General features: G+C 38.4%; 9 protein-coding genes, 2 long non-coding RNA genes, 1 other non-coding gene and 2 pseudogenes across 20 annotated transcripts; 3 read left to right on the forward strand and 11 right to left on the reverse strand.

Moving 5' to 3' along the window:
- Positions 1-2,497: 2,497 nt before the first annotated feature.
- Positions 2,498-4,370, reverse strand: LOC131302411 (UDP-glycosyltransferase 91A1-like). The gene has a single exon (XM_058329021.1). It carries the CDS (start codon positions 4,202-4,204, stop codon positions 2,759-2,761), a length of 1,446 nt encoding a protein of 481 aa, XP_058185004.1. The 5' UTR covers positions 4,205-4,370; the 3' UTR covers positions 2,498-2,758.
- A 2,755-nt stretch (positions 4,371-7,125) lies between these two features.
- LOC131302412 (UDP-glycosyltransferase 91A1-like) lies at positions 7,126-9,056 on the reverse strand. The gene has a single exon (XM_058329022.1). It carries the CDS (start codon positions 8,909-8,911, stop codon positions 7,397-7,399), a length of 1,515 nt encoding a protein of 504 aa, XP_058185005.1. The 5' UTR covers positions 8,912-9,056; the 3' UTR covers positions 7,126-7,396.
- Positions 9,057-9,693: 637 nt separating this feature from the next.
- LOC131303158 (putative UDP-rhamnose:rhamnosyltransferase 1) lies at positions 9,694-11,583 on the reverse strand (annotated as a pseudogene).
- Positions 11,584-14,545: 2,962 nt separating this feature from the next.
- On the reverse strand, positions 14,546-16,650 carry LOC131302413 (UDP-glycosyltransferase 91A1-like). The gene has a single exon (XM_058329023.1). It carries the CDS (start codon positions 16,241-16,243, stop codon positions 14,777-14,779), a length of 1,467 nt encoding a protein of 488 aa, XP_058185006.1. The 5' UTR covers positions 16,244-16,650; the 3' UTR covers positions 14,546-14,776.
- A 2,289-nt stretch (positions 16,651-18,939) lies between these two features.
- Positions 18,940-35,484, reverse strand: LOC131303159 (uncharacterized; annotated as a pseudogene).
- Positions 35,485-36,095: 611 nt separating this feature from the next.
- LOC131304680 (uncharacterized) lies at positions 36,096-40,309 on the forward strand. The gene is made up of 3 exons (XR_009192450.1): positions 36,096-36,604; positions 37,776-38,000; positions 39,674-40,309. It is a non-coding gene; the product is annotated as an uncharacterized LOC131304680 (long non-coding RNA).
- LOC131304679 (probable 1-deoxy-D-xylulose-5-phosphate synthase 2, chloroplastic) lies at positions 36,678-42,789 on the reverse strand. The gene is made up of 10 exons (XM_058332015.1): positions 42,625-42,789; positions 41,524-41,706; positions 40,752-40,916; positions 40,235-40,385; positions 39,666-39,937; positions 38,969-39,242; positions 38,366-38,673; positions 37,750-38,031; positions 37,254-37,538; positions 36,678-37,147 (listed from the first exon to the last, which is right to left on the reverse strand). Exons 1-10 carry the CDS (start codon positions 42,715-42,717, stop codon positions 37,001-37,003), a joined length of 2,160 nt encoding a protein of 719 aa, XP_058187998.1. The 5' UTR covers positions 42,718-42,789; the 3' UTR covers positions 36,678-37,000.
- A 10,650-nt stretch (positions 42,790-53,439) lies between these two features.
- Positions 53,440-68,486, forward strand: LOC131304753 (uncharacterized). Its single transcript, XR_009192466.1, has 2 exons — positions 53,440-53,611; positions 68,010-68,486. It is a non-coding gene; the product is annotated as an uncharacterized LOC131304753 (long non-coding RNA).
- On the reverse strand, positions 54,059-63,723 carry LOC131304750 (probable glycosyltransferase At5g03795). Its single transcript, XM_058332103.1, has 6 exons — positions 63,405-63,723; positions 62,999-63,277; positions 60,903-61,189; positions 56,466-56,698; positions 54,482-54,639; positions 54,059-54,304 (listed from the first exon to the last, which is right to left on the reverse strand). The coding sequence occupies exons 1-6, from the start codon at positions 63,594-63,596 to the stop codon at positions 54,203-54,205; spliced, it is 1,251 nt and encodes a 416-aa protein (XP_058188086.1). The 5' UTR covers positions 63,597-63,723; the 3' UTR covers positions 54,059-54,202.
- On the reverse strand, positions 64,336-73,846 carry LOC131304752 (probable glycosyltransferase At5g03795). Of its 8 annotated transcripts, none has more exons than XR_009192463.1 (6): positions 73,558-73,830; positions 72,496-72,782; positions 70,819-71,051; positions 69,300-69,457; positions 68,642-68,809; positions 64,336-65,522 (listed from the first exon to the last, which is right to left on the reverse strand). XR_009192463.1 is itself a non-coding variant. In XM_058332108.1 (6 exons), the coding sequence occupies exons 1-5, from the start codon at positions 73,756-73,758 to the stop codon at positions 68,708-68,710; spliced, it is 981 nt and encodes a 326-aa protein (XP_058188091.1). In that variant the 5' UTR covers positions 73,759-73,830; the 3' UTR covers positions 64,336-65,522; positions 68,690-68,707. The 8 variants fall into 8 exon arrangements, 5 of the variants coding, with proteins under 5 accessions (XP_058188091.1, XP_058188094.1, XP_058188093.1 ...); XR_009192464.1 differs by having other exon boundaries at positions 68,638-68,809; XM_058332108.1 differs by having other exon boundaries at positions 68,690-68,809.
- A 3,947-nt stretch (positions 73,847-77,793) lies between these two features.
- On the reverse strand, positions 77,794-81,775 carry LOC131304751 (uncharacterized). Its single transcript, XM_058332104.1, has 4 exons — positions 81,345-81,775; positions 79,800-80,097; positions 79,111-79,161; positions 77,794-78,629 (listed from the first exon to the last, which is right to left on the reverse strand). Exons 1-4 carry the CDS (start codon positions 81,647-81,649, stop codon positions 78,237-78,239), a joined length of 1,047 nt encoding a protein of 348 aa, XP_058188087.1. The 5' UTR covers positions 81,650-81,775; the 3' UTR covers positions 77,794-78,236.
- Positions 81,776-85,344: 3,569 nt separating this feature from the next.
- LOC131304749 (methylmalonate-semialdehyde dehydrogenase [acylating], mitochondrial-like) lies at positions 85,345-96,820 on the reverse strand. Of its 2 annotated transcripts, XM_058332102.1 has the most exons (21): positions 96,545-96,819; positions 94,156-94,497; positions 93,940-94,036; positions 93,149-93,228; positions 92,920-92,994; positions 92,660-92,821; positions 92,482-92,560; positions 92,072-92,226; positions 91,741-91,804; positions 91,143-91,222; positions 90,688-90,753; positions 90,144-90,194; positions 89,893-90,044; positions 89,082-89,172; positions 88,689-88,769; positions 87,410-87,487; positions 87,225-87,260; positions 87,082-87,125; positions 86,612-86,690; positions 86,434-86,506; positions 85,345-86,314 (listed from the first exon to the last, which is right to left on the reverse strand). In XM_058332102.1, the coding sequence occupies exons 2-21, from the start codon at positions 94,156-94,158 to the stop codon at positions 85,623-85,625; spliced, it is 2,238 nt and encodes a 745-aa protein (XP_058188085.1). In that variant the 5' UTR covers positions 94,159-94,497; positions 96,545-96,819; the 3' UTR covers positions 85,345-85,622. The 2 variants fall into 2 exon arrangements, with proteins under 2 accessions (XP_058188085.1, XP_058188084.1); XM_058332101.1 differs by having other exon boundaries at positions 93,940-94,497; positions 96,545-96,820.
- A 3,328-nt stretch (positions 96,821-100,148) lies between these two features.
- Positions 100,149-100,221, forward strand: TRNAK-CUU (transfer RNA lysine (anticodon CUU)). The gene has a single exon. It is a non-coding gene; the product is annotated as a tRNA-Lys (tRNA).
- Positions 100,222-108,446: 8,225 nt separating this feature from the next.
- LOC131303804 (dof zinc finger protein DOF5.7-like) lies at positions 108,447-111,081 on the reverse strand. Its single transcript, XM_058330837.1, has 2 exons — positions 110,580-111,081; positions 108,447-109,853 (listed from the first exon to the last, which is right to left on the reverse strand). The coding sequence occupies exons 1-2, from the start codon at positions 110,762-110,764 to the stop codon at positions 109,106-109,108; spliced, it is 933 nt and encodes a 310-aa protein (XP_058186820.1). The 5' UTR covers positions 110,765-111,081; the 3' UTR covers positions 108,447-109,105.
- Positions 111,082-118,023: the final 6,942 nt, after the last annotated feature.

A 118,023-nucleotide genomic window follows, 5' to 3' on the forward strand; every position in this document is an offset into this window, starting at 1 on the left:
CGCTCATACCTAACAAAAAGGAGAGTGTGCAAAAACCCTTTAGCTATATGCTAGGGGAAAACAAGAGGATCTAATGCTCGGGACAAAATGGTCGTTGCTCATCGAGAAGAATCCTCGTGATCAGCAACTATTTTTATGGTCTCGGGTTGAAGATTGGCTTCGGGATGAGTTCAAGCGTCGAGAAGGATTTAGGCCTCGGGAAGAACATGAGCAGCGCCAGAGGAACCCAGTGCCACCATGAACCAGACGCCGACGAGCAGTGGCTCAGCAGCAATGTGTGTAAAAAAACGACGAAAAACTTGAAAAAAATGACCAATTCATGAAGCTTAACGTTTAGATCGAGATCATCATACCTGGTTTTCGTGTTGAGATTTGCCTCCAAAGCACTCCAAATCTCGATCGAAAGTTGGGTTGAATGAGTGGCAGCAGTTCGTCAATGACAGAGAGTAAAGACGATCGATTATCTCTTTTGTCGTTCCTTTTATAGCAGTAGAGCATTCAAGGAGTTACGCGGAAAACGAAGTGTCGTGTACCGAGCTGTTAGATTTCTGACACATGTTCTCATCGGATGGTCACTAGCGGATGTTCTACACCGGGGACAGAGCGCCAGATTACCGAGCCATTGGCATGATGACACGCGTCCCCGAAAGGACGTTTCGTACATATCAACTGACATTGCACGTGCCGAGACAACTATCAATTTCTAGCACCTCGGCGATGATCGATACGTGACCCCGAGAACTGGGGCTAGCGGTCCGACAACCGGTTAACATCGCTCGTCGCTTCGGTAACCTAAGTGAACAAGATTCAAGTATGATGGTTCGAGAAAGGTTAACTTCCTAAAGCCAAGAAGCGATGCTCCAGAGAGTTGAGGGGCTATTGTGGTGGCCTTGATTATCGTCTTTGGTAACCGAGCCAAATGGTTTGAACCAATGCCTTTTGAGGGGCTGGACACCAACTAGGTAAAAGCTAATAGTCCCTATGTGCTGTTCGGTTTATCGCTCAGTAATAAGACCCCTATACTTGCTTCGGTAATTATCAACAGCAAAGATTATATCTGTTCCGGTATTCCCGAAGCCTCCTAAGAGAAGTAGTTACGCAGGATTGGTCCCATGAGGATTGTGCAGCAAGCGTAATCATTGGGATTATATCTCGCCATGTGCTCTATAACCGTTTTACCCTATTTGTCACGATTGACATCACCCGAGGTGGTTACCCGAGCGTATTCTCCACGCGCTGGCTTGGATGCCAAGTAAACCTAGATCTATAAATACAAAGGGATATTACTCACCTGGAGAGGTATGCCATCATACTTTAACCCTAGATCTACATTCTTCCCCTAAGATCTAACTTGATCGTTGGAGGGTCACTGGGCTATCTCGGCCCTAGTGACTTGTTGCAGGTTCAGCAACAGGGGTGCGGAGCCGCAGAGGAAGGAACCTAATCCGAACTACGGTCAAGATCTCGTCAAATCGAACCCCCACGCATGCAAGAATAAGTTACAGAATCACATAATCCATCAGTTAACTTGCCCAACTCACAAATTGTGGCGCGCACGGTGGAGCCGACAGTGGCGTTGGCGTAAAACTCACGGTTTAACTGCTGGCGGAAGGATCTTAAAGTTAAACTATTCATAGTTGTTCATTTTAGAAACCAAAATTCAATTTTTGATATACCTATCTATGTTCAATTAAGCTAATTTTCTTGCGTGAATATACTATTTTGAGGGTTTTATAAGACGAACGGTTGAGATATTACAATAAACGAGCGGTGGGGCTCACATTAATGGTGATACTAGAAAACTGACGGTTTCCATTTGCGGGAAGATCTGTGTGAATATACCAGCTAGAATTTAAACGCCATAGCCTTCCCTCAGTTTCTTAAATTTCTTCTTTTAAATGCTTGCATGGAGCTGCTTCCCTTTACCCAATCTTGCTCTGCTCAATCTCTGATAAAGACTTCGTTTTTTTTTTTTTGAATGGTCAATTCATTCATCACAAGCGCATCTTGCAAACATATTCCAGAACAGATACTTCCTTCTAATAAAGACTTGGTTGAGATGCAGGGGAATGTCTTATTACTTCCTTCTAGCCTACTACCATACTAAAAATTAGAGTTTTATTCCCTCCGTCCCATTTTGTTTGTCTATAACTTTTTGTCTCTTTTTTGTCTATTGTGTTTATATTTCAATATGAATCTTTAAAAATATGGAATATATATGTTATTTGATAGATTCCGATTTGTTCTGTAATTTAAAGTTGGCTAAATCATGAAAAATATTATAAATTGAAAGATATATACATACGCAATAGATACAAAAGAAACGAAAAGAATAATAGAGAAACAAAATGAAACGGTGGAGTATTAGCTTGCGTTCTGCTCGGCCAATCCCTATATTAGTTTAATCGAGCTCAGGAGTCAGATGCATCAATCCGCTCAGGAGTCAAATTATGACTCATCAATATTCAATAATAAAGAAGACAATTTTGCCAACAATACTAGAAATGCTGTATATATTTCAAGATTGAGTACATTAATTCTAACATTCCATGATCTTGTAACAAAATGCCAGTGCATGCACACATCCAGAATTTGAATGCAATAGAACAAAATACAACCATAGTCTATATCGATTGATTTCCTGATCACCAGACACATTTATTTAATTTGTATAACAAAAATGCTACTCGCATAATGATTGTGTTAGTTGTGCGTCTAATTCTGGCCGTCCAAATGTGTTAGGACAGTCTGGATCTGTTTATGAGTCTTGAAGTTTATGAGTCTTGAAGTAATCCAACAAGTTATTCATGTACTTGTCTTGTGTATCTCTGTCGACAAACAAATCTCTCACTTCTTCTACATTCTCCCTGTATACCTTCCCCTCATCCCCAACCATCATCAATCTCAACGACTCGGCCACCGAGTCTCTCGTGAACGACCCGTCTCGGTCGTCTCTCGGTACGGAATACGCCATCTTCTTCTCCTCCAAAAGCCTAGCATTCAGTCCTTGCTCCGCTAAGAAGGTCAACAGAATGAGAGCCTTCTCGAACCGAATCGCCTCGACTACCGAGCTCCACCCCGAGTGAGTCAAGAACCCTCCGACCGAATCGTGACTCAGTATCTTGAGTTGAGGCGCCCAGCTCGTCCACACCTTCCCGCGTCCTTTTACTCTCTCCTCGAACCCATTTGGTAGCTCAACCATCTCTGTATCAGCCAAACCACGTTGCTTCCTCAGGGCCCAGAAGAAGGGTAACCCTGATCGTTCTAACCCGAGAGCTATCTCGGTGAGTTCGGCTTGACTTGGTTTAGCCTCACTCCCAAACGCAACATATACCACCGAGCGCTTAGGCTGCTTGTCAAGCCACTCTTTTATTGACTTCCACTCCTTGTCGTCGTCGTCGTCCGAATCATGATTCGTCGACATTGGAGGAAGATAGCCCACTGGAATGATAGGTTTCTGATATATCTCTTCAAGAAGATGTAACCATTCGGGTTCAAACTCGTACGAGCTTCTCACCAAAACGGCGTCACATCCATCAATGGCCCCTCCCAGACGGTACATTGCCGAAAGATTCTCATCATCATCCCCGATCACGTCATCGAAGACTCGCTTAATCTCGAATAAGCGAAAAGCGACAGTCGATTCGAAGGGGACCCACTTGGGCGGGACAGTGAAGTCCTCCGGTTTGGTACGATTATGCCCACCTGACCCCAACAAAACTGAAGGAGGACCACAAAAGCACAATGAAGCAGCGATGAAAATACTGAAAAAGGCGCATGAAACGCCGAGTTTCGCTGCGATAGGGCCTAACCAGCAAGGAGCGAAATCGTAAACCACCCAATCGGGACAAGTGTCTTGTATAAGTTGAGTGATGGGTTGTTGGAGTTCGTCGTAGGCCTTTTTCAGATACTTGACCTTATCGTAAGGTAAGTCGACCGTGGCCTCAGCATCTTCCGGGAGTTTTTCGGCTCGGGGTAAAGGAATCTTCACTAGAGTGATGAGAGGGGATAAATTTGGTGGCAGTTTTGGGAGACGATCGATGTTCTTAGGAGTCGAAACGAAGGTGACTCTGTGACCCTTTTGGGCAATGAGTTTGGAGAGCTCTAGGAATGGAATCATGTGACCAAAGGCTAGCCATGGGAACATAACTATGTGTAGCTCGTGATCATCTCTGGTCATGGGTGGATTAGATTGGGACTCCATGGCTTCAACTTGGAACGGCTAATAAGGTCTTGTTTGGCCACTCCTACTCTTATATGGGACGTTACCAAGCAGAGTACGTAGCTAGAATATATACAAATCGCATGGTCATAGGTGTGCTAGAAACTTCAGGTGCATTTTTTTGACTATTGTGGCAGAAATATTTGAAATTAAGTAGAAAGGTTAGATTGTTCTAAAAGAGGGAAGAAAGATTGGTAGTAGAAAATAGAAATTGTAGACTAGTATTTTGCAAAGGGAGGGAAAAAGGAGAGGTGATCGCCACCCTATAGTCCTAAATGTGGAATTGGTCTTGAATACATAATTATATTCATCTAGTACTGACAAACATGAACTTGTCTTGATCATGAGAGTAAGACCCCGTTCCACTAACTAAAATAACAGTACTTAATTATTTTTTAAATTAAAGGTAATGTATTGTGAGATAATGACATGTTTCGTAAAATGAAAAATAAATAGTTAAAAAATAAGAACCTTAGGTGAACGGGGCCTAAAAATTTTAGTACATAAAATTAATCTTTTAATTTCACTAGAAGTGGATTTATTCAAATTTTGTAAGAGCCGAAAGATGAGGACTGGGAGTCATGAGAATTGGGAGGGAGATTAGAACGAGTGTTTTCAACTAGTTTTTGATGGGAAATGATATTGGCACTCCAAAAATTGATGTAGGCACTCCAAAAAATAAAGGAAAGTGGCTTTGTAGTTACACTGATTTTGGAATGCTTGCATCAATTTTTAGAGTGTCAGTATCATTTCCCCTTTTGATTTCTGGAAAAAAAAATTAGGAAGAAAAAAATAGGAAAATATAAGAGAGAGATGAGTGCCGCCTTGAAGCATTACTCCGTGGGAGCTATGAGCATACATATCTATGGTGCCCAAACTAACAACCATGTAGAGCCCAAACAAATGGCCGTGGCATTGACTGCGTGGGAGCTATGAGCATACAAATCTATGGTGCCCGTTGACTGTTCAGCCCCCGTGGAGAAATGTTTCAGGAACCCTGAATAATCTCTTCCACGTTTGAAAGAGAAATTAAACTTTTAATTAGAATTGAGGATTATGAGGTTGAGAGTTTTAAGAACTTATAGTTTTGGTCCCTAAAAGCCTTGCCAATCCTATAGGGCACTCCCCGTGATGCATCTTGCAGGGCAGATTCAGACCGTCTATTTCGAGAATTAATGGTTCAGAAATGTTTGTTTATCTTTTATCGGTAATAATTAATTTTGGCAGGTAAAATATAACAAACATATCTGAACCAATAATTGCTGAGATGGACGGTTCAAATTTGCCTTTCAAAATGCACTACATGGAGTGCAGCATAGGATTTCCAATTCCACCAATTTGACCCTTTTGGGCTATGATTTTGGAGAGCTCTAAGAATGGAATCATGTGACCAAAGGCTAGCCATGGGAACAAGACTATATGTGTAGCTTATCATCTTTAATTGGTTCGTGGTGGACTACATTTGGACTCCATTGCTTGAACTTCGAAGTGCTGATAAGGTCTTGTTTGGCCACTCCTATTACAGTTGTGGGGTGGAAATTAAGTTATAAACAGACACAGACACAATCAAGACCAACAGTACCCCATATGTGGAAATTAACCTACAGCTTTGTGATAAGCTGCACTGAGTCCTGCTCCTAGACCACAGAAATACAGTTTTCTAGAAGCACCCAGATTTGGGCCAATCACCACAGCTAGAATATAAATGAACTACTACGTACCCGTGTCTAAAGGCACGGCTCGAACGCTCAATTAAAATTCTGTCAGATACGAGTTTTACTTCCATAACAAATAAAATCAATATGGATTGTGTCGACTACGTACCATATATATATATATATATATATATATATATATATATATATATATATATATCAATTAAAATACTACTTCCATAACAAATAAAATCAGTCTAAAATCATTCAATTTAGATAAGTATTTTGGAAATTAATCCTAACAGTTGGTAACAAAACATGGATGGTCTAGGTTTATAACTGCATATATGAGATTCAAAAACTAAGCTTCATTATTATACAAATAATTAGATATAGATAGATGGTCACAGACTAGAGTCATGTGCTAGAAACTTTTGGCAATATTTCTTTGGGATATTCAAAACCTTTGCGATTGGTTCTCAATAAATTTTCTGTGTCTATCACTCTCTACTCATTACACTTTAAAACTCCTCTCAAAATCCAAACCGAACAAGATCGGCAGTAATATTTGAAAGTAGAAAGGTTAGATTTTTCTAAAACAAGGAACTAAGACTGGTAAACTTTTCAAAGGGAGAGAAAAAGGAGGTGACCGCCATAGGAGCGAAGCTAGGATTTTTTTATTAATGGGGTCAAAATACTACTAGTCTACTACTAGAACTATTTGAAACTATTCTGCACGAACTCATATTAACGGGTCAAAATTGCGTTGTGATTTTTGCACAAAACTTTCGAGTGTATCAATAAAAAAAAATAAAGCACAAAAATCTGTTTTCAATTCTATAATAGAAACCATAGTTACGTACTCCTCACATGGCAATGCCAAAGACTTCACTTTTGGGCCACAACACAAACGCTTCACATGTGATGATTTCACTTTCCTTCACGATGGAGAAGAACAACACCAAACACAATCAATCCCTGTCCATCTATTATTGTAATAGATGGTCGGAATTCGTTCAAATTTTTTTTAAAAAAAATTAAACTTTTTTCTGAAAGAATTTCTTTTAGATTTGGACCGTTGAAAATATATCTGGACGGCTAAAATTAGTTACACAACCGTTTGTGTAGGCACGTAGCATTTCTGCAATCCTTAGAGCATGCACACCAATGGTAGTCAAAATACCTAGTAAAAAAGGTACAAAATGTATTTTACCTATCCACTTTTTCTTTCCATCCTAGACCAATCTCTCTCAAATTCTCTCTATTCATTAAATATGAAATAATATTAACAGATGAGAGACAACAAGAGGTATGAAAGAGAGAGTAATGGAGGGCACCTGGCCCAAAAAGTAATAAAATATGTATTGCTTGTGAATAGTGAATCGCTAGAAATACAGAGGTGTGGGAGCCGGAGCAATTCTGGCGCAGTGTTGACCGACTCTGGTGCATGCGAACTTTCTTGTTTTCCATAGGTAAAATAGCTTAAAGTGCATGTATACCTAGCTTGGTGTACATGCTCTTATGCCTTATGCTCTTGTGAGTGCGTCTTAAAGTAATCCAACAACCCATTCACATACTTGTCTTGTGTATCTCTGTCAACAAACAGCCCCTTTGCCTCTCTAACCTTATCCCTGTATATCTTTCCCCCTTCCTCAACCATCACCAATCTCACTGAGTCAGCCACCGAGTCACTCGTGAACGACCCGTCCCGGTCATCTCTCGGCACCACGTAGCCCATCTTTTTCTCCTCCAAAACCCTCGCAATCAGTCCTGTATCTGCCAAGAAACTCAATAAAATCAGAGGCTTCTCGAACTGTATCGCCTCCACCACCGAGCTCCACCCTGAGTGAGTGAAGAACCCACCCACTGAATCGTGACTCAGTATCTCGAGTTGAGGCGCCCAGCTCGTGCACACGATTCCCCGTCCCTTGGTCCTCTCCTCAAACCCGTCCGGAAGCTCTACCGCCTCGGTATCGGCCAGGCCTTGCTTCTTTCTCAGAGCCCAGAAGAACGGAAACCCAGTTTGCTCCAGTCCAAGAGCTATCTCAGTGAGTTCATCTTGACTTGGCTTTGCCTCGCTCCCGAAAGCAACGTAGACCACCGACCTTTTCGGCTGCTTGTCAAGCCACTCTTTTATTGTTCTCCATTCCTTTGTGTCGTCGACAGAATCATGATCCGGAGGCATTGGAGGAAGCAGCCCCACTGGAATAACCGGTTTTTGATTAATCTTTGGAAGAAGTTGTAGCCACTCAGGCTCAAACTCGTAAGAGCTTCTGACTGCCACAACATCGCAGCCGTCGATAGCCGCTCCTAAACGATACGTTGCAGGAATATTCTCATCATCCCCTGTGACGTCATCAAATATTCGATTGATCTCGAATAATCGAAATGCGACAGTGGATTCAAAGGGGACCCACTTCGGCTGGACGGTGAAGTCCTCGGGCTTCGTGCGGCTGTCGCCTCTCATTCCCATCAAGACTTTCGAAGGACCAAAAAAGCATAAGGAGGTAGCGATGAAAATACTGAAATAGGCGCTTGAAATGCCGAGTTTGGCCGCAGCAGGGCCTACCCAGTAAGACGCGAAATCGTAAATAACCCAATCGGGAGAAGCGTTGTGTAGAAGTTGAGTGATGGGCTGTTCGAGTTGATCATAGGCCATTTTGAGGTACTTGATCTTGTCGTACGGCAAATCGACGGTGGCCTCCGCGTTTTCGGGGAGTTTTTCGACATGGGGCAATGGAATCTTCACGAGAGTGAGGCGCGGGGATAGATTTGGAGGTAATTTCGGGAGACGATCGATGTTTTGGGGGGTTGAAACGAAGGTGACTCTGTGACCCTTTTGGGCTATGAGCTTGGAGAGTTCTAGGAATGGAATCATGTGGCCAAAAGCTAGCCATGGGAACATAACTATGTGTAGCTTGTCATTTTTGGTCATGGGTGACTTAGATTTGGAGTCCATTTTTGGTTGGAAATGCAGTAGTAGTGTTAGATCTATGCTATATAAGTTGGAAGAGCAATCATAAGGTGAGGGCATATGCTAAAGAAGATGGGATATTTGTGGTTGGAATTCTGTGTGAGGAATGAGAAGTTTTTGGGTGCCGAGTTGATACCACGAGGTTGTACTTTTCGGTCTATTCGGACCGTCCAAACATGTTTTAGATAGTCTAGATTTATTTCCTCTCTATCCTCTCATCCCACCACTCTCTCTTCTCTTCTTCTCTATCTAAAACCTGAACCGTCCGAAAGCACGTTTGGACCGTCCGAATCGCCAACGAAGTACCACATGTGTGGTACAGTGGTAGTTACGGCACCCAAAAATTTCTCTTTAAGAATCATACCCAAAAACTTCTCGCGAAGAACCATCATTCTTTAATTGTGCCGGGCCCCAATGCCAGTTCATTTAAGGCGTAGTGCGAGACGAACAATTATTGAACGGATCCAAAAAAAAAAATAAAAAATTATTGGCTCGTTCTCGTCTTAATAAATGACAAATTATAGTGTGTTCTTGGTCACATTGTCTCCAGACACCCCTACGAGGTCCGCTATTAGTTGTATGAGAAAAATAAGATTTAAGAAGCTTTTCATGAGTAGTTGTTTGCAGAGGTGAATATCAAGCGTTCAAAGTGTTTTGAACGGTTCAAATTCTAATGAATAACCTTTTAAATTTAAACCATCCAAACATGAAATAAATGGCTGAGATCGCACGATTATGTGAATAACCTTTTTACAACGGTTCTATGAATAAGTCTATCTCTAGTTGTATAGCATTAATGTGTAGTTTTGAAAAAGATTTGAGGCACCAAGACCACAGACTCACTACTCCATAAAATCAGAATGCAAGAGATTGACCATCATCATCATTTTAGAAACTTTGTCAATGCCAATTTTAAACGTACACTGATATACTACAGAAATTTTGTTCTCATTTTTGGATACTTTTATAAAAAACTGCAAGTTTGTTGACACAGATAACTTGGGCACAGATCGTGAACTGATCGCAATGTGGGGTCCACTACAGGTTTCACACAAACGATTCAAGTCATTCATTAAAATTAAAACATTTGGGACCTGAATGTAAAACTTTAAATGATTAGATCGAATACTTCTAAGCATCGGATTGAACTAATTTTTCATGAAAGTTTTTAACAAAATGTTTTAAATTTAATGTGGAACCCGTAGTAGGCTCCACATCGCGATCATTCCATGAAATGTGCCCGAGTTATCTGTGCCCTTGAAATTTATTCAGTGTGGACCACGTGGTGGGTGCACCATGCATCATTACCATCATCTTTTCCCCTATTACGCAAACACTATCCCATTGCAAACAAACGCAATAAAGGAAGAACGGACTGGTCAGAGAAAAAAAACAAAATACCAAGAAGAAGAAGAGTGATGTTTAAGTAACGATAATGATGCTTTTGAAATATTGCGATTTAATGTATTTTTTGTGGGAATTTTCGCGTTGAATACATGTATTTAATTTTGAAAAATTCATTTATCGACTTTTTTTTTTGTACATTTATTAAAGGCCTCATTTTTTAAGATCGTTTTAGGCCCACAAAATCTCAGAGCCGGTCCTGGCCTCCACCACCGAGCTCCACCCCGAGCGAGTGAAGAACCCACCCACTGAGTCGTGACTCAGTATCTCGAGTTGAGGCGCCCAGCTCGTGCACACGATTCTCCATCCCTTGGTTCTCTCCTCAAACCCGTCCGGAAGCTCGACCGCCTCGGTATCGGCCAGGCCTTGCTTCTTTCTCAGAGCCCAAAAGAACGGAAACCCAGTTAGCTCCAGCCCAAGAGCTATCTCAGTGAGTTCATTTGGACTCGGCTTTGCCTAGCTCCCGAACGCAATGTAGACCACTTACCCTTTAGGCTGCTTGTCAAGCCACTCTTTTATTGTTCTCCATTCCTTTGTGTCGTCACGGAATCATGATCCAGAGGCATTGGAGGAAGCAGCCCCACTGGAATAACCGGTTTTTGATAAATCTCTTTAAGAAGTTGTAGCCACTCAGGCTCAAACTCGTCAGAGCTTCTGACTGCCACAACATTGCAGCCGTCGATAGCCGCCCCGAAATGATACGTTGCGGGAATATTCTTATCATCCCCTGTCACGTCATCGAATATTCGATTGATCTCGAATAATCGATACGCGACAGTGGATTTGAAGCGGACCCACTTCAGCGGGACGGCGAAGTCCTCGGGTTTCGTGCAGCTGTCGCCTCTCATTCCCATCAAGACTTTCGAAGGACCAAAAAAGCATAAGGAGGCAGCGATGAAAATACTGAAATAGGCGCTTGAAATGCCGAGCTTGGCCGCAGCAGGGCCTACCCAGTAAGACGCAAAATCGTAAATAATCCAATCGGGAGAAGCGTCGTGTAGAAGTTGAGTGATGGGCTGTTCGAGTTGATCGTAGGCCATTTTGAGGTACTTGATCTTGTCGTACGGCAAATCGACGGTGACCTCGGCGTTCTCGGGGAGTTTTTCGACATGGGGCAATGGAATCTTCACGAAAGTGAGGCAAGGGGATAGATTTGGAGGTAATTTCGAGAGACGATCGATGATTTTGGGGGTTGAAACGAAGGTGACTCTGTGACCCTTTTGGGCTATGAGCTTGGAGAGTTCTAGGAATGGAATCATGTGGCCGAAAGCTAGCCATGGGAACATAACTATGTGTAGCTTGTCATTTTTGGTCATGGGTGGCTTAGATTCCAGTAAAGCTACGGGTACAGCAGGTGGTGTACAGCAGCCGCACATAGATCGTTTTTGTGCCCGTTTTGGGTTCCGCAAAAATGATTTGAGTCGTTCATTTTGTTCAAAATACTTCGTTTAGGGTCCTTGTAAATAATCACCTCAATCCGATATCGGAAATGGTGTTTACAAATCATCCAACTTTGCTTCAAAATTTAGCCGATCATCATTGTGGGACCCGAGACGGACACAAAAGCGATCTGTGCGCGGCTGCTGTACACCACTGTACCTGTAGCAGAGTTCCTTAGATTCGGAGTCCATTGTTGGAAATGCAGTGGTGTAGTGTTGGATCTCTGCTATATAAATTGGAAGAGCAATCATAAGATGATGGGATATTTGTGGTTGGAATTTTGTGTGGGAAGGAGAAGTTTTTCGGTGCCGAGTGGGTATCACATGATTGTACTTGTCGGACGATTCGGACGTCCAAACGTGTTTTAGACAGTCCAAATTTATTTTCTCTCTATCCCCTCACCCCAGCACTCTCTCTCCTCTTCTTTTCTATCTAAAATTTCGACCGTCAGAAAGCACATTTGGACTGTCCGGAGTACCACGTGTGCGGTACCCGACCGCACCCAAAAATTTCTCGTGAAGAACCATACCCCAAAAATTTCTCATGAAGAACCATGGGGCACATTTGAGCTATCTGAAAATGTATTGAACAGTCCAGATTGAAACACTATTTCTTTTCTCACCCCCACACTCTCTCTCCTCTTTCCCTCCTTTTTCTATTTCCAAATTCGAGTCATCCAAAACCGAAATAGACAATCTGAATGTACCGAACGAGCACCACACCGAAAAATTTCTCTCCTCCACGCATAGGCATATATAGGATGCGAGACGAACAATTATTGAACGGATCCACCAAATAAAAAAACAATTATTGGCTCGATCATGTACTTTTTTTTTGATCCGCTCTCGATCATGTACTTGTTTCGTCTAATAAATGACAAATTATAGTGTGTTGTTGGTCACGTGGTCACCAAACAACCCTATGAGGAAAAAAAATTCAAGTAGCTTTTCGTGAATAATTGTTAACTAGGTGAATATCAAGCTATCAAAGTATTTTGGATAATCCAGATTGTAATGAAATTTTTTCAAAACAGAGTTAAATTTATTTTCAAAAAAATTTCATTAAAATTCAAACCATCCATGAATAGCCTTTCTACAGCAGCTCCGTGAATAAGTCTATCTCTATTCTCTAGTTGTATAGCATTAATGTGTAGTATTGAAAAGGATTGGGGCACCAAGACCAGACTCACTACTCCATAAAATCAGAATGCAAAAGATTGACCATCATCATCATTTTAGAAACTATGTCAATGCCAATTTAAAACATATACTACAAAAATTTGGTACTCATTTTTTTGATACTTTTATAAAAAATCGTAAGTCTGTTGACACAGATAACTTGGGCGCAGATCATGTACTGATCGCAATGTGGGACCCACTACAGATCCCACACAAATGATTCGAGTTGTTTATTAAATTTAAAACATTTGAAACCCGAATGGAAACTTAGATCGAGTACTTCTAGGCATCGAATTAAGCTAATTTTTCGCGAAGGCCCTTAAAAAATATTTTAAATTTAATATGGGACTCGTAGTAAGACCCACATTGCGATCAGTGCATGATACGTGCCCAAATTATCTATTTCAATACACCTTTCTATAAAAAAAATATGCATTACAAACTTTTGTTGGCGTATTAGGATCTTGTGGTTGGTTAGAAAAATACTACTAGTTTTTTACGATTATCATATGATTAATAAAGTGCCCCTGCCAAGATAGATTTCCGAATCTGCCCATGAAACTATCCCTGCTTATGTTATGTTATGAAGTGTAATCACTTACCCATTTCGGAGACAAACACTCTCGATAAACTATTTCTGCCGCCATCCGCTCCATTTCCACTTGCAAGACCCCTTTGAATGGCACCATTTTCTTCGAGCTCAACTACGGAGGGAGCATGTTTACGGACAAAGGCGTTGCTACTGGAGGAGGACTTATCGGACACAAATGGAAACAGGGTGAGAGGCTTCGGCAGAAAAATTGGAAGAGTTAGTCCAGTCGATGCGGAACTCTAGGCCATTAGAGATGGCCTCAGCCTAGTGGCTGCAATGATAAATATTATTATTATTAATTTTGATCGGCAAAAAGATAGATTTCATTATCTTATAACACAAAGTATAGAGTCATTAGAGGCTTGGGTACACCGGCCTGACCACCCAAGACCCTCATCTCCTAACCACACGGAGGAACCGATTTAGGCCCAACAGACTGAGCCTAAACCAAGAAGAAAAAAAAACACCTAAAAGCTGAAGTTGATAAGAAACCAACAACGAGATCAAAAACAAAACCAAACATAGACAACCACCCAAAACCAAACCCTACAAAACAAACGCAAAGGCGGCCATTGCTTTGATTATCGGAACTTTTGCTGCACATCAACATAGTAGTCACATCAATCATGATTGCAGGTTATTGATGCAGAAGTTGGGTATTCAGACAATTAACCATACCTATAGAGAAGGAAATCGATGCGCCGACCCTATGGTAATATTGGCAGGGGATGATCAAGGCGAAACTTTAGTGATTTTTAGCAATAGTCCTACTGTTATTGAAGGAAAACTTCTTGATGATATCTTGGGAGTTCCTTACCCTAGAGTTGTACTAACCCAAGTTTGTTTACCAGAAAATAAAACAAACTTGTAAACGATTCAAAAATAATACTCCCTCCGTCTCTTTTTAAGTGTCATGCTTCGTAACTTCAACTTATTAAAAAGACATCATCATTACATCTTTCACATCAACTTTTTCCTCCACTTTCCCTACTTACACATCATCATTACACTTTTACTCACTAACTTTTCAAAATAAAATCTACTTTTAAGGAAAAAATAAACAATACACCAACTTTTACCCCCCTAACTTTACACTTTTACTCACAAACTTTTCAAAATAAAATTTACTTTTAAGGACAAAATAGACAATACACCAACTTTTACCCCCCTAACTTTACAAAATGGACATTTATTAAGGGACAACCCAAAATAAAATACTGGACACAAAAAAAAGAGACGAAGGGAGTATCAGTACCAGAGCAGAGAATAATATCAGTATCAGTACCCTTCTTCCACTGTGAATATATATTTTCACTTTGCTACTTGTGCCCTTCGTTTACGCGTTTTAAAGTAATCCAGCAACCCATTCACATACTTGTCTTGCATATCTCTGTCAACGAACAATTCCTTTACCTCTCGAACCTTATCCCTGTATACCTTTCCCCCGTCCTCAACCATCACCAATCTCAGTGACTCAGCCACCGAGTCTCTCGTAAATGACCCGTCTCGATCATCTCTTGGCACCGAGTAGCCCATCTTTTTCTCCTCCAAAACCCTCGCATTCAATCCTTGTCCTGCCAAAAACGCAAGTAAAATCAGAGGCTTCTCGAACTGTATCGCCTCCACCACCGAGGTCCACCCCGAGTGAGTGAAGAACCCACCCACTGAGTCGTGACTTAGTATCTTGAGTTGAGGTGCCCAGCTCGTGCACACAATTCCATGTCCCTTGTTTCTCTCCTCAAACCCGTCTGGTAACTCGACCACCTCAGTATCAGCTAAGCCACGTTTCTTCCTTAGAGCCCAAAAGAACGGAGACCCAGCTAGCTCTAACCCTAGAGCTATCTCTGTTAGTTCATCTTGACTCGGCTTTGCCTCGCTCCCAAACGCAACATAGACCACCGACCCTTTAGGCTGCTTGTCAAGCCACTCTTTTATTGTTTTCGACTCCTTGTCGTTGTCGACAGAATCATGATCTAGGGGCATTGGAGGAAGTTGGCCCACTGGAATAACCGGTTTTTGATAAATCTCTTCAAGAAGTTGTAGCCACTCAGGCTCAAACTCGCAAGAGCTTCTGACTGCCACCACATCGCAGCCGTCGATAGCCGCTCCGAAACGATACGTTGCGGGAATATTCTCATCATCCCCTGTGATGTCATCGAATATTCGATTGATCTCGAATAATCGAAATGAGACAGTGGATTCAAAGGGGACCCACTTCGGCGGGACGGTGAAGTCCTCAGGTTTCGTGCGACTGTCACCGCTCATTCCCATTAAACCTTGCGCAGGACCAAGAAAGCAGAACGTGGCAGCAATAGTGATACTGAAAAATGCGCTTGAAACGCCAAGTTTGGCCGCAGCAGGGCCTACCCAGTAAGAGGCAAAATCGTAAATAACCCAATCGGGAGAAGAGTCCCGTAGAAGTCGAGCGATGGGCTGTTCGAGTTGATCGTAGGCCATTTTGAGGTACTTCACCTTGTCATAGGGCAAATCAATCGTGGCCTCGGCGTATTCGGGGAGTTTTTCGACTTGGGGCAAAGGAATCTTCACTAAAGTAACGAGAGCTGATAGGTTCGGGGGTAATTTCGGGAGACAATCGCTGTTTTTGGGAGTGGAAACGAAGGTGACTCTGTGACCCTTCAGTGCTATGAGCTTGGAGAGTTCTAGGAAAGGAATCATGTGGCCAAAAGCTAGCCATGGGAACACAACTATGTGTAGCTTAGTATCATCTTTGGCCATGGGTGACTTAGTAGATTCGGACTCCAATGTTTGAAATGCCATAATCCTGTTCGATCTAGCTCTGCTATATAAATTGGAAGAGAGAAATGATAAGGGTATATGCTAACGGGAGGTGGGAATATTTGTGGTTGGAATTTTTTTTTTCCTTTTCAGTAACCGAGGAACAGCTCTACATCTAGGTCACTAAATGGACTCGACTATGCAACCCAACCCTTAGGGAGAGCTAGCTACAGCATACGAGCCGCGGCCCCCCATTTAAATACCAATGTACTTACCCAATGAAAAATCGAATCCCAGATCAAGGAAATTGCTCCCTAAGTCTGACACTATCCCTTGCCACTGGGGCAACCTCTAAGCGTGTATTTGTGGTTGGAATTGTGTGAAGAACCATTATGGTTTTCTTTCTAGTGCTGGGCCACAAAGTCAGTTCGTTGTGTTTTGTTCTTTGAACACGTTATAGATTGTTGAATAACCATTAAAGTAAGCTGGACTACTTTTGAAATACTTGACAAAAAGGACCAATTTTTGTTTCACTTCAGAGCCAAAATAGGTGGGAAGTGCCGAGGTGGGTCCTTAGCATTATTGTTGGATAAAAATTGACAGACTAGTAGGAAATACCATAAACTAAAGCTTACTCTTCTACGCTACTGGGTTGGCTTATTCCCCTTCTACGGTACTGTGTTGGATGACGCTCGACTCCCAAGATTCAACGATCCTTTGAGAAGCTTTGTGTGCAGCTAAAGCTTACTCGATCACGAACCCATAATCAAAACATAGGAGTAGCTTCGAAGTAAAATGCAAAACTGGAAGCAAAGTGAATATAGGTCTATTTTTGTTGCTACAGAAATGCGTGTGTACTTTTCTTCTCTGAATCCGGAAGGGGAAGAAGCCAACCCTATTTAAAAGAAAAGATAGTGCATGACGAGAAACTTTTATGTATAACGGGTATAGGAGGGGTGGTGGTGTCTTCCTCTGGTCCGTTTTCAATTTTCGACCATTTTCCGAGTAAACTTTGATAATCAGCTCCGTTCATTTTGTAGATCTCAACAAGAACAATAATTCTACTGAAAATCATGTTAATCGGATTTCAATAAATACATGATTGGCACACATGAAAATTGAAGAGAAACAGAAACTGGACCCAAAAACACACTGAATCACAACCCAATTTTTGTTTTTCTGCAATTTTTACGTGTGCTGATCACGTATTTACTAAAATCTAATGAACACAATTTTAGTACAATTAATGTTATCGTCAAGATTTACAAAGTGAATGGAACCGATCATCAAAGTGTACTCAAAAAATGGCCAAAAAATTGAAGACAGACCGCATGGGGACACCACCACCCCTCCAAATCCCCATTATACATAAAAGTTTCTCAGTGCGTAGCTAGAAGGAAATGGAAAAATCGGTGAGAATTTTTAAGGCTTTGGCAGGAAAGGCAATAAATGAGCATGAGTGTATGCTCCTCTGCAAGATCCAAAGGCAATGGAGTAAATGAAATATCTATTAAACAATGAAGTAGAATGTGTGCCAGAAAAAGGATCCAAAGCCATTTAAATCATATGCCAAAATTTTAAATTAATGAAATATGGAGTATATAACATTATGTGCATGGGAAAACAATAATGGAGTATATACCAAATGCTCTTCTTTTATCTATTTCAATTTCCAAAGGTCTAGCCAACTCTAGCACCTTCAATTATCTTTCCTTTCATGCAACTTTATATTTCAATTCTAGCAACTTCATAGTTGTAAGTTTTATTTTCGACAATGGAAATCCCGAGCATTTCTATTTTCAACGGTGTTCTTTACGTTTGAGCACCGCAGTCACTACTTCTACATCTCTTGAGAAGATTGTGAAGTCCTCTTCGATGAGGCAAAAAGAACCGGCAATGAATTTCATCTACCGCACACAACTCGTCTATTCAAAACTCAGTCCATCCACACTCGAAGCCCAAAAAGTCCTCAGGAAAATTTTTATTGGAGAGGTGAAAGCTAAAAGAAAAAATAAATAAATAAAATGGTGTGGTGGTGGGGGGTACTGGGGGTGGGGTGGTATTTCTGGTTGCTGAAAATAAAAGACTGTTAGAACAGATGAATCATCTCCGAAGTGTGAATCATAAGGTTAATCCACAACGTGCATCGGTTCCAAAGATTGCAAACATAACAAAACTCCCATTGGAGAGGATTTGAATTGGATTAGGTCAAAATATTCCATTGAAAATCGTGAGATTCTGGCAACTATGAATCTGGTTCATCAATTTGAGCAATTCGGATGAGAAACTAATCAGAGTTTACCTGCCAAACGCTCATCTAATGTCTTATGGAACTGCTGGAAAACACAAATAAGTTTGTTAGTTGTTTAGCAACCCTGCAAAACAAAATCATTTGAAAGGCTTCTAATGTAGCTGCTATTTCGTGAAGATTCAAACTTCTTAGAGCAAGTCATTGGCAAGCTTTCCAGCAAAAATCGAGAAATGAAAAACTTCCAGCAGCTTAATTAAATCAAGTTCCAGTCCCTGAATAAAAATCCCAAATATTGGTCATCCAAAGGATTGGAATAGGATAATTTTTTTTTTTATCCGCATTGGAATACGATAATGATTTTGGCACTTCACTTAGTTGTAACTATGCTCCAACACTTATTTTCTGTTGTGCTTTGAAGTTGAGTCTGTTGTGCCCCAGGTTTGCCACACACACACGACAACCATCAATCACACACAACACAGAGATATACGTGGTTTCCCAAAACAACGGGTACATCCGCGGAGGACAAAGGATTCACTATCTGTAGAGGAGGATTACAATCACTCACACTCAATACAATAGCCTCACTATCACTCCCTCAACGGAGGAGCCTGGCTCCCTCCTAATGGAGGAGCCCTCACAGCTCTACACTCTCTACTCTCTGTTCTCTCTTGCTACCCACTCTCATCAACCTCTCAAATACATCAGTATTTATAGGGAGAAATCAGGGAAAACACTCCGAGAGCATTAACCGCTCTTTGCACGCCTGAGGTATCAAAGGTCCAAATTTGGCAGTCTCAAAGTCTCCTTTGGCTGCCTCAAATGCAGCTGTAATCTCAGCAGCCCATGCGTAAGATATCAGAGATCTTCCCAGAGCAATAAATGCTCTGCCATGCCAAGATCTTCCAGAGCATGCCTAAATCTTTCAGAGTCATTTATGCTGCTCAATCTTTGACTCTTGGCAAGCTATCACCATCACCCACATGGGTAAATTCCAACAGAGTCATGCGTAATTTTGAACTCTAAAGGGAAGTTTTTGAGGGCATTTATAACAAAGTCGATTTTCAAAATCATTTGCCAAATGAATATTCAGACATACCTTCAGAGTGCTATAAGCAATTCTTGTTTGCAACGAAGCGTAGCAGAAATCGCAGAAATCTTTCAGAGCAAATATCCATCCTAGATGTGTTGTATATCACCAAGATTCCCTTTCACGCAAAGAAGCAAATCTTCACGTAGAACAATTGCTCCATGCCCAAAGCTAGTCCATGAACTCACAAGTTGATTGACAGTCTCACACATACAAACCGAGAGAATATAGGAGCAACTGCTAGGGTAGTTATAGCCAAAGACAAAGCACAATGGGGAAATAGGATTCAAGTAGCCGACCCCAAATAGTAGGAAATGAGCCTTTTTGAATTGAGCATCATCACTAGTCCAACACTAAATTCAACACTCTTGAGCGAAGAGCTAAAATGCATTATGGCAGCATTCATTGAATCCAGTTTTGTTTTTGTTTTTTTTGATCAGCTTGAATCTCGTTTTGTTATAACAATTTTCAGTTGTTGTGATGTCCAAGTTGACAAACCTTAATCCAACTATTTGGGGCAGCTACATGAACTGTTCGCCCCACCATGTTCTTTCTAGGGCCAAATAGTCTCCCCAGCAGTTGCTCAGATATTTTCACGACTCATATGTCGACATGAGAGTCCGAAGGATATTTTGCACTGTCTGTCAGTGTCTTCTTCCTTTCTTGCTCATGAGTCCTGTAATGTAAGCAAAAAAATTATCCACGAGATGGTGTAGGTCAATAGAAGAACTCGATCAACCAGATTTTAAAGATGACAAGACACCTAATGGAGGGAGGAAAACAAGATTTGAAGTCCAAAAAGTGCCTAAAAAGAGATGAAACAAGGATTGGAAAGGCATCCAACTCAAACCAAATTGGCAATAAGTGGAGAGGCTGCCTAAGCTCATATACTAGTTTTGAAGGTTATAATTAAAGTATCCTACTCAAAACCAATTGTCAATGACCGGAGAGGCCGTCCAGGCTCATATATTAGTTTTGAAGGTTATAATTAACTAATGTGGGACAAGCTCTAAAACTCCCCCGCACATACAACCCCGGACTCGCAAGTGGAGAGGTAAACAAAGGATCCATAATATTGGGATCACAACAAACAAGGTGCGCTTATGGCACAAACAATGGGGCAACCAATCAAGAGTCTTGTCCAAAAGCCTACCTCCAATACTATGTTAAAGCATCCAACTCAAACCAATTGGCAATGAGTGGAGAGGCCGCCCATGATCATATACAAGTTTTAATTAACCAATGTGAAACAAGCTCTAACAATTGAACCCAGTCTGTTGAACTAACTATAAAGAAGGCAGGATGACTAGGTTTTCAAATTCAAAAGTCCATGTAAATGAGCTAAACTAATTCATCTATTACTGTTAAAAAACTTTTCGTACATAGAAACCAAGAACCGTGGGCCACAGCCCGATCAACTTGCTTACTATAACATAACAGTAGAAAAAACATCCCCAAGAAATATGTGGATGCTAGGAACATGAACCATCATTTGATCTCACAGCTCCCAAATCACAAAGAAAACATCATAAGAATCTAATCTTTAGCAAAGACAGATAGAGAAGAATTATAAACACAAAGAATAAGCATACAAAAATTCACAAAGGGAAGGACCCTCGTATAAAAATGAAGCATTGCAGCAGGTTTTATTTCATTATGCAAAGGAACTTAAGGCTTGAATACGAAAAAAGGACCAACAAATCAAACACAATAAATGAGGGCACCCAAGAAAACTCAGAATAGGGATCAAGGGGAATATTGAAGGAATTAAGAGTACCCAATGACGTTAGGTGAGGATTAATCTCACCTTTTGTTGAATGATCTTTCTTGTCAAGGTTGCAGCAAGTTTTATTTGTAGGCACAGCAATAAAAAGGAAAACGACCACGTAAAGAAAGAAACCCAAGGCTTGAATGAATGAATTCAATGATCTCCTGAGTCATTCATTAGGGTCGGCTTTAAGGAAAATGAGAAAAAAGAAGAAAGAAATCATACACGATACATATAGACACTCTGCTGGAGAACTCAGAATCCGGGACAAGTTCGAAGGACTGAAACAAACTCTATAACAAAAGGTGTGGATTACTTTCACTTCAGTTGAATGATCTTGGACACTGAAGAACAAAATCCCATTGTTCAAGCAAATCTAAATAATGAGCTTGACAACTTTGGCTTTACTCCATCAATGGACAAATTGACTAGTTGAAGTTCCTAGCAGCTGATTCAGCAGGTTTGTGCTGATTTCAGAAACATTCCAACTAGTCTTGGCACAATAAACACAACATGCTTAACTCAAATGCACATTCATTACACACCTGACTAAAATGCATTACATTAATTTAGGGAACGAAGACAGTGAAAGATTTTGAATAAATAGAATAACCATTATGCCCGATTATATAGCAAATCTTAGATAAAATTAACCGTTTTCCTGAATCGAACCAGATCAAGTCTTGAATCGTAAAGATTCAGTGGATCTCTCTGAAATACTATAAATTATGTCTCAACAAATAGATATTGCAGATTCATTAGAAATAGGAAATTTAATATAGAAATCAATGGCAAACCTATTTCCAATGATGAGCACGGGATGTAACAGGTACATAACAACTCAAAGGCAAAAGATGTGGATCGGGGCCTTGTCGTGGTGTCTAACCTTTGTTGAATTACTGGATATATCTTTTATGATATATACAATACAAAATTCCAGGATCAGTCATGCAAGAAGTTAAGAATGAAAAACTTTAATCACCAAAGAGAGATAAATGAACCAAATGAATTTATTCACGATATTTCTTTTCTTAAGCTATCAAAGAAACTGTGCAATGCAATACAAACTGAATCACACGATTCTCACTGATTCTTGTTTTCATTGATTCAACTCCAAATTGGATGCATGGTGTATCAGACAAAATTAAGCAATACGTATAAGGAATTGGATGATTCTGATAACCGAGCATCTGACCAGGTTCGGTGTATGTTTTGTTAGATCTGGAAAATATATCAAAGAACTCGAGGGAAGAACAAGAATGTATTACACAACTGAGAAAAAGTAGTATGCATACAATAATGTATTACTTAACTGAGGAAAATGAATAGGTATAAAGAGCATCAATGAAAAATTAATTTTTTTTGACAAACTTTGAAAAAAATTACAGATCTGGTAAACTGTATATCAAAGAGCTAGCACTTACCCTTTGCAGTCCAGACCTCACAAAGGACGAAAGGTATAGATGATCTGGAGGCCGCCGCAATGGCCTCAAGTTGAGAAAGGATACGGGTTAACATGAGACTAAGAATGCCAATGACAAACCCTACCCAAACATTATATAGTGGAGAGAAGAATCAATATTTTAAATTACACCACGGGTGTTTTAATAGCTTACCTATCAAGTCAAGTAACGGACAGGCAGGCGAAAGGGTGTGTCTAAATGCTTTTCTTCTTCGCTACACCGATTTCTCTCTCCACCTAATAAAAAGTTCCAAAACATAATTTGTTTTCCCTTTCTATACCATTCATAACAGCTATGAAGCACCAACGCTCCAAAAGGGCGCTGTATCCACGTATTGGACATGGGGACGCGGCATTTTGGCATGTCCAATAATTTTTATTATTTTTTGATAGGGACACGGTTGGGGTAAAAATATAATATTCTTAATTTTTGGGGGTTAATATGAAAATAATAAAATTATTCAAAACATTTGGGTTGAGCTGTAATTATGCCTTATAACTTAAATTTCTATATCGATCGATCCAGTCGACTCCTCGTTCCAAAGCCCTCAGTCGACCAAGAGCTCTCTCTCTCTCTCTCTCTCTCTCTCTCTCTCTCTCTCTCTCTATACATATATATATATATATATATGAGTCCGTCTCCCGTAAGGACTATCTCATTTTAATAAAATGCAGACCTCCCTTTCCCAATTGAATTTCGATGATCCGAGCCGCTCAATGTGTTCAGAATGTGATTTTAAGGGTACTTGCGAGAAATCAGCAAAAAAAATGTCCGGGAAGGGCTTCATTGAAGCAATTTTTGTTTGTTTTTTATCGAACGGTTCAAACAAAAACTGCTCGAATGAAGCCCTTCCCGATCTTTTTTTTTGCTGATTTCTCGCGGGTATCCTTAAAATCACGTTCTAAACACATTGAGCGGCTTGGATCATCGAAATTCGATCAGAAAATGAGAGAAATGAAAAGGTCCGCATTTTAACTAAAATGCGGACCACCTCATTTGAGACTGATTGTGTATATATAAGTTAGGTTCCGGTGAGGGACTCCTCATTTTATTAAAATGCGGGACTCCTCTTTCCGATTGAATTTCGATGATCCGAGTAGCTCAAAGTGATCAGAACGTGATTTTAAAGGTCCCCGCGAGAAATCAGCAAAAAAAATGACCGGGAAGGGCTTCATCCGAGTAGTTTTCATTGAACGGTTCAAAAAAAGCTGCTCGGATGACGCCCTTTCGGGTCATTTTTTTTGCTGATTTCTCGTGGGGACCCTTAAAATTACGCTCTGCACACATTGAACGGTTCGGATTTTCAAAATTTGATCGGAAAATGAAAGTCCCCTCATTTTAACAAAATGAGGGATCCCTCACTTGAAAATTCCTCTATATATATATATATATATATATATATATATATATATATATACACACACACACACACACACACACACACACACAGTTCCCATCAGATAGGGGCGTCCTTATTTTACCAAAATGCGGAAGTCTGTTTTAAGTCGTTGGATCTTATCCAACGGATGTGATAAAAGGGAAGCAACTCGTGGGTATAAATAAGCTGGGTTGGGTAAAAAGAGCCTCACAGGTTGTCTAGGTCTAACACGCGGGTCTCTTCTTCCTTCAACTGTACAACTTCAGCTCATTCAAACAAAGAGAGAGAGAGAGAGAGGGGGAGAGAGAGAAGAAGATAAGATGAATATGAAGAAGGAGAAGAAGAAGATCGAAACGACGAAGTACAAGAAGATCGAAGAGATGAAAGGTATCTCTCTCTGTCTGTTTGAACCTCTCTCTCTCTCCATTAATGTTAGGGTTTTCTTTGTTAACTCAAAATGAACGAAGAACAAATCGAACACGAACTTGGTATCTATTTCTCCTCTCTCTCTCTGTAATTTTTTTGGCTGTATTTATTTTTTCAGGTTAGATTTTTTGTTTTTGTTTTTTGAGTTAGATCTAAAAACTCAAAATAAAGTGTTTATTAATATAGTACCGGACACTATATTTATTAATATAGCTTCATGCAAGGCAGCCTTGTAGATTCTGTGCTTCCTCTAGTTTGACATTCTGTATATTTTTGTAGAATTACAAGTTAAATAGATAGACAGTGAAGTTTATCTACCCAGCTACCTTTTGTTCTTCGTTCATCGGGGAAGGGGAATAGACTGAGAAATGAGGAAAGCGTGGGTTCGATTTGTTCTTCGTTCATCGTGTCTTCCTTTTCATGTTCTCTGTTTGAGTTAACAAAGAAAACCCTAACATTAAGAAAACCCTAACATTAATGGAGAGAGAGAGAGAGATTCAAACACACAGAGAGAGATACCTTTCGTCTCTTCGATCTTCTTGTACTTCGTCGTTTCGATCTTTTTCTTCTTCTCTTTCTTCGTGTTCGTCTTCTCTTCTTCTCTCCTCTCTCTCTCTCTCTGTTTGAATGAGCTGAAATCGTACAGTTGGAGGAAGAGGAGACCCGCGTGTTAGACCTGGGTGACCCGCGAGGCTCTTTTTACCCAACCCAGCTTATTTTTACCCGCGAGCATTTTGGTAAAATAAGGACGCCCCTAACTGATGGGAACTGTGTGTGTGTGTGTGTGTGTGTGTGTGTCTACAAGGAACAGAAAATGGTTCATATACACTGAAAGCTCATTTGTTCATATGCAATGGAAGAAAAGAATATATAACCAAACCAAACCGAGCCTTATGTCCTAATCACTTGAGGTCGGCTATATGAATTATTTTCCTCCATTGAGCTCTATCAAGAGCCACTTGTTCACACAAACCCATTATACTTATATCTTTGCGCACAACAGCATCTAATGTCAATTTAGATCTACCCCTTCCCGTAGCATTACTACCCAAAGCTATCTTATCCGCTCTTTTAACTACTACATCTCGTGGTCTACGATAGACATGCTCAAACCACCTTAGCCTATTTGCCCTGAACTTCTCCTCTATAGATGCTACACCTACCATCTCACGAACCGTTTCATTTCTAATCCTGTCTCGTCTAATCTTACCGCACATCCACCTCAACATTCTCATTTCCGTTACACTCATCTTACTCGCTTGTTATTTCTTAATATGCCAACATTCTGTCCCGTAAAGTATCGTTGGTCTTCAATTTTGTAGGTGCCCTCTTGTCACATAGTACACCAGTAGAGCTCCTCCACTTGAGCCACCCCACTTGGATCCTATGGGTCACATCATTAGCAATCTCTCCATCTTTACTAATAATTGAGCCTAAATACCTAAAATGATCACTCTTTGGTATCTCCTAGTCTTAGATCATCACTCTTTCTTCATGCGCACTGCTGATACCACTAAACTTGCATACCATATACTCGGTATTACTCCTACTTGTCCGAAAATCTTTTGACTCTAATGTTTCCCTCCAAGTTTCTAGTTTCGTATTAACACCTCTAGCGGTTTCATCTACAATGACAATGTCATCTGCAAACATCATACACCACGGGATATCCTCCTGAAATTGTCTAGTCAATTCATCCATAATTAAGGCAAAGAGGTATGGGCTCAAGGCTGACCCTTGATGCAATCTTACGGTGATTGAAAATTCACTCGTTTCCCCTACTGGTGATCTAATAGCAGTAACGGCACCTTCATACATGTCTCTAATCAACTCGATATACCCTTTGGTCACTCCCTTTCTCTCCAAAATCCATCATATGATGTCTCTAGCACCCTATCATAAGCATTTTCTAAGTCTATGAAAACTATATGGAGATCTTTCTTCTTTGCTCAATGTTTTTCTACCAATCTCCTTAATAGGTAGATAGCTTCCATTGTTGATCTTCCTAAACCCAAACTATTTCTCTGACACCGTAGTCACCATCCTCAAGCGATATTCAATAACTCTTTCCCACAACTTCATCGTATGACTCATCAATTTAATACATCTATAGTTGTTGCAGCTTTGAATATCCCCTTTATTCTTACAGATAGGTTCTTAGGTGCTCCTTCTCCATTCGTCGGGCATCTTCCTAGTCATAATTAGATATATATAATTATTTATTTATTTATACAAGTGGCATGTCCCCCACTATGTACGTATCCCCATTTTTTTAGAATTGTTATGTCCTGTGTCCATGTCTGTATCTGTGTCTGTGCTACATAGCATAATAGTACACCCACCTCTACGCCGAGAAAGGGAAGAGAATGAAAGGGTAAGGGATGATGATGAATGGGTTAGGGACGGTGAGGAAGGGTGGCAATAGCGGCCGACAGTGATGGGTGGGTGGAGAGTGATGTTTTGTTGTTAATAACAGTATCATTGTCCTAATCAAAAAGTCGCTCAGGGAAATTGAAACAATTTTTCTTGGTGGGGGAGGGGTGTAATGACCAGCGCCAACAGAGTTGCTAACCCTTAGCCTAATCACGTAGCTCAAATTCTAGTTGACCTCAGATTGTATAATACCTAGTCAGGATTCCTTATATACCAATTAAACTTTCCATTTCTTTCCGATGTGGGACAGAGTTTCTTACAAGGGGAGAGTAGAGTTTAATTTCCTCAGATACTAAAACCCGTCCACAACTACATAGAGTTACTATTTCTTACCAAACCCCCTCCTATTGAACCAAGAATTCGTCAAACCTTTCCACATACATGTACGATCATCTCACCCCTCATGGCCGCATCTCTCTCTCCCTCCCCCCCCCCCCCCCCCCCCCCCCCCCCATATGTATCTACAATGTACGAATATGACACTAAGTTTGCCTTTCTCCAACTTCCATGCCCATCACCTTTAGTGGTCTTTGGCCATCTCTTTGCTTTCGATCTTGGCACATCAGACCTGACTGATCAATGTTTACAAAGGCTCTATCTTTTGGACGACACTTCTGAGGTTTCAAAATGGAACATGGTTAAGAATTTGTTTCTTTTATAAGGTTTTTAAATGCTGAAACTATAGATGAATAGTTCTTTTTTTCCTAATTTCTAACAGAGATATTTATGGTGTTTCTAGGGTTAATTAGAGGCCAGATGAAGCGATACAATATCAAAAATTATGGGTTTCAACTTGAAAGGGGTCTGGATATCTCCTAGTGGCTCATCTTGCATGGACACAAACTAGTGTGCTGTGTGATGCATAAGCTGTTCTCTGCCGTAATTTCTTGCCTATACCTTAGAGCTTCCAAACTACCATAGACCTAGCCTAAGAATAGAAGCTTTCGTCTTGTTGCTGCAATCTTGTCTACTAGCCAGTCGAATGAATTGAATTTGTTGATCACTTAAAGAGAAACTTAGTGATTTCTGTTTTCTTTTGTTTCTTCCTCTATTTGATGTAATGAGGTAGCACATTATTTCGATATATGTATGAGTGCTTCATAAAATGGTTATCAAGTCTTGGACTCAAAATTTTTGGGATGAATAGTGGTATTAAGACTTACGTATGTCGTTTGGCAGGCTAAGCAATGCCTTATGGGGGCACCATTAAAAGGAAGCCAGTCAAATGTCAGCTCCTTTGGCCAACATGAAATTTCAGGGGTTGAGGGTCCCATGTTCTACTATGTCCAATCAATACAGTAGAGTGAAGCCAACAGTCAGCTTTTGAAATCAAACTCTCCCAGAGTGAGCAATTTGATATTGCTGAGGTAAGAACTTTTAACTTGCAAAAGCAGAAGAACCAATCTGAGTAACTGAAGTGTCCCTCGAATTGTTGATCTGAACTGGTACTCAACGTATAAAGTTCATGATTCCAGAACTGGTACTCAACGTAATCCATGCAGAAAAAAAAAGAACTTTCAAAATTATCATTGGCCGATAAAATGATTCAGATAACCAATTAAAAAAAAAAAACACAATGTACATAACATCTGCAGCAAACCAAATTATGAGGATCAACCTGAATTTTGCTAATCTTGTGCAATAGACGACAAGCAGTGACTGGCTCGTTTGAAATATATACTGTAGCACCATTAGGTGACCACTCCTTCATTGCTCATGCATGTTCCCTGTAACTGTGTTTTGTGCTTCCACACTGGATGCTTTTACCAAATCCGAAGAGCACACCTTTAAGACTGGCTGCAATTCATTGGAAACAGTTGCTTTCATACCAGAAAACAACTCCACAAGCCTCTGTCTGAGAAAGGGAGAAATTGCATCAAAAATATCAAGCGAGCGAACCACTCCTTTTCTAACAAGCATACAGAAACCTCATAAGACCCCACAATTAATCATATCCTTCCTCTCAACATCATAGTTCTCCATAAGAAGGAACAAGAACTCAAGAAGAGTGTGAGTCACGTCAATGTATTTAGGAATTGCGTACACCATCAGTAAGATTGCAGGCTCAATATTCATTACACTGTCCAATCTTCCATCAAAGAACAGCCAATCATGAAACAAGGCCAGCTTCGCATTGGCTTGAACATAATTCCTCCCGCGAGATTTCAATAGCCATCCTATAACAGCTCATCTAGGGATAACAGCTGATTGGATGATTTCATTAGGTGGGTGGAGTGAACAACAAATAAATCGAACAATGTCAACAACAAGAGTCTCTCTCTCTGGAAAGCTAAGAAACTTCCTACCAAACCAAGCTTGGTACCTCTTTTGACTCCCTAAATTCACGTGTGTAAGCAAAAATCGCAATTGGGTTTCCATTTCTGGCGTGATGCGGAGCAAAAAGTACCAACTTGAAGTCCTTGATAGGTAAAGCTGTGAAATATCACGGTAGTCATTAGTTTTGAATTCACCAGGATTGACCAACAAATCCTTCCATATTGCTCCAAACTCAGGTATATGAACCAACTCTTGTAAAAGGCGAACAAGATCTCTTCCTATCTTGAAACACAGATGGAATTGCTCCCTAAACATTCGGACACAAAACTTGATCTCCATTTGCTTCAAGACATCTAATTTTGAATTACTTGATAACCTATGATGATCGGCCAATAACCGAAGAAAAGTAAAAAGAGCACTCGATAAGACTAATGGTTCTTCTTCTAATAAGCAATCCCATTTAGCCAAAAAAAGACTGACCAACTCTGAACACAACCATAAATTCCCTTCAGTAAAATCTCCAGAAACAATTTGCCTCAGCAGGGCCACCAACAAGCCATCAATTCCTATAGCTGGAACTGAAACCATTTCAGTAGTAACCCAAATCAACTGAACTTTTGCTGTATCTACAATTTTTGAGTACAAATCATTAACTACCTCGGTAAGCATATTGGTGAAGAAACTATATCCGTCTGTTATTTTCCCATGTAAGTGCTTAATATGAACTTTGGCCAGATGGGGTTCACATAAAATTCCGTAAAGGATCGCCTGATTAAGGTTTATGTACTCCGGTGGAGATGGAATTGTGAGTGGGAATGGGGGTCTCAGCTGAGATTCAAAAAGGCCAAAGGCTTCTCGTAGACAGACTCCAATGGGGTTCTCAGCTTCGTGGCCTGTTGTTTGGATCAGTTTTGAAGCCATTGGTATCTATAGTTTAAGCCCCTTAGTAACCGATAGGGCAACACAGGCCATTAGGGACAACTTCTTTGGGTCCCTTGAAGGTTCAGATATTCCTCTTCATGTCAGGAAGCTGCAGGAAGGAATCAGAAGGACTTCTGTCCTAAAAAACCAATCCTGTGCAGCTTGTGGTGTTGTCTCCTTTGTACTTGCTGCTAGTCTTTTTTATTTGTGTCCTCTGTTCAATATTTTTTCCCTTTCTTTATTCCTTCCTTCTTTCTTACTTCTCTACTTGGCTGAGGCAAAAAAAAAATTTAGTTCACAAGAGAGAAACATGTAACAAAAGTTGCACATGTGTTACACTAACATGAATACACCACACACACACACACACATTTTGATACCTGCAAATCATAAAATGTCTGTAGAGGTGTAAAACATCTTTAGGACAGAATTCATTGCTATAGTAAATGATGGCAATAGTGTCCATTTACCTTGACTCTGACAGCTTACGACGATAAGGATTGAAAATTCTGAAAATTAGTTTCTCATCCATTGCTATATTAAACTTTTAAATACTCGTGAACTTCAAATTCTTTTAATCTGAACACTCGTCGAGTAATTTGTAATTGTTTGGCCATGTATTGCTGAGTTGTTTATTTGGCCAAGTTACGACCTTTTAAATTGCTCCAAACCGTAGTACTTGGCAGTGTGCAAGCCACAATCAACACTACTTGATTGCTGAACCAGAAGCCATTTGAGTCTTTTCAATGATAGCGTGTGGACTTTTGGGACACATCCATCATTCTCCAAGTATTGAAGTAAATCATCCAAGAATTTACAAACATTTTTCTCATACTTCCACTTTGTGAACTTAACTTAGCCTTATGTGAACTTTTGTGAACTTAACTTGGCCTCTTTTCTCATACTTTCACATCACACTATCTCCCAAAGCTTTCCACTTCTCTCCAATTTGCCTTATTGACTACAATTATTGGAATGATAAAATAAAATAAAATAAAAACCTAGTTATACGTTCCTAATCAACATGGGTGTTAAGAAAATTTTAAATTATGCACTTACCATTTTATCCAATAAGCTCTCCTTAATCTTCTTGCATTGTTCTTAAGTACATAAAAATAAATTAAATTACGAGTTAATAACATAATTCATACCCCTACGGTCAATGCAAGATTCACAAAGTCGTAAAAAACATACTAGAAATAAATCCATGAGCTACAAGGGTGCTTCGCAGCGACTGTTTCTCCTTCTTCGGCCATTTGCAAGTGCCACATGGCCCACACCCAATGTTACCTTCAATTCAGCTCTTGCAAGTTAGAAAAAGGAAAACACTTTGAACATCCAATTGGTGATCAAATTAGGTGTTGTTTCTATTAGCTCTTTTGGGAGCTTTTTGGGCTTTTTGAGTTTCATCTTCATTCAAATTTTTTTCATTTGTGTTTGTTATTCTTGTGTCAAACTCAGGCTTTTTGGGCTTTATCTTGGATATTTTCAAAACTATTCGGCTAAAAGTGAAAAATTTATACTTCTCCGGTTCCTCTCGTTGAAACGAATCAATAATCTACAAAACTTTGGCGCAAAACTAATAAACACGAATTTTTTTTGGAATAAGGACAAACACCCAGGAAGCCCAAAAAGCTAAGAGAAACAACACCTTAAACCCTCAATTAGGGGTATCTTGAAAGAAGCAAAATTAGGCAGCCTGTTCATAAGCCACCTGTGTCTTATATGCTATTTCACATCTATCTAATATCAAATAAGCCAAAACCCAACACGTTTCCATCATTTTTCTACATACAAAATGAGTAGGCGTTTTGAGTTCTCTATTTGCCAAAAGTTGTTTCCCAACGTTGGTCCTGAATCCCACCGATAAAATTCAATGGTCAGAGTTGCTAGATAGTAGTGAAATAACCTTAACGAATCAGAGGACAATGTGATTGGTAGAATGTCGTAGGCTTGGAAAGTGTTGTCACAGTGATGCAACAACACTCACCATCCCCCAATTCCATATGGTTGACTACTGGCCCCAAATTCTAGTTTTCCAAACTAGTTAGTGGCCAGTCCTGTGACATAATAGATTTCTTGACTCCATTGGCCACAACCCTAAAAGTGCTAGTAGGTGTACAGGGGTGTGTGCGTGCATGTAGAGGGGGGGGAGGTAGTTAGAGAGAGAGAGAGAGAGAGAGAGAGAGAGAGAGAAATACCTCGCAGAGTTGAAGGAGAGCGCGGGAGAGAGAGAGAGGGGGGGCTTTCGTCCGCAGAGTTGGAGTTCTCCGTCGACTGTGGAGAGGAGCAGAGAAGAGAGAAGCGGGAGGGTCAGATTTCGTCTTTTTGTTACGCCTTGTTTGGTACGTATGAAAAAGAAAGGAAAATAGAATTTTAATTCTTACACTATGAACATTTTTAAAAAATACTCCGTACGAGTACTCCCTCACTTCCGTGTTTGTTAGTCCCTTTCAGGAATTTGTATCATTTTCAATTGTTTATATCTTTTAATATGGTCTTCAAAAAATATACAGTATAAATCTTGTTTGATAGATCTTAATAGTTAGTTTTATTATTCTATGTTCTCAAAAGTATGAAAAATATTATAAATTGAAAGATAAAATAATTTAAAATTTTCATGAATTTTCATAATGGACCAACAAAGGCGGACGGAAGGAGTATAAGTACTTGTTTTCAATTTTCAAACTTAAAAATAATGTGTTTACGAATAAATACTTGTTTGCATCATTTTTCAAATAAGATTCATATTGCATATTTTTAAATTTCAATAAATCAATTATTTTTTAAGTTTGAAAATTACAAAAAAAAAAGTACTTATTTGAAAATAAGTAAATAAATACTTTTTGAGTTTCTGGAACGAGCAGCAATATGTTCGTAACTAGTAACAGGGTGTTGGCTTTGGAAGAATGTGTTTCTTTGAAGAATGTATGCTTACGAGGTGTTGGCTTTGGAGAATTTATATCAATATAGGAGTACTATGGAGTAGCGGTTTTTGTATTATTTATATTTTGGACCATCGGATTTGTACACATTTTTTTATGATTGGGATTTACAGGTAGTAAGACTAGAAATATATTTGGAAAGAATGAATATTTAGGATAAGGATGAAAGAAAAACTAAAATTGATGTTTCATAATCTTATTTTGACTCTTTATTTCGATTTTTTCTTACTTTTCTAACAGTTATCAGTCAAAAACGATTACTGTGATTTAGGGCTATTTCTCTCTCCCTCACACTTTTATTCCAAAATGAATTCCAATTTTGAATCCAAAACTGTTTTGGAGCTGCTACTCACACAGATTTTTTTTAAACAGATCATGATGTGGGGCCCACTAAGGGTCTCACATAAATGATCCGATTCGTTCATTAAATGTAAAATATTTTTTCAAAGGTCTCTATAATAATCAGCTCAATCCAATACCTATAGATGCTCGATTCAATTATTTAACTTTTCATTCAGATTTTAGGATAATGAAAAGTTGGATGATTGAATCGAACACCAATAGGTATCAGATTGAGCTATTTTTTTGCAGGGTCCCTTAAAAAAATATTTTACGTTTAATAAACGGATTGGATTGTTTGTGTGAAACCCATAGTGGGTCCCACATCGTGATCTGTACACGATCTGTTTTAAAAAGGTCTGTGTGCACACACTTTCTGAAACTGTTTTCTCTCTCACACACACATTTAGTTCTCTCTCTCTCTCTCTCTCTCTCTCTCTCTATTTATATATATATATATATATATATATATATATATAGATGATGGGTGTTTTTTTAGATATTTTTATAGGTGTTTCTAGAACCGCCACACACACACGCGCGTGTGTGTGGGCCCTGTCATTTTTTGAAATGTGTTGAGGTTGCTAATTGTTTATTTGGTTGAGTGACGGAGGGAAAAAAAATTGCTTAATTGCTTAATTATAGTATTTGGTTATTTGATTCATTGTAATATGTTGGTGGCAGCAAGTCTATTGATTTTGTTGCATCTTGATTCTAAGGCTCTGTTCCAGAAACCTTCTTAAAAAATAACCAGCTTATTTCACATTTTCAAACTCAAAAATAATGTAAATGAAAAATATATTTTCAATATTTTTTGCATCGTATAAAAGATCTCGATGAGTTCTTTCAAACAAGATCCATATTGCATATTTTTAGATTTCAATAACTCCATATTATTTGAGCTTGAAATTGCCTTTTTAAAAAATAAGGACTTTTTCGCGTTCTGGAACGGACTCTAAGTCAGTTCTTCGCCTTCATCGGGTTGAAAGTTGAAAACCAACGAAAAATATACATGTGCCTCTGTTTCCACATTGGATTTAATTTTCTTATCCAACTTGATTTTCTATAATACATAACACAAAGATGTAGAATCCATCCATACCTAACAAAAGACAAGTTGTTACAATAGATAATTACTTTGATCCAATAGTTTAGGCTCATTCTCCTAATTTCAGTAAAATGCTCACACTTTTTGCGCATATTACATAATTGTTGTGTGGGTTTATTTACTTCTAACAACTGTACATTAATGTCTTTGTGATTTTTTTAAAAAAAATTGGAGAGAAGAATATCAAAACTTTACGGATTCTGTACAAATTTGAAGAATATATATATAGAAGAGCGTTCCGGAGACAAAAAAAGACACTCCATCTCAACTGTTGAAGCCAATGGTTGAGATTAGAAGTTCACAAATAATTACTCATGGCCGCGGAGAATTCTTAGCCGTAAAGAATTACTCTTGACCACACATAATTGCGAGACCATAAGTCATTCTTAGCGGTAAGTGTAATTATTGGCGGTCAGGAGTAATTCTCTGCGGCCAAGAGTAATTCTTCGCGGCCAGGAGTAATTATTTGTAAACTTCTAATCTCAACCATTGGCTTCAACGGTTGAGATGGAGTGTCTTTTTTTGTGTTCTCAAAACGCGGAAATTAAAGTGTACAAGGAGATTGAGGGAGTAAGTAGGAATTAATCATCATTTTATAACTGTACATGACAACGGCAATATAGAATGAGAAGTTGTGTAAGTTAGCAGCTTGAAGACGCAGTTATTGGGAAATAAGAGAGGGGTGCAACCCGAGGTTCCCCAATCTTTCCCCTTGCACAGCCTTCTACCTCCGCGCTTGCACCAGTTGAGTGGGCACAACAGTTCATTTGTCGATAACCTATACCAATAGTAAATGTCAGCTCAAGCTCGGAGGTGGAGGACCCAGAGGAAGATGTTGAAGCGATTGAATATTCTGCACCAGTCGAGTGGGCACAACCGTTCATTTGTCGATAACCTATGCCAATAGTAAATGTCAGCTCAAGCTCGGAGGAGGAGGACCCAGAGGAAAATGTTGAAGCGATTTAATATTCTCCAACTCTGAGTAGGCAATACGAATATATTGAGGGGAGTTAAGAATGGTGGGAATTTGAAAAAGAAGGCGGAATCAGGAATGGAGTAGAGGCCATTTCCTGTAGTATTCAAAGAAATATATATGCCCCCAGGCAGTCAGAGATGCAAAATGTTCATTATTTGGGGTTGAAACAAAGGGGAGCAATGACAGTCGCTGACTATGAGGCCGAGTTTACTCATTTGGCAAAATATGGGTCACATATTATTGATACTGATAGCAAGGAATGCACCAAAATTTGAACATGAATTGATACAATGAGGTGAGTGCATGCGCGGAGGTAGAAGCCTGTGCAGGGGGCACAATTGGTGGACCTTGGGTTGTGGGCCTATCATTCACTACACGGTCTCTCATTTCTTGTTAACCGCGTCTGGAAGCCGCTAAGTTCACAGCTTCCTCAACTATTCGTTGTTGGGTTTCCAACCTATTTTGACTACTGCCGTTGTCACGTCTGGTGTATGATGATGATTCCTACTTACTCTCTCAATCTCCTCATACACTTCAATTTTCGTGCCCCTCCTAACCCCCTCCATGTACTCTTCTGGGTTGAAGAGGGTGGCGTGTGGGGCTCCCGGTCTGAATTGTAGGATTTGCTGTATCCAGAACACATATACCTATCCAAGAGGTAATTTTCAACTCAAGGATTTGCCAGTAATGCAGTTTTGCAAAGAGATATCACTTCGAATCAGTGGCGGCTGAAGATTTTTGAAGGCTTAAGACCGAACATTAAAGTGACGCTCTCTATATCATTCGGTAGTTTGACAATTGTTTTGCTTTGAAGTCGGTAACACTTGCATGAGGAAAACCAGAAACAACAACAGCAAAACAAAGAACCAAGAATTCCTATCTCGATGAAGCTCAGCTCTGGAAGAGTTGGACCACTTGGATCTTTAGCAGGAAGGGATTTCTGGTAGGCCTAAGGTGATGGACAGAACGGCCTAGTTTATATGCAACATTGCTTCAGCGATGGGTTGTGTTCATGTGGAGAATTATTGGTAAATAATTCTGTTCTCATACTAAGCCCATAGATTCGCTAAATATCTAGTTTATTGGCACCTGCACCATGAGTTCCTCCAGTGATTGATCCATGTGAGGCTCCATATAGAAAAGTTAGATTACAGTTAGATTCACATATGGTTCAAATTGCATAAAGAGATCATCTATTATACAGAAACACCTTGACTTCATCATTTCAAATCTCTGGAAATTCACGACGAGATGATGGCGAAACAATTTCAAGGAGACTTGGACCTCACCCTCTTAGAACCAAAGATAAGCTTTTGAGCTGAAAATTCTGCTTCTTCCCTCGTAAGGCCAAACCGGAAGAACAATCTGGAGATGTGAATGATCTTTTCTTGACTAGAAGAACAAGCTTGCTTAAATATGAGTACTCACTTGAAGTTAAGAGCTTGTTTAGGCTTTCCCAATAGCGATAACACTGTCGCACAGATGTGTCTCGAAGAGAGACCTGCTTCTTCAATCTGATCTTGGGGTGAACCGTGGTCGATGTATCTGTCAGGGAGGAACATTGACCTCAACTGCAGAAAACAAACGGGAAAAAAAATTGTCTGTTAAACTTGAAATGAACAGTAGGAAACACCGGTTAGGTTTAAATTTATTTATCTTTTGTTTAAGGTAAATTACCTTTAGGGGTCCATCCAGAAGGCCTTTTAAGCTTAAAAAGTGAGAAACATGAGATCCGAAACCTCCAACAGAACCTTCTTCCGCGGTTATTAAGATTTCGTGTTCATTTGCTAATCTTGTGATGAGATCTGCATCTAATGGTTTACAGAATCTTGCATCGACTACTGTCACATATATGTTTTGGGATTGAAGAAAGCCGGCAGCTTCCACACACTGCTGTACTATTGTCCCATATCCCAGAATAGCAACTCTATCGCCTTCCATCAGTATTCTCCCCTTTCCAATCTAGAAAATCATCAATGAGAAAATTAGTGTTCAAATTATTTTTCTACTCTTTGCTGAAAGTGAAGTTTTTTTTTTTTACTGAAAGTGAAAAGTAAAATTATGGCTCTCCCTTTGACATAATTTACTTTTGTATTAAGTTTCGATAGCTGAATTGCATTGTCAAATAACTCCTTAAAACGGATGTTGAAATTGGTTCTTTTCAAATGCTAACCTCAATTGGTGTTCCCTTGTTGTTAGGAGGAAGGACTGCTCCAATCCCATTACCCCTTGGGAACCTGAAGCAACAAGGCCTGTCATCAATGGCTGCTGCTGTGGCCACCATGTGCATCAGTTCTGCTTCATCGGAGGGAGCCATGACCACCATGTTTGGCAAACAAGCCATGTATGCGACATCAAATGCTCCACAGTGAGTCGGTCCATCTGCACCTACTAGACCAGCTCGGTCCATTGCAAATCGAACAGGTAGTTTCTGAAGATCCACATCATGCACCACCTTCACATTTATCATAGATTATTAGTACAACTCTCTTTGGTATGTTTGAGACGCCTAAAGTCAATCATTTTTTGAAGAAGAAACTGGGCTGATCATAAAAATTGTTCTGGCTAAAGAGTTGGGCTTTATGAGGAAAAGTGGGGAACGAAATAAGATAGTTGTCTGGGCTAAAAATCGAGCATTTTTGGCATTTTATGGCTACAATAACTACGGCAAACAGTGGACTCCGTATACTTTAGCAAAAACGGAGTCAACTTATTCTAGCCAGCCCGAGCACACAGATGAACTACAGTCTAACGAAATATCTGCAAATACTCCACATTTCAAGGCTCACCTGATCATAGCCCCGCTGCAGGAACGATGAATAGATAGCGCAGAATGGCTTGAGACCCTCTGTGGCTAAACCGGCTGCGAATGTGACAGCATGTTGCTCTGCGATACCCACGTCAAAGCATCGATTTGGAAACCTTTTGTGGAAGTAGTTGAGGCCAGTCCCACCACCCATTGCCGCATGGATGGCTACAATCTTCTTATCTACCTCGGCTTCTTTTATCAAAGATTCAGCAAAGTATTGGGTATATGAAAGTGTAGGGGATTTGGGCTTAAATTGCTTTCCTGTTTTCGGATCAAACTTGACGACCCCTGAAAGAGTGTTAAGGTAACTAGGTAAGGATCTTCTTATGGAATTGAATTGCAAAATTCAGATCATGAAATACTCCATCCACCCCTTTTTGTTGGTCTATTTTCGCAAAATAAAGGGAGCTTTTACTATTGCACTGTAAAATCTTCAACTTGCCAAAACTGCCCTTTCAATGATTAGTTGAAGTTTAATCATACTCAAAAGAAGGCAAAAAGGGAATTCTACGGAACTTTGGTCTTTCTTTTTTTGAAATGGACTAGCATTATACGACAGCTAAAAATGGAACGATTCGCTCACCGTGCATTCTATCAGGTGCTGCCTCAGCTGGTGGATAGCCCTTCCCTTTCTCGGTAACTATGTGTATGAGAACAGGACCTGGTGCTGGCATTGCTTTTACTTCCTCAAAAATGGTTACCAAATCTTCTATATGGTGCCCATCAACTGGACCTATGTAATACAACCCAAGCTCTTCGAAGAGAGTCGAGCCAGAACCGCTAATCATACCCCTTGCGTACTCGTCTACTTTTGCTGCCACTTCATGTGCCTGTGGTCCAATTTGCTTTGTGATACCCTATCAAGAGTAGAACCAAAACCAGATTGAAATAAGACTAGAGGAAGCATGACAGGAAACGAAGCGACATGAAAAGCTTAGTTGTTGTTTTGAAACTTTGTGCAGTTTTTTAAAAACAGGACACATGTTTTCTTTTGCATTTATAAAAACCTTTTAAAAAACTAAATTTGAGAATATGTGAGGGACGGAGCAGAGATAAAATTTTGTTTCCGAAACAAGTGGAATCACCTTTTTTTCTCCTTAGACTTTGAAAATTCGGAAGTTTTGTTATCCATTCGTTTTTTTTTTTTTCGTTTTTTGATCAGCTTGGTTACTCATTTGTTGGAACCATTGTTACCCACTTGTTAGAACCAAAAATAGTCGTCAAGCATGTTTCTGCTTTTGTTTGTAAATAGTTTGGAACGAAAACAATAGAATTTGTACTTTTGCAGCCTCACGGAGTTTTCGGAACTTTGGGCTAGCTTGGATCTTGGCCAGGGTACTACTGAGGGCTCCAACAGGAGTAGCAGGGCCATCAAGAGTAGCAGTGGGCAAGGAGACTTGTTTGTTGTCATTCAACACCACAATCAGGTTAGAATCAAGAAACCCTGCATTGTTCATGGCTTCGTATGCTTGTCCTGCAGTCATGGCTCCATCCCCAATCACAGAAATCACATTGTTATTCTTGCCTAACAAGTCTCTTCCAACTGCCATACCTACAAAACAAAAAATGTTGTTTCGATCCCAACAAAATCGAGTCGATCAGAGCCCGTTTGGTTGTTTGGTATAGTATTTGATCGTCTTATGTTTCTTGTTTCTGGTTTCTGTAAAATATGTAGAACTTGTTTACCCCCACTTTTCATAGAACACAGAACACGTTCACTTTTTCGAAAATCACTCACAAAATAGGAAACGAACAAGGGAATGACTGAGGGTTTTTGTTTCTTCGAAAGCACGAGAAACAAAAGTAGAGAAAACAAATTCTGGAATGACATGATTAATCAAAAGCATACCAAGACCAGCAGAGATGCTTGTAGAACTATGGCCTGCACCAAAAGCATCATAGATGCTTTCATCCCTCTTAGGAAAGCCTGCTAGCCCCGAAGTTTTCCTAATTGTGTGCATTCTTGATCTCCTCCCTGTCAAAATCTTATGTGGGTATGCCTGCAATATTTTCTTGTCATGCTTAGATCCAATTTATAAACCAGAACGCGATGTGTGTGCAAGAGATAAGGAAGAAGACCACGTAAGTAACTCTTGCGATTACGAATTTACCCTATCTACTGTCAACAAGTATGCAGCTACAATATGGGTAAAATTGAAAAATTACATTGTGAGTCGGCTTCATAACTGCCGTTCAGGCGACAATGGTTGTTCCTTTCGTACTAGTAATAAGGCCCCATTCCGTTAAGGTTCTTATTTTCTAAGTACTTATTTCTCGCTTTACGAATATGTCCATAGATATGTATGCACAAGCATATTTGGTCCCATTTTCTATTGATTTTCATGTGCAGAAGTTGAGTTACTCACCTGATGGCCAACATCCCATATGATTTTGTCTTCAGGGGTGTTGAAAACATGGTGCAGAGCCACAGCCAACTCCACAACTCCTAAGCTTCCGCTAAGATGTCCCCCTATCTTTGCCACAGTGAACACTATATCTGCTCTTAGCTCAGCTGCTAGTTGTTCAAGATCCTGAAAAAACAGGAGGACAAATAAGTAAACATATACGGACCCGTCCCACTTAACTTTTAGTACTTTTTGTCCTTATTCAAAAAAAATTCGCGTTTGTTAGTTTTGCGCCAAACTTTTGTGTATTATTGATTCGTCTCACAAATCGAAATAGTAAAAAAAATTAACTTGTACCCAAATATTTTGAGAAATAACCATTTTTAGCAAAAAAAAGTTAACTAAAATATTTAGGTAAAAGTAAAAAAAAATTATTTTTCCGATTAGATAATCCACAAAAGTTTGGCATAAATCTAACACATGCAAAAAAAATTCAAATAAGAACAAAACCAACTTATTTCTCTAAAAGTTAATGGAACACCACCACAGAAATCCGTATTTGGGATCCACCGCTGAGTTGAAATATGGACCATCGATTGCTATGATAGACTGCTCAGATCGCGCACTTAACCCTATAGTGCACTACAGGATCTCCGGTTCCTAGAAATGCACCCTCCATCCCAATTTGTTTACCCATTTTGTGATTTTTAATTGTTCCAATATTTTTCTCTAGTTTGAAAATCGATAGACCAACGGCTACAGAACCCCCACGAATGCTGTGTTTTTTTTTTACCTGTGCTGAGAGATTCTTCATGTGAACTGGGTAGTTGATTGTATCAAGCAACGGTGTCGGCGGCTTCTCGCCGGAGAAATCAATCTCCCAAGCCCCCTCTTTATCTCTCCTTCTCATCGTCTTCCCTCTTCTTCCTCCTTCCTCTCCGTCTGAGCCGGCAACCGCCGATGCTCTTACGGAGAACTGAAAAAAACATGTACAAATCCACCACCAAAATACACCATTAATGAAACATGTTCATCATGTCCAAACAAGAAAAACGGAGGGAGAAAATAATGAACAAAAACTTGGTAGTTGGTTACTCGCTGTCTGTGTTTTGGAAAAATGAACTGAAGAATGCAGAATTCAAAAATCATCTCGTGAGGGGCTTATTATACTTCGAGTCTCCCACACAGTACTCTAGCAAACTCTTTCACAAATTTTACTATAATCCGAAAATCAATAATCTACCCTCCAACATGGTGGCAAGTAGGGGTGGGAATTTCCGGAAACGATACGACAACACAACACGAAGTTAACGGGTTAGTTTTAGCTATTTCTGATACAGAACATGAATATGACACAACACAATAACACGAAAAGCTAAACAGGTCGGGTTACGGTTGAGAGAATTTTGACACGAACACGACACAATGAGAGGTGAGAATTTATGAAAGGATACGATAACATGACACGAACCGGACACAAAGTTAGCGGGTTAGTGTCGACTATTTCTGACACGAAACACGAATATCGATAACACGAAAAGCTAAACAGGTCGGGTTAAAGTTGAGAGAATTCTGACACGAACACGACGAGATGACACACGACACGACACGACACCCACCCACCCCTGCAATACACTTTTCAATAAGTATGACATCACTTTGTGGTGAGATCCACACCATTCAACCAATACAAAGGAGGGTAATGTTTACAGATTTACCCTCTTAAGTTTTAAGTGGAGGGTGAACAAAACTCAACTCCCCTAGCGCCAAGTGATAGGCACAATATCCTGTCATGCATTTGACAGAATTCAGAGCTCGGCAACTACAACTAAACAAGGCTGACTTTCACTTGAGGGCATTAAAAATCTGAGAAATTAATGGAAAGTTGGCTGACCTGTTTTCTGCAACTGAGGCTTTTCCTGGGCACCGTAGTTGGAGAAGAAGATACTGATGGGTTTATTTTGATTACAGAGCCTGAGGTGGCCATTTTTGTGATGATAGAGTATGTGGTGATTGGTGTGGGAAGTGGGAACTGAAAACAAGAGCTGAGAGGGAGCTTGTTATATATAGGTGTTCCCAGTTAGGAGAGAGAGAGAGAGAGAGAGAGAATAAGAGGCACAAAATATATACTGATATCATAAAGGAGGGAGAGTTTGTTTAGCTACGTGACGAAATCGAATTTTTTTTTTTTTTCCCGTCGACGAAAGTCATTTGTATTAATTGGAGTTTATCTGTTTATGAGGTTCGAACATCAGCCAAAGACAATGGAGTATATGGTGTCAACCACTGGGCTACCGTTCCGGCCACTTGCAACAAAATTGACACTTAATAGCGACCAATTGTAAATTTTGCTAGTATAATATGTCATTATTAAGACGCATAAGTATTGGATCATTCATTAAAAAATTGGTCTAGGGTCCACTATAGCATGTTTCTAACCCACTAGGTCCACTGATCAAGTTTCTAACTGAATAAGTCCACTAATATGTATTTGGTAAGGTATAAAGTCCACTACATTTAAAAAGGGAAATAGAGCTTGACAGAATTACCCTTCCATTCAAATTCCATCCATTTAGCCCATTATCTCTCCATTATTCATTCTACTTTTGAAATCACGCCAATCACGGCAGTGACATTGGAATTTTGCGACAGAGAGAAAGATGGAAGATCACATATAACGTTATATACTTGTTCAACAGTTCACATTTAACGTTAGATACTTACATTTTGCGTTATATACTCATTCATTAGCTCACATTTAACGTTATATACTCATTCGACATAACAGAAGATCACATATAACGATATTAAGGATGCAAACCTAAAATGATTTTGGTTGTTTAGGTTTAACCTTATATAATGTCATATGTTCATTTTTTCAAGGGATACACATGACAGAAACATACATTTAACGTTAGATACTCATTCATCAGAAAAAATGAAATTTTGACCTGGCCTCATAAAACAATATTAAATGTGAAATCGACATTTGATTAGTGGTTCAGTTGAACATATAACGTTATCAAAAGTGAGTCAGTGAAGCCGCTGCGCGGACCAGTTTAATAAAGTAAAATATATAATGTTATATGTGAGTTTCTGTGCAGTGAAACTCCAAAAAAAATAAAGAGAACATATACCATTATTTGGGTATTATTCAGAACATGAATAACAAATCAATTTCATTGATTTATGAGACTTACATAGTTATAAATTTGATCGACAGATCTACAAAATAGATTCAAAGTCTTCTGAATAGCAATATGAAAACAAGATAAATAAATTACACCAAAAGACTTTAAATAAATTAAAATTTTAAATTTAATGGCATTGGCTGTCTTTTCAGGCTCAACGATCCTGATGCGGCTCTTCAATTTCATCATGTATCTTTGGTAGAAGGATTTGATGTGGAGGGCTCTTCTGAGGTTGGAGTTCATCATTAACTCCATCAGCACAGTGTCATTATGGTTATCTGTTAAGAACTGAACTATGTTATAGATATATATAGTTATCAGAAACACACACATAACGTTATAAGGTTTACTTTATTGAATTGGTTCGCGCAGCGGCATCAATGAATTGCTTCTAATAACCATAGACAGATTCAGACATATAACATTATATGTTCAGAAAAACTGGCATATGACAATATATACTCATAGAAATTGACACATAAACAATCCACATATAATCACACAACAGTGTATCGACATTTAACCTTATATGTCTGAATCTGTCCTAAATAACCAATTGACGACATAAAGAATCGAAACAGATTGACAAATAAAAAGTCCACATATAACCACACAATAGTGTATTGCCATATAACCTTATATTCACACATATTTCCACGAAACCCAGTGAATACTGACCAAACAATAACGTTAGATACACAAATAACCATCATTTGGGTTAATGGTATATGTTCCGTATATGTGTCTCATATACGAAGATCATGCCATATCTTTTTATAATATGATTATATGTACAAATAAAAATAACATATATTTATAAACAAAAATTAATAAACTACTAAATTTATGTTATTGAATAGGTCCGCGCAACGGCTTATAAATCTGAATGTATAACCATATATATTCACAAAGCAAAATGACAACCGAACAAAATGATAAAATACCATACATCTTCACAGAACAAAATGATATTTATAAACAACCAACAGAAGAATATATAACGTCATATAATGTTACATAATAACATATAACATTACAATGTTAATTATAACCTAATATTATATGTTTACATGCGGGGGTGTGGGGGCTCCGCCCCCACGGCACAAAGAAAACGATATTTTCAAGAACTTGTGGTGTAATTTTGGTCATAGAACCTGACCTAATTATATTGCAATCGGTATGTAATTAGGGTTATATGTTAAAGACTCAGATGTAAACAGACAGCATCATACGTTCTTCCACTATAATGAAAATGATTTCAGAAGCGCATATATAACATTATATGATCCCATAAGTTCATCCAAAACCCTAACCAAATCAGATCTGAACAAATAGTAACAAATAACCTTATATGTTCAACCTTAAATTAAACTCGACTTACCTGTTTGTGTTGAAACAACGGCAGTGGTGGGAATGAAGCCGACGATAGAAAAGGACGGCGATCTCGTAGTGATTTGTGCAGATCTCGTTTGGTGACGCGCTAGCGACCTATATTTTTGTCGAACACAAAGATGACGAGGAGGTGAGATGCAATGGCGATGGCGAGGCTGGGACAGGATGCGACGGCGACAGGAAGTGGGTGGCGATGGCGACGGGAACGAGAGGCTAGGATGGGATGTGACGGCGATTGGAGGTGGGCGGCAACGGCGGCGACGACAGGAGGTTAAGTCAAGATTCTTGTCCTCGCGGCTCCCTCCTCTCTTTCTTTCTGATCTCTCTCTTTCTCTCTCTCTCTCTCCCTCTCTCTCTCTCTCTCTCTCTCTCTCTCTCTCTCTCTCTCTCTCTCTCTCTCTCTCTCTCTCTCTCTCTCTCTCCCCCCCGTTTGAAGGAAATGAAAAAGAAACTGCTATATTGGGGTATATATAGTGATTAGAGCTACAGGGTTATATTAGTATTTTCGTAAGCTAGTGGACTTAGTGGGTTATGAAACTGCTATAGTGGACTTATGCAAAATTCTCCCTTCATTCATCTGGCAATGGTAGGAGCTGAGCAAAACGAAGACTTAGCCCTTGTTCGGTTAATGGTTTTGGTGGAAAAATCACTCTCGATTAGGGAGTTTATGATTCAGAAGATCTAATTAATTAATAGGAAATTTAGCCAAAAATTATTCATATTTATATTTTTTGAGCTCAAGGACAAATACATTTTGCAATCAAACATAAAGAATGTCACGCCATCGATTTTCAACATAAATAACAACCATTTTCAATAAATACAATCAATACCGATGTACCGATAATACCCAAATGACTTATTTTCTCCCAGTTCTCAAAGTTAAAAATTAAAAGTTACAATTCTGGCTCGAAGCCCCAAGTTATACAAATACCAAAATAATATTACAGTTTTCATTATTCATCATTTCGAATACTACTTTCAAATAAAATATAAATTCAACTCCTCCTTTATACCTCCGAGACACATGAACAACAAGCACGAGATGCATGCCATGCCGACTTCCTTGCTTTTTACCTGAAAATGATAGGTTGAGCTACATTAGCCCAGTAGAGAAATCTATACTCAAGTTATATAAAAATGCAATAACACATGCACCAAATGCGAATGAAACTCAACAAGCGAACATGAGATACAAGAGGGGTTACCAAAATGAACTGACAAATTTAGACTTCGGGATTCTGGACATCTTAGAGATAACCCTAACTATTCACACGTCAATTAGAAGTAGCATTAAGACTCATATCAATCAACAAACAACAATAGTTCAACCATCGAATAAGTTTTTCAATGAATGCCACAAACCACTTCCTCTTTCATACCATCCACCATAGAGCCTCATTTCATAAAACTTTCCTTTTTGATTTCCAAAAAAAACAATTTAGAGAAAACTCAAGACCATCACAGGTCAAGCTCCATTGATTCGAGCTTGAATGCCGGAATTCGTTGATTTGTGCCCAAATACCGTATCCGTTGATTCGCTCAAGAAAACCGAGGGATTTTTATAAAAAAATCCTCTTTTCAAAACAAAATTTCTTTCTTTAAAAAATCACAATAGAATCAACCTTTCATTCACTTTTTCAGCAGCGATAATCTTAATCAATAAACAATCCAAACGTTAACATAAACGTCTAAGTCAACCATAATTCTCTTCATCAACCGAGACATTCAACTGTGCTACCACCCTTTGCGTCACATTGAATTCTCTCCACCTGAGTTTTCGCATTACCACACCTTGCGTTGCGGGCCCTCTAGAGTCTCCGCATTACTACTCATTGCGTTGCAGAACTCTCAATTTAAAATTATCAACTCAGACATACACACATGTATAATCAATCTGAATACAAGAAGAGAACATTTTCCCAGTTCACCTTCTTTCATTTACCGCCATGCATTGTATTACAAACTTACAAACATGCCCGATCGGATCATTGGACAAGCATCATGTCCATCCATAACACTTACCATATTATCTCTTATAGCACATAGTACTACTATTAATCTTACAGTATATTCTCTATCCAACGACACTCATATCATACTCTAACGAGTACCAAGAGATAAGATCGAATAACGAGTCATTAAGACACAAGCAATCATACTCAAGAGTGACTCAAACGTGTTCCAATCATATAAGGAGTCATAATACGGAACGAAAACAATCTTAGGAGTAACCACAAACATCGAGAAACTAACACACCTTTACTCAAACGGTAATAACTTTCTGTGTACTAAGAGTTTCAGATGATTCTCATCGTAAATGAAAGCTGACTTCAAGACCTTCGATTCGATATAAAATTTGCATGAAACGGACATCGGACGAAGAAGTTATGACCGTTTAAAGTTTGCTGAAATTCAGAAAACGGGCTGAAATTTCTAGATTGGACCGAAACGCAAAACCTAATCTCAAGCATGAAACCAAGCACGATCTAGGTACATAAACATTACATAAACGTATAACAAGGGTAAGAAATCCCTACCAAAGTGGATTTTGAGCAAAATCCTAAGTCTACCAAGAGGATTAAGCCCAAATCTTCCAAGAACAAGCTTCTCTCAAACTTTGCTACAAAATCGAGGGTAAATATAACCCAAAAACAAAGTAAACAAGCAAGGATAAACAAGTTATGAAGAGGAGAGAGAGAAAAACGTGATTGAGAGCCAAAAAGTATGAGCAAGAACACAAAACTTACCCATTGTTCACCAAATGTGAAAATCAAGTGTTCTTGAGGTTGGAAACCCTTGGATCTTGAAGATTTGAGGTTGAAATCATGAGTTTTGGATGAGATTAGAGTTGGGTAAGTGAGAGGGAGTGTTTCCAGACTTATTTCGTGGGTTTGGATGTGAAAAATGACAAAAGGGAGTATTTATAGAAGTCCAAAAAGCGTGCTGAAAATTACAAGAAAACACAGCATGTACCAGTACCGGGCAACTCCCAGTACCGGTTCATAAACCCAAAAATGCCCAAAAAACACAACTCCTGGACTCCATGTACTGGTACTGGGCGACAGCCAATACCAGTTCAAGCTGGACAGAAAATGAATTTTTTTGCAACGGTCACCGAATAAACTCCACTTGCTACCAACACTTCCAAACATCAATTCAACCTCAAAACACAATATTTCACGTATTTAAATGATTAAAGAAAATAGAATAATTTACGAGTCTCTATAAGGACAAACACCTTTTGCAATTAAACATAAGGACAAGTGTGTTGCATGATTAATTACTAAAATACACTTTTTGCAAAATTAGTAAAAGTTCACTAACAACTGAAAGTTAATGAAAGTGTCTAAAACCTTAAATACCCTATGAAAGTACCTAAACCTTAAGGTACCTTATGAAAGTGCATAAAACCCTAAATTTTATAAAAGTGCCAAAACTACTAAAACCCTATAATAGAAAAATGAATCCTAAAATTTTATAAAAGTGCCTAAACCCTAAGATACACTATCCTAGAGTACCCTACCCTAGGGTACCCTACTCTAGGGTAGTTTTTTCGTGTAAATATGTTTTGTTCTTATGGCTCTAACGACTCAAAAAATTGAAGGAGTTATACTGAAAACTATTTTGATGGCGTCTTTCCCTTAAATGAATATTATTTTATTGAGTACTACTATTTGCACCGATGGTTTCCGTAGAGAAACCGTACCGACGGCCACCGGACGGCTGATCCGAGCCGTCCAAAAAAAATTTTAAAAAAAACCGAGGGGGCCTACGCGGGAATCAATGGCATAATACATATATACACGAAAGAAGAGTGTTCAGATCAAGTACCCTACACATATTGAATGCCATTGATTCCCGCGTAGGCCCCCTCGGTTTTTTTTAAAAAAAATTTTGGACGGCTCGGATCGGCCGTCCGGTGGCCGTCGGTACGGTTTCCCTACGGAAACCGTCGGTGCAAATAGCTTTTTCATATTTTATTGTATTATGGCTAATTTTCCCTTAATTAATTTGGTGCTTTTCACGTGTTGATTTATTGTTATCAAATGATTCAAATCAAACTTTGTAGGCCCTTCCAAAAATTATTTATACCCATGCTTCTACGTGTTCATATGACCACCATTCCTTCTGCAACAGATGTCTTTTTCAGCATTGTAGTCCTAATAAAGAAATAGAGAAGTGCTACATTAATATGCTACGTATATATTCGGGTTCAGAATGGCATTAAATAAATTAACATTTATAAACAAGTTGATGATATTTTTACAAAAGTTCGTAACAATTTGTATAAGTACGTACCGTGACGAAGAGGTTGTTGCTCAACCGACGCAGTCGTACGAGGTCAAAATTCAACAATAATGATTCATAACATCACGACATATGAATTCAAAGTTAGCGTCGTAGACTTATGTATAGATATATTTGTATGAATCGATGGACAATTCAACAGGTCTATGCCTTCGGTATAGATCCGAATGTGTAATGTGCATTGCAACATTAGCTTATCCAAAAAAAAAAAAAAAACACTTTCCGATTATTGTATTCCTCCCCCTAGTTTTCTCTTCCACATCGCTCTTTCCTCCGTCTCATCAACCTTTCCGATGCATAAGACACCAAGGGGCCACCATACGAAGAGACAGATCAAAGGATGCGTTCAGAAACAAATTTGGCAACACAGACCCCTCGTCGGAGGGTTTCTTCAGAGATGGAATGGAATGAATCTCTTGCACATGGCAGACTAGTCATATTGAGTTTTTGTAGCTGCTGTTGGTTTGTTGCATGTCGTCTGCTATGAGCAGCCATGCTTTGTCCTTAGTTTGGACTGGTTTGTAATGATTCTGTTTTTTTTTTGTACTTTTAATGAAAACCAAAAAAATAAAAACTTTTTCCGATTATTGTTTTTCTCCTCTTTTTTATAAATATATCATTTGACCGTCTCCATATGGCCACATCTTTGCGTAGCAATTGTTACTGTTATATTCATTTGGATCTGGAACCGCGATTTGATCATATTTACTCATTTAATTTGACATGAACTGTGATTTTTAGCGTTACTGGTAACATCGCCAACTATTATGTTTCAATGTAAATTAGTGAAAAAAACAAAGAAATTAATATGGTGTTACTTTTGTTGAAAGCCATGATCACTTCCCGCCACCCCGACCTCAGGCGACACTGCAACCACCACTTACGACCTCTTCCTACCAGTTCTGGCAACTCCCCTGACTTGGGCAGAACAAAGATTTGGATTCGACTGGGGCCAAATCAGGAGAGAGATATTTTCATACAACATGAAAATTGACATTAATCCTATAAAAGTATGGTGTTCTACTCATGAAGTACAATATGATATAGCTTCAACATTAGTATAACAATAGTATACACGGAGTGTAAATTGCAAGTATATGATTAGCTAAGTATGTAAAAATATTATAAAGAATTATACATCGTATATAGAATAAAATCGGGGCTGGCCATGGACTATCCTAAGTCCGCTCCTATTTTCCCGCCAGGCTGCTACCGTACCGCCTCCAGCAGTCCGAGATTTCTTGTTACAGAGGTACAGAGAATCAGCTCATTAGGCATGGGTACAATAAAAAAGTGAGTATTCAATAATGCAGACATTGATTTGATCGGAGTATTTTGGTTGTCAAACAATAGTACTCCATCACACTTGACTAGACCATCTTCTCTCTTTTATAAGTGTGCTCGCTTTCCACGGGGGAAATAAAAAATTGTCCTTCGGATTTCAAATACCTCGAGGCTTAGTACTCCCTCCGTCTCTAAATAAGTGTCCGGCGCGTAAAATTTGACCTTACAAAATATGGATGTTTTTCATTAAAAAATTTAATTTTTTTCACAATCTAATAGAACTCATTGCTATCTATTGATTTGAGAAAAAATTTTGATTTTTTTAAAGAAACAAATGCATCTTTTTAAAGGCCTAGATTTGCGCGTCGGACACTTATTTAGGGACGGAGGGAGTAGTAAACATTATGTGAGAAACTTATTTTCGGCAGAGCTGTGAAGAAGTTATTTACAGCTTCACACAATTTCGGCCGTTTGTTTCGTCTTTAGACGATCCGGATTTAAATGAAAATTTTTCGGAAAAAAGTTTCATTAACATCCAGATCGTCTAAAATGCTTTTGGACAATCGCGATTAACTCCATAAATAGCTATTCAATGCTTCACAATTAAAAAGATTTTCTTTTTCTTTTTGCGGGTTAAAAAAACATTTATTTTTCTAGAAGCCATTCTCGTGCGTGAAGTAAGCATGAGACACGTGCCAGGTGGAAAATGACACCATGCTATATAGTCCATTCGGTGGCAGTGAGCTATGCAATATCCAAGTAGAGGAGTCATGCTAGGTGAACGCTAACGCTAAACTAAATGGACTAAAATTCATGTTTTATGGATTTTTAGGTAGATCATTCCTTTCACATACATCAACTAATGAACTAAAATTTATGTGTTTAAGATTTCTAGGCACAGTAGCGGCGCCATATGTTGAGCACAATGGTCACATGACCATCCCAAACAATTTTTTTTTTTTTTTGTTATGATAAATATAGAATTTTTAAGATAGCCCACGCTTTGAAGTAGATTGAACACCAGTCCATGCATCAATGAACACTCAATTCACAAAATTTTGAACACCCAGTCCATACATCAATGACCACTGATCAGTGGTAAAATTACAACTCTTTATACCATTTATTTGATATGGTTAATGCTCTTTTGGTGGAGGTATGCTTCTGTTTGGGGGTGATCGGTGGTGGGATAATGGCGGCTAATATTGGAGTGTGTTGGGGTTAGGGTTTTGTTTTTGCAAGTTTGAAGATGGAGACTGAGGATGCAAGGGCTCTTTAGCAGTGGTGGGGTTGCAGTGGTGTGGTGGAGATGGCCGGTGGTGGTCTTGGCTGGCTGTTTGGAGTTGGGATGCGAGGTGTTTGCGGCTGACGTCTCTCGGATTATTTTGGGACCGGCGATATACGACGGGTTCACTGCGATCCTCGTGGCAGCGTTTCATATTCGTTCAAGTGTGCTGGCAGATCGGGCGATGAGTGGTAGTTAGGGTCTAGTTTTGTGGGTTTGGAGGTGTTCTAGGATTTGTTGGTCTTTGACCCGCATTTGGGTCTCGGGTACCTCTAGAGATTAAGTATTTTTAATTTTTGTGTGCCCTTATCCTTTTAATCTTTGTAATTTTCAAATTCGGAGATTAATAAAAAAAATTGTTGATAAAAAAAAATAAACAGTCTAAAACAATTAAGTTCTCCAATTTTCAATCCGTTTGAACCGGTGTGTAGATCTTATTTTTCTGATCATTTTATTTTAAATTGTCATAATTAACTTTTGACCCTAAGAGAGCCGTAGAACCAAATGAATAATAAATACTTATTTATGAGAACCCTAGAGGCAAATACTATTAATTATGACCCTTTAGCATAAAATGATCATAAAAATAAGATCTTCGCACCAATTCAAACGGATTGAAAAGTGGAGCACTTAATATTTTTATTGCCTTAAAAATAATTTCCTAATTTTTCTTAAATGTATTTTAAAAAAATGCCGAATTGCACGACAGTGCCTAGGTGGGCTTGGTGCTTGGCAATGGGTTGCAAACTTGCCACCCAACTAGCGACAAGCGCCACTTAGAATACTGGGTAGTATATTATAAGTTTTTTTTAACACCCTCCCGAGAAATCCTGAAGCTGCTTTTATCTCGGCAAATCATTCGCCTCACATACATCAACTACTAATTTGATATTGAAAGGAAACAAGCCTGAAGACAAAAAAAAAAAAAAGAGTAGAAACTCACCAGAGACAAAAACGTGTGAAAGGGTCCCCGGCATATCATTTAACTATCCACGAGAGAACCTAAGAGCATCTCCAACGTACGGAGGAAGTAAAACAGTCTCCAAAAGAGAAAACAATTTGCTACACTATTTTGGTGTATCTCTCTCTCTTCCCACAACTTTGAAGACAGAGAAAGCACTATTCGAATTACCACCTCATCAAATTTAATGCTTATTAGTGGTGAAATTGGTAATATCTTGGGCAAAGTGAGTCTTTTAAAGCTTAAAAAAGCGATAAAAAATTAAAATTTGAATAGTCTGTTAGAGTGCATAACTCTCCAACTTGCTACATGGGTCACCAAAGTACAGATTTCATGTAAAATTGTGCTTACTCTCACGGAGATACTCTAGCAAGTAGCAACACATACAAAATATTCAAACACATACTCATATGAGTTTAAACCCCACACACTGCAGACTAGCACGATTGTTCATAGAGTTATGTACAAGTAATGCAACTGTATATGAAACCTGAGGAAAGTTTGACAGACTATACATGAAGAGAACTGTAACTTGTGGCCATTTCTTCCTCAGACGTTTATCGCGATTTAATTTGCCACTAAGCTAATGGCCCGTTGAGGTTAATCCCGTTCAGCATTGCCTGATGATTCTAGTAGTATGATCTAAGGAGAGATGATCACCTGCAATACTTTCCAAACTGGGGAATTCCAGATGTGAACCCTCAGATGCAATTCTAATGGGCTTACCGCTTAACAGCAATACCAAATATACAAGATTTTCTTGTAACTTGATATCCCAAGGTAAATTAGTACAAGAGTAAAGATGTATGAGAGAGTTTTTCGTTTTCGTTTTCATTTTGTTCACATCAAACAGATCCATAATGTAAGAGAATGAACCCCAAAAAAGGTCAAAGCAGAACCGCCATAAGGGAAGAAAGAGCATGGATAGATAAAAAGAACAATAAATGACCAGTATAAATTTGCTATCACTCAAAAGTGGGGATTGTGAGGAAAAAGAAAACAACTGAACGTAGTAATGTACAGGGTTTAGGGTTATATGCATTTGCAGTCAGTATTTGATCACATGGTGGCGTAACCAGAGGTCATACATCACCATATGGAAAGCATCGTATTTGACAGGAGGTGAATTCCACTGGAAGTGTTTCTGGACCTGAAAAACCCACGACAAGTGAAAAAATTCATAATCAGTAACTCCAAAATCTAAGCTATATCACTCCATTTTAATGATGCAAACTAAACCCTTTGTTTTTCGCATTCAAGTATGTGAACCATTAACAAAACGAATACCTCATCTCAGTTGTTCAACAAGTAATGCAAAGGTCTCTACCTTAACAAGGTTCTCGTGCAAAGCAACAAATTCCGAGTTAGATATGTCCTTCAATATTTGCTTTAGCCGATACACATCATTCTCCTTGAGTATGACCGAAAATTTTCGCCAATCGAGAATGTCATTGAATGGAAGGTCATAATAATTAGACAATATCACTGCAAGAGAAGCACACAAAAAATGAGACAAAAAATCCCAACGCGTGTATGGAGAGAGAAATAAAACCCACTAGAAAAACTTGGTGAATAGACCCTGTCTAATGTCACATAAATACCACTTCCCAAAACCCAGCGGGCTTCTGACATCGCTTAAACCATGGCAGAAATTAGTAACTGCACTAACATAGTTCTCTTGTTAACATAGGTTACATAATGACTGATTTTCAGTAAACAATTTTCTTTGAACGGTGATTTTCAGTAAACAGTACCAAAATATGAATGCTTGATTAGCTCCAATTGTGTGGCAAACTGCACGGGGGCTTTCATTTTTTTTTAGCCAATATTCAGTAATAAATTTTGGTTCTATGTGCTTGAAATCCAAATTAGTTATTCAATAGAAAGGGGAAGACAAATTTAGGCATTATGCATTTTGAGATACCTAAGAAGCACAAACACAGGCAAGACATAAATACGACACACACAGACATGCAAATACATTATTTCTAAAAAATGTAGGGCACAGACATGTTGAGGATGCGTCCAATCATATTTATCTAAGTATCATCGCAAGTATGCGTCCCAAATTATAATAGATAAGATACGGTTAGTTATGAAGAATCTAGTTGGTGTGGGATTCAAGAAATCCTTCAAAAATAAGACATGGGGACGATTAGGAATCCTCGAAAAATCCTTAACAAATTCCAATTGAATATACGATAAATTGTAAGAACTACTACTATAATGCCCCAAGTAGATCACTGGGCCAATACCTTAATTTTGATCCACAAGCCACACCATATGGCCCAAAAGCTTAAGCACAAAGTACTAACAATAGCCCACAAGGTTTGTTATACATCCATGTAGACTTTCGATGTGGGACGAGGTGTTACAATCTCCCCAACTTTATAGCCTCGTGCCCTCGCAAGGAGTTGAGCACTATAATCACCGATACTAATCAAACCAATAACCAAATCCAACCAACTCCAAAGGCCCACACGGTCGTGTACATGGATGGCTCTGATACCACCTATAATGCCCTAAGTAGACCACTGGCCCAATACCTTAATTTTGATCCACAAACCACACCATATGGCCCAAAAGCTTAAGCACAAGGTACTAGTAGTAGCCCACAAGGTTTGTTATATGCCCAAGATCATCCATGTAGACTTTCGATGTGGGACAGGGTGTTACAACTACACTTCCAACTTTTCTTATAATAGTGATGTGTCAAATTTTGATATCTTTGATAGTCACATGTTAGCAAGGATCGAAGAAGTGTCAATCACATATTTACTCCTTAGTCATAGACACCAAAGAAGTGTCGGACACGTGTCCCAGTTGAGATTTTTATTTTCTAATTATGGACACGAAAAAGAGAATATCGGACACGTGTCCGAGAAGTGTCCATGTTAGACACGGACATGCCACCTTTTAAGTGTCCGTGCTTCTTAGTGAGATACTATCATCATTCAAAGGAATGGGTCCAATCCAATTTTTACAAAATAAGGAGGGATTTCTTTTAGGAAAGGGATCAACAAAAACACAATGCAAGTACAATATATGATTCCAGAATAACCTATACCTACGAGGAAAATTCCAAAAATTAATCTCAGAGTTCCTCTCACCAGCACTTGATAACCTTCACGTGATTGAGTGATGTTCATTTCTAGAGCAAGTTGTCTGTTGTTAATGTAGATTTTACTCTTTTCTTAGGAGAGCAGATGAGATAAGTAGTAACAACCCTAATACCAAGACCAGGAAATGGTGAAACAAACGAATTCATGCCTTGTTCCAACCTCAAAAAATAATATGCAGGTTGGTCTTACCAGGAATGCAACCATAATGGATTGAATCAGTTATTCGAGCACTGTTGACCTGAGAACCACCAGGACATATACAGAACTTAGTCCTATAAAATTTCTTTTGGTATACCAGATGTCCAGTGGCCCTGTTTATTCTGTTGTTTGCGATATCAAGTTCGGTATCATTTTCCCATACTCGTGCGAGTATAACTCTGATTTTGGAGTTCCTATGGCCTGCCCAAAAACCTAGACTTGTCCTGCAAAATAAGGTTATTCGAGTGTTAAGAAATGACCCGATTGGTGGGGTTCATCTAACAATAATTTCTCATATGCTAAACCGAAATCTAATCAGCCCCCTCGAAAGACAAGAATAGTTCTTGTCCACAAGCGTTCTGAATCTGGAACTTTGGAAAATACTAAATTCAAATTAATGATTGGAAAATGAAAAGAAAACAGTCAAAAAAATGAAAAGAAAACAATTCAAAAAAAAAAATCAAAAGAAAGAAGATATCCAGCATGCATTTATTTGGGGGAAACAAGTTACAAGAAAACGAAATTCCATCAATGACTGCGACTATACTGCCGTCACCCATAGATGATTATAGAAAGTTGCATTTGGAAAGAATGAATTTCACATGTTCAGATAACTTTCGCTGGTAATTTTTGAAAATTGTGTTTTTCCCATATGACACTGCTAAAAAAAAAAACCCATAACATGGGTCCTACATTCTTAATTCACCTATATTTTCCCCTTCCACGCAAACCAAACTCCGACGAATAGGTTTTATCTTTCTTTTTTATGCAGACTCATCAAACCCGACATGGGCTTAAGTGCAACAAATGGACATACACACTAGTCTTGTATACCCAGATAGCTAAGAGAAGAAATAATGGTTGTGGGTAGTTCATATAATCTGAGAATGAGAAGAAAGCAGACTAAGAGGCTCTCACCACCACCTTCAGATTCACCACCCTCTCGCAGCCTTGGCTTCGGCTACCGCGTCGAAGAAGTAAGAGAATATGCCAACTTTTTAGTCATTTGACGAGCAACAACTCTTTCTATCCACTTTGTTTCTTACAATCCAAAAAGCACTTGTTTGCTTTTTCTGAACAAGTCCAAAAGATTTGATTTTTACTCCATAAACCCAAAAGACATGATCATACGATTGTGTACACACATAGACAGAGAGCTATAGATACATAAAAGAGACACAAAGTTCATTTTCTGGTGTATCAAAATATTTTATTTACTTGAGATTGTTTGCGTTGTGGGGCTTCGGACACAATTGTAAAGTTGGCATAGTCTCTTACTTCTTCGACGCCGGTAGCCGAAGCCGAGGCCGTGGGAGGGTGGTGGTGTTGAATCTGGTGATGAAGGTGGTGGTGAGAGCCTCTCAGTTTGCTTTCTTCTCATTCTCAGACAATATGACCATCCCACAACTATTCTTTCTTCTCTTAGCTATCTGATAGGGTTGTAAACGAGCCGAGCCGAGCTTTGTCGAGCTTGAGATTCAAGCTTGAGCTCGAGCTCGAGCTCGGCTTGAGCCTTAACGAGCCGAGCCCTTATTGAGTCGAGCTGAGTCATTTACGAAACGAGCCTCTTTAATTGAGCCGAGCCACCCTTAACGAGCCGAGTTTTTATAGAACAAGTTGAGCCAAGCTTGGCTAGTTTACTAAACGAGCCGAGCCGAGTTCGCGAGCTACTCAGTTCGTTTACCGCCCTACTATCTGGGTATACAATGGTGGTAAAGAAATATCCCTGCAATACACTTTTTAATAAACATGATATCTCTTTGTGGTGAGATATACACAATTTCAACCAATAGGAATGAGGGTAATGTTCACCCCAAAATTAAATTCCAGTCTCTGTCTCAATGGAATCAATCTGCCCATAGATCTAGGATGACAAACATCATTTAGCTATTCTTGAGAACACAAGTCATCGATATTAATATTCATTTTCTTCTCTTTCTTTTTGTCAGACAATAACAAAACTAGAACCCACAAGGCTTTCCGTTACCATCTTCCGCCCTTTTATGCCAAATAACCAGGATAGCCACTACATTACCATCTGCCCCAAATGCCTGCCATCCAGCAAATGGATTAACACATAAGTCATACTCTTCGCATACCCTCGAGCAAACCAAATCTGCTGTCCATGCTAGCAACATATGCCTTGATCACGTTCCTCTTATCAGGGTCATTCAAGTACCTTACATCCGAGGACAAAAACTTAAGATTTGTAGGGAATGAGCACCGTACCTTTGCTTCCTCCGTCCCATCTTGAAGTACATAACCCTCCTCAACACCACTTTTTTTGTCTCCATTAACTTGACCCACATAATTGATGGAATATTTTAGCTTCTTCAATTTCCAGCCATATTAAAGATCTAGCCCCCATCTTTTCTAAGATCTAAGCGTGGCAATTCCGTATCTATCCAATAATCTCCTCTTCACAACCTCTCTATGACTACCCAAGAACGCACTAATACTTCAATTTCTCATTGTCCACTCAAAAGTACTCCCTCCATGTGAAGCCCCAACTTGTCCCACATCCCACATCCCACATCGGTGGGGAAATGGGAAAAGATATTGTATATAAGTGATTCCGACCAGCTACTATAGAACTTGAGGTTAACCTTTTGAGCTATGTAGTTAGGCTAAGGATTAAACAGGTTAGCTGGGGCGGGTCGTTACACTCTGTTCCTAATTGTTGGTCCACTGTTCTATTTTGGGAAATTCCAAAATGTTGGTCCCTCTTGAAAAGTCAAACTCAAAATTAGTAGGTTTTAAAATTGCCCTCATAAATATCTATTATTGTATCAGTCCGGCTAATGGGTGCCATAGTGCACCCTTTAACATCATGACTGTTGTACCTCTTAACCAGTTTTGGGATTCTTCCCGATGAAAACTCCTAAACAATGACATCACACACTGCAATTTTAGATATTTTATATAAGTTTGTCCTTAATTTTGTAATTAATTACAAAACAACCATTAAACTAAAATTGGGCGGGTCCTTTTTTCCCCATTTAGGCGCCATTTCTCCTCCATTTTCTTTTCACCGTTTTGCTTCTAAACTCGTCAACTACGGCTGCGTTCTTTTAAACTTATAAGTTTGGAACTTATTTCGTTATTTTTTACTCTTAGTAACTTTTTGTTTAGCTTTTTGACGCAATTTTAGGGGTTAATCGTTCGTCTTGACGAGACGAATCGGAAAAATATAAAAATATGGACCGATGTTGAAAAATTCAAATAAAACGGCATTTAAGCTCCAAAAGACAACTGTTTGATACTTTTTTCGTCTTTAGTAAACTTTTTTTTTGTTTTTGTTCATAATTTTGTACTCTTTAGACTTCTCTCGTTGAGACGGAGGATTAATCCAAAAAAAAAAATCACTCGAATACTTAATTATGAAGAAATAAGTTATGAGAGCCCTAGAGACAAAAAAAGAGAGCAGATACTTAATTATGAGAGCTCTAGAGACAAAAATTAATTATGAATCTTTAAAATAATATGATAAAAAAATAAGATCTTCGCATCAATTCAAACGGACACGTTTGGGGTTCAGGGTTATAGACATCCTGTGGACCCCCTTCGGACTAACCTGTTAACTTACTAACTCCCCTAATCCCGCTAATGTCTACCGTATGACCAAAAAAAAAAAGAGTGAGCCCCACAAAACATCTGTGCAATGTCTGTGTAAAAAAAATGTGTAGGAAGTGTTTTACGTTTTTTATTTTTCAAGAAATGATAAGGGTATATATAGAAAATCTTTGTTTAAAATACTTTATTTATGGTCCTCACAAAAAATAAGCTTAATCCGGTATCGGTAAGTGCATTTATGAAACGTCCAACTTTGCTTTAGAATTCAATTTTTAAATAAAGTTAGATGTTTCTTAAATGCACCTTCCGACACTGGATTGAGCTTATTTTTTGTAAGAACGGTAAATAAAGTATTTTAAACAAAATAAGTGGCTATGATCATTTTTTCAGGACCTATAACAGGCCCTAAAAGAATATGTACATCAGTACATGCTGGTACAATTTTTTTTCCTGTACCAATAGCACAGCTGTTTTTTTTTCCCTAAAAAGGGAGTTGCTTGAGATTGGAGAGTAAAAAAGCGAAAAGGAAAGTGAAAAGGTCAACGTTGGTTGGTAATTATTACTCCTACGGGCCCACATAGAAGGCACACCAATGCACCAGTTAGCACTTGCCTTATTGTATTATCAATGAGCTGAAACATGGGGTAATTTTGGAAAATAACACCTTGAGATTTGATGTTTTTGTAATCAATACATGTACATTTCCCAAGAGTGACCAACAATGGGGAACGAAGGGAATAAAGGATATGAATGCTACGAAGTAGGTTGAACATAATACAAACCCAAAAAACGATTGTAGAAGAGCATAATGAAAAATAGTCGCCATATGAAAGGAGATGCAAACGAATATTATACCTGTTTTCCACATCATTTCCCCCAGCTGGAAGAGCGAACGGCTGCAGCACTTGAGGGAGAGCAACATCTTTGTGTGGAATAAATCCAACATCATAGCTTGGGGAGCACACGACTCGAATCGAATTCTTTACAAGAAGTGGAAGTCCTTCAGTTGCCCTTACACCAACATCATGACAAGTAACGAAGAAATGATCTGCACCCAGTGTTCTATTCCAGTAAGGATACTTGGATATTAAGCTCTCCACATAATTTTGGACAATAACTGTCATGTTTTCATAGGATGTGCCCTGCATACCATCGTACAAGTATCATATATCTGTTTATAAGATACCCAGATCGTACCTAAGGGATTTCCAATGTACTAGTTACTTATTTACTTTGTTTTATAAAATCATTACCCTAAAGAAGAAAAATATGGGTAGTAAATTTGGACATAGATGCCAACATTTGTCAAACAAAGTCGCATTTGGAGTGAAGATGGAAGCTCAAGTTTTTTCACTCAAAACATATTGATTAATTTGTAGGAGGCCATCATTACAATATCTGAAAGTTTATAGTCTGCATATAAGAATCGGGAACAAATATTACCGGAAATGCAGGCCTCATGTGAAACATTATAGACAAACTAGGACACCACGTGCTAAAACGCGAACTGCATGGTAAGGCTCAATGTATATGTCATAACAGGAAAATAAAGCCAACCACAATTTTCAACCATATCAATGGGTAAAGTTACATGACCAACTATATGAGCATTTGCAGTACAAACAGCATTAACAAAATGCAGCAAGAATGCAAGATACTAATTGTTGTCAACCAAATTAGGCCCCACGTGCAAGAAAAACATAACAGCAGAGACGCAACCGCATAAATGAATATGAAATGAAAATGACAACTTCTGCAATGCACACTAACACTTCCAGCAATCTTCATGGCTAACCATTTCCCCCCAATTCAGACACAAATGAACACTCGGTTACCAAAATTGTGTGAGTATGCATATTTCATACTAAATAATAAATATATGCTCATCCTACTCGAGTGCTTGTGTGCAGTTGTAACAAAGTCACAAATAAGCAGCACTTGCAATGAAGTGGACAAATGAAACCAAATCTCCTTTTTGGAGGTTATATGCATCTAACATTTTGCTGCACTCATCTCATACCCCCTAAATGCCAATAGTCTAAAACTTTCCTTCAGGGAATAGATTCCTAGCGAATGCTGTGGACCAATTGTACCCCTAAATCGCCACAATTACAAAAGGAACTTGTGAAGATACTAGTGTCTGATAGAGGCAAATAATAGGATGTTCTTTTCCATATAGGGATGTTCTTTGTACTTCACTTTCATGGAGTTAAAGCCAAATTAAAATACTTACAGTTAGTGGAAATTAGATTGTACAGTCCTCTACAACTTTTCAGTTGACTGACTTAGCCTTCTCACATTTAATTGATACAAATAGCATTTCAAGCATGTGTTGCTCCCACAAAACTCACACTACAATCTTTCAAACTCACTATACTAAGAATCAACTCGAGTACCCACTGCATTGACTAGTTTAACCTTCTTAATCAAGTAACTGCAAGTCTGCAACAGGACCACTTTCCTGATCCTACAAGTCACTATGGGCTGAGTTTGTCTAGCTCGAGAATGTGGACCCATGACTCTATCCTTGTGGGGGAGAATAAGAATAGGGTCGCGTATCATACTTTTCGAACAGATGTTGGGATGGCGGATATTTGATTTTTCAGAAAATGACGGGTCACAAACATGTATAGAATACTACTGTCATAGTGAGCCTTAAGCTGTAAGCATGCATTTCATTACTCAAAAGATCAAAACATTAAGATTCAACTAAAACTACAACTACAACTACAAGATACATACAAGTAACCTTGACAAGTATCACTATGAACTAACAAATTGCATAGATGAGAAATCGGCCAAACCAACAAACACAAAACGCATGAGGAATAATCAAAGAAACAGAGAACGTAAGACACTGACATATGCAAAAAAATCAAACATTCAAAAGGACACTCATCCAAAAAAATCAAATTCAAGTAAGAGCAAGAAACAATGTAGCAGTAATGTACCTTCCCTCTCATCTTGTGGCACGAGATAGGGATAAAGAAGAGGTCAGCCCGATCCGGATCCTCCGTTCGGAACCCAGACTCCCTGATATTCTGAAAAAAGTATCCCTCGCTCGCGTACTTCCCCGTCAACTTCCTCGGCGTCTGGTAGAAAGTATTGGGGTCTCCGTCGGGATATATATACACCTTGAATCTCCTCTCCATTTCAGCATAATTCAGGCTAAATACCTCCGCCGAATGATACACATCCGAAAGTTGCTCCAAATCACTTTCTTCCAGAACCTAATAGCACAGTAACAGGGAAAAATATGACAATTACTCGAGGTGCAAGTGAGCTGGCCTGCACAACTGAGTTAATAAAAAATTCTCGAGAAATTTGAGGGGAAAAGTGAAGGAGATTGGAGGATACCTTGGATGAGAGGAGGGTGGGAGGGGGAGTGGAGGAGGAGGATTGGAGAGGGAAGTGGAGGGAATTGAGAGAAAGGTAGGTGAAGGAGATTAGGGTTAGGGTTGCGAGAGCGAGGAGAGATCCGCGGAGGGAGAGGTTGATGGGGGAGGAGGAGGAAGGTGGTGGTGGTTGGGCGGACTTGGCCGCCGTCATGGCCGTGGTGGAAGGTTCGCCTCGCGCGGTGGTTTCCGGCGTGGTGAAATTGTGAATCGGTGGCGTTGCAAAGAGTACTTTTCAGTGGATGGGGAGTGGAGAAACAGAAAGGTGTTGGGAATAACTCGGATGCAAGAAAAAGACAGATGCTGAGTTGTACTTTCAGTACTTTTTTTCTTTTTTTTTGTTTTTCGTTTTTTATTTATTACTGTACTAGTGCTAGCCCGTGCCTACGACACTACGCATTTCTGTTGGAAGGAGATGGCAGTTGTGTGATTTAGGTGAAAAACCATGGGCACTTAACTGGAAAGTGGGAGGCTGCACTACAGTCTTTGGATCAAATGAATCTAAGTCGTTCTAACAACTTGTCCCTACACCTTTTTGTTTTATTATAGAGATTACTTGTCTTTTCTAAATTTTCGTTTGATTCACTGTCATATTTTTTAATTGATCATCGATTTTAATTAGAGGAGTCTAATAAAAAATTATGAGCAACAGCCAAATTAAATTCACTGAAGAAAGGAAAAAATTACCAAATGATCGTCTTTTTTTGTGAAAAGTGTCGTCTAATATTAACTATTTTAACAACAGTCTACATTTCTATGCTTTTCAGATTCTTTTTGTCGAGAAGAATAATTAAATAAAAAAATGCGACAAAAAATAAATTAAAGGTTGAGAAATGTAATAAATACCGATAAAGTACTACTATAAAAAAAAGAGCTAATCCTCCACGCCCCTCTCTACATTTTTACTTTCTAATCATATCTTATGCTCGCAACAATAATTTAAATCGTTGATCTGATAAATCTCAATAAAGTGAAGAGGAAAAACAGTTTAATAGAACTCATTTGAAAGTGAATGGTTTAAGTTCAAGATTCACCCTCCATTTTGTAAAACAAATATCGTCCATTCATGTATCTTTAGTTATCAGTACCATCATAATACTATCATTTATCAAAGATTCAAAGAGCAGTTCTCTAAGTTGGAAATAATAAAACGGCTTTTCCAACAGCAAAAATCCCAAAGTACAGATGAGCTTCCTTTTTTGTTTTGATCAATATTACTGATTAACAATGAAAGTAATCTAGGCCAAACACATATTAGTGTTAATGAATTCAAGACGCAAAAGGGAAGGAAAAAAAAAACCCATAGTAATCCCCTGAATCAGGGAATTTATCGGCATCACATCACCAATAATTCAGGGGTGGCCCGGGCGAAACGATAAGATTACCCCAATGTGACTTGGTGGTCACGGGTTCAAGTCGGAGAAACACTCTCTCCAGTTGCAGAGACAAAGCTGTGTACATCTATATTTCCCGAGATGCTAGAGTAAGGGGAGCCTCATGCACTGGCGGCCCTCTTTTGTTTTCGACCGCTACAGCCTGTGTGTGTGTGTATCTTTGACTATCATCTTTCCCAAATGGCAACTCAAAACTAGGTCAAACTTGTACCAGTCCATCAGCCTCCAGACCATGTTACTAGAGCAAGAGACCATATCTTATATCTTGTATGACTATTTACACAGAATCCGACATATCAATGGTCCACACTCCACAGGCTGTAGCAGAAACAGGAAAATCCCGCCAGCAACAGAAACGTTGAGAGACTCAAATTCTCCGATCATTTGAATGCTTATGAGCTCAGATACCCGCCTCGTTTTCTCAGAAAGTCCATTGCCTTCAGTAAGCATAGTGGCGTTTCGGCAAAAGAATATGCAAGCGCTTGAGAAAGCAAAGACACTGGCTTCAACTGATCCATACTCTGGGGATGGCCTGCCAAAATCTTCATATGGAATGTTTTTGTGAGAGTCTGGATATGAGCCCAATTGCCGGTTACCATAGGAAGCTGTAAGTAGGCACCTCGGCTAGCTCGAAGTGCTTTCTCGTTGAATGGATCACAACAACCAGGAAGCAGAAATACACCACCCTGTTCACAATAAGCACCCAATTTACGACCTAAATTCTTTATCATTCAGAAAATACCAGAATGGCGCTTATTTTGATGTTCACAAGACTGCACAATGGTAAGTGGGAAAGGAGGGGATTCCAAGACAATTTGCAAGAAGTATCCCCATGTATTCAGGCAATGAACAGGTTAACAATTAGACTAATAACACACTTGAAGAAGCTGACACGCCGGAGTTGGCTGCTGGCACAACAGGGTGGTGCCTTACCGCACCGCAGGCAGGCCCGCGGTAGCGTTCGTGGCGGTGCTTCAGGATTCCATTGTACTGCGTCCAAGTTCAGAATGAGCTTGCCAGCGGACCACTGCCGTCCCATTTTTGAGTAAGCTGGAGCGCAGCCATCTTATCCCCTGAACTAGCTAGAAGCTATTGCTGCAATCAGGGGCTAGAGCCAGGAATTACCAGTGGTCAGTCATAGCCAATAGACACACATTTCCGCTAGTCATTGCCAGGAGGTCAGTGCCACTCATTTCCAGTTCTCATTTCCGATGATTGCTGGGATAGCTTCCTTTCCTTTTTGGTCCATTCGGATCATCCGGGTCTTGCACTTTTAAAACTTCCCAGTCCGCATTAACGAGGGCTCTATCCATTTCTTACCCTTTTGTTGTAAACGTCCAATTGATTAGAATGGAGTAGTACTTGGAAGGCAATGGCTGGTTTTCCTAAATAAGAGAGAACCGACAAAGTTGGGATCATTAATTGAGGGATCAGAAGAACATGCACATAACACATGACGTTTGCTTTAGTTTTGTATTTCACTTTTGATTTCATCAATGACCTTTGGAAAGTATAGTACTTGTTCTGAGAAATGCAACATAGCAAAGTCAAAGGAACGGAATAAGGACGGTACAAAATATGCAACTCTTTCTTACCCATCAAAAAGCCAGTGCTGATCTTAGCATTACTGCTAAGATAGGCAACAATTAAGTTTCAATGTAAGTTAGTGAAAAAACAAAGAATTAATATGGTCTCACTTTTGTTGAAAGCCATCACTTCCCGCCACCCTAAACCTCAGGCGACACTGCAACCAGCACTTACGGCCTCTGCCAAACACTTCTGGCAACTCCCGAGTTGGGCAGAACTAAGATTTGGATTCAAGTGGGGCCAAATTAGGAGAGATATATTTTCATACAATATGAAAATCGACAATCCTAAAACTCACTAAAAGTATGATGTTCTACTCATAAAGTACAATATCATATATGATTAGTTATGTAAAAATATTAAAAAGAATTTCACATCATATATAGAATTACATCGGGGCGGGCCATGGACTAGCTAGCCTAGGTCCGCCCTGTTTCCCTGCCAGGCTGCCACCACCTCCGACGGTCCAAGACTCCATGTTACAAAGGTACAAAGGATTCTTGGTAGAGAGGATCACTGTTCGCACTCATAATGCATGGGAACAATCCATGGGTTCACTGAAAAAGTGAGTATTCAATAATGCAGACATTGATTTGGTCTATTTTGCTTGTCAAACAATCGTATCACACTAGAACATATTTTCTCTTTTATAAGTGTGCTTGCTTTCCACGGGGGAAATAAAAAATGGACCATTCAGACTTCAAATACCTCAAAGGCTTATTAGTACACATTTTGTATATTTGGTATTATTACATGAATAAAATAAAAGAAAAAGTGTTCATGCCAAAAAAGGAAGTGCAAAAACATTTCTTTTTCTAGATGCCATTCTAGTGCGTGAAGTAAGCATGAGACACGTGCCAGGTGGAAAATGACAGCATGTTATAGTCCATTCAGTGAGGCAGTGAGCTATGCAATGTCCAAGCAGGGAGTCATGCCAGGTGAGTGCTGACACTAAACTAAATGGACTAAAATTCAAGTTATTCACGGATTTCTAGACAGGTCATTCTCCTCACATACATCAACTAATTCGACATTGAACAGAAACAAGCCTGAAGACCAAAAAAAAATAGTAGAAACTCACCTTAACACAGTGTATATACAGACAAAAACATGTGAAAAGGAAAAAAGAGGTTCAGAGGTTTTTTTTGTAATCCTTGCGAATACATATTCCAATCTTCGCCGAATTCAAAAATATATGTAGTTCGTCATCCCACGCATATCATTTAACTATCCTTGAGAGAACCTAAGAGCATCTCCAAGGGAGGTAGCAAAACTAAAACCAAACTACATTTGACGAGCCACATAAGCAAAACACTCTCTAAGGGAGAAAGCACTATTCAAATTGCTACCTTACAAATTTAATGCTTATTAGTGGTGAATTGTTGATTTTTTGGGCAAAGTAGGTCCTTTAAAGCTTAAAATTTTGTATAGTCCCTTAGAGTGCATAACTCTCCAACTTGCCACATGGGTCACCAAAGTACATATTTGATGTAAAATTTTGCTTATTCTCTCGAAGATGCTCTAGCAACACATACTCATATGAGTTTAATCCCCACACACAGCAGACTAGCATGATTGTTCATGAGAATGTATAAGTATTCAAACACATACTCATATGGGTGTAAACCATGATTGTTCATGAGAATGTACAAGTAATACAACTATATATGAAACCTGAGGAAAGTTTGACCGACTATACATGAAGACTGTAACTCGTGGCCATTTCTTTCTCAGACGTTTATCGCGATTTAATTTGCCACTAAGCTAATGGCCCATAGAGGTTAATCCCGTTCAGCATTGCCTGATGATTCTAGTATGATCCAAGGAGAGATGATCACCTGCAATACTCTCCAAACTGGGGAATTCCAGATGTGAACCCTCAGATGCAAATCTAACGTGCTTATCGCTGAACAGCAATACCAAATATACAAGATTCTTGTAACTTGATATTCCAAGGTAAATAAGTACAAGAGGAAAGATGTAGGAGAAAGTTTTTCATTTTGTTCACACATCAAACAGATCTATAATGTAAGAGAATGAACACACACAAAAAAATAAATAAAGTCAAAGCAGAACCGCCATAAGGGAAGAAAGAGAGCATAGATATATAAAAAGAATAATAAATGATCAGAATAAAACTCCTATCACTCAAAAGCGGGATTCTGAGGAAAAAGAAAATAACTGAACGTAGTAATTTGAAGGGTTTAGGGTTACATGCATTTGCAGTCAGTATTAGATCACATGGTGGCGTAACCAGAGGTCGTACATCAACATGCATTTGCAGTCAGTATTTGATCACATGGTGGCGTAACCAGAGGTCGTACATCACCATATGGAAAGCATCGTATTTGACGGGAGGTGAATTCAACTGGAAGTGTTTCTGGACCTGAAAACCCCCGACAAGGGGGGGGAATCATAATCAGTAACTCCAAAATCTAAGCTAAATCACTCCATTTTAGATGCACGGCATATTAGAGGACTGAAAACTAGTGCTGTGTTTGGATGGGTTTTTGAGAATTTTTGAGTTTGGTTTTTTGTGTAATGAGTGGAGAGATAAACAGGGTAATGATTGGAGATAAGAGTAATGAGTGGAGAGAGATAGAGAGAGAAATGAGAATAATGATTGGAGAGTGGAGACAGAAATGAGAGTAATGATTGGGAGTTGGGGTAATGAGTGTTTTTTGAGTTGGAAAAAAAATTTCAAGTTCCCATCCAAACAAAGCATTAGGCATTCTTGTAATATAAAACCACTCCTTTCATATAGTGCCCTTTTGACTGGAAACTAAACCCTTTGTTTTTTGCATTCAAGTATGGGAACCATTAACAAAACGAGTACCTCATCTCAATTGTTCGACAAGTAATGCAAAGGTCTCTACCTTAACAACGTTCTCTTGCAAAACAACAAATTCCGAGTTAGATATGTCCTTCAATATTTGCTTTAGCCGATACACATCATTCTCCTCAAGTATGACAGAAAATTTTCGCCAATCGAGAATGTCATTGAATGGAAGGTCATAATAATTAGACAATATCACTGCAAGAGAAGTACACAAAAAATGAGACAAAAAATCCTGTATGGAGAGAGAAATAAAACCCACTAGAAAAACTTGGTGAATAGACCCTGTCTAATGTCACATTATACTATTTCCCAAAACCCAGCGGGCTTCTGACATCACTTAAACCATGGCGGAAATTGGTAACTGCACTAACATATTTCTCTTGTCGACTGCTCTGTAACTGTTAACATAGGTTACATAATGACTGATATTCAGTAAACAGTAGCAATGACTGATATTCAGTAAACAGTAGCAAAATATGAATGCTCGATCAGCTCCAATTGTGTGGCAAACTGCAAGGGGGCTTTCATATTTTTTGAGCCTATATTCAGTCATAAATTTGTAATGAATTTTGGTTATTTTTGCCTGAAATCCAAATTAGATATTCAATAGGAAGTGGAAGACAAATTTAGGCATTATGTGTTTCGAAATACCTTAGAAGCACAGATATGGTCAAGACATAGATACAACACAAAGACACGCGGATACGTCATTTCTCAAAAATGTAGGACACATCTCAAAAATGTTGGACACCAACATGTTGAATATACGTTAAATCATATATATCTAAGTATCTTGTTACGTATGTATACCAAGGAAAGTATGCGTCCCAAATTATATAATAGATAAGATCAGGAATCCTCAAAAAATCCTTAACAAATTCCAGTTGAATATATGATCAATTGTAAGAACTACTACTCTTCTAACTTTCCATGTCATAGTGATGTGTCAAATTTTGATATCTTTGATAGTCACATGTTAGCAAGTGTCCAAGAAGTGCCAATCGCGTAATTATTTCTTAGTCATAGACGCCAAAGAAGTGTTGGACACATGTCCCAATTAAGATTTTTATATTCTACTTAAGGACACGAAGAAACAAATATCAGGCACATGTCCGAGAAGTGTCCGTGTCCGACACGTGTCAGAAATGGACATGCCATCTTTGAAGTGTCCGTGCTTCTTAGTGAGATACTATCATCATTCGAAGGAATGGGTCCAATCCATTTTTTACAAAATAAGGAAGGATTTCTTTTAGGAAAGGGATCAACAAAAACACGATGCAAAATGCAAGTACAATATATAATTCCAGAATAACCTATACCTATGAGGAATATTCGAGAAATTAATCTCAGGGTTCCTCTCACCACCCCTTTATAACCTTCACACGATTGAGTGATGGTCATTTCTATAGCAAGTTGTCAATGTAGATTTTACTCTTTTCTTAGGAGAGCAGATGAGATAAGTAGTAACAACCCTAATACCAAGACCAGGAAATGACGAAACAAACAAATTCATGCCTTGTTCCAACCTCAAAAAATAATATGCAGATTGGTCTTACCAGGAACGCAACCATAATGGATTGAATCAGTTATTCGGGCACTGTTGACCTGAGAACCACCAGGACATATACAGAACTTAGTCCTGTAAAATTTATTTTCGTATACCAGAGGTCCAGCGGCCTTGTCTATTCTGTCGTTTGCAATATCAAGTTCGGTATCATTTTCCCATACTCGTGCGAGTATAACTCTGATTTTGGAGTTCCTATGGCCTGCCCAAAAACCTAGAGTTGTCCTGCAAAATAAGGTTATTTCGAGTGTTAAGAAATGACCAGATTGGTGGGGTTCATCTAACAATAATTTCTCATATACTAAACTGAAATCTAATCAGCCCCCTCGAAAGACAAGAACAGTTCTCGTCCACAAGCGTTCTGAATCTGGAACTTTGGAAAATACTAAATTCAAATAAATGACCTAAGGCCCAGTTTGGATAGAATGAATAAAAAATATAGTAGCAGGTAAAAACAGTGTTCGGAAATGAAAAGAAAACAGTCAAAAAAATGAAAAGAAAACAGTTCAAAAAAATCAAAAGAAAAGAAGAATTCCATCAATGACTGTGACTATACTGCCGTCACCCATAACGATTATAGAAAGTTGCATTTGGAAAGAATGACGAAAGTGGAATTTCACATGTACAGATAACTTTCGCTGGAAATTTTAAGAAATTGTGTTTTTCCCATATGACAATGTTTCGGAAAAAACAAAACCCATTACATGAGTCCTAAATTCTTAATTCGCCTATATTTTTCCCTTCCACGCATACCAAACTCTGACAAATAGGTTTTATCTTTCCTTTTTGTGCAGACTCATCAAACCCAACATGGGCTTAAGTGCAACAAATGGACATACACACTAGTCTTGTATACCAAGATAGCTAAGAGAAGAAGTAATGGTTGTGGGAAGTTCATATAATCTGAGAATGAGAAGAAAGCAGACTAAAAGGCTCTCACCACCACCACCCTCACGCGGCCTCGGCGCCGAAGAAGTAAGAGACTATGCCAACTTTACAATTGTGTCCGAAGTCCAACAACGCAATCAATCTCAAGTAAATAAAATATTTTCATACACCAGCAAATGAACTTCCACTTCCTTTGTGTCTCTTTTATGTATCTATAGCTCTCTGTATCTGTACGTACTCACTTGTATTATCATGTCTTTTGGGTTTATGGAGTAAAAATCAAATCTTTTGTACTTGTTCAAAAAAAGCAAACGAGTGCTTTTTGGATTGTGAGAAACGAAGTGGATAGAAAGAGTTGTTTCTCGTCAAATGACACCCAAAATCGTAGCATTTTACAAACCTTTTTGGGTGACATTTGACGAAAAACAACTCTTTCAATCTTACTTTGTTTAGCACAATCCAAAAAGCACTCGTTTGCTTTTTCTGAACAAGTCCAAAAGATTTGACTCCATAAACCCAAAAGACATTTCAAACAAGTGTGTACGCACAGATACAGGAAGTTAAAAAAAACATAAGAAAGACACAAAAGAAGTTCATTTGTTGGTGTATCGAAAATATTTTATTTTCCTGAGATTGATTGCGTTGTTGAGCTTCAGACACAATTGTAAAGTTGGCATAGTCTCTTACTTTTTCGACACTGGTAGCCGAAGCCGAGGCCGCGGGAGGGTGCAAGCAGAAAGCATCAGAAAGATCACGGAAAATAGCACTTCTAAAATATTACCTGTTTTCCACATCATTTCCACCAGCTGGAAGAGCAAACGGCTGCAGCACTTGAGGGAGAGCAACATCTTTGTGTGGAATAAATCCAATACCATAGCTTGGGGAGCACACTACTCGAATCGAATTCTTTACAAGAAGTGGAAGTCCTTCAGTTGCCCTTACACCAACATCATGACAAGTAACGAAGAAATGATCTGCACCCAGTGTTCTATTCCAGAAAGGATACTTGGATATTAAGCTCTCCACATAATTTTGGACAATAACTGTCATGTTTTCATAGGATGTGCCCTGCACACCATCGTACAAGTATCATCTACGTGTTTATAAGATACCCAGATCTTACCTAAGGGATCAATCATTCATAAAAATGTACAATTTCCAATGTACTAGTTGCTTATTTACTTTGTTTTATAAAATCATTAACCTAAGGAACAAAAATATGGGTAGTAAATTTAGACAAGTATCACTATGAACAAACAAATTGCATAGATGACAAATCGGCCAAACCAACAAACACAAAATGCACGAGGAATAATCAAGAAAAGAAACAGAAAACGCAAGACACTGAGGTTTTTACATGGTTCCCCAACTCCGTAACTAAGTATATCCATAACTCACACCAGTTTCAAATATGTAAGGAATGAAGAACGGAGTATACATCCGCTGCGTATAGCGAGTATTTATAACCCAAAGTTTATATCATCAATTACAGTAATACCCCTAGCTAAGTTTCGGCCTTTCAGGGGCAGCTGAACTGCATCAACCTAAACAATGGCATCACAATAATCCCATATATCGATTCCCGCAAAATTACACTCATATCCAAAAAATCAAATATTCAAGTAAGAGCAAGAAACAATGTAATAGTAATCATCAGTGTTCTAAAAACAATCCGCGTTGCTAGCAGGGCCTATCCGATTAGGTCCTATTAACATTTAATCGTCAACTACTAATTAATATGCACCGATTAATCGTCCATTAATCCGATTAATCGTTCGAAGGTGGCCGACCGTCTGACTAGCGCTAACGAATTTATTTTAGAACATTGGTAGTAATAATGTACCTTCCCTCTCATCTTGTGGCACGAGATAGGGATAAAGAAGAGATCAGCCCGATCAGGATCCTCCGTTCGGAAGCCGGACTCCCTGATATTCTGAAAAAAGTATCCCTCGCTCGCGTACTTCCCGGTCAACTTCCTCGGCGTCTGGTAGAAAGTATTGGGGTCTCCGTCGGGATATATATACACCTTGAATCTCCTCTCCATTTCGGCGTAATTCAGGTTGAATACCTCCGCCGAATGATACACATCCGAAACTCCCTAATAGCACAGTAATAGAATATGAGAAATAGATAGTCGGGCTGGTGACTCTGGAGTCTGGATAAGCAAAATGGCTTTTTTTTTTTCTTTTGGTTTTATTCTTTATTTTTTCTTTGGCTGTTTGTTAGTTTTTCGTCAATTTTTTTTTGTAAATTATTATTTCATTATGACGAGAATAATCTAAAGGCAAAAAGTTATGATCGAAATCCAAATTATTTTTTGAATTAAGACAAAAATAAGTCAATAAGTCAATTTTTTCCGTCTTTATTCAAAAAAAATTTGGTTTTGATTATAATTTTTTACTTTTCAAATTCATCTCATCACGAAGCAATAATCAAAAAAATTAAATTAAAATAAATTAAAAAAACTATTTTTGCCTATTAGGCCAAAATTGGCCTTAGTTATAAACTTATAAATTAAATTCAACGTCTTCCAAAATCTAGTAGCACAATAACAGGAAAAATATGACAATTACTCAAGGTAAAACTAATAGCACACACTAATAGGAAAAATATGACAATTACTCATGGTGCACGTAAGCTGGCCCAAAAACCTGAGTTAATAAAAAATTCTCAAGAAGTTTGAGGGGGAAAGTGAAGGAGATTGGAGGATACCTTGGAAGAGAGGCGGGTGGGAGGGGGAGTGGAGGAGGATTGGAGAGGGAAGGGGAGGTAATTGAGAGAGAGGTAGGTGATGGAGATTAGGGCTAGGGTTGTGAGAGCGAGGAGAGATCCGCGGACAGAGAGGTTGACCGGGGAGGAGGAGGAAGGTGGTGGTTGGGCGGACTTGGCCGCCGTCTTTGCCGTGGTGGAAGTTTCGCCGCCATGTGCGGTGGTTTCCCGCAAGGTGGAATTGTGAATCTGTGACATTATAAAGAGTTTTAGTTGTACACTCTTCAATGGATGGGGAGTGGAGAAACAGAAAGGTGTTGGGAATGGAGTAACTTGCATGGAAGGAAAAAGGCAAATGCGGAGTTGACTTTTTAGTTTTAGTGGTTTTTTTGGCGTTTTGTCCTTGTTAAAAAAAAAATTCGTTTGTCGATAATGTCAAAATTGCTTTTGTTTTGTACCAAAACTGTAGTGCATACGAATCTTGTACCGTGTGCAATGTACAAAGCTTGTACGCACTATGATTTTGGCACAAATAAAAACAATTTTGACATTAGCAACACCGTAGTTTAAATCGTTGACCTCGTTAATCTGAAGAAAGTGAAGTGAAAAAACAGTTTAACATATAGAACTCATTTGAAAGCAAATGGTTGGTTAGTCATGATTCGCTGATCTCAATAGATGCATTCCCTGATCACAAATTCACAATTTTTAATGGAAAATGTCAAGATCAAAGTAGCAAAAGTGATTATTTTATAACTCTTGAGATACATCACCTACCCAAGTAAAAGCAAAATTCCAGAGAGCCAAGACCTATTGAGAAACCCTATTAAAAAATGGGTAAACTATAGTTAATCCCCTCTAACTAAGCCTCACGTGCACTTTGCCTCCTCTAACTTTTTTTTTTGGCACTCAACCTCCTCTAACTAACTGAAATTCAAACGGTCATAACTTCAGACGGTCATAACTTTTTTGTCCGAAATCGAAAACAAGCAAATTATATATCGATTTCGAGGTCTTGAAGTCAGTTTTCTAATGACACCAAAATCATATCACGATTCAAAGCACACAGAAAGTTATGATCAAAACGGCCTTTCTGTCTACCAGCCCTTACTCTTTTGATCATAACTTTCTGTGTGCTTTGAATCGTGATGTGATTTTGGTATCGTTAGAAAGCTGACTTCAAGACCTCAAAATCGATATATAATTTGCATGTTTTCGATTTTGGACGAAGAAGTTATGACCATTTGAATTCCAATTAGTTAGAGGGGGTTGAGTGCCAAAAAAAAGAGTTAGAGGAGGCAAATTGCACGCAAGACTTAGTTAGAGAGGGTTAACTATAGTTTACCCTTAAAAAATTTAATTGGTGACTGTATTTTTCCTCAAAACAACTTAAACAAACACATGCAATACGAAGTGGTGAAGGGTCCAAAGAAAGATCTAAGTCAAATACTCCACTTCATTTTTTTAAGGGGAACTATCACCTCAACCAAATCGCACAAATCAAGACTATACATAAGTAGGGATTTCGAAATTTATATAATAATAATGGAACTCATTTATATACTACATAAATTCAAGGGTCCTTATCTTTCCAACTAATGATGTGTCATGGGCTTTTGTGAGAGCCCATAAGAGCATCCGCAGTGGTAATAATCAATAATCAATAATCAAAATGCGACATGTCAGCATTTGATTATCCATTTAGTCCATAATCAAACTTAACAACCTCTATTTCCACATATATTGGTTCTTTTGCATCTCTAATCAAAAAAATTCTCACAATACACAATGCAAATTTGTCCAATCGCAAACGAGTTACAATCATGCGCCCGATCACACAAAATTATTCATCTCAATGAGACGATTTCAATGTGTGGTGTTTTTGAGTTATTGAGTTTTGAGTTTAGTTATTGAGTTTTGGTTATTGGTAGAATTTGTTAAGTTTGGTTATGTAATTGGTGGAATTTGGTTATTTGCTAAAAGATTTGTAACTTTACTTATTACAATGTGGTGTGTTTTTTTAACATTATTGTTAAATTTGCTTATCTACACCCATTTGCTTATTACAATGGGGATGCTCTAAGTGGGCACAAAAAATGAAAGATTATACTCCTATATAAGACATGACCCATTAGTTATTATTAACTTGAAATTAACCTTTTTTAAACCACGCTAAGAGTTAAGCAGGTCAACTCGAGCGGCCGTTACAGTTGGTATCAGAGCACAACTCTGGTTTACATGGTGGGGCTACCTCTAAAATCTTATACAAGCCTAATGTACTATACAGAACTAAGTGTCACATCATGACCACCAGGAAAAGGTTGTTGAGCCAATGCAATGACAACGTTACATCATAAAGTGAGGAGATTGTGAGAGTCCATAAGTGGGCACAAAAATGAAAGATTATATGGTATATAAGACATGAGCTACCAGCTACTATTAACTTAAGGTTAATTTTTTTAGCCACGTGGTTAGGCTAAAAGTTAAACAGATCAGCAAGAGCGGGTCTTTACAGCCTGAGAGAAGGGACGTGCTCTCCCTCTCTCTCAATAACCCTCCTCCTAAGTTGCCGATTTTAACTGCACTTTCTGCTCATATTTTTGGAAAGGAAAAAATACAGTAAGATGGATCAATACCCAGCCGGGGAAAAAAACAACAAAGCAACAGATTATGAGGCAAATTTATGAGAATGTGGCTGCGCATTTGATAACCCAAAAATAATAATAAGAACAATAGTAGATAGAGTGATACTTTTGATTATATTGCATCGTGTCTTTAAATACAGACAATTGAAACTTGCTAAAAAGTTAATTTCAAGCCATGACGATTTCTTGAATGCCAATGTTCGAGTCGTGCCTTCAGACATGGACATGCACTAGTATTCAATATAAAATATCTATATCAACATATAACTAGGGATATAATGGGGCAACAATGCATTTTGAGAATGGGGACATAAGTATTTAAACTCATTAAGATGGACACCTAAATAAGTCCTCTAAATAGGATGCCTATTTAATTTAATCTAAATTTTTTTTACCATTATTCTATTCTGAGCCGAAGATATGATGAAAAATAAGAATTAAAGGAGTGCTAACCTTGTTTTGTTTATCACTCAATAATTGGTTTGAGAGGAAAATGATCAATAGAAGATGATTTTTTAGTTTTTACTACTATCATTTATCAAAGATTCAAGGAGCAGTTCTCAGAGTTGGAAATAAATCGGCTTTTCCAACAGCAAAAACCCAAAGTATAGATGAGCTCCTTTTTTGTTTTGGTCAATATGGCCCTAAGGAATCTCAATACATAGGTTTTTGTTAGTTTTTTTTATTTTTTTTCCCTCCAAAAAAAATAAAAAATGAAAGTAATCTCGGCCAAACCCATAGTGTCATTGAATTTAAGAGGAAAATGGAAAAAACCATAGTATCATTTCAATCAATTCCTGAATCAGGGAATTTATCAGCATTACATCACCAATGATTCCGGTATGGCCCGGGCAAAACAATAAGGTTACCCCAATGTGACCAGGTGGTCACGGGTTCAAGTCGGAGAAACACCCTCTCCAATTGCAGAGATAAGGCTATGTACATCTACCTTTCCCGAGACCCTACAGTACTCATGCACTGGTGCCCCTCTTTTGTTTTCGACCACTACAGCCTGTGTGTGTGTCTTGTTCTATCATTTTTCCCAAATGGCAACTCAAAGTAGGTCAAACTTGTACCTGTCCATCAGCCTCCAGTCCATGTTACTAGAGCAAAAGACCATATCTTATACTCCGTATCTTGCATGACTATTTACACAGAATCTGGAATATCAATGGTCCACAGGCTGTAGCATAAACAAGAAAATCCCGCCAGCAACAGAAACGTTGAGAGACTCAAATTCTCCGATCATTTGAATGCTTATGAGCTCAGATACCTGCCTTGTTTTCTCAGAAAGTCCATTGCCTTCACTACCCAGGACCAAGCATAGTGGCGTTTCAGCAAAAGAATATGCAAGCGCTTGAGAAAGCAAAGACACTGGCTTCAACTGATCCCTACTCTGGGGATGGCCTGCCAAAATCTTCATATGGAATGTATTTGTGAGAGTCTGGAGATGAGCCCAATTGCCGGTCACTATAGGAAGCTGGAAGGAGGCTCCTCGGCTAGCTCGAAGTGCTTTCTCGTTGAATGGATCACAACAACCAGGAAGCAGAAATACACCACCCTGTTCACAATAGGCACCCAATTTACGACCTAAATTCTTTATCCTTCAGAAAATACCAGAACGACGCTTGTTTTGTTGTTCACAAGACTGCAAAATGTTGAGTGGGAAAGGAGGGGATAGTGGAAGGCGGGGTTCCAAGACAATTTGCAAGAAGTATCCCCATCCCCATGTATTCAGGCAATGAACATGTTAACAATTAGATTAATAACACACTTGAAGTTACAAACGTGCAATTGATTTGAATGTAGTACATGGAAGGCAATGGCGGGTATCCTAAATAAGAGAGAACCAACAAAGTTGGGATCCTTAGTTGAGGGATCAGAAGAACATGTACATACACATGACGTCGGTTTAGTTTTGTATTTCACTTTTGATTTTACCAATGACTTTTGGTAAGTATAATACTTGTTCTTAGAAATGCAACACTGCAAATTCAAAGGAACGGAATAAGGACGGCTCAAAATATGCAACTCTTTCTTACCCATTGAAAAGCCAGTGCTGATCTAAGTAATGTGCCAAGATTACCAGGGTCCTGCAACAAACAAAGAATGAATATCGGTTATGAGTCGATTCCTTCAGCATTATTCAATAAGATCTCAACAGGAGTAAACAAAGCCCAAGTAACAAGGACATTAGTTCAGCTACAATGATCCAGTTTGTTAGGCTAGCTATCTTTAAAGCTGCACCTTAGTCAAAACTAGTAGCCCGTTTGCATTCTATTGGAGAGACAGGAAAAAAATTCCTCTTTGCCCTTATCATTTGTTTGGTTAGAGAGAAATGGCAAGCAAGTTAGGGAAATGCAAAGATTTCCCCCAAAATTCCACTTTTCAAATCACTCTCTTCACTCACCTTCTCATCCAAACAATTAGAAGAGAAAACACAATCATTTCTCTGCTTTGCTCCGTATCTAAAGTACCTAAGAAATATCCATTAACATAGATCCATAACAACAACTGGTGCCGTCGTTTCAGCATTATTTTGGTGTTTACACAGAATAGATGCCAGGAAATTTTAAGGAAACCTATGCCAGTTGCCACTTTTCAGCAGTTCTGACTTGTGAGAACCACATCTTGTTTTTCAAACTCAGAAGTCCAATTTTTCCACAGAATACAGATACCAACATGTGTATCTACATGCAAACAGAAATGAGTTGCTAAGTAGAGCAACAACCTGGATCCCATCGAGGACTAGAATTCGGTGTGCAGATGGAAACCATCTACGACAGTCTGCTTCTTGCCAATTGTCATCTAAATTATGGAATGTTGAAGGAACTTTCATTAGGCTAATTGTGTCAGTAGATTCAGTCGACTGCAGTCCAGAAAGCTTTTTCATCACCATTGAATTGACACGGACAGTACGAACAGGGAGACCATCTAATCCTTCGGGAATCTCCCCTTTATCAAGGAGAAGTAAACAATCAATTGTGCCCCATCTCTCTTGCATTAATTCATAAAACTTGTATATTTCCCTGTGAAGAAGGCAAAGGCCCAAATCATACAAAATTCCTGAATCCCTTGATTGTCAGTTGTTGTTGCGATGTGGGATAATTTTCACCACAGAATTTTAGCGAAAATAAACCTGCCACGATAGTGTCTTGCAGTATTGGACTGCTACACAAAAAATGTAGCATAAAATGGACTAATGAGACAAAGAATGAACGGGGGAGAAAGGGGGCCAACAACAATAGGGGGAACGACTTTCACTATCTCATCCTTGCATGATTACATACATCATTAATCAACATTTGAATTTATTAGGTTTGTGAGGCCTTAATCAGTTTTTGTTTGCCACTTCGCCAACTCTATCGGGATATCATGAAAATCGATGATGTAAGCACTACAATATAAGTCTATTCTATATGCAACTGATGTATATATACTCTTTCTTCATTCAATACACGGTGGAAACTGGTGTGAGCTATTAATTTACCAAATTTGCACAGTTGGGAACCACCTAAAAACTGTTTGTCTCAGTTCTTTGTGTTCTAGTTTGATTTACTCCGTGCACATTGTGTGAGTTGCGTCGAAACCAAAACAGAATCCAAAGTTACAATAATGAAGCAAGAAACATGCAAGATTTCATACAAAAAATAAGAAAAGGAACTGACTAATTGCTACCTTTGTTTGTCGGGGTTTCCAGCAGAGCCTTGGTAATTTGAAAAATGAACACAAGAAATAACTCAACCCAACTTTATCTTCCAATTTTTTTCTTTTCCAGATGTCAGGAACGACATTTTGTCTTAATTGAAAAACCCCACTATCAATTTTCCCTGTAACAACCAACTGGGGCTAGCTAAGTTGGTCAGGACTCTTGCATCTCACTAGGAGGTCAGGAGTTCGAATCTTCCCACCGGCGTGTGGGTGTTAATCCCTTGGTAGTTGTTGGGATTATTTCTCCCCCTAGTGGGGCTAGTAGTTGGTTCGGCTTATAATAGTTGTGGATTTGTTGGGGCGAATTGCTGGGTTGGACGTAGAGTGATTGTGGAGTTGTTTCCGGTTTCATGTAATTCTTATACTTGTATTTTCTTATGACAAAAACAAAACAATTAAATTCTGTAACACTACAACATCAAAATCCACCTCAAACTTCATGTGCTTGTAACTCTATTCCAAGAGACAAACACGAGGAAAGATCCAATTCAATTAGGGGAAAAATACCCACATAAAAAACCAAAGTAAAAGAAAGAAAACAAGGTAGAATTCATATAGAATTGACCTTATAGGGGTGGCGCCGACAACAAGAACTGAACGGTGCTGGTGGCGATAAGAAGAGCTGAGGCGAAGCTTGACGCAGTGCTTCACAAATGGGTTTGATGTGCTTGTGATTGATTTCACGTGAGAAGGTAAATGAACTGCCGCCGCCGGTTCAGAACTCTCGCTCTCGTGGGCATTACCGTCGCTGTGATTCGGACTACTGGTCTTTGGAAATTGACTTCTTGTTGGGGTAATTGATCGTCTGGGCTGTGAATTTGATTGTGGAAGATGAGCAGTTGGTACCCAGTGTGCGTTTACACATTGCATACTTCTTCTTCTTCTCGTAGTTGAGATACCCACTGTCACATAGGATAGGAGTTCAAATTCTTACGACTCAAATTACACGGGAACAACCACGGGTTCAGGGCTAGTTTTAGTTTTTTTTTTTTTTTAAATCCAAAACGCAATTTTGCATTCAACCCCGTAAGAAATCAACCAAACAGGCAAGATGCCAGATTCCATCGTTTAGCAGGACAGGACTTTTCCATTTTCTTATCAAATTAAACAAGATTAATGATTGAAAGTAACAAGATTAAAAAATCTGATCAAAAAAAAAAAAAAAAAAACAAGATTAATGATTGAAAGTAAAAATAATGAGTATTTTTTAAATTAATTTTTTTATCAAAATACAATCCAAACAAAATATGAGTCTCCCCGATAAATGAGTTTCTACTTGTTAGGTTTTTAGGTTGCATTCTATTAAGGTTTTTTTAAAAATATTTATTTATTTACAAAAAATAATCTATTTATGAAAATAAGTTTTTTTTTTCACCAAAAAAGATCTCATCAAACAAAATTTATATTGCAAAAAATATATTTTTTGTAAATTTGTTATTTTTAAGTTTGAAAATTATAAATGAATACTTATTTTTTAAGAACTCTTAGCGGAACAAGGCCTTAGTTGGTTGGGCTTTGATTGTGATCCTTTTTTGATGGACTTCTTTATCTTTGTGGTTGAATTATTGAACTTAATTATTTCGTAAACTCTTACACAAATAATGGGGTTACACAAATGATGGGGTGTTCCGTAGTTTGTATCGTCTATACTTTATACATGGGAACAGAGGTAAAAAGCAAATGGGTATAAATGGGCTTGAGGTGGTAATATAGATGCACGCACATCACAATAAGAGATTGGTTCAATTAATAGATATTTCTTGAAAAGAAAAACAGATAAGTATTTAAAATTTCTCTTTTAATACTTGAATTCAAGTCTTTATAAGTATTATTTCATGGTTATTATTATGTTATTTTCTATTTTATGAGACATGTTATTTTTTTACAATACATTATATTTAATTTAAAAAATAAGTGTATTTATTTTCTTTAGTAAAACGGAACTTGAAACCTTAACTTTTGCCTTAACATCCGTGTAGGCCCCTGAGATGTTAACCGGGCTAGAGCCCATTTGCTTCGGCATAAATATGTCAAACAACATACCCTTGCAAGATACTCTCTCTCTCGCTCGCTAAAAGCTCCACGCCGCAGCCGATCGCTACGACAAAAGACATCTCCGACGGTCAGCCTCCACCTCCATCCTAAGACCAGCAATGGGCTTGCTACTACGAACCGATGCATCAGATCCCCATCTGGATTTGGGTGGTTCGGTGGGATGACCGACGACTACCAACTAACCGACACCGACGACGCACGGCGCTCCCGACAAACCAGCGGTTTGACGACGGTACTGGACCATGAACAGCTACGAGATGAAGCTAAACAATCAAAAGCCCTGGATGATGATCATCATCATGATCATGATAAACTTCCAACCACTTACCGACTAAGTCACCCTCTTGCAGGGCCAATTGTACCATGCTACGCACCAACCTCTTTTACGGTCGACTACATTAATCTGCCACCAGCTATGGGACCACCAGATGCCGAGCATGACCTCGGTTCGTTCTCCGATGAGGATGAGGATATATACTGTAAGGTTTACGAATTCAGCAATGGTTTTGTGGAGGATAATGAATACGTCGAAAAGCTCTACCGAACAAGCAACAAACTACCCCATGCTGTATATGATGTGTTTCGAGCAATCCCTGTTTCGTTTACCGAGGAGGAGACGAGGACGTACAACAAGATCGTCCGAGAGACTGATGGTTTCGGTAGCATTTACGTCCCCCCCGGGGCTAGTTACCCTGGCTTACTTATGCCAGCTAACATGGAAGTGGTCAACAAGGAAGGATCGGCAGGATCGGCGATGTTTGATGGTCTGGCAGAGTTGGCTGTTGTACGATACAACGACGACAACGAGACGTCGTACCAGGTTGTGAAGATCATCAGGGTCAATTTCAGGTTTGATGGCTGGATGTTCTACAATATGACCTTTCAGGCCAGGGACGATGAGGCCGGGTATCCTGATCCCCGGAATTTCCAAGCCCGCATACGTAGATTTGCAAACGAGACAAGGGTCGATTTTTGCAGGTTTGAACAAGAACCCAAACCGATCCAAGATCCAGATCCCTGGGTGGCAGCAGAGCAGCAGTGGCGCTTGTCGAACTTGAGCAGCAGTGGTGTTTGTTGAACTTATTATCAAGCTCTTGTTTGCAGGTGCAGCAGCAGTGATACAGTAGAATGCCTGTGTTTTGAGGGTTTATGTTGGTGCTTTTTGTGTGGAGAAAATCTTTTCCATTGTTTACATAGCTAATTGCGACCGTCCAAAAGTATTATGGATGGTCAGAATTTTAATAAGCTTTTCTGAACGGCCGCGATTGGTTGCTGACATAAAGAACCTCCGCCTTAAATAAGTTTATCTCTTTTTTGTGATTGATTATATTTGCTTCGATAGTTTTGAAATATAACTACTCTTTTAAGTTTGTGTTTGGTGCTTTCAAGCTTATGTTAAGGTTGTAAAGGTCTCTAAACTTGTGGTTAAAGCAGCTCTTAATAGAGCTCGGGCTGCTGGGCTGCTTTTAACTCATGGTTAAAGCAGCTCATAGCACAAGGGGCCTTTGTTGTGCCTTCATGGTGTGATCATTTGCAGGGCTCTCCCAAGCCAAAAGTATATTCATCTGACCTCAGAGCAGGGGCAAAATCACGACCGATAAGAGTCTCGTTCCGAGATAGTACCCAAATCGAAATCGTTACGCCACCTGCTACTTCTCTACCGGTTAGGGGTGAAAATTTCCAACATGACACGAACCTAACACAATTAGCAGGTTGGAGTCGGATATTTCTGACACGGAACACAAATGACACGACAAAATAATACAAAAAGTTAAATAATATGGATTCGAATTGAGAGAATTATGACACGAGATGATATGCCACCTGCCCTGCCAGTAAACTAAATGGCCAAACACATTGGATTTATAAAACCCACCTCAGTTTCAATTCCATCATCTAAACCATTTATTCAAAAAAAATATCGACGTGTAAATTATTAGATTGATCGAGCATTGTAGTAAAGTACTACTTGATAGGAAAAAATATTGGGCTATTGGCAAACTTTTTTTTTTTATACATGGATCAAATACTGTAAAATACCTGATTGTTGAGAAATCAAACCGTCCATTTTCATGGTGCATGTTAGACCCTATTAGGAGCCTTCCTGTGCTCTACTGATATATAAAGAGCAATAAAAATTAAAAGAAAAAATCCCATCCGCGCAAATGATTAGTTCCAAAACATTACATAGCTTTCAATACATAGACTTTCCCGTTCCACTAACTAAAATAAGTACTTAAAAAATAAAAGTCTTAGCGGAATGGGATTAGATCAAATGAGAATACAACCATTCCAAAATCCAAGCACTAGGCACTGATTTCACCAAGAGAAACACTATTCAGAGAGGCAATTCTCAATTCATACTCAGATGACTGCTGTTATGTACAAGACATTTACACTCCGAGATTGCTTACGTCCCATGGACCTTGAGTCCAGTTTTAATCAGGCTTCATATACCCAACAAACACGAGAAATCCACAAGAACTGTCCAAATTACAAGGTATCTCGCTACAACAACGATTGAAGAGATGTAATTGACATGTAAATGATAAGAGATCTTGTTTTGCCAATGGAGAAACCTAAAACAAGTAGCATAGCCGTCTAGGTTCTCTTTTTTTGGCGTGCATTCATATTATTCACTAAAATATATTGCTGGGAGTACATGAGGACGACAAAATTATAAGAGGATAACAAATAAATTAAAACTCTTTTTTCGCTCTATGTTCACCAACTTGACAGTCTTCCTAAATGCAAAAAAGATAAGTACATGTAGCATGAAGGTTGAGTGCTACAATCTCCGAGATGTTGGTATACTCAGCGACCCTTCTTGGACAGTATATTCGTCCATTGACAACAGTTGGTGCGAATTGTATAACCCCTGATGCGTTTCAGCTGCATATAGCCTCTCAGAAGTCGACAGGATACCTTCGTTTGTCTCCATACCATCGTCCCTTTGGGAAGAAAAATTCTCACCATTTTGGGAGGAAATCACATTATCTCGTTCTAATGTCATTGGACCATCCGAGGGAATCACATTGTCATTCCCGTTGGATGATGTGGTCACATATATCCTCTCCGAATCTGGGTGCATTGCTGTTTCAGAGTTTGGAGGAGCATTTTCAGTTCTTTGAGATATAGAGGGTAGAGATTCGTCCCAATGAGCTACTTGAGGCAAAAACACCCTCTCAGATGTTAGTGACCCTACTGGGCCTAGTAAATGCCTTTCGCCACCCTGGTTTGTTGAATCCCTCTCATTCTGGTCTCGTAAATCCTTATCTGATGCCGAAGGCATTGAGGGTAAAACTAGTTGGATAGGTAAGCTACTGGAAGATGTTGGAGGTTGTGGTAGGGACAATCTTCGACTCGAAATCTCAGTATCAGATGTAGGAGGTGGAGGTAGTGATATTCTCCTTCTCGGTAAATCCTTCCATTTCTGTGCTACTCTTTTTGGTTTAGTGTAGAATTGTACACCTTCCTTCCCTTCAATGAAAGAGATTTTTCTTGAGTAAGTAATAGAAAGAAAATACAGATACTTGGCGGGTAGTTCGGAGAAAAGAAATGGGTGCGCACGCGCACACAGAGAGAGAGAGAGAGATCACCAGAACAAGATGCCTCAGATCCGTTGAAAGAAGAAAATGGCAACGGAATTGGAACAGGCACATTTACCCCAACCTGAGTTCATCCGAATCTCAGATAACATTCAAACTATTTAAAAGCTGTGAAAAAATGCACAAAGAATGCTCGGTTGCTAAACACTAGATGCAAACTTGGGCTTACCAGCCCAGCCTCAATTTCATGCTGGAATTTCCTCGCAGAAACACCAGATGTGGTGAATATGGAAGCACCCTTTCCATACCTAAAATAGAAGAAAACAAGTAATTATAAGCAAATAGTATTTGTAAGAAATCTGATGAGTAGTGGAAATCAGTGCCTGTCCATTCCAACAAACAAATACAACACAAATTTTAAATTTATCATGATTCCAAAGAGGGACATAGTTTACGAAATAATATAATAAAATAACAGCACTGATATACTACATTCGAACTTAATTCGAAGAATAAAATAAATAAAAGGGCCATTACCCAGAGTGCTGGTCCACTAAAGTTGGTGTACTGGGAATGATAAAAGCCCGGACTAAAATAACACAGGTGGAAAAATACTAGTAGTAATGGTTTCGGATTCTAGCATGCCTACTGAAGTGCTGATTAGATATCAATAAGAGAAATATGAGTCAAGGCAATTACTTGTTGCTGTTGACAATAGTTATTGCTTCTTCTAAGCTGTCAGCCTTTGGTGGTTAACAAAAAAAAAAGTATGTTAGTAAATCTCAATAATAAGCAATGTTCATTCGTAACAAAAAATGAGATAATCACTGAATTAAGAATACCTGCATACAAAGGAGAACCGGTCCAAAGATTTCTTCCTGCCAAACACAACAAATAGATATAGAGCTTAAAAATGTGAAAAAGGTCCTTGGTTCAACTCTTCATTCACTAATAAAGTAATAATTAACTCTTCGAGCACATATACTGATAAAGCATTACATTCACCATTGGAAACATAACGAGATACCTTGTAGCATTCCATGTCAGTTGTAACATCACATAGGATGATCGGACCCACAAAGTTTCCATATTCATATCCTGGAACCTACACGAAGGGGTTAGATTCCAAGAAAGGTATCAGAGATCACAAGATTATGTCAACCCGCAATCAAGCAGTTCGCTGGAACAGAGCTTCAACTATTAGTCAGTTGAACCATTTTGACAATAAGTTTTCGAAATTGGTGGTATGTAATTATCAACTATGCAGATAAGCTTATAAAATTCAACCTTAAGTGTAAAACCTACCAAAGAATTGCAGTGTACTAGTAATGAAACTATTTCAACACATAAAATACTTGAGCTCAAATCTTCAGAAGCTCAATTGTACAAGATTAAAATTGCTAGAAACTTGTTCAACCAATCAGTCCACTCAGGTACGCAGAAAACCGCCAAGTTCCACCACCTCCCGAAGTCATCTCTATATCACCGACAATTTGCATAAATGATTACACAATGAGACCAGATTTCCAGCTAGTTAAGTTCTGTTCTAACAACAATGCATCTGCTTGTTTGTTAACGTGTCGTATATGGCTCGAATGGAGAAAATTTGAACCCGGTTAGGATGGAAAAGCTGAACCTAAAATTTGGGCTCATCTGAAGTTCTGATTTCATTTTGTAAGTATCACATTTTGCTTTTATAGTCAATTGCCTCGAGAGATGGATATGGTGCTCAAGTGGAACAAAAGATACAAGTGCGTGACACTTCTCCAACATTTAGTACCTCTATAAGCTTTCAGAAATCTTTACCAAACTACTACATATATAACGTCATAAACACCCCTATTGCAAACAGATTTCATTTCCATCCTTGCCCAACAGTCATCAATATGACTTTATAAGTTACAATGTCTCACTGAAAAGGATAATTAAAACATGACGCATCAAACATCAGAAAGTGAAGTTTACACTTTAAAGTTCATTATTACCCCTCTTCCATACACAAGGCACATTGAAATCATCACTGCTAGTCTAGACAATAGACTGACAATGACAAAAGGTGCAGTAACCAAACCAAACCAAACAAAAGGTGCAGTAACAACACAAAAAGAGTTGGACTTCTAATTAGCTACTGAGTAGGATTGCCGAACCATTAAGGGTATCCCAGCTCCCTCAAGCACAACGTGAGACATGCCAACTTAAGAGTGGAAACTGTGGATAATGCCATAAAGGCAGTGGATTTAGCATATCCTAGAGATGAGGCATATATAACCTTAGGAAGAATACTTAGGCTGAGTTTGGTAACATACTATAATGTATCTTCCATCAAGAATAAGTCTAGCTCCACTTTCAACTGCACTCTGAACTAATCTGCATGTATGATCCTTTGCCTGTGAGTTCAGAAAACGAATCAAAGACCAATAACAACGGAAGCAAAATGAACACGTTTTCCCACCCTCAATCGAAAATTCCAGATTGAGAGAGAGAGAGAGAGTAAAAAAAACTACGAAAAACATAAGCATGCTGCACGTTAAGAAATCAGACTCTACCAGTGCTTCATAAGTATCACTATAAACTTATAAGTAACGTTTTCCACTGAGCAACAAAAAGTTCAATCATACACCAAATGACTACGGTACTACCAATGCATTTTTTCATAAAGGCAAGGGCCAACTGGCCGATATTTCAAGGTATCCTAGCACCTCTTTTGAAATAACAGGTCCAATGTCTGCACCAGGCTCTGTTCCCGCATTTACTTTGAGTTCTTTTGCACGTTCCACAAGTTCTTCCTCCCTGGAAAAGTTATAAAGAAGCATTGGCAATAAGGTATCTTGTGCGAACCGCTTAAATTGATACCATCAAACTCGCTTCATGTAGGAAAAAACTGAGTCCACCACAACTCAAAAAATATAGAGGTGATTGGGTAGTTAAACGAAAAATACAATTTGGATACCTGGCATGGAAGCTAATGCATAGAGACAGAAAACATTGCACATGCAGCAAAGAGAAAAACTGAATCTTGGTGTAAAAAAAAAATTTGGTTTGGTGGCCAGAAGAAAAGACTTCCATTTTTCCTCTTTTTGGTGAGGGGGCCCCACCAAAGAATTTCAAACTCAGAAATGAAACCAAACTTCTAGGCTTATCTCATACAAAGCACTTAACGAGTATGAATTTAAAAAGTTGCCTTAGGAATGGCCAAAAGTCATCCCTTGAGAGATCCAGAGAGTGAGCCAAATGAACTTTAAATAGATAATGAAAAGAATGGTAATTAGCATGGTTAACTCCAGGAAAAAAATTCAAAAATCATGGAAAAAAGAAGAAGGGGGAAAGCAGGATCCATGTGGGGATCTAATTCTAGGCTTCAACCATGAATATGTGCCAAATAAGGCACAACTCATGTATTCGAATAGCATTTAAGGGATTACAGATTGAACAAAGGAGGCACCTAACTCTATAGACCCAAAATGCAAACAAAGACATTAAAAAGGCATCTCAAGAAAAGGAATATTATACCATGGCATAGAGCCTCCAACAAAAATAGCTGTGCTGAGAAACGTGCACCTCTGACCCGCAGCACCAAAACCAGCAGCAACCAGAGCATCCAAGGTGGCATCGGCACTTGCATCAGGCGTAATAACCGCATGATTCTTGGCTCCCATGTTGGACTAAGGAGTGACCAGTAATAATTAGCAAGCAAATATACGTAGAATGGGATACGACTACAAGAGCATTTTTGAGAGAGAGGGAAAGAGAAGGGTATTCACCTGAACACGTATTCCTCTAGCTGCTGCCCTAGCATAAATGTGCATCCCGACCTTGAAAAAAATGCAAAAAATAAAAAATCATACCACTTTACTATTTCACTTAATGCCAACGGACCAATTAAAGCTATAGTAGAAATATGGAGGGTGTTTGCATATTTCATTTGACATTTGATGGGTAGAGGCCAACTGAAAGCTAAGCAGCGGCAGTCCAAACGTTCCTCAAGGTTAAAGAAGAGAAATACAGTTCAAAATCAACAGCAGGAGAAAGAAAGCATGTACTTTCATCTCTTCTTGGAAAAACTTAGACTTGTTGAGGCCTCGCATTTTAGCATAGACACAGAAATCGGAACCTTTGTAGATACTCGTCAGAAGAGAAATCCAGGTAAAGAAACCTAAAGATTTAATTAGTTCCAATAGAGATAGTCTCTCTCATCAAACGGAGATGCAGTCAACCAACCCCTACAAGCTTTATGATTGCCTATATGCATGTGTCTTACACGTGTGGCTAAATATCTAAGCACATAGAATCAAAAGATGAACTTACTGTATTAGGACCAACAAATGATATAGCTTTTATATCGTCATCATCACACATGTGGTTGATAATCTCCTGCTCAATCAACAAATGCACACTTCACAAAGTAATCTAAACAGAAAATGATGTATATATAATCACTCACTAAAAAATGTCCAGGCAATCAAAATAAAAAGTAAAAAAGGTAAAGTCATGAGAGGTTTTAAAAGCAAAGGGAACATGCAACACAAGTTAAGGGTTACAAGAAGCTAGATCTTCAAAAGGAACAAAAAAAGAAGAAGAAGAAGATGATGATGAAGGTAGCCTCAATACAAAAAACACCTTTTGCTTTCTTTTCCCCAATGGGTTCCGTCAACCATATATTTATGCTCCATAAGAACAAAATTTTAAAAAAATATCAACAATTTCAAATGATAATGCGACAAAAGTAGAGCAAATAAGGTCTCTTAGGAATCGAAGTTTACATTGGTCCCATGCACAACATTTAATACACCATCAGGCAAACCAGCCTCCATTGCTAATGCTGCAAGGATCATTGAAGCCCCTAAAATAACAGAGGGTCACTAATCACATTAAGCATCATTATCGTATCAGCACGTAAATGTCGAATGATTGCATCAACAAGAAAGAGGAGGAACATTAGCAATGCAGGGTATTAAAAAAAGAAAACAGCAGAGGCAAATCTGGAATTTCTCCTGGAGCTTTGAATGTTGCATTAACTTGTTTTGGTCACTTTGAGTCTTATTCCAGATATTTTATAGGTTGGAAGGTTGTAGGCCATATTTGTTCTTGTACCATGTACATTCTACCATTCAAGCGGCACCCCGTTCGATGCATGGGAAAGGGAGAGATGGAAGAGTAAGGTGAAGCACTAGCAGTAAATATGAGGTAAATTTTTCTTTTTCTTTTTTTCATAAAAGGAGAGCTTGGCTCGTGGACTACACCTCTGTAGTATGTATGGATGGATGGATGGAGGGATATCATTTGTGCATTGACTTGCCGAAGCAGCAAAGAGAGTTAAATACAATAGCAGACACAAAGCTGAAAGGAGGAGACAGTCACCTGGATGTTTCTCCGAAGGTTTCAAAATAAACGTATTGCCACATGTAACTGCAATTGGAAACATCTGCAGACACGTAAAACACACCAAAATTACCGTTTTTTCCTTTCTGTAGAGTAAGCATAGAAAATAGAATACATAAAATTATTGTTGAGTTTGTCAACTTGGCATGAATTTAGAGAGCAAAATTGGAGGCAGCGACAAAAACTCTGACGAGCAGAGAAGTTGTTAAACATGTCCAGGATGTCCTATACTAGAATAGTCAAGACTAATCTGATTTGGCGGGTGCTAATACAACCTAGGATGAGAACTAGAGAAGTTTGACAGGCATACCCATAAGGAAATTACTGCCGGAAAGTTGAAGGAACAGATTCCTGCACAAACACCCACTGGTTCTCTAACACAGTAGGTATCAACTCCATTAGATGAATTGGGTACAAACTCCCCCATTTGGAGACTTGCCATTCCACAAGCTTGTTCAACCACCTCTACAAGCAGAAATAAAAATCAATGAGCTTGATCATTTCCTCTTATTTAGGAACTTTATTGTACTATTATTTCATTTTCCTTTAGGAAAACGATATTGGCACTCCAAAAATTGATGGAGGCACTCCAAAAAACAAAGGAAATTGGCTTTGGAATTACACTGGTTTTGGAGTGCCTGCATCAATTTTTGGAGTGCCAATATCATTTACCTTCCTTTATATAACATTGAGCATAGAAATGTCACATACATTACTAACCTAAACCACGAAGCACATCATTTTTTGCAAAAGTCAACGTCTTCCCCTGCTCTTTACAAATACTCATGGCCAGCTTATCCTGAAAAAAAGTTAATTTTCTTCAATGCAGTCAAATTAATGAGGTCAAATTAAAAAAAAAAAAAAAAGTGAGAAAAAGCAAAGAGAATTGCATAGTTACAATATCTCTGTGAATGAGCTCTTGGAACTTGAACATGATGCGTTGACGAGTATTAACAGGTGTATTCTTCCATGAAGGTAAAGCTTGTTTGGCTGCACTAACTGCAGCTCTGAACTCATCGTAGGTAGTGAAAGGAACTTGAGAAACAACTCCTTGTGTTGCCTAAATAAACAATGAAACAAAACACTACATCACTGCAAGTTGCTCTTCTGGGAAAATAAAACCACGAAGCTAGAATCCCATTGAGTATATTCCCTTACAGGATTCAGAACATCAACTATTGCACAAGCTTGTGAGTCCACAGATTTTCCTCCAATAAGATTATGAACCTTCAGCTATATTTGACAGAGAGAAAGAGAGAAGAAGAGAAAGAAGAAGAGAAAGCAAAAGCCAATCTGTAAGTTTGGTGAAGAGAAGCAACAAAGATAGTCAAACAGGAAGGGAAACTTTAAATCACAGTAACTTTTTTCCTTTCAAACCGACACATACTGGGCAGTTAAGTTCAGCTGATGCCTCCGTAGAGTTCAAAGCAACAGGTCTATTAGGTCTCCACGTTCGGAAAGTTTTATCTGCAAAACAAATGACTTTATCTGATCAAGATGACATTAATAGCACAACCCACTGATTCAGCGACGTGAGATTAACAAATTAGAATGGGGAACGGTCTTAAGTCATGAATAAAACTAACCATACCAACCAAAACAATCTACAATGTCACTTATAGAAATGCCACTCCATTCTCATGCAAATGATGAACCATTTTAAAAGCATATTTCTTGGCCAGGCTAAAGACAACAGCCATTTATACACAATTTTTTAGACAACATAAAACAGCAGTGAAAGAATTACAGAAGCTGAATAAAAACACCTAGACCACAGATCATAGATTGACCCTAGTCACATCGTAAAAGGAAGAAACTAAGTCCTTACCAGTTCCACAAAGTACAATTTTCAATAGGTCATAAATTTTCGGCCCAGTTCTGTTTAACCACAAATACTACTAAACACAAGAAAGCTCTCCTCCGAACTACATACCAATAAACTAATCAACCAAAAACTTTCTTACTTTCATTGAGAGAAAATGCTGTTTGTATATTCTCTAACTTTTAGACTTGTTAATCACTACTAAACCATTCAGCATCAATGTACGAAAATCATTTTCACCATAAAGTCAGTTCAGTAGTAGCAACATCCAACCAAAGGCTATAATAGTACAGAGTGATTCACTGTGGTGACTCCATCATCTCTTTCAGCTAATAAAATTTGGGTAAGGGTTTAACCTTCAAAATTTCCCTGCCGAATCTTAGCTTTGAGGTTGTACAAGTTCCTTGGTGTTGACTGAAGCTCTGGATTACTTTGCTTGAGAGCGTTAAGCACCTGACGTGGTTTTATACCAGCTTCAGTCATTAGTTTGATTTGTCTGACCTCTTCCTCAGTAAAACGGCGACTATAAGGATGTTCAGACATGTCATTCAGAGGTTCGTGGTTGTGCTCACCATTTTTTACAGTAAGTATCCACACATCATCGTCCCTTTTACCTATGGCTTCAAAAGGGCAATTAATGAGGCGTGATGGTGTTTTCCTCTTGCGTTTCATTTCTTCTATCTTGCGTCTATTGCGATAAACACCTCCTCTGTCACAACCAAGTATAACTCTTCGATCCCTCCTGGACTTCTTAATAGTCACCACATATCCTTGTTTAGCCCCAAAATCTCGAACATATGTGATAAGGTCCTCACGATCCTGAAAATTTCGAGATGGTGGTGGAAGCATCATCTTTTGCCCAGTAAACTCTGAGTGACATTGAATTTCCATCGTCATAGCTAGACAGTGAAAACCTGGAATGTGAAAAGGACACAGAATAAGGACTTTTCTTATAAAATCAATAGATATCAACTTAAAAGACTCACAGTACAGGGAATATTAAGTACTAAGTACGCGTAGCACCAAAACGATCTTTTCTTCCATGACATAACGAATCTATGAAACATCACTTTGAACAAGTTATTTTAAGCATCACGTCTCAAGTCCAAACTACTGCAGACCAGTAATTAATAGATACCTACTAATAACATGGTTAACACCACGAAAAAAACTACAATTACGGTTGCTCCATTGCTATAATTACTATATAAATCAGAGACATAGTTTTAAATTCTTCACTATCGAGATATGCAGCAGGGACAGTCCTAATGCAACGAACATCAGCAACGTATGCAGCAGGCCCAGGAGCGTATGTGCCCCTCCTCTTACAGTTAGACTTGTATTATGCAACGAACATCAGCGAGGTATGCAGTAGGCCTAGGAGTGATATGTGCCCCTCCTCTTACCAAATGAAAAATAATAAACTGTTGTGCCCACGTGAGTCACACACACAATAATATGAGAGGAAAACCGCCGATTTGTATTAATCACACGAAATACAAGCCATGAAAAGCCCTCTCTTGGGACACTCTTTGGTTCACACCAGTACCTCACCGATCTTTGTTCGATTCACACACCTCTAACCTAGGTTTACAAGTAATTTATACAAAAGGAAACACAACCAAACAGAACGGCAACTGATGGCCGCCTCCAATACAGGTTAGGGGTGACTCTCACAATCCTCCCAGGGTCTCTCTTGGGGGAAGCGGGGGAGGGGGGGTGGCATTGCACCCTCAAAGTCAACATAAACGTGAGCCCGTAAATCATTTGAAACACCCTTACAAAAATCAAAACTTATTAACACCATTCTTTCATGTGTCCTTGATGTGGAACTTTTGATGCCAAGAACTCTCTAATAAAGATGTCTTACTTTTTCTCTCCTTGGCAGACCGAATGAATGCTAAGAAGCACGGAGAATGACAAGGGAGACAGAGACGACAAGTACAGGAGGGCATATATCTCAAACTCAGGACACCTCTAAAACTCAATGGTTTGAATTTTTTGACTCCAATGAGCTTAAAACGCCTTTTAACATATATTACAACCAATCCAAGAAAAAGAGGTTTTTGAGACAGTTCTCACTTCTCATTAACAAATCAAATTCGAGAACAAGAGAAAACAATCTGCGCTGTCCAAGGGACTCATGAGAAATACAGGTTAGTCGCCTGACTTGCGAAGAAATACACTTGATCAAAGCAATGGACAACTTCATCACAAAAGGGATGTAAAGATGTATTACTTGTTGGGTGGCCGCTTCAGAACAAATTTTCAGACCACATTTTGAACAGTTCATTTACAGAAAAGTGCACCTTTGGTACTTCAGTAGGAGGAGCAGGATGGGGTAGCTCCTACTAGCTCTTCCCCCCAAGCAATGACGAAGCCATCCACTCTCGACTGTCATATCTGCTAACGAAACCTTCCACTCATTTGTTCGGCTGACATATATTATAGAGTGTTTCTGGACATGAACCCATTTTGAAGAAAACACCAAAAAAAAATATTTCCAAATTCTTGATGGCTGTTCCTATTTGAAAGAATAAAACTGATCCACGTAACCCAACCAGAGTACTCTCAAGTCTCAACTAATCAGATGTCTGAAATAAGAAGTTGCAGGGGCAGTAAAAATTGAAAAATAAAAAAATCCAATTTCGCACAACCTAAGTTTTGTCCCCAATTCACTAACCCCAGAATCATAAACATAATCACCATAAACCCATCATCCAAAATGAAACGAAACGCAATGCTACTAACCAGAACCAAGTTTTTCAGATAAAAACCAAACTGACACTAAACCACAAATCACCAATCAATAGGCAGATCAACATTGCTTGCAAAGCAAAACCCAATTACCAAATATGAGCCAATCCCTAATCAGGAAAAGGATCCAGAATTCAACTATATCGGTACAAACCATAGGATACCCACATCACATACTACTATAAGGTGAAGAATAAATCATACCCTTTTCGAGATAGACTAATCAATTTGCTTCTCCGCCATTGATACTTCTGTTTCATACAGATGTACGCATATCTGGGTGTATAAGTGTGTGTAAACACTCCGTACTAGTTAGAGAACGAGAGGAGAGAGAAAGTGAGGGAAAAATTTGAAGGTTTCGCGGTGATGGGGAGGAATGGATCGGGACGCCCCTCAATTTGATAAACAGAGACGCCCTAGTCTTGTATGCGAGGCATTCAGGAAACCCATGTCCCACGCTCCTTAGAAGCGCGTGTGTTTTAAAGTCCGCGAGAAAAGCCACGCGTAAGGTTTGAACTGCGAGGTGACTCTCTGTCTACGCTGAGTTTTACGGCGGTGGTTAGGTGTTTTAACGGAGAGTGTTTGCACGCGCCGTTTGTGGAGAGTGGGGTTTTGTTTGTGTTTTGTATTAGGGGGTTTTGACGACCTTGTGAAACGAGCGTGCCCAGATATCAAATGAAAGAGAAAAATTTCTTTACGAAGTGTGTCGTATAAAAAATGTTTGTGAAAGTGAATCTCGTGCGTTTAAAGAGTTTTGGACGATGAGAATTTTAAAAGAATTTTTTTGAAAAAAAGAGTTTAAGTTAAATTCTTTATGTGAGAAGAAAAATTTTAGAATCCGAACTATTAATTGCTGATACGGACGGTTGAAATCAAGCATCTCCATAAATATCTTATTCATGAATCCTCCGTAAATAAAAGGGATGTAAAGACGACACCGTCTGTTTTGTGCCTCGTGTTCGGCAATACCTCTTGATCCGTGTTTTGTTGCCCAATAAGTGGGCCAAAAATGTTAGAAACACAATAATTCAAACATAACATCAATACAATCTTTCACGTATATGTGGAGCCCACGCATACTAGTACGTGTAGGCCCCATATGCATGTAGGAGGTTGTGTTTGGATTATTGTAGATGTAGCACTTTTGTAATTGGGCATTACTATTGAAGATTTTATGGGGCCTATTTCAGATTCCAAATAAATTATTCAAATTATAAGTTATTCTTAAAAAAAATTATGAATTCTTGTAAAAAATTACTTTAATCCGATATCCGTAAGGGTTTTTGCAGCATTCGTAAGGGCCCTATGAATTCTGAAAAAATCCTTAACGATTTATTGATGATTTTGTAGGGCCATTTTTAGGAATGGCAATGGGGCAGGTCGGAGTCGGATTTAGAGTCCCCCAAACCCACCCCATTCTATATCGGAGCGGGGGAAATCGGGGAGGGGCTAGGGAATAATCGGGTCTCCGTCCACCGTTATAATTCGACTAATTTTTTTTTCTTTTTAGAGTGTTTTAACAAGAAACAAAATATTGATAATTGATGAGAGTTAAAAAAATAGAAATAAAGAAAAGAAAGAGATAAACTAGTGTTTTATTAATTGGTATATTGCTCTTATTATATCAAAATAACGAAATTTATTTAGAAATATACATACAAAAATATAAATACCTATAATCAGAGTCGGATCGGGTTAAAACGAGGCGGGGGAAGCAAAAACCATTTCCGTCCCATTTGCTTATCGGTTTGGAAATACCCGATCGAAACGGAGAGGTAGGAGGTAATTGTCAGGGGAAATGACGGCTCAAGACACTTTGGGGGCTCAAATTACCAAGAAGGATAAACCCATTTCCAAAATTTACCAAGTACAAAGTTACTCACTAATCCTTACTAGTCATTAATCACGTCCTTACCAGTTATTAAACGGAAATTCTAATCTTGGGCCGTCATTTTTCCTAATTGTCATCCTTGGCCATTTTGCGTGCCCCCTTTTCTACATGTGTGTTGGTGTTGCATACAATCGCTCGGCCCCCCTAGGCTTTAAGATAAACTAAATTGGGCTTGGCTGATCCCAATATTCGGCCCAAAAATGTCTATCAGACCCAGTGGAGAAAGCCTTTCATTTTGTGCTAAAACACCTTCACTTATGCTACTCTGATCCTAGAAAACATAAATCGAGCTGCCCCACAAATTTGTCAATTTCTTAGGGTCTCTTTGGCCAAATTCCTTTCGGGTTTTTTTTCCGCAGAGTCTTTTAGGTTGTTTTCTTTCAATTCTTACGATAAACCAATGAAAAAGACCCAGAAGACCCTCTATTTTTTTGATATGCTAAACTCTTGATTTTTTATTTTTATTTTTATGGTTAGCGAAACTGAAAAAGGGTCGCGTGACAGGAAGCGAACTATTCTAAAAATTCACTTTAATTTCAGGTTATACTTTTCATTTCCCCCCATTATTATCCACTTTCTCTTTCCAAACTTCGACAAAGGCAAATCTCAAAGTCCTACCTACCACCCCATCATTACATAAAACAGAAACAGAAAAATCCTGTAAAAATTTGAGGAGGAAAAAAAAAATAAAACGTGGTTGCCGACATGCATGACACACAGTTTAAAATGGTCAAAGTCGGTGACGACCGTACCAATTTATTGAAATGAGTACTTCAAATTATTGGAGTCCAGTCGATCATTTTTACATTAATGAAACACGTGTATAATTAACATGATTCTTTAAAATAGCGGGATCAATTTCATTTACATATATACTCATAATGGATCCATAGCTAATCAGAAGGGCAGGCTAACACGAACCAGTGGTGCTTGTTGTGTTGTCTCCTTAGGGACGGCGACAACGTGCGTGTTGGACCGAACTGGACCGTCCATACTCGGCAATAGACGGCTCAGATTGCCTCTTAGCGGCCAGATCGGCCCAACACGCATGCTGCCCCTAAGGGACAGCACGCACCTCGGGTTCGGAAAATGTGTATTTATCTTGCATTAAGTGAAGTATTTTTTTTGTTGTCTGTTTTGAATTATTGTAATTTTACGTCAATTTATTTAGATTAAATATTCCTTCTGTAGGGAGAAATTTTAAAAATACATGCTGTGTTTGGATGAGTTTTTGAGAAATTTTTGAGGGTTATGAGTGAAAAGATAAATAAGAGTATTGATTGAAAGTAAATGTAATTAATGATTAGAGAGAGATAAAGAAAGAAATGAGAATAATGATTGAAAATAGGGGTGAGTAATGATTGGAAGTAGGGATAATTAGTATTTTTTGAGTTGAGAAATTTCTTTTCGAAACACAATCCAAACAAAGCATATTCCGACTAAAAGCAAAAATTTTGTTGCAGAAGACGAAAAAAGTTCAGAAATGATAATCATTTTGTTTGTCTTACCTAAACTTTTTTCAGCTTTTTTTTCTGAACAACAAAGAAAGAATTTTATTAATCACATGTAACCTGTACAATGGTTAAAAACTTAAAATGAGCAAAAGAAAGGAAAACAGCACTACAGCGGAAGAGACACATCCTAACGAGGTTGGCACGCAGGCAACTTTTTTCAACTTTGATCCATCCTTTTATACTGTTTCAATTATTTTGACCAACTATATTTTTCTGATTCTTGTCATCAAGATGAGTAATTAATTTCAACAGTTTTTGGTAAAATTAAAAAGAATTTATTAATCTAACTAGTAGTAGTTTTTAAAGTAATTAATCTTACCCTTATTCAGATGAGTCACCTACACAAACGTATGACGTATCCTCTGAACAATTTGGTAAACCTCTTGTATTTTGAAATTGAAAAGCCCGTCTAGCTCAGTTGGTAGAGCGCAAGGCTCTTAACCTTATGGCCGTGGGTTCGAGCCCCACGGTGGGCGCTTAATATTCATCATTTATTTTTTCCTTTTGGGATCCGTTTGAATAGAGTGAAATTGATAGAGTTATACAGTAAAGAGAAAAATAATGACACTTTTTTTGGTGTTTAATTAGCATGAAAATACAAGAAATTAAATTTTCTTTTATGACCCATAAAAGCATGAGTACTAACACAGCTTCAACTTTTCTTACTAAAAACACAAGAAAATTTTTATTTTCTTGTGAAAATGGTCATATTTTACGAGACTTTCCATTATGTCAGGAACGTTTCCTTTTCTGTCATTATCCCTTACGTATTTTAAGGGTAAATTAGCAAATGCATATTTTTTCTTGCAAAGTTCTTACAAAAAAATTTGGTTTTAACCAAACACGTGTAAGAAAATAAAATTTCTTTTTACTTTCTTTTCTTTTACTTTACTTTCTCTCATTTGCACATTCCAGCACAATTTTCTTTATAATCAAACGGACCCGAAACTCTTGTTTTAGAAAACAAAAGGAAACTGGAAAAGACAATTATAATGAGTAAAATTCCACAGATTGGACGGTTATTTAGACACGTCGAGAGTGGCGCATGAACCAAGACAAAATTTTGATTCAGTTTTTGCAGAGAGAATTGAGGGATCAAAAAACAGGCACTAGAGGCTAACATTGTGATGAGAGAGACAGAGGGAGAGAGAGAGAGAGAGAGAGAGAGAGAGAGGGGTGTGGCTGCTTCTAAAACCCATAGAAGATCGGTCACCCTTTCTGGCTGCTTCCTCTGACGACCGTGCTCGAACATGACCCCCCTAACACCTGATAATTCAGGTGTTCAGTCCATCTTATTTTTATTTTAATTAATTTCGGGAGATTCTGCCGTTGTGCATGAACTGGCGCTAAAATAGTTGATACTAATCTTGGGAGAATCCACCACTGTGTATGAACTGGCGCCAAAAAAGTTAATAGCATCTGAGAGGTTTCGAATATGAGATCTTAAGAGCGATTCAGCGAACAAACTCCTAAATTCCGAGTCTCGACCATTAGACAAACCCGTTTGGGGTTTTCCTTCGGAAAATGTTCTTGGATATGTTCATGTTTTATTTGTGGTAATTTTACGTTAATCTTTGTCTTGATTTGCGTTTGAATTATATCTATGTCCACCTCCTAGCGCCTCACACCATGGACAACATTCTCTCTCCCCTCCTCCCTCTCTCTCTCTCTCATCGTTAAACTTGTCACTGTAACCAAAAAGATAACATGACACCATTAGCTATAAAAGGTGATTGAGAGACAATATTGACGAGGACATCCAATCTGGTTTCACATACTACCAAAAATTTGGCCAAAACTAGGAATTATCAATCAATCAATCTATATATACTATAAGTGAATGTGTTTTGCCTTCAAAAGCCTCCAAACTATCAATTTTAATTTTCTAAAATTTTGACTTTTTCGTTTATAAAAAAATAAAGAGAGAGAGAAACGTAGGAAAGTGAGAGAAAGAGAGAGAGACTTGGGGGTTGAATATGGAGGAAAAATTATTCTACCACCAGACATATGCAGGCGCACCGTTACGTGGTACTAGAAATTCTTTTTCCACCACACATGCCTTTCAGTGGTAGCGTGTATCGAACACAGGACCGAAAAAATATTAAACTATATTGTTTATCACTAGCTTTATGTCCGCTCCATCCACAGGGCTGAAAAGAATCATATTTGATTTTTTTATTTTGTGCATTGAACAAGCACAAACGCTAGTATAACCATAGACGAGAGAGATAATTAATTGGCCATTCCTTCCTTCACACTCTGTTATTATAGGAGGAGAATATTTTTGGAATAGGCTTTCGTTCAAAAAAAAAAAATATATATATATTTGAGAGAGCATTGATGTCTTGCATCGATATACTCAAAATTAATGTAACCAATATTAAACTTATTATCTTTAGAATTATGAAAGTCTAATTTGATAGCATTTTTCTGGCTTATAAAATATTTTACTGATTTGTAGACTATTTCATATTTATAGATAGTTTTCGTGCAAAACAAGGTGGCGTCGTTTGATCACTTGCCGATCATAATTTTGAAACTATTACAGACATATCACAACCTTTTTTTTTTCACAGAATCCTACTCGGTACAACTTCAATGGCTCCATGGTCTCCACCTTTCCTAGGGTGAAAACATTTCCCACCAGAGAATTTCTGATAATTTGTTTTTCACGGAAGATGCTACAATACATCCCCGGTAATTGTCGTCCACTAAAAATAGTCAAAAAGTGCATTGATTTGTTGCACAGAATATGCATATAACCGTAAAATTGCATTCAAATCAATAATGTGATGTTAAAATAATAGATTTTTCTTGTAGGAATATATTTAGGGAATATTTATTATCTATTACCTATTTTTGGGGCGGTGATTAGGAATATATTTAGGGAATATATTTAGAGAATGTTTCATACTCTAATGTTTGGCCATAAATATCTATATCCTCTTTTTGGAACTCTCTTGTGGGGTGAGGTATTATGTTACATGAATGGTCTTTCTCAAACAAGAAATTACTTCATGTGATCACACTAAATACATAGAGCAACTTATTCGATTGCAAAAAAATGGAATATATATATGATCTCCGCATAATTATTTTCCGGAGTTCGATTGTTGAAGTCTGGTAGCTAGTAAGAAAGTAATTTCTTGTGAATTTCACAGTCCCAATGTAGATGGCCTAGGTACCTTGACCAGGGAGAAGATCAGTTCAGGTGCGTATAAGCTGGCTTGAACAATCGTGACATTCGAAGAAATGAGAGCATAACTGCCAAGTATAGGCAGGCAAAACAGGTGCATGATATGTAGTTGAGGAGGCACAGCACAATACGGTTTTTTCCTAGATGACTCATGAAATTCTCGCAGGGGTGTAATTTGACAGTTGACGAAAACACAAGGGGGCGTTGGAGTAACGGAAAAAAGTAAGTTTGTCTTCCAGTGAGTCTTTCACGTTAATCACGCGGCTTCTCATGCCCTCTTGTTCCTCAGCCACCAATCTCCATCTCCATCTCTCTCTCTCTCTCTCTCTCTCTGTTCCTCAGCCACCCATCTCTCTCTCTCTCTCTCCGTTGGAAGAAATGTAAAACTTATTGCCTTTGTTTGGTTCCCATATCTGAAATTGCCTTAATTTGTTCGGTTCCCATATTTGAAAAATATTTTTCATGTAATAAGTTGAGTGAGATAAAAAGAAAAAATTATTAAAAAACGTGCAGAAAAAAAAAAGAGTTTTTCAAAGATGGAAATCAAACAAAGTCAGGATCTATCTCTCCATTGGAGGGAATGTAAAACTCTTTTTTCTTTTTCCTTTTTGGCCCTCTTGAGTCTATGCTTGGTTCAAAAGTTGATAAAACATTGGCTTATCCAAAACTTTTTGTATGTTTCATTAGGGTTGAAATTTTGTTTCTTTTCTTATTGTCTTGAGAGGGGGAAGAAAAGTATAAAAATATAGCTAGCTTGTGTGTAATCAAACGGGAAGAAAAGTATAAAAATATAGTCAACTTTTGCGTACTCTTTGATAACCCTTTAATTAGCGGTCCTGGTTAAGGTAGAAGGTAACACTAAAGAGCGAGCTATATCAAAAGAGTAGTTTGAGGACCGCACCCACTTTACACACCCAAATATACACCCACACGGGCCACACTAGACACTTGGACTCCACACACACTAGAGTATCTAGTGTGTGTGGAGCCCACACACTTGTATGTCACTTGGACTCCACACACTTGTATGTATGAGCGTGTATTTGTGCGTGTAAAATGGGCGTGGTTGTAGAATTATTGATATCAAAATTAACTTTGGAGGCTGTACTTTGAAAAGACTTACACCTTGTTTGGTTTGCATTTTTGAAAGTTATTTTTGATGTAATGAATGATAATGAGTGGAAAGAGATAAAGAGAAAAATGTATTGAAAAACGTTTAGAGAGAAAAATGAAATGAGATGAGTTGTGAACCAAACAAAGTGTTAAAGTTTCTTGGACAATTTAGAACACAATGCTCTTGACAGAGCTCAAGACAACAAATTCATAGAGCTAACCTCAATTGATTGGAATTTATGGCTCGATTTGAATCGGTTCCGTGGTAAAAAGATATATTGAAATTGTAAAACAACTTTTACAAGGAGTTAAAAAATTTCATGCATTTGGGATCCATAGATCCATTGCTCCACAGAAGCTAATTAACCTAGCTAGAAGCTAATTAACCTAAAAGAGATACTTTGAGTTTTTTTTTCTCTTCCACAATTATGCAAAATCTAAGATGGTAATATAACCATCGATCGTATAACCATATAGATTACAGTAGAACTTAGCAACAAAGCAAATGATAGGTTTAGAATATTGTCATATCATTATTTTCAATAAAACAAATTAATGCTAGTAATTAACATCGACCAGTCCTAAGAGCGGAAGAAAATAGGTAAAATGTGTAGCAATATCCAAGACAAATGTATTGATATTTGTGATGAGGTATTAATATCGGTGAGATATGTACTAATATCTGAACTTGTTTAGCATTATTTGTTCAATATTATCCAACGCCTACTAGGCAGAGGCTAACTCTCTTGGTGTTAGATTTTTCATCATACAATTATTCTACTATAATTTCAAAGAACATTTTTTCTTGTTTTGATAAGAAAAAACTATTCTTTCTATTTCGTTCTTGCTATATTACAAAATCGGCGTGTTGTACATGAAACAAAACTGGTATTGTAAGAAAAACCTACTCATTAGCCAAACTATTTTACATCACCCATAATTAATCAAAAGAATTAATCAAAGGATTTGAAGTGTTGGATATGCCATCTATATTTTCCGTGTAATATTTTTTTTCCTTGTATAAAGCTAATATCAGATTTCAAAAATGTTAACCAAATGTCATTCAGGTCAAGGCGCAAAGTTGACTCGGCATCCAATTAATTAGTGTGTATCATCTCACGAGAATAAAGTATGGTGTATATCAACAAGAAGAATTGGATGAGTTTTTCGACATTCTCCAGTAGTTTGACATATGCCAAATAACTTTTTACTACTATTTAATTCATTTTAGGAAATGGATGAATAAACAGAAAAGCTATGAGTACCGACCATGGGGGAGGGAAATCGTACCGACGGTCGCCGGCGGGCCGTCTCCGGCCACCAGACCGCCGATCCGAGCCGTCCAAAAATTCTATAAAAAAAAACCGATGGGGCGTAGGTGGGAATCAACGGCATCCGAGGTGTGGATCAAGCACCCTTTTTTCGTGTATATATGTATATACGTGTATATACACGAAAAAGGGGTGCTCGGATCAAGTACCCTACACACCTCGGATGACGTTGATTCTAGCGTGAGACCCATCGGTTTTTTTTTTTAGAATTTTTGGACGGCTCGGATCGGCCGTCCGGTGGCCGAAGACGGCCCGCCGGCAGCCGTCGGTACTATTTCCCTCCCCATGGTCGGTACATATAGCAACTCTCGATGAATAAATCAACTCGGGTAGAAAAGCAGTTCAAACAAAAAACTACAAGTATATACTCCCTCCGTTCCAAAATCTTCCAACTTTTTCGATATTTGTGTCGTTCGTTAAACTCTTATATCTTCCAATATGAATCTCTAAAAATATGCAGTATGAATTTGTTTGATAGTTGTCGATTAGATTTATAATACTCTAAAATATGCAGAATAGATTTTGTTTGATAGTTGTCGATCAGATATATAATACAAAGTGTTCAAAATTATAAAAAAATATCATAAATTATGAGATGTAAGAGTTTAAAGAATGACGCAAATATCAAAAAAGACCAAAAATTTTGGGACGGAATGAGAGCCCGTTTCAGAATACCTTCTTAAAAAATAAGTATTTATTTCATATTTTCAAACTCAAAAATAATATAAATGAAAAATAATTTTTCAATTTTTTTTGCACCATATTAAAGATTTTAATGAGATCTTTCAAACAAGATCTATAATGTATATTTTTAAATTTCAATAAATTTATTATTTTTGAGCTTGAAATTATTTTTTTAAAAAATAAATATAATTGTGTGTGGTTGGTTGCAGGATTGTTAGAAAGAAAAAAACAGAAAAAGGGGTAGAGAAAAGCATCTCGTACTAGGAGTAGCTTTTCTTGGTCGCAAACAAAAGCACAAAGAGAATCGCAGTGGCAGCGGAGTACAACCGAGGGGCTCACTACCCGATAACCTAAGAAAGTTTAACCCGAAACATGTTTGTGACACTATACGAACCCTATGCTCTAGATGCCAGTACCATCTCTCTCTCTCTCTCATCCAATTGTTTGACAGGTAAATTACAGCTTACTCCAATCCCCACTTTGAAAATCAAATTCACTGTCAAAGACATTTTCTACCTTTCTGCTGCCTAGTCACTACCTGCACCATTGTAACAACTCACCAAACGGAATCAGGAATCCTGGAGAGGCCGCTTCTCTGTAGTGCACCCTGCATAGCATATTCGAACTGTTTATCTTAGCAATCATATCTTAATCATTGATTGTCAAGATAGATGCCCTACAAGTTTTCCAGATCCACACCAAATACCATGCATATTTGGAGCTGGGTTGGAGTTGAGCTACGAGTTTCAAATTTGTTTACAAATTATGGACTTCTTTGGGCACATGATGGAAGTTTTTATGTCGTATTTATGTTCTACGTTGGGTGGCTCCTTGTGGTATCTTCGCAGCCTTTTTGTGTCTGGAGGAATAGTACTGGGGATAGATGCACATAGGGCTGCAAACGATCCGAACCGCTCGCGAGCGGCTCGGAGCTCGGCTCGATAACGGCTCGACTCGGCTCGGTTCGAGACAAAAACGAACGAGCTCGAGCTCGAGTTCTGGGCTTGTTTCATAAACGAGCCGAGCTCGAGCTAGTCGAAACTCGGCTCGAATTGGCTCGCGAGCTCGATTATATTATATATATTTATATATATATATATATATATATATATATATTTACATATTTATATTTATTTATATATATATATATTTATATATATTTGTTTCATAAACGAGCCGAACGAGCCGAGCTCGAGCCAACTAAATTTTTGGCGAGCCGAGCTCGAACACTCTAAAACTCAGCTCGGTTCGACTCGTTTGCAGCCCTAGATGCACATGGGTAAGTTTAATGATTATATAACCAAAAAAAAAACAAACCAATGTATAGTTGCACAAAATGAACCTGGAAATAGATGTGTTTAGAATTAGTTGAATTTAGAAAAAGATTATGAAGATATCTATGTTCACAATTGATGTCCATACCGATTTTCTCTTCCCAAAAAGGTGCATTCGGATCAAAAAGGGAAATGAGAAAAAGTTTAAGGGGATTCAGTGTAATTTACTCCTACTACCACAATGTTTGACAGTCTACCATTCAAGCCACCACTTTTCCAGACACCACACCGAATCACATCACTGACTACACTGCATGCAATGAATAATGACGAAACGCCCAAGGCAATGAGAGAGAGAGAGAGAGAGAGGGGGACAGGCTAGGTTTAACTCTGCAAGGCTATGACATAGGTAAACCAGCTTCTGCTATGTTTTCCAGACAATGTTCAGTGACTGAGAAGGGAGAGATTCAGATACCCTGATATACAGAGAGAGAGAGAGAGAGAGAGAGAGAGAGAGAGAGAGTTATGATTCTTCTGACTGAAAAAAACAAAATTATCCATCCCAGATCCCGAAGAGATTAAGCGTAGGAAAGAATATTACTCCGTACTAGGATGGAAAAAACCCGATAAATTTGAGGCAAAGGATATCGTAATTTAACTCGAACATTCGATTATCAAGCATTAATTTGAAGTGGTATTTTGGGCAAAAGTTATTGTAATCCAGACGTAAGACAAGTAAATAAATAAAATAAGTAAATACTCCGATCTGCTCCGTTCCAATTTAAACCTTTTTTTACTGTTTGTTTTTTGCATTTTCAAATCTGAAAAATTATATGGGACATTTAAATTGGAACAAATGGAGTAACAACTCAAGAGCAAGCACTATGCACCGAATGATACAGTATTCAAATATCATTAGACACTAAAAAGAAATGGTTGCTGATTTTGTCACTCTTTTTTTTTGTTAACGTCACTCCTCTGTAAGTACAAGTGTATTTTTGATGCAAAAATACACTTGCAGAAAAATAACTTTCACAAAAAAAGAAATAACAAAATCATTTTCCAAAACAATAACCTGAACATATGAGCATTACTTACGAGTTCTAAGTAATAAACGATTCAATATTTCTAACGTGATTAATATTCTTAGCATTACAATTTTGGCGAAATAAAGTTAAAGGAATGGAGAAACAATTCAACATCATCAATAACTAAAAGGCTGTTGATCAGCATCTTTCTGATTATGTAAAACCCAACATAAGCAAAACAAAAAGGGGAAAAAAAAAAAAAAAAAAACAAAACCCAACTCCCTCCCCTTTTTCCCAACCTTTTTTCCATATCGAGCTACGCCCCGAGAGAGAACTCAAAATCCTCTGTACCCATATTTACCTGTACCAGCATTCTAGTGTATTTTCAACTATTGGAATCGTATAAAAATCTTCTCATTTCTGATCAAGATATTTACTAAATGAAATAGTAAAAAAAAATGCACTAGACCACTGGTATAGGTAAACTTTGGTAGAAAGAATATGAGAGGTGAAAACAATACAAGAGATTGATAGTTATCCGATGGATCTTGGGTACGTAGTTTTTTCTTATGACCGGTTATCGAGGCCAATTTGAGTGCGTAATTACTATGAGGAAAAGAGAAAAAGGGTTAGCCTTACTCTTTCTTGATCATATGAGATATCCTATATTTACTTCCATTCCTTCTTTTTCCACCCTACTCCTTGGCTCTTCTTCCACTTGATCTTTCTCTCAGCTATGGCAATCCACTGTACTGATTCAACTCATTCCAATTCTGCAATCCACTCCAGTTGTTTGTGCTCTCATTCCCATTATTGCTTGTATTTGGAGGATTCACAAGAGGTGCATATGATCCACTGTCAAAGTACCACTCTGTTGCTAAATTACTAATTGCACCCTCTTTTCTCGAACCATTACCAGTACTACCCCCTACCTGATCACAAGCATCAGGTTTTGATATCTCCAGATTCTGAAACATAATGGGTTGTGGCTTCTGAAGTGAAATCCCACTGTTTTCTTTCTGACTGTTTTCGCCTCCGAAAAGCATTGCCAGTCTCTGCTGCTGTAATTTCCAGTGCAAATCTTGGTTGATCGAACTCAACGACTCGATCGACGACGCGATAGTACTGCTTTGACCGCCGATTTCTTGGCCAAATCCACCACCCTCTACTTGTTTTAGTAAAGGGAAATTGAGACCCATGAGGGTAGAACTGGAATTTCCCAGAGTGTCGGTAGCAAAACAAGGAGTGGAAGAAGCGAGAGGGAATTGGTTGTAGGAATACCCACTGCTGGGGAAAGAGAGACCACCACCACCACCAAGTTGAAAATCCATGGCAGGAGAGAGACCATGGAAGAACTTCAAACCGCCGCCGGAGTCCTTCGAGTCGCCGGAAAAATTTGAAGATGAGGGTTTCGACTTCTTGCTTTTCCGGCAGCCGCCTCCGATCGGTACGTTGCGGAGTGCTCCTCCTTTAGTCCAGTACCTATCCGACAATAATTCAAAATCAACACTTTTGAAGTTGAGGAAAGAAAGAAAAAGAAAAGAATATTCCTACATTTAATATTTTTTTTTATTACCTTCTCCTCTTTTTCATCAAGCAAGGGAAAACAGAAAAATAGATGTTCTCTGCCTTTGTCTTTCTTTCCCCACCTTCCAAACAAAGCCTTAATTATTACAAAATTTTCAACATATTGTTCTTGTTCTTCTTTTCTTTTACCTTTTTTTTTTTTCTTGATATCTAGTAGTTCAAAGTTGGGAAATAGAACCCTCAATCTTTTTAAGGATTTTAATTGTTTGAAGTTTCGAAAAATTAATCCAAGAGTTCCCAAGAGTAGATTTGATCACCCCAAAAATATTGTTATCATCCAATCTTTGTATGTAGTATGCTACATCTACGTATACAACTATACATAGCCATATATATATTTTGTATATTGTTTGTTATCTCGATTCTCAATATTCGTCTAGTAGACCTATACGGATTAATCCTAACTCGGGATTCATAAGTATGTTCCGATAAAAAATATATATCTATTAAGCTGGCTTTCTCAGGTCGAAGTTTTGACTCCGCTACTAATCCTGAGAACCAATCTCTCCCCGATGACTCAATTAAAGTTGAAACAAAACTTCCATATAAACTGACCCAACCCAGTAATTGACAGCACGCTGGTAGACATCTATACATACAGATATGTATGTGAATTATTACCTTCTACAAGTCTTGCAGAAATGCCTTGGCTGTGTTAAGCTGTAGTTGTTGTAGTAGCAGAATTTCGTGTTGGGGGAATCACATCTTGGACACTTCAGGGCTTGCTCCGGCGGCCTCAGCGGCGTCGTTTTCTTGCTCCCGGAGCCTTGGCTACCTGGTTTCGCCGGAATATTGTCCTCAGACATCACGACAGCAAGTCTGCTGGTCTCGTTAATTAGTTGCACTTGCACCTCACAAAGAAACCCTAGATATATATTGGAGAGAGAGAGAGAGAGCTTGTTTAGTTTCCTTAGGAAAGAGGCAAAGATACTAGTGGATTTCAATGGGTATCATGCATGGGGTGGAGGAGAGAGAGGGAGGGGAGGGGATGTTGATGGGTGCCTGTGATCTTCATCAATTAAGGAGGGGAAGAAAGGGGATGTGGAGGAAATATAGGCTTATGTTTGAAGGGTAGATCTGGTAGAATAAATAAAGTTGGATGAGAGAGGATAGGTCTTACAGTTCAGATAGAAAAAGGCCTAGGTGGTATATATAGAGGGGTCTTACCCACTACCTGTTAGAGCATATACAGTATCACTAGCATTGGTAAAATACTTTTTTAGTTATTTTGGAGAGGAGAAATTCAAAAAATAGCCGTGCACTAGATTAGGGAAAATGGTAGGTAAAATACATTTATGAATAGGGCTTAGCCACTTACCTAAGCACTATTCACACTCCTTTCTATTTTTATTGTTTCTTTCTCTCTTTCCTCCCTCCTTGGGGGAAAAAAATAATAGGAAAAGAGTGAAACAATATATATTTTAATTGGTGTTAGGTAAAATAAATAATATTGGTATAGTTGTGAAAGAAAAAATTGATAGCTAAAATAAAATTGTGAACTGTTCACAAGGTATTATACCAATCCATTGGTAAACTTGCTCTTAGTCGGAGAGTAATACACATTTCACGAATATTAAGATCATACATAGTGCCCGTTAGTCAAAGAATAATACATATTTTACGAATATCAATAAACATTAACACATATCAATACCACAGGTTTCAAATATCGAAATATTTTTTTACATATCATTAAACACTAATGAGCAGGGGCAGCTCCACCACTGTTTGAAGAGGTTCAAGTGAACCGCCTAAACTTAAAAAATACAGCAAAATTTTGTATTTTTTTTACATATAATAAGATTTTTCTTTCATTGTTTTTCATATTATTGGTACTGAATTGTTCATAAGTAGTTAAAGTAAAAAAAAAACTTCATTTAAATTTCTAAATATGTAAATAATAGTATAACTCAACAAAATAAAATAAATTATTTTCAATCATAATAAAAAAATTTATTTAATATAGAGCTTTGTATACAAATTTTTTTAAATATATTTTTGTCACCGTTAAATTAAAATCTTAAAACCGCCGCCGCTGCTAATGAACAATGTTTATCATTTTCCTAAATAGAGATGAGGGGGGTGTAGGGAGAGATAAGAGAGGCAGAGATCGAGAAAGGACAAGAAAAGTGGATGACACTCTGATGGTGATTTGGCAGAATAGAAAGATCCATATATGTAGTCAAAAGAGAAAATTTTGAAAAAGTGAAAAATTGAATTCCAAAAAGGAGGAAAATAATAGAGTACTACTAAATCAAACAATAAATGGATGGAAGTACTTCTTGACAGTTGATGATGGGTTTGTGGGTTACAACTTTTACAACATCATACCCTAAAGGCAAAAAAGAAAGAAAAAAGTTAGTAATTAGAAAGGGATTTAAAGGTGGTGGTGTTAACTCGCAATTAAACGCTAAAGGAGGAATATTTAGACTTTTTTTTTTGCTCTTTATTTTTAGCCATTGGTACTTTAGCTTTTGTCTTCTTCTTTTTTCTATTAAAAATTATAATAATATCCTTTAAAGTGGATGAATAGTAACAAAATAAAGGATAAATTGGTAATTTTATATAGGATAAAAGATAAAAAGTGAAGTGCCAATGGCTAAATGTGGAATTCCAAAATCAATTTTCTTTTTTTGCTCTTGGATCACACCGCAAAATCATGAATAATCCTGTTTTTTTATTTATTTTATGTTAAGCGATAAATAAATTAAATTAGTTTGCATACGTCATATACGTTATTAAAATTACAGGTACTACAATCATATGAGACCTATACAGAATTAAAACATATTAATTTGGCAGACTCTTCAAATTTGATCGTTATGTTTGGTTTGTTTGTATTCATCTTACTATGTTAAATATATACTCTAAAAGATTTTCCAAATATTTTTGTAGAACGCTCGATTTTAAAACGTATTTGACATTTTGACAATTGAAACATCTCCTTGAGATATGGAGTACTTATGGGTTGTGAACTTGTGATCGATTCAAGCACGAAAACTTATGAGTGGATGATACATCCCTATTGTAATCCCGACATGAATTAATTGACCAAGAATCATTTTTCCAGGTCAAGTTGCAAGAAAATAGTAATTTATTATAAATTTTGTTAATCTCAGCATGAATGAATTCCCTTTCACCTGACCGAGAAAGAATTAGTCGAGATGTGTGTAAACTGGTCCGGACACCCTTAATTGTCGAACCGATAGAGAGGATGCATCATGACATGTAATGCATGTATGGTTACATGCAAAATAGGGTCATAATTATGGAGTGGTAAAGTTCAGAATATGTGATTGGAGAGTATATATACTCCCTCCGTCCCAAATTCTTTGTCCGGTCCGCAAAACGGAGTGTTAAAAATAATACAATTTTTGAAAGAAAAAATCAAAAGTTTTTTAACAACTTACTAGATATCAATGAGTATTTTTAATTTGTGAAAAAAGTTTGAATTTTTTCTTGAAAAAATTGCATTACTTTTTACACTCCGTTTTGCGGATCAAACAAAGAATTTGAGACGGAGGAAGTATACAGTATAAAACTGTTGGAAAATTGCACTCCAATTAAAGTAGCAGTACAATATAAACCCAGAGAGGCAGGCATTGACAGACATGTTTATATGGCAGTGGGGAGCATCAGTAGTAGTACTGTTTAGTACTCTAGGGAGCTGGGGAAGGCTTCAGTGATGAAGAGGGCAACATAGCAGAAGCAGCAGCTGCTCTGCAGCAGACAAGAGACACCAGCAGCTTAGTTGTCTCTCTTCTGATATGTCCCTTTTAATCCCATTTCTTCCCCCCCCCCCCCCCCCCCCCCCAAAAAAAAAAAAAAAAACCAAACAAAGGAGTATTCGTACTATTATGTGTTTTGATATGTCTCGTAAAATGAGAAATAAGTACTTAAAAATAAAAATCTTAGCGGAACGGAGTCTTTTATAACTTCCTAGCTAGCTCTGTCCTACAGTATTGGTCATCTATAAAAAGACGTATAATTTTCGATTCTAAAAATAAATTACTTCCAGGCATAGTTTTAAAAAATCAATTAAGATATGTAATTTTGGGGTGAATCTGCCTTGTTTTTTTTCTAGCGAATATCAATTATATCGAAAATTACATCTATTGAATATTGGTCAAGACATAACTCCAATCCATCTGATCCAATGTGCCAACTTGATTTGTTTTTTTGTTTGTCTCCGAAATACTACATGTGTCTCAAAATCATAATTATTTGTATGCGATCAACATGATTCATAACATGATTGATATTCGTGGTTCGAGCCCCGCTACCTTTACATTGCCACGTACTCCCTCTATCCGTGTTTGTGGGTCCATTTTCGGCATTCGTGTCATGTTTTAAATTGTCTACATCTTTCAATTTATAATGGGTTTCATGATTTTGAAAATTTCGTATAATATAACTAATTGAGATATATTAAATAAGATCTATATTGCATATCTTTAGAAATTTCTAGGAGTATTAAAAGATATGTACAATTTTTAAGGTGGGTGGAATAATGGAAGTGGACTAACAAACACAGACAGAGGGAGTATATCTGTATATGTTATGTGCCCTCAATACCTCTATTTAAAAAACTTTCACGATTTTGCTTACGTCTGCATGGGATTAGATCCTCCCCGGTCCTATAAATGAACTGGCCGGACGGTTCAATGCCGGCCCGTTCTCAGCCCTTTTTAGGCGCACGTCAATGATCCAAACGGTCCAATTTTGGTCCGTTATGGGGATCGAGTACTCCTTTCTGCATGCGTTAGTTTATAGGATGCCAGATGATGGCAGGTGGGGACATGCATGTAAAACGCCACTGCCCTGTCTGACATGGCACAACCGCCCAAGGAGGGACGACGTTATTCTTTCTTGGTTGCAACAAACTGGACGCTGTTTCATACGTACGTTAGATATACATCCATACATATATATATATATATATATCTGCGCTGTATAATAAACGTGCAGCGCCGTAAATTATGATGATCCAGTCTGTTTATATATACATACAGCTTGAATGAGAGAGAGAGAGAGAGAGAGAGAGAGAGTGGAGCTCGTGAGAGGGGGGGAGCCGGATTCCCGTGAAATCAAACCAGAAAAAAACCGAACGGAGAGACGCTAATAATGTCACTTGCTGTCCACTTATAACCGGGTAAATATTCGGTAGTCCCGGAGCACAGAGAAGTTTTTGGGTGCCAGGCAGGTATTAGACACGTGGTATCCTGTCGGCGATCCCAGCCGTCCAAATGTGTTTTGGACGGTTCGGATTTTAGAAGAAGGAAAAGGGGAGAGAGAGTGGTCGGGTGAGGGGAGAGAGAGGAAATAAATCTAGGTCGTCAGAAACACATTCGGACTGTTGAGATCGCCGGCGTACACCGTCACGTGGTACTTGTTTTGCACCCCAGAATTTCTCCAGAGCACAACCACGCGGGGCTCTGAATCATTCCAGCACCATACTTTTATGTGGAGTCAGTATACTTAATCGTGAACTCCGCAAGAGTGTGGTGCGGCTGGAGTGTCTCCGAGCACTACGTAACCGTGCTCCGGGGACACTGAATAACTATTAGACCTCACGTTACGTATCTCACGGGACGCCCCAATCTCAATTCTCAACTTGCCACTTTCTTCTTTCTTCTTTTTCCTTCTCACTTGTTTTAATTTCCTTCAATAAGTTGATGTTCATTAAAAAAAAAAAGATAATAGCAAGAGATAAAATTTAAAAACACAACTTTAAATCATCACTCCGAACATAATTGTTCGATGTTCGGAACCGTATGACGCACATGGATCCACATAAATCGAATAGTTTCGGACAATTATGTCCGAATTTGTGTTTTAAATTTGTGTGTTGACCTGATTTCATTTTTCACCAACATAGTAGGAATAATAACAACTCTCGTGGTGTTATTAATACGATCGCTAAATGTGATCAAGAGAATAGAACCAGTAATTTTTTACCCCAGTTTGTCTGAGTTGATTTTATTTTTTATTTTCCTTTTTGTTTTGTTTTCCCTGGGACTGACTTGCAAAGAAGATGCTAATTTATTTCTGTGTAGAGTAACCCATCAATGCATATACTTAAAATTGAAAAGCAAAATTAGAATGATATGAAAAATAGGATTTTTTTTTTTAAAAGCAAAATCTTCTTCACGGCTGTAAAATGAGGGGTTGGTTCAATGAGGGAAACCCAAGACTTAATTGGTTCAGGCTCATATTTGAGTTCCCCTAGTCCCTTGTTAGGTGAAATTTACTCACCCATGTTGGCCGGGACAGTAACTTCAATCTTGACGTATGTGTGTTGAGATCTCCTACATGTAGTGTTGTGAGGCAGTATGTACTCCCTCGCAGAGGCGACAAGGTATCATACCTCCCGCTTTCCTATTTTGTCAATAGAAAAAAAAAAACGACTCGCTTTGAGTCCTACCATTGGACTTTCTATTTGCAAATTATCACTCTCATAAATCTTCCATAATAACCCAACGACAAAAAAAGAACTGTTTTTTTTTAAAATTTTACTCAAATTTTTCTTTCTAATCAAACAGACCCGAATGGAAGGAGAATGGGGCGCAAGAAGCACAACGCGGCGCTGAGAGTCCAAAACGGCCCAAACTTATGGTCTGGAAAAGAATCATTAACGTGTGTTTATACCCATGCATGGTTCAACTTGGTTCAGTCCAACCAGGCCCACTCTCGACATCCTTGAATTTGGGCCTCACAATTTCAATCCAAGAATTCATAACAATCTTTCAAGTTTTCCTCTTCTTTTTTTTTTTTTGAAAAGAAAAGATGATACTACTGCCAAAGAAAAGTAAACTTTCCTCTTTTTTCACTCAATGCATTTGGATTCGGCTATGATGCCGCGGTCCGGTTTGGGGTATCCATGCCCACATTTTTCTTCAACCGTTGGATTTCTTTTTTTTTAATCTCAGCCATTGGTTTAATCCCTCTTATAATAGGTGTGGCCATATATTATGATAAGTGTGGTAATTGTAAATGGTTTGTAAATTAAGCCAGTTTGTGTGGTAAGTAAAATTGTGTAATTTTTTGTAGATAAATCATAAAACCACCACCATGTTTTGGTGATTGATTTTGATTTAAATGTTCACGTTTATGGGAGCATGGAAAAAAAAATCAATACATTTACCTCCTCTGAACTAAACCACATGGTCCTCAACTCGTGAAACAAAAATGATTTTAGCTTTTACTCTTTCCATCCCACAAAGATAGTCTATTACAAAAAGACGTATCATATTTAAAGATAGTCTATTACAAAAAGACGTGTCATAGTTAAAGAAAAAAATTAAGGTAAAAGTATATAAACATCCCCTCACCTATCACTTTTTCTCGTAAATACACCCTCACATTTAAAAGTGTCCATAGAGACCCCCTTAACTACTCTCGTTACCCATGTGACACTCTTCCGTCTCAGAACCATTAGCTGGATGGTCACATGTCAGTCACATGGGCTTTTTTGGACAAAAATGCCCTTTCATAACAATATGCATATGTAAGTCACCAATAACACCTCAACCACTGATTTCACCACCTCCACCACTATCACCACCACAATGCCAAACCACCACACAACCGCCAGGAACCAACCGGAAGCAGCAAACAGTGCTAGGGATGGCATTCGGGGCGTTCGGGGGCAGATATGGGGATTTTTGTACCCGAAACTGCAAAAAACACTACCCATATCCGCCTCGATACCCGAACGGGGAGAAGAGGAATGAACCATAACCGAACCAAACGGGGTTCGGAGATTCTCCGAACCGATTGGGTAACCGAATTTGACATGAAAAAATTGGTTTATCCAATTTGTACCCGTCCCGAACCGAACCGAAATAAAATTAATCACAAATTTTCAAGCACTGATTGTCTTGCAAAAAAAAATACCAACAAAAGCATGAATTAAACAAGTGCAAATGCAATTCAAATATATGTGTGTACTTGAATCTTGATTGTTTCGTACCCTACGTCGTCGCTTTTACAGAAAAAAATCCCTACGATCGAATGCGAGATTTGTTCAACGAAAGCTCAGATCAAACTACAGATGGCGGCAATC

This window comes from Rhododendron vialii, chromosome 10a (assembly GCF_030253575.1).
Source record: "Rhododendron vialii isolate Sample 1 chromosome 10a, ASM3025357v1".
In the NCBI taxonomy this organism is placed as follows: Eukaryota; Viridiplantae; Streptophyta; class Magnoliopsida; order Ericales; family Ericaceae; genus Rhododendron; species Rhododendron vialii.

What these genes read in the sequence shown, in the direction of transcription:
- LOC131302411 (XM_058329021.1), bottom strand. Translation starts at nt 4,204, where the DNA reads ATGGAGTCCCAATCTAATCCACCCATGACCAGAGATGATCACGAGCTA.
- LOC131302412 (XM_058329022.1), bottom strand. Translation starts at nt 8,911, where the DNA reads ATGCCCTCACCTTATGATTGCTCTTCCAACTTATATAGCATAGATCTA.
- LOC131302413 (XM_058329023.1), bottom strand. Translation starts at nt 16,243, where the DNA reads ATGGCATTTCAAACATTGGAGTCCGAATCTACTAAGTCACCCATGGCC.
- LOC131304679 (XM_058332015.1), bottom strand. Translation starts at nt 42,717, where the DNA reads ATGGCCACCTCAGGCTCTGTAATCAAAATAAACCCATCAGTATCTTCT. An exon ending in TATGGGATGTTGGCCATCAG is followed by an intron (nt 40,386 to 40,751) that starts GTGAGTAACTCA and finishes AAAATATTGCAG; the next exon opens with GCATACCCACATAAGATTTT. An exon ending in AGCACCTGATAGAATGCACG is followed by an intron (nt 38,674 to 38,968) that starts GTGAGCGAATCG and finishes ACACTCTTTCAG; the next exon opens with GGGTCGTCAAGTTTGATCCG.
- LOC131304750 (XM_058332103.1), bottom strand. Translation starts at nt 63,596, where the DNA reads ATGACGGCGGCCAAGTCCGCCCAACCACCACCACCTTCCTCCTCCTCC. An exon ending in CCACCCTCCTCTCATCCAAG is followed by an intron (nt 63,278 to 63,404) that starts GTATCCTCCAAT and finishes CTGTGCTATTAG; the next exon opens with GTTCTGGAAGAAAGTGATTT. An exon ending in GGAAATGATGTGGAAAACAG is followed by an intron (nt 56,699 to 60,902) that starts GTATAATATTCG and finishes CTTATTTTGCAG; the next exon opens with GACAAGTCTAGGTTTTTGGG.
- LOC131304752 (XM_058332108.1), bottom strand. Translation starts at nt 73,758, where the DNA reads ATGGAGAGGAGATTCAAGGTGTATATATATCCCGACGGAGACCCCAAT. An exon ending in GGAAATGATGTGGAAAACAG is followed by an intron (nt 71,052 to 72,495) that starts GTAATATTTTAG and finishes CTTATTTTGCAG; the next exon opens with GACAACTCTAGGTTTTTGGG. An exon ending in CCATTATGGTTGCGTTCCTG is followed by an intron (nt 69,458 to 70,818) that starts GTAAGACCAATC and finishes CTTCTCTTGCAG; the next exon opens with TGATATTGTCTAATTATTAT.
- LOC131304751 (XM_058332104.1), bottom strand. Translation starts at nt 81,649, where the DNA reads ATGCAATGTGTAAACGCACACTGGGTACCAACTGCTCATCTTCCACAA. An exon ending in GTCGGCGCCACCCCTATAAG is followed by an intron (nt 80,098 to 81,344) that starts GTCAATTCTATA and finishes CCTTCTTCACAG; the next exon opens with GGAAATATACAAGTTTTATG. An exon ending in TAGTCCTCGATGGGATCCAG is followed by an intron (nt 79,162 to 79,799) that starts GTTGTTGCTCTA and finishes TGTTTGTTGCAG; the next exon opens with GACCCTGGTAATCTTGGCAC.
- LOC131304749 (XM_058332101.1), bottom strand. Translation starts at nt 94,480, where the DNA reads ATGACGATGGAAATTCAATGTCACTCAGAGTTTACTGGGCAAAAGATG. An exon ending in TCGGCAGGGAAATTTTGAAG is followed by an intron (nt 93,229 to 93,939) that starts GTTAAACCCTTA and finishes TTTGTTTTGCAG; the next exon opens with ATAAAACTTTCCGAACGTGG. An exon ending in GACCTGTTATTTCAAAAGAG is followed by an intron (nt 88,770 to 89,081) that starts GTGCTAGGATAC and finishes CTGAACTCACAG; the next exon opens with GCAAAGGATCATACATGCAG.
- LOC131303804 (XM_058330837.1), bottom strand. Translation starts at nt 110,764, where the DNA reads ATGTCTGAGGACAATATTCCGGCGAAACCAGGTAGCCAAGGCTCCGGG. An exon ending in TTCTGCAAGACTTGTAGAAG is followed by an intron (nt 109,854 to 110,579) that starts GTAATAATTCAC and finishes ATTGTCGGATAG; the next exon opens with GTACTGGACTAAAGGAGGAG.